This window comes from Narcine bancroftii, chromosome 12 (genome assembly GCF_036971445.1).
Source record: "Narcine bancroftii isolate sNarBan1 chromosome 12, sNarBan1.hap1, whole genome shotgun sequence".
In the NCBI taxonomy this organism is placed as follows: Eukaryota; Metazoa; Chordata; class Chondrichthyes; order Torpediniformes; family Narcinidae; genus Narcine; species Narcine bancroftii.
In genome coordinates, this window is record NC_091480.1 from 72,639,435 (window position 1) to 72,751,351 (window position 111,917).

The following is a 111,917-nucleotide window of genomic DNA, read 5'->3' on the forward strand; positions in this document are numbered from 1 at the left end:
TGGTCAGACTGTAGGAGCTTAACACCTCCATACCAGTCAGTGGTACAACCAGTCGGACTGTAGGAGCTTAGCACCACCATTCCAGACAGTGGTACAACTGGTCAGACTGTAGAAGCTTGGCACCTCCATACCAGAAAGTGGTACAACTGGTCAAACTGTAGAAGCTTGGCACCTCCATACCAGAAAGTGGTACAACCAGTCGGACTGTAGAAGCTTGGCACCTCCATACCAGACAGTGGTACAACCGGTCAGACTGTAGAAGCTTGGCACCTCCATACCAGACAGTGGTACAACCAGTCAAACTGTAGAAGCTTGCCATCTCCATACCAGACAGTGGCACAACTGGTCAGACTGTAGGAGTTTGACACCTCCATACCAGTCAGTGGTACAACCAGTCAGACTGTAGAAGCTGGGCACCTCCATACCAGTCAGTGGTACAACCAGTCGGACTGTAGGAGCTTAGCACCTCCATTCCAGACAGTGGTACAACTGGTCAGACTGTAGAAGCTTGGCACCTCCATACCAGAAAGTGGTACAACTGGTCAAACTGTAGAAGCTTGGCACCTCCATACCAGAAAGTGGTACAACCAGTCGGACTGTAGAAGCTTGGCACCTCCATACCAGACAGTGGTACAACCGGTCAGACTGTAGAAGCTTGGCACCTCCATACCAGACAGTGGTACAACCAGTCAGACTGTAGAAGCTTGGCACCTCCATACCAGAAAGTGGTACAACCTGTCAAACTGTAGAAGCTTGCCATCTCCATACCAGACAGTGGCACAACTGGTCAGACTGTAGGAGTTTGACACCTCCATACCAGTCAGTGGTACAACCAGTCAGACTGTAGAAGCTGGGCACCTCCATACCAGACAGTGGTACAACCAGTCAGTCTGTAGAAGCTTGGCACCTCCATACCAGAAAGTGGTACAACCAGTCAGACTGTAGAAGCTTGGCATCTCCATACCAGACAGTGGCACAACTGGTCAGACTGTAGGAGCATGACACCTCCATACCAGACAGTGGTACAACCAGTCGAACTGTAGGAGCTTAGCACCTCCATTCCAGACAGTGGTACAACCGGTCAGACTGTAGAAGCTTGGCACCTACACTCCAGACAGTGGTACAACCGGTCAGACTGTAGTAGCTTGGCACCTCCATACCAGACAGTGGTACAACCAGTCAGACTGTAGAAGCTTGGCACTTCCATACCTTAAAGTGGTACAACCGGTCAAACTGTAGAAGCTTGCCATCTCCATACCAGACAGTGGCGCAGCTGGTCAGACTGTAGGAGCTTGACACCTCCATACCAGACAGTGGTACAACCAGTCAGACTGTAGGAGCTTAGCAACTCCATTCCAGACGGTGGTACAACCGGTCAGACTGTAGAAGCTTGGCACCTCCATACCAGAAAGTGGTACAACCAGTCAAACTGTAGAAGCTTGCCATCTCCATACCAGACAGTGGCACAACTGGTCAGACTGTAGGAGCTTAACACCTCCATACCAGTCAGTGGTACAACCAGTCGGACTGTAGGAGCTTAGCACCTCCATTCCAGACAGTGGTACAACTGGTCAGACTGTAGAAGCTTGGCACCTCCATACCAGAAAGTGGTACAACCAGTCGGACTGTAGAAGCTTGGCACCTCCATACCAGACAGTGGTACAACCGGTCAGACTGTAGAAGCTTGGCACCTCCATACCAGACAGTGGTACAACCAGTCAAACTGTAGAAGCTTGCCATCTCCATACCAGACAGTGGCACAACTGGTCAGACTGTAGGAGTTTGACACCTCCATACCAGTCAGTGGTACAACCAGTCAGACTGTAGAAGCTGGGCACCTCCATACCAGACAGTGGTACAACCAGTCAGTCTGTAGAAGCTTGGCACCTCCATACCAGAAAGTGGTACAACCAGTCAGACTGTAGAAGCTTGGCATCTCCATACCAGACAGTGGCACAACTGGTCAGACTGTAGGAGCTTGACACCTCCATACCAGTCAGTGGTACAACCAGTCGGACTGTAGAAGCTTAGCACCTCCATACCAGACAGAGGTACAACCGGTCAGACTGTAGAAGCTTGGCATCTCCATACCAGACAGTGGCACAACCGGTCAGACTGTAGAAGCTTGGCACCTCCATACCAGACAGTGGTACAACCAGTCGGACTGTAGAAGCTTGGCACCTCCATACCAAACAGTGGTACAACCGGTCAGACTGTAGAAGCTTGGCACCTCCATACCAGACAGTGGTACAACTGGTCAGGCTGTAGAAGCTTGGCACCTCCATACCAGAAAGTGGTACAACCAGTCAGACTGTAGAAGCTTGGCATCTCCATACCAGACAGTGGCACAACTGGTCAGACTGTAGGAGCTTGACACCTCCATACCAGTCAGTGGTACAACCAGTCGGACTGTAGAAGCTTAGCACCTCCATACCAGACAGTGGTACAACCGGTCAGACTGTAGAAGCTTGGCATCTCCATACCAGACAGTGGCACAACCGGTCAGACTGTAGAAGCTTGGCACCTCCATACCAGACAGTGGTACAACTGGTCAGGCTGTTCTCTCAGGTAAACCTTTAGATGTTTGTCGTGTCTTCTCAAACGCCTCCTGAAATACAGTTGCTGGTGAGCTTTTATTCTTTCCCCTTATATTTGGCCTCCCACACATCCCAGAAAGACTTGGAGATCCCTTGAAATTGTGAACTTGCTGCCTGAGTGGCCCAATTACTGGTTGATCCCCAACCCTTCACCATCAACCTCCCACCGCGTGGAGGCGTCATGGGGCGCCGTCGTCACAACGGGGTGACGTCAGGGCCAGGGGCGGGCAGTCGGAAGGAGGACGGGGCTGGAGCGGCGAGTGGCCAGGCACGGAGAAGGCCGGGGCACTGCTTAGAGGGAGGGCTGCTGACACGTCCACGGTCGGCCTGTGGGCGCCCGCTCACAGCCCGTCGTCAGGTACGGGAGGCGCGGAGATAGCGCGGCGCTGTCGTGGACAGGAGAGGGAGGGGGACTGGTGGAGAGGGATGATTGACGTAGGGGTGATGATTGATGGTGGGGGGGGTGATGGAGGGGAGTGGAGATGATGAGTGGGGTAGGGAGGTGGTAGGAGAGGGAGGGGAGTGAGGAAGGGCAAGGCAATGAGGGAAGTGGAGGCAAGCTGACAGATGGAGGGAGGTGGACAGGCTGACAAAGGGAGAGAGGGATGGAAGGAAGGAGGTGGACAGGGAGCTAGGCAGAGGGAGAGATGCTGATAGGCGGACAGAGGCAGGCACACAAGCGAGTGGGTGGGGAGAGGCAGACGGGTGGTTATCCACGCACTTACATGCAGACTTAAATATACAGATGTGTACACAGACACAGATACACACAAGGCTCAAGCACACAAGATGCACAGGCACACAAGACATGTGCGCGCATACACAGACACACAAACACAGTGACAGACACACAAACACAGTGACAGACACACAAACACAGTGACAGACACACAAACACAGTGACAGACACACAAACACAGTGACAGACACACAAACACAGTGACAGACACACAAACACAGTGACAGACACACAAACACAGTGACAGACACACAAACACAGTGACAGACACACAAACACAGTGACAGACACACAAACACAGTGACAGACACACAAACACAGTGACAGACACGCAGACAGCTTGCATTGCAGAACTTTTCTGTCTCAGATGTTTGAAAGAGTTGAATAAAACAAACCTGTTTGAACAAAGTCTTAAGGGATTGGCATGTTGAATGGTTGAATTCTCCAGAGAACTGAACAATAGATCTGAGATTAAATACCTCTAGAGCAGCTTGGGTCTTTAAATTCCAGTAAATCTGGGTGGCACGGTTGGCGTAGCAGCGCAACAGCTTTGCAGCGCCAGCAATTGGGACCTGGGTTTGAATTCAATGCTGTTTGTCAGGAGTTTGGATGTTCTCCCTGTGTCTGTGTGGGTTTTCCCTGGGGTGGGGGGGGGGGGGGGGGTTGGTTTCCTCCCAACGTTCAAAATGTACTGGATGTGTACTGGGTGTAAATTTATGGGCCAAAGTGGTCTATTAGTGTGTTGTATGACTACATTTAATATTTTTTTTAAATTTAAAAAGTTGTTTTCAGTAAAGGTGAAAACCCAACTGGATTGTCATTACAAAAACAATCTGGTTCATAAATTTTCTTCAGGGAGCATGATCGAGCTGATACTGTATTTGATTCAAAATCCACTATAATGTGGTTGACTGAAAAGTATCCTATCAAATATCCCAGGGCTGATTTAGGCATGAAGAGTTGGGATTATTCATGGGTCACAATTGCTAAACTTTATTGGAATTGTTATTTCCATGTGAGCAAATGTTTTACAAGTCTTGAGTTACAATAGAAATGTAAATGGAAACAGCATTGCAGATAAATTGGGATTTTTGGTTCAATCCCAAAACAGATTGCATCTGCTATTGAGAATAAAAGCATTGCGTTCTCAACTGAGTGATCAAATATAAAATCACACAATTGCTTGCCGTGTTGTGGCTCGTCTTATTCCCTTGCTGTGGTATTGAGACCCATGTGAATCGAGGAAATGAGGAGGCCAGTGCTGCATAGCTAATGACCGGTTTTGAATTACAATGGACATGAAAAATAGTTAAACTGCTCAGGGTGCTGAACTTTGGGCATGTGAATGCCATGGAGAGAGATTTATTAAAGAACCTATTCATCCTTTTGTGTGTGTGCCAGTTATTTTTTTTATAAAGGCTTTTCTAATTAGTCTTGTTTTCTTTCTCCCCCCACTGTTGAGTATTTTTCCAGTTTTTTTTCACAACTATTACCAACCTGTCTTTACAGGCAGCGTATTCCATCTTATTGGAGTCTGTTGTAATTTTTTTTAACTTCATGTTTTTGAAGAGAGCATGTTTTTCAAGCAGGGGTGTGATGAACTTTGGGTGAACATGTAGCAACTTAGAAAATTCCATCTGCCATGCTCTTGAATTTCTACTATTTATAACTTGAACGTTGGTACTACGGTGAGTTTTAGTGAGTGAGAATTAGTGAATGTGGTTAGCAATTCAGTCATTACTGACCTATAGAATTATAGTGAATGGGGTTAGCAATTCAGTCATTATTGACCTATGCTTGAGGGTAAAAATAACTTTCTCGTTTGTATAAATCTCACCAGAAAGCTTGCAAATGCATGCTGTCTCTTGCCAGATCCTCTAGAATGGAATGTCTGAGAACTCTGGAGTTCTTTGACATTCCATTTGGCTGTTATTCTTAGTGTTGACAGGATATCGGGTTATGAAGTGTATTGCAACTAGACTTCATTTCTTTCACAATTTTTTTCAAGTTTAGTTATGAGACATGGAGTTTGCTGGTAAAGTAGTAATTAATGGCTAATTCAGATGCATCCTTGAGATGGTGGAGAGTTTCCTAGTTGAATTATTCTGAAGTACTCTCACATCTGGAGTAGTGGTAGAGGAGAGCTTTGTGGTCAAAGCATTTCCAGGTACTTGCTATCCTGGACATTCTGGGTGGTTGGGAGATGCTGTTGAAGAAGCCTTGAAAGATTGCAGGAACACACCTTGGAGGCAATTCATTTTGCAACAATGTCCTCTGAGGGCATGGGTATGATCTTCATGAATTGTGTCTTATGTGCACCTGAATGTCAAGTCAGCAGATCAATTACAAAGAAAGGCTCGTAGATGAATTGTCAGTTGTTTCTGCTTGTAGAAATTGATCTTTTATCTGTTGATATTTTTGTGTAATATTCTCTCTGAAGCTGAAAAACCACAGTTTTATCATTGCGAAAGATCCATCCAAGAGGCCATTTACCTCTTTCTCTGATTAATGACTAAATGTGCCCACTTTCAGAGAAATCTGTAAGTCTGGTCCAGACTTCTACCTTTGGATAGAAATGATTACAAAATAATTGCTGTGACAATGTCCAACTGCTATCTCCCCATTGTGTTGTTTTAGCCAAGTGGTTATTGCTGGAATCCTAAATTTTCTTCCTAAATACTGTGACCTTCATGCTTTTAAACCCCAGGCTTGCTTTGTCAATTATTAGCTGAAACTAAAAAATGCACATTGGAAGTGTGAAATATAAACTGAAAATACTGGGAATGCTTAGCAATCAGGCATCCTCTTTGGAAAGAGGAAAAGTTAGTATTTTGAGCCAAAATTTACCAGATCTTGGGAAGGAAGAGTGCAAATTAATTGAAGTTGCAGAAAGTTCAAATTTATTGTCAGAGTACATACATGACATCACATATAACTCTGAGATTCTTTTACCTGTGGGCGTGGCAGAATTTCTACTTATTGGTGGTGTAAACGGTACTCAAGAAAAAAGATACGCAATGTAAATAAAGAAATGTAAACAAACTGCAAATACAGACAAAAAATAAATATTCAGTGATAAATAAAGTAAGAGTCCTTAAATGAGTCCCTGATTGAGTTTGTTGTTGAGGAGTCTGATGGTGGAGGGGTAGCAGCTGTCCCTGAACCTGGTGGTGTGAGTCTTGTGACATCTATACCTCTTTCCTGATGGCAGCAGCGGGAACAGAGCGTGTGCTGGGTTGTGTGGATCCTTGATCATTTCTGCTGTTCTCCGATGGTTGTGTTCCGTATAGATTTTTTTTAATGGTGCCTGGTGGGAGAGTTTTGCCTGTGATGTCCATTTCCTTTTGCAGGCTTTATGTTCAGAGGTATTGGTGCCCTTATACCAGACCATGATGCAGCTGGCAAGCCCACTTTCCACTAAAACATTTGTAGAAGTTTGCCAAGGTTTCCAGTCATATCAAACCTCCACAAACTCCTGAGAAGTAGAAGCGCTGATGTGCTTTCTTCACAGTGATATTAATATGTTGGCTTCAGGAAATCTCTGAGATAGTGACTCCCAAGAACTTAAATTTGCTCACTCTCTTCACCTCTGATTCCCCCAGTGATCACCTCTGGTCCACAATCAGCTCCTTAGTTTTGGTGACATTGAGTGCAAGGTTGTTGTTGGAGCACCATTCAGCCAAGTTTTCAATCTCCCTCCTGTATGCTGACTCATCGCCCTTTTTTATACAGCCCACAACTGTGGTAGCATCAGCAAATTTGTAAATGGCATTGTCATCACACCGAGCCTGGTAGTTGTAAAGCGAGTAGGGGGCTAATTGCGCAGCCCCGTGTTGCTCCAGTGCTGATGGAGATTGTGGAGAAGATGTTCTTGCCAATCCTCACTGTTTGGGTCTGGAGGTGAGGACATCCAGGATCCAATTACACAGTGGGGTGTTGAGTCCCAGGTCTTGGAGTTTGCTGATCAGTTTTGAGGTGATGATGGTGTTAAATGCTGAACTGTAGTTGATAAAGAGCATCCTAATGAATGCATGTTTGCTGTCCAGGTGTTCCAGGGCTTTGTGTAGAGCCAGAGAGATGGCATCTGTCATAGACTTGTTGTTGGAGTAGGCAAATCGAATTGTTCCATGTCGCCACTCAAAACACCTCATCACTCTGGATGTGAGCACCACTGGTTGGTAGTCATTTAGGCAGGTTACCACTCTATTCTTGGGTACTTGTACAATTGAGGCCTGTTTGAAAGTGGTGGAAAATCTTGTGGAATGGTGGGAGATTAACAACATGAGTCTCAATGTGGACAAGACAAAGGAGATGATTGTGAACCTCAGGAGGACCAGGGATAACTACCTCAATTACACATTAATAGATCGGCACCAAGTTCCTCGATGTCGACTTAAGTTGTGACTTATTCTGGACACTTATCTCCTCTCTTGGCAGGAAGGTGCAACAGCGACTGCACTTCCTGAGAAGACTGAAGTGGGCAAGGCTACCGGCCACCATCATGTCAACCTTCCACAGGATTTCTCTCGAGAATGTCCTGGCCAGCTACATCACAGTGTGTAGAGCATTGGATCCGAAATCTATCACTGGACCGTAAGAGTGGCAGAGAGGATCAATGGGATCTCTCTCTCTCCCCTAACCCCCCCCATGACCATCAATGTGATCTACCAGGATCATAGATTGAAGAAGGATCGCAAAATTCGTTAAGGACCCCTACTACCAGGGTGTATGGCCTCTTCAGACAATGATCCCTGTTGATCACATGGGGGGAGGAGAGGTGGAAAGAGACACTAGTGATCTTCTCTGTCGCTCTTACAGTCCTGTGGATTGACCTCCGATCCATTTCTCTGCAGCGACCGTACCACATCAGCCGGTTGTACTGTCTTGATAGAGCTCCTGTAGTTCGCAATAGGTCACTAGTTAAATGGACTCCAAGGAAATTGGTGCTCTCCACTACAGAGTTGTTGATGTATAGCGGAGGATGGTCATTCCTGGTCCTCCTGAAGTCCATGATCATCTCCTTTGTCTTGTCCACATTGAGACTCTTGGACCATTTCACGCGATTTACTGTTTTCCATTGTGATGTTGGTTAGGTTTATACATAGTATAAAGGGGTATGCGGAAAAGGCAGGTCAGTGGCGGTGAGCCTATCATATTAGCCATGGCAGAACAGGCTTGGTGAGGCACATGGCCTGCTCCTAATTCTTATGTTCTAAACATTTAGGATTCTGTAGGTTGTTTCTCCATGCTGTGGAAGGGTAGAAACATTTATTTAGCAGAACATGCAATGTCCAGAGTGCTTTGAGGAAGAAGGTGGGCAGTGAACAAAAAGTAAAAGAATGATATGATCAAAGGGGGTAAGTGAACCTGCCATTTCCCTCTGGTGAATATGACTGTTGCAGGAGAACTATTTTAGCACCATAAAAGCTTTACCCCAGAAGAGCAAAGCAGGCAAATTAGTAGGAATGTAGGGTCCATCACACATTTTTCCCCAACATATTTTTCTATTCGTCTTCCATCCCAGCCTATCTGCAAAATAATTTATATTTCAATTGAAGAATGAAGTTCAAAATCCCTGGTCTTGCAGCATTCAGCTATGACATTCGAAAGCTACAATCAATAAAACCATTTTAGTATTATTTTAGCAAGGTTAACTGGTCACATGTAAAATATCCATTGCCTTCCCAAGATCGTGTTATATGGCGAGCTCTCCACTGGCCACCGAGACAGAGGTGCACCAAAGAAGAGGTACAAGGACTGCCTAAAGAAATCTCTTGGTGCCTGCCACATTGACCACCGCCAGTGGGCTGATATCGCCTCAAACCGTGCATCTTGACGCCTCACAATTCGGCGGGCAGCAACCTGCTTTGAAGAAGACCGCAGAGCCCACCTCACTGACAGAAGACAAAGGAGGAAAAACCCAACACCCAACCCCAACCCACCAATTTTCCCCTGCAACCGTGTCTGCCTGTCCTGCATCGGACTTGTCAGCCACAAACGAGCCTGCAGCTGACGTGGACATTACCCCTCCATAAATCTTCGTCCGCGAAGCCAAGCCAAAGAGTTGCTGTTAATGCTGAAATAGAACATTACAATGCAATATAGGCCTTTCAGCCCACAATGTTGTGCTGGCCTATGTATACCTTTTTTTAAAAAAAACCCTCCTGACTTCGTAACCCTCTTTTTTTCATACATGTCAAAGAGTTTCTTAAATGTCCCTACTGTTCCATCTCCACACTTGGTATGCATTCCAGGCATCCACAACTTTAATCTTTTCCCCTAAACCTTCCTCCCTTCACTTTGTACAGACATTCTCTGATGTTTGCTACTCCCAACCTGGGGAAAAGGTGCTGACTTGTCTACCTTATCTATACCTCTCAGAATCTCTATTAAGTCACCTTCCATCCTTTGCTCCAAAGAGAATAGCCCCAGCTCTGCTAAATTTGCCTCATAAAATATATTTTCCAATCCAGGCAACATTCCTGGTGAATCTCCTCCGCACCCTCTCTATAGCTTCCATGTCCTTCCTGTAATGAGGTGACGAGAACTGAACACAATATTCTGTGTGGTCTTACCAGAGATTTGTAAAGCTGAAACATGACCTCTCGACTCCTAAACTCAATCCCCTGACTAATGAAGCCCAGCATGCCATAGGCCTTTTTAACTATCCTATAAACCTGAGAGATCTATGGATTTGGACCCCAAGACCCCTCCGTTCTTCCACACTGTTAACTCTCCCAGTATTAACCATGTACTCTGCTTTCAAGTTCGACCTTCCAAAATGCATCACCTTACACTTATCTGGATTGAATTCCATCTACCACTTCTTCCCATCCTGTCTACGACAACCTTCAACACTATCTACAATTCCTCCAACCTTTGTATCATCCACAAATCCACTAACCTATCCCTCTACATCTTCATGCAGGTTATTTTTAAAAATCACAAAGAGCAGGGGTCCTGGAACAGATCCCTGTGGCACTCCACTACTCACTGAACTCCAGGCAGAATACTTCCTGTCCACTACTACTCCTGCTTTCTACAAGCAAGCCAATTCTGAATCCAAGTTTCCATGGATCCCATGCCTCATTACTTTCTTAATGAGGCACTCATGGGGGACCTTGTCAAATGTTTTACTAACATCCATATTCACCTCATCTATCACCCTACCTTCATCAATGTATTTTGTTACCTCCTTAAAAAAAACTCATTTAGGCTTGTACATTATTGTACAAAAAATGACTGTTGTGTCATTTTTAGCTCTACATTTCACCTGTACATGTTTCCCCCACAGCAAGACTGCACTATATAGTTCAAGGTCTTTATTTTATCAAGCAGTAAGCAAAATACAACAGCTGTACAGTACTGCAAAGTTGCTAAGTAGGAGAAACGATGCAGGTCACTTAGTTGATGTGAGCTGGGGATGTAAAACCCTCTGCACTTTCACGATGAAGGGCAGATTGAGAGAATTTTTATTACCACAGTAAAAACGAAAATCTGTAGACACCGTGGTTGAAGTAAAAACACAGAATGCTGGAGAAACTCAGCAGGTCGAACAGTGACCTCTATATAGCAAAAGTAAAAATACATAACCGACTTTGCGGGCTTGAGCCCCTCATCAAGATATGGAAAAATGTCGGCAGGCGTCCAATTAGTAAGAGATTACTTCAGGTGGTTAGTGAGTGGAAGGAAGGTTGAGAATCACTGCTCTAGACCCAATTGTTACTGAAATAAACTCAAATCATGATCCCACCTACCCTTAGTAACCTTTTACACACTAGCTCATTGAATGTATGTTTACCTACTCTGTCGTAAAACCAGTGCTCGGCCATATATTTATTGGACCTGGTGCAAAGGATGAATGACAAGAACTGTTAAGATTTAAATTAATTTTCCCTGGAATGCTTGCTGTATTGGACATGAATTTATAACGCATATTAATGTTCTCTCACTCTTCACGCTTATCACAATTTGGCTTGGCCATGAACTGTACTCCAGTAAGGAAAGAAGGAAAAAAATATTGGAGAAACCAGGCATAGAACAATTAAGCTTTGCATTGAATATTCTATGGGCAAGGAAACAAGAGACAGATGATATAGTATCTTTTTCTTCTTTGGCTTGGCTTCGCGGACGAAGATTTATGGAGGGGTATGTCCACGTCTGCTGCAGGCTCGTTGGTGACTGACACCTACAGGAATCACGGATGCTGGATGTGCGAATTTTCCAGTTGCCTGAGACACAATAATTTAATTCAAACCCTGGTTGATGGCACTGTAACAGCATTGTGCTAACCGTGCCGCTGTCATAATTAATCCCCCTCCCCAAAGTTTACAGATAAAGCCTTACTAATATACTTAATAATATACTAATAAAGATAAAGACTTTTATTAGGCAGGGTTAGGGAGACACTTTGGGAGAATCATCCCAGTGGTGAGCGGCATCAGCAGGCTCTTCATCCTGGACACCGCCATTTTATTGAAACACAACTTTGTTGAAACTGTGACAGATTATAGATATATTTTTGGGAGATAAATTAGGTTAGGTTTTTTAGTGTAGGTCACATACATACAAACACTTTAAAACAGATTTTATTTAAAATACTAGAGCTCTGCTCATGCTAGACTTGTCAGCTTCAGAGCCTTTGCAAAAGCTTTGGAGAGTGCCCAAGAGACTTCACTAATGGATTGTTGTTTACAAAAAGACAATAGATGAAAGAACTTGTCGGAGCCGCATTCTGTCTGGAGTGGAACTTGCTGTTCTAGGAGGATCATGTGGTTTTGCAAGCAGAGAGAGTAAAATAGGCTTTCTCTCTGTGTGTGAGAGAGAGAGACAGACAGAGATCAGTTCTTCAGTTTTATAGTCAGCAGCAGCAGCTGGGACTGGAACAGGGCAAACTGGAAAGCTTATGGAAAACCCCATTTGGAAGACGTGTTGTGAGTGCTTAGTTCAGTCTAGTCAAAGCCCTTGTGGTTCATGCAAGAGAGGACTGGCTGTCTCATGTTTCACTTGAAATAAGGGAAACATAAAGGAACTCTGTGGTGACCTGAAAGAAAGAGGTTATCATCTGGAGAACCCTGAGGGGGCAAGTTTCTTCGCCAAGTGGGTGATTAAAAAGGAATCGGTTGTGGGTGTCCAGCGTACAACAAACCTCTCTCTGAAAACCAACAAAAACCTTCCTGAGTGGTAACCATTTACCTTTCAAGCACCAAAACCTGGTGAACTTTATAAATGTTAAATTCTGTGCACATTATAAGAATTGCCTGCAACCAGGGAACTTTGAGGAATGAGAAGTGAGAATGGACTATGAATCAAAGAACTTTTCTGAACTTACACACACATTACATACACGTGCGCTTAGAATTAGAAGAGGAATGAAGATCTACCGGGAAGAGGGCGCACAAAATCAGTGAACCGGTGCGGACTCGAAAGGCCAACATGGCCTGTTTCTGCTCCGTAAATGGTTATATGGTTAAGTTAGGTTAGTTAAGTCAATAGTGATAAATTAAAGTGTGATTCTGTTTTCATGTCCAAAGATGATTAAAAGCAACGTTTGTTTAAGTAACCATTTGTCTTGGTGAATATCTATTGCTGCTGGGTTTATGGGTCCTCTGGGCTCATAACAAAACTTTATTCAACCAGCTTCTGCACGGGTGGGTCACAACTGGGGGTGTTCTGCTGGCAGAATGCTTACTCCCATCTTCACCAAGGGGTTGTGTGTTGCTTTGGAGAACATTTACAATTTTAAACTTGCATTTAAGTGTTTATTTAATCTTGTTTATTTTAATTTTCAAAAATTTATTTTCTTCGATTATTTTGCTGGTTGCTTGAATTCTGGATACTGGAGATTTTTTTTTACTGTAATTCACACCATCCAGCTATTGTAGTACCCAAAGAAAATATAACACAAAATTTCCCAGCACCCCTTACAGTCAGAGAAAGAGAAACAAAAGAGTCTCCTAGCATCACTGAGTGTCCATGGATTCACCTCCAGCTCCCACAGCCTCTGCAGCTGCACTGACTTTAGTCCAAACCATCAGCAGCCTGAGCACCAGATCCAAACCTCTAACGTGATCAGGAAGCCTTCAGCATCCGTACCCCTTCCAGTTTGAAAAATAGTTTATATAGGTTTTAATACTTTTAATGCAGGGGAAAATCTTATTTGAAATGTTATGGTTTAGGGTGTACTTTAAATGATTGAGTAAATTAATAAATATTAAATAATAAATATATTCAAAGGTAAAACTTTGTACAGTACTTAATCATTTTTCAGTTTTTTTTTTATTTCCAGTGTCGTGCTCTCCTTCAGTAGTGATCTGTCTCTGCAGATTGGTAGATAATTGTTGTGGATGGATTAGTTTTCTGGTCCCCTTTCGTGTTCGAAGTCAGACCTGCGTGCTGCGCCAGACTAGGAAGGAAAAGACTTCTCTATCCCAAGAAATAACCTGACGAGAAAATAGACGGCCTTAGTGAACTAATGGATGTGTCCTCTAAGGAAAAATTGTCAAGTTTTTACAGCTTAGAACACTTGTGCAAAAGCCTGTCAGTGAAAGAGAGAGAAAAAAACAAAATTATGCAGAAACGGTCTTAAAAGGGTAAAAATAGCTCTGTATTGTACATCCTTCACAACTCAAATTTATTTTTTATTGTATATCCTTTAAGACTCCTTTATTGTCATGTAATTGTACAGAATATATAATATGCAAAATTGCCTTCTGCCTGCCATAAGGAATATGACAAGTCACCATTAGTATAGCCTAATGCCTCTTACAGTAAGAAAGAAAAGCAAAAGAGAGTCCCTTCAGAGCCACTGAGTGTCCGTGGATTAATCTCCAGCTGAACAGACTCTTATTCAATCCTTTGGCAACCCGAGCCCAGATCCAAGCCAACAACGCGATCAGGAAGCCTTCAGTGCCCGATGCCCTTTGGGGAGCCCTTTTTGCCCTCAGCACGAATCCCAGCTCTGATACCTGATTTCCATGAGCCAGTCTCTTGCAGTCCATGAGGGACCCATAATTGCCCATAGCCTGTGCAGGTCTCTCAGCTGCTGAGCCCCTCGTTGGTTCCCTGCCATGGTTGCCGTCCTGTAGGGTTGTCTCCTCAGCTTCTCCTTCTCCTCAACCAGGAGTGTTATCCCAGTTTCTGGTGTCCTGCTGTGCTATACTTGTTTGAAAGGACAGTGGGTCCCTAAAATGGACACAGATGTTAATTTCTTTTGGATACAGACCCATATCTAAGATAAGTGAGCAAAGGAGGAATTCTTTGTATAAATGTTTGGAACAAAGGACCAACGAAACTGTTGAAAAGTCATTGACCTAAACTGTTATTTCTTGATTCTCTTTCCACTGATGCAGCCTGACCTGCTAAATATTTCATGTGGGCATGTACCAGATTCTGACTGTAGAACACAGTGTTATTAATTAATCCAGTTCTCAGTTTGAGACTGATCCAATTTGGAGTTGCAAAGCATGAAAACAAAATAAAGTTCCAAAGTTTAATCTTTTTTTGGTTGGAAGGGTGACTGATTCGCTACCAGCAAAATGTGAACTCAACAAAGGTTCATAACTAATCTGTTCATTTTTAGTTGAGACCATAAATTGGTATTATTGCAAATTCATAACATGTTAACTACACAATTTTAGGGTTACAAATTTCCAGAATTCAGAAAGGGTTATGCTCACTGAAAGCTTGGGAAGTATTGATTTGTCTCAATAAAGGCTTTATTCATGTATCATCTTTTGAAACTGAATATTTTGTCTTGAAGTATGAGAATAAAATCAATTTGCATCCTATAGGTCTTGCATCTGCTACTGTATTGAAAAAGATGAACTGAATCAAATGTAGAATGGCATTTTCAACCCCTTCCTGAGATGTCTGCTGCATCTTGTAAATTACATAATTAGATCAAGGCTGCATGAAGTAAATATACAAAAATATTTTGTAACCATTATTCTGATTATGAAAAGCATACATATTGGGTCACCAAGCGAGTCTGCTAACAATACCACTTGTTAAGGAGTGCCACAGTTGCTAAAATAATCATATACTCGGTGCATATGCTTGTATCTTAGCAAATACAGTACAACTCAGATTATCCGAAATCGGATTCTCCTAAATCCTCATTTATCCAAACATTATTTTGGAGCTGAACTGACATCACTGGTTGGGAAAAAAATTCCCCAACATGAAATTAGAATGACATTTGTCCTTGTTTCAGGTAACTCCCTCCCCTCTCTCTTTCCATTTCTTCTTTACCTTCCCCTATTGACTTTTCTGTCCAACTCTCCCTCTCAAACTGTGCGCCACCATCTCCCAGCTGCCAGTGGTCGGAAGAATACCTTGTCCCTACGTCATCAAGGAGAGCAGTCTCCTGAGCAGGACCTCGAGCTCAGTGGAGTTCCCTCCTTCCTCAGTACACCGGAGCTCCCGACACCAAACCCTCTCCTCGGCCTACTACTGCCATCGGACTCCCCGGTGTGCAATGATAGACCTAGGGGAGAATTCAGAGTCAGGGGCCTGCCGACTCGCCAGTGAGTGTTCCACCAGCCTGGGAAGCCTCCCCGGTGATCAACGGCAGCAGTGGGGATGTGTCGGGGATTGATGGCGGTGGTTGGGAGGTCTCAATGATCAGTGGCGACATTGTGGCCAGGATATTTTTGGTGAGAAACATTATTTTAATGCTTAAAAAGCCTTCTCTTGTTGTTTAAACATTGATACATTGGACTGTTTTCTTTTTAAAAATGACCAGTTATCCAAAAAAAACATCTATCCAACATAGGCCTGGTCCCGACCATTTTGGATCATCGGAGTGGTACTGTGTGTCAAATACGATGGGTACAAAGACTGTCTCTTCAGTCTTTTGAGAGGAAGAGTTTCAGCAAGTTTCTCTCCTATCCTTACACCGGCATGGTGATTGATATTTTAATAAAAATCTAGTATCTGCAATTTTTTATGCGGTGTTGAATTTGATTTAAACAATTGAACACTGGATGATGATTATTCTATATAAATCCACAATGCACTCAGCATTTCCCCAAGAGAACAAAGTCCAATCTGTACACTTTTAATTACTTTGTCATTGAACCATTCAAAATACGTATTGTGAAAACCCAAAGGAGCCATTGATAGCAATTAGATCCCTTGGTCTTTATGCAATGGTTCCTGTGGGGAGAAACTGCAGTCAGATCCGGAACTCTGTGGCTATGCCTATCAGCTGCCAAAAGTAAAACCGGTCTCAAATTTATTTTCTACAGCTCAAAAGATAATTTCCAAGCCTTAACAGTTGCTAGGATTAATTGCATGACCTTCTCCAATTAGTCACCTTTATCCCATCCTTATCTTTCACCTGTAGTAATATTTTAGTCTTGGAGAAATGCACAATTATGTAGTGGTTCACTGTATAAAGATGGGCATTTTGTATTAATTCAGAGGCTTCCTTGTTTGCTTCAATGTTTAGACATCTTGCTTTCTGGAATTGTCCAAAATAAATTTTCCTTTTCTCAGTTTTTTTAAAGTTATGGTTAATTGGCATTTCATTCACAGCTATCTCAAGATATTCAGTTATGAGAATTATAAATAATTACTAGAGCAAGTTAGCTGGCATCATATACTTATGAATAAAGGATTACAATTTTATAATAAAAAGCAATGATGGCAGGAACAAAAGACATTTCTGAATGCTGAAAAGCATGATATTCCCTCAGACCTTGAGGGAGACTAGTATAGAAATTGCAGGGGCCCTGGCAGAAATATTTAAAATGTCCTTAGCCATGGAGGAGGTGCCAGAGGATTGGTTGGCAGCTCATGTTGTTCATTGTTTAAAAAAGGGTCCAAAAGAAAACCAGGACATTACAGGCTGGTGAGCCTGATGTCAGTAGTAGGTAAATTATTGGAGGGTGTTCTGAGAGATCAGGTATACAAGTATTTGGACAGCCAAGGGCTGATTAAGGACAGTCAGCTTGGCTTTGTGTGTGGTAGTTCCTATTTAACAAATCTTGTACAGTTTTTGAGGAGGTTACCAAAAAAGTGGATTAAGGAAAGACTGGCTGTTGTCTACATAGACTGTAGGAAGGCCTTTGACAAGGTCCCACATTACTAGGATGTTGCCAGGTCTTCAGGCATTGAGTTATAGGGAAAGATTTAACAGGTTAGGATTTTATTCCTTGGCATGTAAAAGGATGAGGCGAGATTTGATAGTTTTACAAAATTATGAGAAGTATAGACAGGGTAAATATGAGTCGGCTCTTTCCATTTGGATTAGGAGAGATAAATACAGGAGGACATGGGTTAAGAGTGAAAGGGGAAAGGTTTGGGGGAAGTTCTTCACTCAAATATTGGTGGGAGTGTGGAAGGAGCTGCCATGGTAAATGCAGGCTCACTCTCAAGTTTTAAGAATAAATTGGATAGTTACATGGGTGGGAGAGGTCTAGAGGGTTATGGAATGGGAGCAGATCGGTGGGACTAGTGGAATGATGTTTTGGCACAGACTAGCAGGGCTGAATGGCCTGATTTTCTGTGCTGCAGTGATCGATTTTTATTACATATTACTTGGCATCGTAACCCTGGTGCATTGTGTTCTTTTTTATCTTATATTTTAAAAAATTGCTTGTCGTCTAGCATTTCTGTCCTTTGTATGATACCACCAACAGATAAAATCTTCCCTGAAACCCATTAAATATTAATATTTTCTCATCTATTCTGTAATGAGTATGTCGGGAAAGAATGCATGTTTTTCCTGTGTCCTATGTAATATCCCAGGACCCATTCCTAATCTGCAATTTCAGATGATTTGATCTCGACTGCTGGCTGCTATCATCTGTTAGCAAGGGAAAATGCAAACCAACCGTTTGTTCCTAAATACTACCCAATGTATCCCTTTCTCCACCAGAGGAGAATTTGGACAAAATGGACCAGTTATCATTCTTTGCCTTCTATCTTGATTAACAAAGAATCAGTGGGGTGTAGTGGCCTGCGCACAGAGACATGGACTGGGCCACAAAATGGCTGATGAACGTGGTGATTGCGCAGACCCTGGTTGGGGGGTGGGGGGGTGACACCAGTCATCATTCCAGGTGACCTCCACATGGCAGGAAGATGGGAAAATCTGGCGGAAACACTAGCCAATCCCAGGCCGGCACTCCGATGATGCAGGGCCCTGATGTCAGCGCCTGGGGCCCATATAACGCTCACGTAGCGTTCACGCTACATGGTGACCCCAACAGATGGGTCAAGTAGAGCCAGTGACCATCCACATGGTCTCACTCCCAACGTTTTGGGTGTGGCAGCCACACTTGTGTTTTGAGCAGGCTGAGACTAAGTTCCAGCTTCAACACATCACCGCTGACAACACCTGCTGCTTCTACGTCATGAGCGCCCTTGATCAGGACACAGCAGCAAGGGTCGTAGATTTCCTACAGCAAATATGTGACCCTCAAAGAGCTAATTAACCCGCATTTTCAGGCTCTCCCGGCATGAATGCACTGCCCGATTGTTGCATATGAATGGATTGGAGCGCAGGGCCTCATCTGCCCTAATGAGCAAAATGCTCACGTTGATCGAGGGCCACAAGCCTTGCCTGCTCTTTGAGCAGCTGCCCGAGGATATCCAACTCTTGCTCATAGAAAAGGACTTCAGCGGCCCTCGGAGGGTTGCAGCCTGGGCAAATATGCACTGGAGAGCGAAGTAGGATACCAGCGCTGTCATGGACTACATCAAGAAGCCCCACGAACTGCCACCTGCGAGACCAAGACCAGTGGAGAGGCGTTAATACCCCGGGACTATTCTGCTACTATCATCAGCAATGGGTTGTGGAGGCTCATCGATGCCGCTCACCCTGTGGGTTTCTGGGAAACACCTGACCAACCGTCATTTATGATGTTGGCGGTTGGCCCACGTGATAGCCTCTTCTACGTTTGGGACTCCTCGTCGGGCAGGCAATTCCTGGTCGACACTGACACCGAGATAAGCATCCTGCCCCCTGTAGGCCTTGACACCCACAGCGGCAAACGGCCCAGCACTGAGGGCAGCCAACAGCTCCTCCATTCGGACTTTTGGGTCCCACACCGTCCCCTTTTGCTTTGGCAACAGCCGGTTTACATGGACCTTCACCCTTGTGGCAGTGGCGCAACAGATCCTGGGGGCCGACTTTCTTTGTGTCCACTGCCTGCTTGTCGACCTTGAGGGATGGCGCTTGGTGCATATCAGAACTTTTCAGATTCTGCTTCTGGGGGAAGCCCAGCTACCTGCCACCCACATGGACTCCATAACACTCACAGAATATAAGTTCTCCCGCATCCTGACGGAGTTCCCCTCGATAGGGCACCACAGTTCTCCACGGCCGAGCCAAAGCACAGGGTAAGGCACCACATACTGACCGTGGGGTGGGGGGGGCGCCTGCTCCATGCCAGGGCGTGCCGACTCCCTCCCAAAAAGCTCAGCCTGGCGAAGGAGGAGTTTAAGAAAATGGAGGAGCTGGAGATTGTGCAGCGCTCCGACAGTCCCTGGGCCTCTCCTCTCCACGTGGTGCCCAAATCAGCAGGGGATTGGTAACTACTGCCGCCTCAACAAGGCTACCACACCCAACAGATATCCTGTGTCCAACATCCAAGACTTTGCTGCCAACCTGCAAGGTGGACCTCATCCAGTGGTACCACCAAATCCCAGTTCAGCCCCAGGACGTCTCTAAGATTGCAATCATAACCCCCTTTGGCTTATTCTAATTTCTCCACATGCCCTTTGGTCTAAAGAATGCGGCACAAACATTCCAGCGGCTGATGGACGCAGTGGGCTGGGACCTCGCATTTGTGTTCATCTACTTGGACGATATCCTCATCACCAGCTACAGCTGCAAAGACCACGCTGCCCACGTGAGACAACTGTGCACCCGGCTTTATGAGTTTGGGATGACGATCAACCCCACGGAGTGCCAGTTTGGCCTGGACACCATCGACTTCCTGGGGCACAGGATACACAGACATGAAAGGGCTGCAGGAATTTACCGGTATGATAAACTTTTACCACAGGTTCATACCAGCAGTGGCCCGTATCTTCGAGCTAATGGCAGGCAAATCGAAAGACATTACTTGGGACGAGGGTCCAGAATGCTATAGTCATGGTGGCCAACACCACCCTGCTGGTCCACTCCAGACCGGAGGGACCTACCACCATGATGGTTGATGCCTCCAGCACGGCGATAGGGAGGATGCTAGAACTACTCATTTAGGGCCAGTGGCCACCCTGGCCTTTTTCAGCAGGCATCTCCACCCCTCCCAGAGCTCAAATACGGTGCTTTTGAACGGGAGCTATTGGTGCTGTACCTGGCAGGAAGATATTTCCGTTACTTTTTGGAAGGCCGGCAATTCAAGGTCTTCACTGATCACAAGCTGCTGACCTTTACCTTCCATAAGGTATCAAACCCATGGTTGGCCTGACAACTGAGACACTTATCCTGCGTGTCCAAATTTACTATAGACATACAGCAAATTATGGGGAAAAACAACGTGGTACCCGACGCTCTGTCATGCCCTGTGATCAAGTCAGTCCATAAAGCGCAGTGGCAGGACCCTGAGATCCCCGCGTATAGGACACCCGTCTTTGGCCTCAGATGTCCCCGTCGGCCCAGGTAACCTGACACTGCTGTGCGGCGTCTCTATCAGAAGTACCCACCCCATCGTTCCAGCTGCATGGATGTGCCAGGTTTTCGACGCCATCCACAATCTGGCACATCCTGCAATCTGCACCACGGTTTGTCTGGCATGGCCTCCATAAACAGGACAGGCAGTGGGCCAAGACCTGCACAAAATGTCAGTCCTCCAACGTGCAGGTTCACATGAGAGCACCCACACAGACCTTTGAACCAGTGTGATGCAGGTTCAGCCATGTCCACCTTGACATAGTGGGGCCGTTACCAGTTTCCCGTGGGCCAATTAACCTCTTGACCATGGGGGACTGCTCCACAAGGTGGCTGGAGGTGGTCTTGCTGGCTGGAGGTGGTCTTGCTGGCTGGAGGTGGTCTTGCTGGCTGGAGGTGGTCTTGCTGGCTGGAGGTGGTCTTGCTGGCTGGAGGTGGTCTTGCTGGCTGGAGGTGGTCTTGCTGGCTGGAGGTGGTCTTGCTGGCTGGAGGTGGTCTTGCTGGCTGGAGGTGGTCTTGCTGGCTGGAGGTGGTCTTGCTGGCTGGAGGTGGTCTTGCTGGCTGGAGGTGGTCTTGCTGGCTGGAGGTGGTCTTGCTGGCTGGAGGTGGTCTTGCTGGCTGGAGGTGGTCTTGCTGGCTGGAGGTGGTCTTGCTGGCTGGAGGTGGTCTTGCTGGCTGGAGGTGGTCTTGCTGGCTGGAGGTGGTCTTGCTGGCTGGAGGTGGTCTTGCTGGCTGGAGGTGGTCTTGCTGGCTGGAGGTGGTCTTGCTGGCTGGAGGTGGTCTTGCTGGCTGGAGGTGGTCTTGCTGGCTGGAGGTGGTCTTGCTGGCTGGAGGTGGTCTTGCTGGCTGGAGGTGGTCTTGCTGGCTGGAGGTGGTCTTGCTGGCTGGAGGTGGTCTTGCTGGCTGGAGGTGGTCTTGCTGGCTGGAGGTGGTCTTGCTGGCTGGAGGTGGTCTTGCTGGCTGGAGGTGGTCTTGCTGGCTGGAGGTGGTCTTGCTGGCTGGAGGTGGTCTTGCTGGCTGATACAACCACAAAAACCTGCGCCAGGGCACTCATTGTCACAGATTTGGAGTCCCAGAGCACCTAACCTCAGACAGGGGGTGGGCACAATTCACCTCTGGGCAGCACTGGCTAACTTCCTAGGGACATGGTTCCACCACACCCTCAGGCGATTGGGTTGGTGGAGCAATTTTATAGCCACCTCAAAGCAGCCTTGATGGCCTGGCTCAAGGGTCTCAACTGGGTGGATGAAATTCCTTGGGTCCTGTTGGGGATTTGTACCGTGCCTGTTGTGTGGACATTCATTTGGGCTTCAGGAGGAAACAAGTCCAGACACAGGGAATGGATAACTAAAAGATTTATTAACACTGAAACAAACAGGCTGGCTACCCCAGCAACACAGTGGCAGATTAACAGCACAAGGTCATTAGCAATTTACAAGCAGTTGGAACCTAAACCCAGCAGCAGTATGCAATCAGAAGCAGTTCCAGGGAGGGGTGGGGGGGGTGGGGGGAGGTGAAACGGGAACACGCAATCAGCTTCTGACCCTGGAATATAGGGAAAGGGGATTCTGACTATGGAGGGACACCTACAGGGATATCCATGCTCCTGTACCCCTGATAATTGGGAGCACGACTACAATACCAGTGTCGGCTGTGTCTACAGCGATACCCTGATTAGCTTAAGGGGTGGCTAGTCCCTTACCTATTCACCAGGGACTGTGAGGTACAGGGCTGGCCAATGGGAGTGCGTGCTCTGGCTGGTGGGCTCACACCTCATTGGCAGGCTGGAGAGGCTGGGCGGTGCCTCGATGTTGATGGACAGCTAGAGGTGGCTTCAGACATAAATCGGGTATTAAATAAAATCACAAAAAGCAACATACCAAAAAAAATCCAGAGATCTTTCTTCTAAGTAATATAAGAAGTAAAGAATTGGGCCGCAAACTGGATGAAGCGCAAAAAAGATTTATTATGATAGCCTTAGCTGTAGCAAAAAAATGTATAATGTCAACTTGGAAATCAGAAGAGAGCCTGAGAGTACAGCAATGGTACAAGGAAATGAATAAATGTATTCCATTGGAAAAAAATAACATATAATTTAAAAAATAAAGTCGCATTATTTGAACAAATTTGGGAACCATACATGGAACATAACAGAGAGGGCTTGCCTCGGACCTCCACCCCCTAAAATGATAAGAAGACAAAATGACTTGACCCAGTGTGTAAAAGTAGATGACACATTTTTCTCGTTTATTTTCATTGTGTGATGACATTGTTTAATGGTTTTATCGTATTGTATATGTTGAATGTTTAATGGATTTGGAGGGGGGAGGGAAGGGGGGGGAAAAAAAAGGGGAGAAAATTCCACTGCGTATATTTAAGAGGGAAATGTTTGTATGTATTTTGATTGATAGGTTCACAGTGTGAAAAATTTAAAAAAAAATTAAAAAAAAAGGTGTAACAGGAGATGGTTACTATCCATGTAACATTGCACCACTTCAGTAGTCACATTAAACTGGACATGAAACATGGGGACAGGGGAACGATGTGCCACTCCGAGTGTTGGAGGAGGCATGCAGTGGTGGTCAATGGCCATGCTCCCAAGTCCCCCCTCGACCAAAAGCAGTTGCTGGGTCCAGATGGAGTGGGTGCTGTGGGAGCCACTCCCTGCTGGCAGAGGGGAAGTGGAAAGAAAGGAATTTGCCTGGTTGCTGACTCAGGTCCCTGGTTTTAGCTGCTTAGCTGGCAAATGTGAGAACCCTTACTTCTTGCGAGCAGACAGTGCCAGAGCATCCACTGGGCATCGAGCCCTTTTCTGACATAGTCTTGCCCTCGCAGCTGGGTGCCACCCACAGTAGAGCCCAGATGCACTTGCCACCCTATCTCATGGTAAGACAGGGCAAACTGGCAGGGTGTACCCGGTGCCCCTTCTCCTTCGGTTGTTGTTGGGCTCCCGCATGTCAGGCCTGCTTGGGTCTGCTGACATGGGCCACAAGTGCCTGTGTTGGATCCCTTGTGAGGATAGCCAGGATGAGTTGGGCTGACCATTTTCAAATTAATGTTTCAACAAAGGCTCCAGAAACCTCACCCATGAGAGGTTTTGGTAATGGGAGGAGGAGTTTGGGGTGGCGTTGTCATTGTATGGATGTTGCTGGGGGGTGGAGGGGGGGGAAGAGAGAAGGGATTAAAGGATATGGCTGCTGCTAGTCAAGAGGCCATTTCAGATGGCCCAAAAGCTGGAATGTAAAGGCAGAGAAATTCTGCCAAAATGCATAATGACCTACCTCTCTGAATGTGCGGTGGTGGTCTCCGAGCCGCATAATCCAACCCCACCCAAGGCTATGGACAATGGCCTGGTAGCCGTTCTGGGGTGGGGGCGTGGTCGCACACGGAGACATGGACTGGCCTGCAAAATTGCCAACGAAGGCGGCGACCATGCAGACCTGGGGGGTGACACCAACCATCGTCCAGGTGACCTCCGCATGGCGGGAAGATGGGGAACTCAGGCAGAAATGCCAGCCAATCCCAGACCGGTGCTCCAATGATGCGGGGCCCTGACGTCAGCGCCTGGGGCCCACATAAGCACGATGGCCAGAGCAATAAACCAGTCTCTTTTTCCAAGGCTTTGATGTGCATGTCGTTCTTCTCCACGCGTAGCATGAACTCGACGGCACATAATACTGGAGTGTACACTTCAATCATATTCCTACATAAAATCGGTACTTTCAGTCGGGAAGAAACAAAAGAGTTGTAAAAAAACTGAGAAATGGTGTGGAGATTAATACTTCTGATAATTTAAAGTGTGGTTGTTTCATCTGTGTGCACTGATGGCACGTGCTTTTCGTCAGCTATAAGAATTGCTCAGTGCCAAGATGTGATTATTCTCTGACTCGCAATCAAATATTTTGTGTGTTATTCTAGGACATTGTGTTCTTGCTAAAACAAAATTGTTTACTCTGGGTGCTCTCTTTGTTTCATGAGGCAAATTGTGTTAATTTGACTTCAATAGATCAATTTAAAAGCCAATCTCAGAGTACAACAATGTTTAACCTTTTTTCAAAGAAACATTTTTGGCATTGATCAACACTATTGTCTATTGTTAGAGGCTAATCTTAGTCCTGTAAGCATGAAGGTCTGCACCCAAGATGGAGTCGCCTTTGTTCGGCAGCTGACCGCGCGGGGTTGCAGACTCTGTGGGAGCAGCGGACCAGCGCAGGACACCAGAAATGGAGAGAACCCACCCCCTTGTTGGGATGAAGCCTGGCATACACCCCTGCAGGGAAGGTGACCACGGCAGCAGACCAGGAAGGGGCTCAGTGACTGAAGGACCAAAAAAGGCTGCAGGCTATTAGCGAGTTGAGGTCAAAGGACTCACCTGTCTGCAGGCTGGTGGAGACTGGCTCATGGGAATTAGGTATTGGAGCCAGGATTAGAGGGGGTGCTGAAGGCAAAGGGACAAGAAAGGCTCCCAAAGGGCTTTGGGCACTAAAGCCTCCTGATTGCAATGGAGGTGTGGATTTGGAGCTCTGATGGCAAACAAAAGTGAATTTCATGTATATTGCATTTTTGAATTATTACATGGAAATAAAAAAAGTTATCTAATCCTAAAAGACGTAAGGTGTTAAATGTGGATGCGCTAATATAAGGAGTGAGCGAATAAAGGTCAAAGACCTTACTTAAATCTCAGGCACCAATTGCCAATGCCCACAACTGTGGAAATTTGTGTAAGAAAGGTGCCCAACAGGATAATGGGACTAATTATTTTCCTCTGAGGAATAATAGTGGAGAAATTTTGAGAACTGAAGATATCTGGCGACGTTTGGACAATTTTTGAGGTGTTTAATGATGTGGAGAATTCTTGTATTTTGTTCCTATAATCTTGTCTGTTTAGTTTTTAGTTGTTTTAAGTTGGTGTTCAGCAAAGGGACCTCATTTATATTTGTTCCTAATGGAAATCCTGGTAAAACATCATGCATCCCTTCAAATCACTTGCATCATTATAGAAGGCAACCTATCCTTCTGGACAGCACGGTTGGCGTAGCGGTTAGTGCAATGTCTTTACAGCACCAGTGATTGGGACTGGCTATCTGTAATGAGTTTTTATGTTCTCCGTGTCTGTGTGGGTTTTCCTCCGGGGGCTCCAGTTTCCTCCCACCCTTCAAAAATGCACCGGGGGTTGTAGGTTAATTAGTGTAAATTGAGCAGCCGGGCTTGTGGGCCAAAATGGCCTGTTACCGTGCTGTATGTCTAAAAAAAATTAAATTTATCCACTCAATCTTACTTCCAAACTGATTCCCTGTAACCCTAAAAATGCTTTCCTTTTCTCCTCAGGTATTTACTGTTCACCCAATTCCCTTTTCCTGCTTCCCTTCTGGAAGTTGGATGCCTACTGTCTGACTAGAGAAGTTGCTGATCCTTGATTCTTTAATACACCTGCTCAGAGTCAATGCTGGGTAGCAGAATTACTTGCCAGCTATTGCTTTCACAAATTATGGATGTTCAGAAGATGCCCATATTGAGTCAAGTTTAATTTGTTATCTGATTGCACAAGTACAAGTCAACAAAATGGTGTTCTCTGGTCCTCGGTGCAAAACACGCAGACACACAACCAGACATAATGCACAGACAGTACATATATAGGACAAGTATTCACATATTCAATAAATATTGTTTCATGAAAATGAGAGTCTCAAATGGTTAGTGTGAGCAGCTCCTTTGGTCATTCAGTATTCTCACTGCCCGTGGGAAGAAGCTGTTCCTCAGCCTGGTGGTGCTGGCTCTGATGCTCCTATATCTCTTTCCCTACGGGAGCAGCTGGAAGATTCTCTGTGCAGGTGGAAGGGGAGCTCATTGATTTTACACGCCCTTTTTAGACAACAATCCCGGTAGATCATGTTGATGGGGGGAGGGAAACACCAATGATCCTCTCTTTCACTCTTATGGTCAAATGGATTGCCCTCTGATCTATTTCTCTGCAGCAACCATATCACACTGTGATGCAGCCAGCCAGCTAGGGCACTCTCGATAAAGCTACTGTAAAAGGTTGATGTGATGGTGGCCGTTATCCTTGCCCGCTTCACTTTTCTCAGGAAGTGTCGTCGCTATTGTGCCTTCCTGACAAGTGAGATGTTGTGTGTCCATGATAGGCCACGAGTTACGTGAACTCCAAGGAACTTGGTGCTCTCAACTACAGAGTTGTTGATGTGTAGTGGAGGGTGGTTGTTCCTGGTCCACGATCATCTCCTTTGCCTTGTCCACGTTGAAACTCGGGTTGTTCCTTTCACATCAAACCGTGAGATTTTCCACCTCTTCTCTGTAGTGCGACTCTTCATTGGTGCTGATGAGACCAACTACTGCTGTGTCATCTGCAAACCTGCTGACACTGTTGCAGCTGTATCTGATGATGCAGTCGTGGGCCAGTTGGGTGAACAGGAGTGAGCTGAGCACACTGCCCTGAGGTGCACCAGTGTGACGGTGCTCGGTGCTCTGCTACTGACTCAGACAGACTTTGATCTTTCTGTTTGGAAGTCCAGTAACAAAGAAGGGTGTTGAGTCCCAACAAGGACAGCTTCTCCACCAGCCTCTGGGGAATGACCATATTAAATGCCGAACTGAAGTCGATGAACAGCAGCCTGGCGTATGAGGTGTTGTTCTCCAGATGGGTCGGGATGGAATGAAGGGACAAGGCTATAGCATCGTCTGTGAAACTGTTTCTTCTATAGGCAAATTGAAATGGATGCAGCATCTCTTGGGGGGGGGGGGGGTGGAAGGGTGGGTCTGCTTTGATGCATTTTATCACCAGACACTCAAAGCATTTCATAATGGAGGTGGTCAGTGCCACAAGGCGGTAGTCATTTCCTCATGGGTACCGGGATGATGGCACTGTCTTGAACCCTGCGGGAATGATGGACTGCTGCAGTGATGTGTTGAAGATGTCCGTAAAGACCTCTGTCAATTGGTCTGCGCAGTCCTTCAGTACCCAACCTGGAATGTTGTCTGGTCCCGCTCCCTTGTGTGGGTTCACCTTGGATAGAGTTCTCCTCACATCAAACCATGCAAAGATGTTCAGTCTGTCCGGAATGGAAGCTTTGTTGTCCTTAACTCACAAGGTTGACGTGATCTGTCATAGACTTGATCCCTTGCCACATGCGCCTCGTGTCCCCATTGTCACACAGCTGACTGTGGATATTCTGTGCATACCCTCACTTTGCCTTCCAGATTGCATGAGAAAGTTCAGCCCTGGCTGATCTTAGTGCCATCCTATACCCTGTCCTGAAGGCAGCATCATGTGTTCCAAGAAATGCCTGGACCTCTGCATCCAACCATGGTTTTTGGTTAGCCCTGGTCTCAATGCCCTTGCTGATGTAGCCAGTCACTGAGCTCATGTACTCCTCTATGTTGACATGAATGTTATAGGTGGCCACCTCCCTGAAATAGCTCCAGTCCGTTCAGTTCAAATTATTGAAAGCCAGTTTTGTGCAATTGAACTTGCTAAGAATAAGATACAATAACAGTATAGTTAACATTTTGGTGAGAGACCTTGTGCTCACAGTTAAATTTAAAATACCTAGCTGAAAATTTCCCATGATCTATAAGTTGGAGGGTATGAGAAAATCTTGGTGACTTGACACTTGCCAATTCTTAGAGTGGTGTAGATACTGATTTTTAAAAGTGTGTTTTCCTTGGTTCAAGCTTTTTAAAAAAAAACAGTTTTGATGATTAACCTCAAGGGAAGAAGCCATGTAATTTGATAACCTGCTGTGAAATGTCCTGGGTATTTATATTTGGAAATGCCATTCATTAAGCTATGTATCTCATGGTATTTTTCAAGTTATCGTGGTATAGACTAGCATTTCCTACTGCAGTTTCTACACTTTTTTAAGGAGTAAAAGACCTCCACCAGCTTAATTTTCTTCCTTTAATCCCAGGCACCAATTGACAATGTCCACAACTGTGGAAATTTGTATAAGAAATTTGCCCAACATGATAATGGAACTAATTATTTTCCTCTGAGGAATAATAGTTGAGAAATTTTTAGAACTGAAGATAACTGGCGACGTTTGGACAATTTTTGAGGTGTTTAATGATGTGGGGAATTCTTGTATATTGTTCATATATTCTGTTTAGTTTTTTTAATTGTTTTAGTTTGATGTTCTGCAAATGGGCAAATTTATAAAATTCAAGAACTGAATGTACGTACATTTGCTTGCAAGAGTTTGCAGACCCTAACGTGTTTATTATACTAATATGGCTGAGATAGAGCAGAGTTTACACTGGATGGAGGGGAAATGGAGCATTCCTACGCATGGAATATTTGACATGGGTAAGAAAGAGGCCTGTAAGTAACTAGGCACTTTGTAGAGTATAATAGGAAATAATATAAATACTATCAAAGTGGCTTTGTAGTATGGTTCTTTATGTTTGCATTAAGTAAAAGTGGCTAATCTGTTGGAAATCATTCAGATACAGTGAATTATTACAATGACTTTAAATTGTTGATTCTGATGCTGTGCTGCTGCTTGCTACTGATAAACATAGCAAATTGGAATCTTATTTTTAAATTGTGACAGCACCAGGTATACTGCTTCATATCACTTTTTCCAAAGACATTTTAATTTGCTGTAGCAATTCATCGCTAATTTCAAGAATGTAATTCCTTTGAAATAAAAGTCTTAAGAGAAATATTCTTGCATCCTCTGCTTTTTGGGAACAATATTTTTGAGTAGACATTTTATGGCCTCATTCGTTATGTCCACTTTTATTCTGAATATAGTTTAGACTGAAATGTGTGGCCATTGAGCCCTTCTGCTTGCATTTAAATTGAATGGAGACTAGAACATAGAACACTGTAGCCCTTTGGCCCTTGATGTTGTGCCGACCTATATATTTCTACCAAAATTTTTAAAAATAACTGAACCCTTCCTACCTTTTAACCCTCGGTTTTCCTTTCATCCACGTGCCTGTCTCTTAAACATCCCTAATGTTTCAGCCTCTGCCACCACCCCTGGCAAGGTATTCGAGGCACCCACAACTCTCTGTAAGTAACAGAAAACATGTCTACTTGTGTGTACAGAATTAAATATAAACTACCAGTAATATGGTACTCCTTGTGACTTCAGAATTCCAACAGTATATTATAGATGATAATCTAATTATGAAGTGTCTGCATATACATGTAACATCTGTTCCTCTGTACCATTTTGCTAAAAATCACTGATTTTTATCCATACACTTTGTTTAAACTTGTGTGGTGAAAGCTGGAATGCGATGATTCATTAGAGGTAAACAGGTTAGGGCTTTTTGGGTCCCTCTTGCTGAAATGGCCTGTGTTGTTTCCTAGAATCTTGATTCATAGCATGAAATGTAGTGAATCGTCACACGTTTCTGTTTTGATGCCAGAGTGTTGAATGAATAAGGTGGAATGTGCAGTGATCATCTGACTTGGTTGTAGAATTTGTGGTACTGTACTCATACTGACCTTAACATTGGAATGAGTACTATCCAGATCTGAGCATCCTGAATGACTGTTGAATGTGGAAAGCATTTGGCATTCCTTGGCTGTGATGATCTTGATTACACAGTGTTTGCGTTCAGTCACTAAAGCAGGACGATTATTAAGCAGCATGTAAATCAGCCACTCTCCACGGAGGGCACCAGCACATTTAAGGGGGCCACGGACTGAAATCGTAGAATTTTTTTTATGTTCTTGATGTAGTCGGTAGGAGAGAAGCATGGAAGAAATCATCTTAACTCAACTGCTTCACAGGAAAGGGGTCCATAAACTTTGGGCAGAACCCGAAGGAGGCCATGGCTGGTGTAAATATTTTTGGAAAAAAAAAGGTTTTTTTTTGTACACTAGGAACAATTAAATTTAATAGGAGAAAGGCTTAATTGGCAACATAGTATCAGCCTTTAAAAAAATAACTTCAATCTATTTTCTTGCCAAAAAAACTTTGTTTCGTGGAGTAAGTGCAGGAAATTATTTTTTATTGAAAATGTTAAGGTAATTTGTTCCACTCAGAACTTTTGATGGGTTGGTAAAAGTGACTATTACCAGTTGCCCTGAATTGGCTATAAATGCAGCGTCACTTTTTCCAGTATGATGTTGGTGGATTGGCAGGGCAGGAGGGTATAGACAGTGACGATCGCTGTCCTTGTACATCAATTAGCACCTCCCCAATCATCCACAGCACACAATACGGCACAAATTAGACTCCATTTTCATTTGGGACAGTTTTGTTCTTCTGTGCAGAAATGCAAGCATAAAGTGTGATTCGTGAATATTTCATACTCTTGGTATTTCTCAAATGGCATTTTCAGAATTTATAAGGTCTTCTCCTTGGTAAGCTTTATACGTTCCTTCTCACCAATTATGGCCGTGTAGCAGGCTACGGCAAGCAGCCAGCGCGGCAGGGCACAGGGGCTTTCCCCCTACTGCGCAGGCTGCAGGAGCGCGTTGTCAGGGGAACGGCCAGGCCTCCCAGCAGCTTTATGACACCTCCCCTAAAAAGGAACACGCGTGGTTTGAATAAACGGCAGTTACTGGTTTTCTTGCTTTGTCCGGACAGCAGTTATTTCAGCAGGTCTGCCTTTAGCGGTGCTACAGTTGAGTAGATGTACTCAGTTTTAGAACTGATCTCCATTTTGCAGGAGAGTGTCCAGGAAATGAAAATAAGAGAATATGGGAGCTGGTGCTCTTTTTGTGCCTCTTTTAGCAGCCGGTTCACTGAAAAAGAGGCATACCTCATTCCTTGGTGGAGGTGCAGGATATGGTCCAGTTTAATTCAATGCACTGAAGTACAGTACCCACTTTGTATATAAGACAGCTATTTAAATGTCCTGAGTTGAAATGAGTGGAGACCATACTATAATGAATCCTAAGGTCACTGACATAGTTTGTACCAAGATCTGGAGGTGGAGGAGAGCAAACACCCTTTTTTGAAAAATAATATTGGTACTTAATTAGATCATGCACCATTCAATATAGGGAGGCCCCATTACCCTGCCATTTAGAACCTTGTTATCTTAACATATTGGCAAGCTGAGCCAAAGTTAAACATTATGCACAATCCAACTATTATTTGAAGTCTATTTTTGAACAGAAAAGCACCAAATTATTGCATAATTTTAACTGCAGAATGCAAATAAGTTAAAGATGCAATTTCATGTTTGTAAAATTGAATACATAATTCATTGGAAATAAGAGTTTGCATTAAAAGTAATTTGGATCCTTTCATTCCAGGCTAGACCAGTCAGTTTTGAAAGACTGCTCAACTGCCACAAAGCAGACTCCAAACCACCTGGGGTAGTTCTGCAGAAATATGCAAAGAAGTAGTGTGGAATTCCAAACATTTTCTCTTAAATTGGCTATAATTTATTTTTATTACCATTTTGTAATTGGAGGGCTTAGAATTTAGTGATCCTATAGAATATTCATCAGAGTTTTAGCAGGCCAAGAAAGTCATTGGTGATATTCCAGGCAGGATATAATTTGTGGCAGTGTTTGAACATTTCTCTCTGATGAAATAGTTGGATTCTAAATGCCAAAAAGGTCCGTACATTTTATCTTCTGTGATATGGATACTCTTATACATTTCTTCAGGTTCAATAGAACTTTTATGTTGAAGTTGAGGGCTTAAAAACTTTGAATATTTTAGTTTTGATCTTCCAAGACTCTCACAAATCTAAAACATCAATGCAATCTTTCTCAACAGTGATATATTACATCCAGAGTCCATTTTTCCCCCCCTGTCCACCCCTCACCCTTCCCTCTCATAGCCTAATACCACAAGGAAAAAATTATGTAAATTAAACAAAGAACTAAAAATCTATAGAGTCACCGACCCTTAAAGGAACTAAATATAAGCCCAAAATAACAAAGTAAAATGAAAAAGATACGAAATAAGAGCACGACGTCTGCGTCCCGACCCACTTCATTGATCTCGGTCGTTTCTCTGAAACTCGTACAGAGTTTTACCTTTCTTCTATAAGGGGTGTAACTATATCTGCGTACCTAGATGTTGCAGATAAGGCTGCCATACCCTAACGAAGGCTTAAAATCCTTTGCCATTTCATGAGAATTCTGAATGCAAAAATACCAGATAAATGAGAATTCACTATAGTCTGTATTTCAGAGCTAATCATAGTACTGAAAAATTCTAAGGTTAAAAAAAACCTTGACAAGTCTGAGCAAATTTTTTAAATCTAAAATAACTTCAAGTACACATTGCCAGCTAAAAATGTATTAAAAGGAATAAGTAGTAAACAAAAGAAGAGCCTTTAAACATAATAGTAGTTTGTTATGTAACATGAAAGTTAAATCTAATTTTTAAAAAGAAATCAGTTTGCAAGTGCAGCATTAATTGCCTATCCAGTTGACTTGAGAAGGTAGTGATGAGCTGCCTTGAATTTTTGCAGTGCTGCAGAGAGGGAGTTCCAAGGAGTAAGTCAAAGTGACAATTATTTAGATGTGGCAACAATGAAATAGCAGCGCTTTATTTCCGAGTTAAACTGATCAGTGATTTATAAGAGAATCTGCAGCTTCTCATTCTTGGAGGTAGAGGTACAGGATTAGAGAGGAGTTGTTGGAATAGCCTTGGCAAGTGTGTTTTGTAGCCACGTCACCCCTGATGGAAGGAGTGAATATTTTCAGTGCTGCTTTGATGCTAATCAAGTGGCTGCTGTCTCTGGATGGTGTCGCATTTCATTTGTTGTCAGAACTGTACTTATCCAGGCAAGTGAAAATATTCCTCTGCATTCCTGACTTGGGCCTTGTGAGTAGTTGAAAGTCTTTGAGGAGAGGGGACAGAATCCAGTCATTAAAAGACTCAGTATTTGCGAATTGATCCTGTTAAATTTATGATTAGTGTTCATCTCTCTCCTCAAGCATATTGGTGAGTAACTGTTAAATAGCAATGTTTTAGTCATGATTAGTTTAAAAATTGTTTTCATTAATAAAAATTGAATTTTCCTCTTTTTTTTGTTGGTGGGATTAAGTTATTTCTTTAACCACTGATGTTTGGCATGACTTTGCAGTGTCTTGAATAACAAGTTTCATTTCCAGAATTGCTAATTTTATATATTTTTTTCTATTTTTAGGTTGCAGAGAAACAAACCATGAATGTGGGTACTGCTCACAGTGAGGTGAATCCAAATACCCGGGTTATGAACAGCCGTGGGATTTGGCTGTCTTATATCCTGGGAATTGGATTGCTTCATATCATTCTTTTGAGCATCCCATTCTTCAGTGTGCCGGTGGTATGGACACTCACCAACATTATTCACAATATGGTAAGACCATCAAAAATGTAAAATGTGCTGTGTTTTTAAGCCAAATACTTCCCAAAATGTTTGGCCTTGAGGAAGTGTTTGCAATTTTACTTTCATTTTGATTGTGTTTTAATTACTTTTGTCATGCTTAATTCGAGGAGTTAAGGAGCTGAGTTACTTCCTGCAGGGTTCCAATCCTTTTACCTATTCCTGAGGTTACATTGTACTCCAGTTTAGTTTCTGGATATTGATAATGGGTTAATGGTACTGAATGACAGCTGCATTTTCTCCTGTTGGATATCATTATTCCCTAATACAGTAGAAGTCCAAAAATCCAGATGTCAGAAATCTGGACCACCTGAGAATCCAGACTTTTCGAAAATTCTCAAACTTTTAAAATTTAGTGGCTTTTGTGTGCGTGCTTAAGCGCCACAGATGCACAGCAGCAACAAGTGAATCTTATCACAAAGAAATTCATTTCTATACTGTATTTTGCTTTTACAGTGTTCATTTTTAAACATAATTTCAAGCATTACACACTTTTTTGTAGTGAAAAAAATTGTTTACATTTTTGTCAAGTGTTGACTTTTCTCTAAAACTGCTCGTTTTGATAAATGAAGCAGGTTGTATTTGCTAATGAATAAACTATCAAGATTTACCTGTTGATAATTCCTCCATAAATTTGAATTTTAAAAGTACTGTCCGCGAATCTGGAAAATCCAGACTGACCCTGAGCAGTCCAGATTTTAGGACTTTTACTGTACTAGGAATGTTACATGGCACCTATCAGCCCAAGCTAGACATTGTCCAGGTTTGGTTGCATTTTGGTTGTAGACTGCTTCATTATCTGATGAGTCGCAAATGGCCCCAAATGTTGCACATTCATCAGTAAACGTCCCTACTTCTGAACTCATGATTGAAGGAACGTTATGTGAAGCAGCTAAAGATGGTTAGGGCTCAGCTCTGAGAAAGTCTCCAGATACATTGTGTGGCTGACAAGAATGACCTCCAATCACCAAAAGTCTGCAGTCACCAAGGTTTGTGTTAGATTCAGTTTGCAGATTTATTGTCAGGGTACGTACATGACATCACATACAATCCTGAGTTTATTTTCCCGTGCGTGAGGCAGAATTACCACTTATAGTGCAAAAAGAAAAACTACACAATGTACACACGTAAACAAATAAAGTCATGTAAACAAATATGCAATGCAGAGAGAGAAAAAAATCAAAAGAGTGCACGAGTAAGAGTCCTTAAATGAGTCCCTGATTGAGTTTGTTGTTGGAGAGTCTAATGGTGGAGGGGTAGCGCTGTTCCTGAACCTGGTGATGCGTGTCTCTTTCCTGATGGTAGCAGTGAGAACGGAGCATGTGTTGGGGGGTGTGGATCCTTGATAATTGTTCCTGCTCTCTGTAGATGAACTCAATGGTGGAGAGGGTTTTGGCTATGATGTCCTGGGCTGTATCCACTACATTTTGGAGGGTTTTATGCTCAGGGGTATTGGTGTCCCCTTACCAGACCGTGATGCAGCCAGTCAGCACATTTTCCACCACACCTCTGTCAAAAATTTGCCAGGGTTTCTGGCGTCATACCAAACCTCTGCAAACTCCTGAGAAAGTAGAGGCACTGATGTGCTTTCTTCACGATGCCCCGTTGGTGTGTTGGGTCCAGGAAAGATCCTCCGAGATAGTGACTCCCGAGAACTTAAATTTCCACCTCTGATCCCCCAATGATCACTGGATTTTATACCTCTTAGGTGTGATTCCCAGCCATAGAAAATTTTCCCTCTGAAATAGTTCCCAGCAATAGTGATGTTTTAGAAAAATGAAAGGAAATTTTTAGTATTGTATGATTGCTGCAGTTTATATACAAGTTTACTAACCTGGTAACTTTGTATGCAACCTGTATGTACATTATTGTATTCTTAACGCAAGCACTTGACAATGCAAAACTATTTTCTCTCTTCCAAAAAGCTATATTTTTTTCTGGGAATGTCAATCTTCCGCTCTTGAAAGTGTTCAGTCACATAGTTTAAAAATAGGAAAACCAAACAATTATTTAATAATCAGACTCTTCCTATTTTTTGGTTGTTTTTGTCTGGTCACCTAACTGGGAACAGGCACTGAACTCTGCTTGGATGAAGGAACAGAATGTTCTACATTCAAGTCTGTTGGCGCTGTTATTTAGCACTATAATTAATAAAACTGGAGTATGGGGCATTGGTGCATTAATAGATGGAAAACAGCAGAGGAGCAAAGAGGCTTCAGAATCCATGAACAACAATTATAGAAACAATAAAAAGCTAATGGAATGCTATCTTTAACTTGAACAGACTAGAACATAATTTTTAGTTGCAGTTTTGAGTAGATCTCAGCTAAAACACTGCAACATTTCAGGAGGGATCTGGCCTTGGACAGGATTCAGTGCAGATTCACTCAAACAAAACTGGGATGAGTTTGATTCTGACAATTTTTTAAAATCTTAAACATGTTGATTAAGTGATATGAATTGATATATTTCAGGTGATTCAAGAACTTGATATGAAATGGTTTCTGTTTTTTCTCTAGATGGGAATTTAGAATAAGACCATATTAGCTTAGAATGAGGGAGAGCCATGTGTAATGATTTCAGGAAGCTGTCTTTGCAACCCAAAAGACCTAGTTCAATCTGAAATAGCTGAAATAATTGTGCATTTTGCCGCAAGGTGAACTGATCAACTTAGCACTGTTGCCTCTTATTGTCAGAGTCTGTAGATGACATCACATACAACCCCGGGAATCTTTTTCCTGTGGGTGAAGCAGAATTACTACTTACTGGTAGTGTAAAAAAAAAACTACACAATGTACACATGTAAACAAATAAAGATGTGAACAAATGTGCAATACAGGGAGAAAAAAATCAATAGGAGTCCTTAAATAGTCCCTGACTGAGTTTGTCGCTAAGGAGTCTGATGGTGGAGGGGGAGCAGCTGTTCCTGAACCTGGGGTTGCGAGTCTTGTGGCACCGAGACCTCTTTCCTGGTGGCAGCAGCAAGAACAGAGCGTGTGCTGGGTGGTGTTACGAGCCCAAAGGACCCCAAAAACCAGCAGCAATAGATATTCACCATGACAAATAGTTATTTAAACAAAAGTTATTTTTAATTAACTTTAAACATGAAAATAGAATCAAACTTTAACTTGTCTCTATTGACTTAACTAACCCAAATTAACCCCCTTCTAATTCTAAGCACACGTGTATGATGTGTGTGTAAATGTAAGAAAAGTTCTTTGGTTCACAGTTCAATCTCACCTCCTTCTTCCAAGTTCTCTGGTTGCAGGCAATTCTTATACTGTGCACAGAATATAATAAGTATAAAGTTCACCAGGCTTTGGTGCTCGAAAGGTAAACGTTTACTGCTCAGGAAGGTTCTTGTAGAGTTTGCAGAGAGAGATTTGTTGTTCCAGGATTTCCACAACTGAGGTACCACCATTAGACACCTCAATGTTTCACTGATGAAACTTGCCCCATCAGAGTTCTCCAGATGATAACCTCTTTCTTTCAGGCTATCACAGAGTTCCTTTCTGTTCCACTTATTCCAAGAGAAACATCAGACAGATAGCACTTCCAGCCATCTGCCACTCTGGAGCTTTCTGTTTCCAACCAGCTTCTCCTGGCTTGCATTATTCAGCTGCTTTCAGTGTTCCACACACACTGGTTGAGAGAGCTTGTTGAGCTTGTCTGTCTGTCTGTCTCTCTCTTTTCAACTCCCAACTGCTAGAAAGCCCATGTGACTCTCTCACTTGCAAAACCCCCCACCTTCTTCCTTCTAGAGGAATGCAGACAGTAGGTACATTTGAATCTTGGAATTTTTTTTATGGTTACAACTCTGTTCCCAGTGACTGAATGTATAACTTTAAACAGCAGCTGTGTTTAATTGTTGCAATTTATTCACAATCTTAGTAACAAGAATGGCTGGTGTCCAAAATAATGAGAACATATGTGATCGAGGATGGTTTTGAAAGTGGTGATCAAGACATTGAAGAGAATTTTTCTTTGCATGTTTCTGTTCTGGTGTTGGGTGTATTTTTTTCCTGAAATAAATAATCTAAACCATACCTCATGACTCGTTCAGTAGGTAATGTGATGATGCAGATCTGGTTTGTCAGGTAAAGATAACTCGGTTGATTCTCTCTTTGAAGAGAAGTGCATTCCAATTGTCTCCTTGTAAGTCACTGAGATAATCACATCTCTGAATATGCTGTCTCACGCCAGTGTCGTCACTTGCTCTTTGAGTTTTAATTTAAAAAATTTTAAAATAATTTTGTGGAATAATGTTTAATTAATTAATTTTCATTTTTTTCTCAAAGTGTTTTCTACATTCTAAGTCAGCTAAAGTTGTAAACAGAAAAATGAACTCGTATTTATAAAAGGTGCCAAGGCCCAACAAATTTTTGAATTGAAAACTGATACTGGTGTTCTGTCAATTTAGTTTTCCTACATTCCAGTATTTGCTGTAAATTAGATTCAGGGAATTAATAAGGTTAGAACATAATGTATGCCTACATAAATATTTTCCTTCTGCCTCTAGGGAATGTACATATTTCTGCACACTGTGAAGGGGACGCCATTTGAAACTCCAGACCAGGGAAAGGCACGGCTGCTGACGCACTGGGAGCAGATGGATTACGGAGTGCAGTTCACAGCCTCACGCAAATTCCTCACTATCACACCCATTATCTTGTGAGTTTAAGATGTAACCTTCGAAGATCCTGTCTGCTCATGGACTTATGGGCAGTCTGGAACTTGCAAGTTTGTCTTCCTCTTGCTGTAACTGCTGATGGATAATTTCTGGTGGTGGGGGGGGTGGGGTGGTGGGGGTGAACAAAGAGTTTCTCTACTTTCATGTTCACCCCAACCCTGTCCCAAAATACTTCAATGCAAGAAATACACCTTGTTATTTTTGGCTGTACACTTCAAGAATTTACCTAATGCAGCTCAGACAGATTAACATAGGTTGGCACGGTTTGTGTAGTGTCTATGGTTTCCTCCAGGTGTTCTGGTTTCCTCTCATGCTTCCAAGCGTTAGCGGGTTGGCATAGGCTCATAGGCCGAAAGGTATTTTCATGCTGCATGTCTACATTTAAAATTTTTTTTAATCTAATTTAAAATTTAAAAGTAAAACTCAATTCCATCCAATGGAATGTTACGTGTTAGAGGTTCTTACAGTCCCTTTCAAATGCACTTTTACCAGACACTTTGATGGGAGGATAAATAGGTTGTGCGATTGGATTATGGTGAGAAATTAGTCAGGGAGTTGAGTATGACTTGTAGACATGGTTATATTTGCAGCCACTTTTTAGATGTGATAGTGTCCAAACTCACTAAGCTGCTTCTCCCAGGACAGCAGTAGATGTGATGAGCTACAGGAAAAAACTATCACCCACCGCAACGTTACAATATACTTAGAAATGAGGGATGATAAAGGACAAGAAAAAAGTTGCATTATTTCCTGTCTTAATTAGTGTCAAGTTTAAATTTGTGTGTAATCCAAAAATATAAGCAAGGAACCTATCATAATTATAAACCATATGAGTATCAAAATTTGGTATCTTTCTACGTTAAAAGGCCTTCATCTAAAAACTCGTGAATCATATTATTGCCTGTGTACTGGAAAATGCTACTGTGTTTTTTTTCCAAACTCTGTAACTGAATACGCGTTATACACATCTGCACGCTATACAAGAATTTTTTTTACGACATGCACAATTTATGGCAGGCATGGGAGAGTAATAGCGGCAATAAAACAACGCGTACAATTTACAGCGGGCACGGGAAAGTAATAGTGGCAATAAAACCACGCGCACAATTTACAATGGGCGTGGGAAAATAATAGCGGCAATAAAACAACGCACACAATTTACAGCGGGCACGGAAAAGTAATAGCAGCAATAAAACAATGCGCACAATTTACAGCGGGCACGGGAAAGTAATAGCGGCAATAAAACCACGCGCACAATTTACAGCGGGCACGGGAAAGTAATAGCGGCAATAAAACCACGCGCACAATTTACAGCGGGCACGGGAAAGTAATAGCGGCAATAAAACCATGCGCACAATTTACAGCGGGCACGGGAAAGTAATAGCGGCAATAAAACCATGCGCAAAATTTACAGCGGGCGCGGGAAAGTAATAGCGGCAATAAAACAACGCGCACAATTTACAGCGGGCACGGGAAAGTAATAGCGGCAATAAAACCACGCGCACAATTTACAATGGGCACGGGAAAGTAATAGCGACAATAAAACCACGTGCACAATTTACAGCGGGCACGGGAACGTAATAGCAGCAATAAAACAACGCGCACAATTTTCAGTGGGCACGGGAAAGTAATAGCGGCAATAAAACAACGCGCACAATTTACAGCGGGCACGGGAAAGTAATAGCGGCAATAAAACCATGCGCACAATTTACAGCGGGCACGGGAAAGTAATAGCGGCAATAAAACCACGCGCACAATTTTCAGCGGGCACGGGAAAGTAATAGCGGCAATAAAACAACGCGCACAATTTACAGATGAACGTGGGAATTGGTTACATACAAAATGGAAAATTCAAAATTTTTGATCTTGGCAGTCTCGGGAATACCTCTTTGGCCTGAGTGCCATGGCATTCTGAGAAATAGAATATTCTGGCTAGGGCACTGCACTTTATCAATGTTAATTACCCAGGCCTGTCCCCTGAGGGAGGAGATTAACATATCAAGTGCCTCTGAGACAATAGTTTCAGACAGACCTCACAGGAGGATATCATCTATATGATGGGCGATTGACATCTCTGGGGGAAGTTTAATTGGTTGTAAATCGCCGGAGATTAATTGTGCCAGATAGTAGGACTATGGAGTGTGTATTGTCTTCTGTTACGGGTAAATGCAAATTGCTTGAGTTGAAATGTGAAATACTACACCCGTGTGGTATATGTGTGTGCGTGCTATACAAAAATATTTTTACATCATTTAAGATTTTCTACGTGTGTTGGTTATATGAGTGAAAATACAGTAATGAAAATGCTACAATTATTTGGGAACATTTTCATGCTTTTTATCTTTTTTTCCAAATCAGGTATTTTCTTACCAGTTTTTACACAAAATACGACAAGTTACATTTTGTAATAAATACGATTTCGCTGATGAGTGTCCTCATCCCAAAGCTCCCTCAACTTCATGGAGTCAGAATCTTTGGCATCAACAAGTACTAAAAGAAGCGAGGCGGCAAGTGAGATGGAAACAGCTATTGCGACAACCGACAGCAGGAAGGACACATCATGTTGCTCAGATGTTACTCCCTGCACCCTTCAACTCTTAGCATGCACGTTTTAGTATGATTGCTATTCTTGTGAGTGAAGCAGCTCATTTGGTTGCTGCGATACCACATTAAATATTTGCAGTGCTTACAAATAAAAAGCCTGCTTTTTCGTTTACTGCCTGTAGATCCCATTTTCTCAGACGATGCTTTTGGTTCTTTAGCTGGCATATTAAATTATGGAGATTTTGATATTGTGGACATTTTAGTTGATGCAGGATGTGAATTTTACAGTCCATTGATCAGTTATCAGAATATAACTTGTAAATATTGTAATGGAGGTGAACTTATGAAGGTACAGAGTGTGAACGATATTTGCAGAAGCTGTGTTTTCATTGTCACAATGGAAGCGATCGGTGAAAACTGCAGTATCAGAGCATTTAGTGATCAAGCACCAATAAGACAGGATTAGGGATCTTTTACATTGTTGAGGTACTTGGAAACATGGTCATATGGCATAGAAGCCCCTCAAGCTACAGTTTTGGTCTTACTGTGCATTTTAGTTGCTTTCTTTTGCAGATTTTTTTTGTTTTCACATGTTCAATATTGTACTTGGGTTTAAAAAAAATATTGGGGAGAATGTAAAACACTAGTAAGGGTGTGTTTAGAAGTACAGCTCATAAATATTTGATTTTAAAGTCAGCTTCTGGATACATTTTCCAAAATATATAAAGTGTTATGTAATACAAAGCCCTTGTGTTAAGAACAAGTGAGGTTGTATAGTTAAACCTATCGACCCAAGATGTAGGGAATCTCAGAATGATGTATTTTTTTTAAAACATACAGAAACTAATTAGGCTGTTAATTGTTGGAATACTGAAAAATGTTAGTAATCATGCAATTTTCCTTCAAATTTACCCTTTTTTGTGAAAAATTTTCTTGACCGTACCGTTTCTTTCATTCCATCAGAGTAGATTGTAATTTGACTGATTGGGGAAGAAATGCGGTACAATTCTCAACTTTTATTAAATTATTACTAAATGGTAGTGATGGAGCTAACTTTTTTATTCTTGCGATATACCTGCTGCAAATTTGAAGTACAGGCTAGTACATAGAGTTCGTTCTCCTTGCGGTCTGTTTTAACTACAACAAACAACACTGTGAATCATGATTTTAAGCAATAATGTATGGTTAAAATGCCATTGCAGGGGATCAAAGATAAGCATGGACAGTGAAACCTTGCATGGTAAAGTATATAGATTGCTGAACTTTTGTGTTTAGTAATGGTCATCAAAACCAGCCTTTGCTAAAGAGCCATCTTTCTCTTGATTGTAAAAAAAAAACCCACCTGAGCAAAATTCCTATTTTCTTAAATTGTAGAATTGTTTAATTTGGTGCAATTTGATAAAATCTATATGAGCTATTAAGTTAGCTGATTGGAGAAATTGTATTGCAATTGAATATAGCTATATGGTGATCCAGAGCATGCTAGTCAAAAGGTTTGAACATTTTGCTTTAGAAAATGTTAAATGTTTTCCATATTGGTGTCAAAGATTTATTTTTGTTAACCACTCAAACCATTTGTTCCATGAATTTGCATAGGGTTCTGCTTATCAGGAAGGTGATAGAAGTTGGAAATGAGATTTAATGAGATCCTTCGGAAGATGGTATAGAACTCAGATTTGTTATTATCATCTAGATCTGGAAGGAAAAGTCAATCTGTTGCTATCCTCAATGGAGCCACCCTTCTGAAGATGTGTTTGTATGGAAGCGAGGCAGGAGGGGATGAACACATAATTTACCCTCAAGGAAGTTACTGGATGGAAGTTTCTGCCTGGAACAGTAAACCCATTAGAAGTTTGTGCATTTTCATTCGTCCATACCAGAGAACATTGGTTTACAAAGGGAAATAGAGAACCAATTCACTTTCCCATCCTTATATTTCTTTTAAGGCATGCTTGTGAGTTTGTTACTACTTTTCAGACACATCTTCAAAATCTTTGGTTGAAACCTGCCATCGCTTTGATTCTTAAAATTATGTTTAATTAAGAAGAGTATCCTGAATTGTTTTTAATCAGGAGCCAACATGCAATTGATTGTCTCCCAGTGAAATCAAATGCTCTAATATTGGTAATAATTGACAGTTTACAATTTTATAAAATTTTGGAATTTAATTCTTCTTGAACGAGTACTTAATTGTCGAAGCAACTTCAAACTCGCACTTTCAAAATACAAACAAGTTGACTCCAGTTTGTTACAGTCAAAAGGAAAGCAAAGGGAAAACCTTTGAACCACAGGCTTTCATTGAAAATAAGATGTAAAACTGGACAACTTTCCTTTTAAAGCAAAAGATGCATTTTACTTAAAACTGAATTAAAACACTAATAAAATGTTTACTTTGTAACAGTCAACATTGCTTAGTTTCTGCAGAAGTGAGAATTATGTACACAATCAGCTGCTTTCTGACTATCAATTAGTGAAGTCTGTTATTGAATTGCATTCAGAAGCTACCTGGAAATTATTGGAATATTCAGCTTTGTATCAAGTGATTTAGGTGTTAAAGGGGTGGCAGTGAAAAGGTTAAATTGCTATAATCTGGATTTGTTAAGCATTTTAAAATATTGGTTTACTATACCACTCTAATGCCTCCTAAGATGGTTAAGAATTCATAGATATTGAATGTTGGCAAATGTCATGGAAGTTTTTTTTTATATAGTATTTGGATGGGTTCTGGATTGTCAAAAAAATAACAAAACTGATAAAGTACAGTATTTTTTGTTTAACTTTGGAACATTCTTCTACTTCCAATATGTATCATATCAAATGGTATTAAGTGATTGGTTGGTGCTGTTGCAGAAACAGTGTCGGTCCAATAATAGCAAACGTGAACAAGTTCAGAAATACCCAGGTTCAAACTACTGCACTATTTTTATAGTGGCTCTTAGAGGTACGAATTCCAAATGTATTTTGGTAAAATCTGAATAAAATATGTGCCAGAGAGGATGTTTTGAATTTTATACCTGTCTATCAGTTGTGATATGAAATATTGAAGAATTATTTGCATTGGGGACTAGTATTTGTCTGTTTGAACATAATCATGTACTGTAAATAAGAGTTAATTTAGCATCTGATGGCAAAAAGGTCTAGTAAGCCAACTGCCCTTCTCTGTAGATGTTTTTCATCTTGATCTTTATAAGAAAGTGTGAATAATATTTTTATTACTTTGTACAGTATTCTGATATTTAATAAAGGTCAGTATTCATGTAATATTGCTGTCTTCTGCTTTGTTCATATGCTATTGAGATATTCACTGGATGTTTCAGCATTAAAAGGTATAAACAATATTGGATCTACCGACACAATCATGTTTCATTTGTTGTTTTGCATTCAAATTCTAACTGAAACCTGATTTGGATATATTTGTTATTGTCTCATGCACTGAGGCACAGTGAGAAACTTTCTTTGGCGTGTCATTCAAAGGCAAATAAACATTACCATGTTCTAGCACCATCTTGCAAGAAAAAGAGCCACTCAGAGAGCCGCTCTACCTTTCTATTTCCAACTACCATCCAGTACATTCAGGTTGCAAGTTCAAGTTTATTGTCATGTACCAAGTGGCAATGAGAATGTTGGAGAAAAGTTTCAAATATCCATGATGTTAATGGCATTGGTTAGCGTAGGGTGCCACAGTTTGGCGCAGCAGTTAGCACAATGCTGTAACAGGGACTTGCATTCGAATCTGGTAGTGTCTGTAAGGATTTTGTACATTTTTCCTGTGTCTGCATGGGATTCGTCCCATCCTTCAAAACATTGTAGGGTAATTGGGCGGCATGGGCCAGAAGGGCCTGTTACCATGCTCTATGTCTAAATTTTAAATTTAATTTAATTACCACTTTAATCATCTCCATTTGCACATTTTTTCTGTCATTTTATTACTGAATTATTAATAAATGTTAGTCTTCTGTTAAATAACGCTCTTGAAAAAGTACAAAATATGATTATAAACCTGTTAAGTGTAGAAGTCTCAAAGTATAACCACTTTAGACTTGGAACAGTAGTATGCACTCAAATGTTGCTTCTTATGTGGGCCAGCCAGCCATTTTCACCAAAGCCAATTGTTTATGGCTTTTCAAGGTTGAAATGATTTAGTCACTAAAAATAAGCCCCCTGAGGTCCAATAATCCAACTGAATAGCATCTTGGGGGATTTCTCAAAATCACTCAAAGTAAACCTTGCATTGAAGCTGACAGGCAATTTTTAAATTTGATCTTAAATCCAAGACTAGAACTAGTACAGATATGGCTGATGTTACCACATCTGACTTTGGATTTGATGACTATTCAGTAGTTTTGTGGTTTCCATTATTAACAAGGTGAACACTGCCATGGTGCATTCATTTTCTAGCCCTGGATCATTAGGCTTCTACTTTGAACAGTAACAACCAAACTCTCACCGCTCTCTTGTCTGATTATCAGTACAAATCGGTGAACTTTGCTTGCTCTTTATCTCACTGGAACTGCTATAATGCAATAATGCATTTTTGTCTGTAAGTCATGACTCTGAGAAATGTCTCTGCTGTTTGGATTCTAAATGGAATGAAGTTGGGCAGGTCCAACCCAATTCTGACTGGGCAGCTCTGAAATGGCCTTAGCAGATTCACTTGAGACTGCAAGACCTTTGTTGGTAAATCATTTGCACTGAGATTAAGGTGCGTTGGGACATGGTGGATCTTTGCCTACAGCCTGGTGTCATATTTGCAAAAAGTGACAAAGTAATACCCTCAAATAACATGAGCCTCTCTGACAAGCACAGAATTCATGATCTCGCTCCCAAAACCAATTTAAACATAACAGAAAAGCAGGTGATTAATCAAAGATGCATTACATAAATTATAAGAGACTGACAATGCTGTGAAAGATAGCTGACACATAATATAATTTGGTGTGTAGAATTTAGATATATACATCTGCAGGCTTTACAGTATAAAGTGATTTTGACAGCTGCATATTAGCTATCTACTTGATGAGCGTAATGGTTAGCACTGCACCATTACAGCATCAGGGACTTGAGTTCAAATCCAGCAATCTCTCAGGAATTTGTACCTCTCCCTGTGACTTGTGTGGATTTCTCCATTTTCACCAATGCCAATTGTTTTTGGCCATTTGGGGTTGAAATTATTTAATCACTAGAAATGAGGCCTAATGATCCAACTGAATAAGAGTCTTGAGGAGTTTCTCATAATCACTCAAACCTTGCATTGAGGCTAACAGACCCTAGTTTCCTCCCACTCTCCAAAATGTGCAAGGTTGGCGAGGTTAATTGGGTGTAATTGCCAAAACTCTCTGTTTATGCAGCTCAGCTGATGGTATTTGGGTTTCGGAGTGAGCAGGTGATTGGTTCAAGTCCTGTTCCAGAGCATTGGATCAAAGTGAGCTCTATGTTTCAAGACTGAAGGATTATTGTCCTATAAGAGGTGCCCTTACATTGAGCCCATGGCAGTGAATGTCAACAATTACTGGTTTAAATATGATTTGAAGTATAAGGTAAACCATGAGCTCTAAATGTATCACAATTTTTATCAATTGAAATAAACTAGAATGAATTTTTAAAATTGGAAAATAGTTATCACTAGCAACTCTTCCTAATTTTCTTACTCATTTCAGATTTGACATGACATCACATACAACCCTGAAATTCCCTTTTCCTGCGGGCGACGCAAAATTAGCTCTTATTTATAGTGAGGAGAAATGGCAGCTGTTCCCATTAGTAGATGGTTCAAGCACAAGGCAGCACCCAGCTTAAAGATACATCATGTATGCACTCTGACAGTAAATCTGATCTGAATCTGTATTCTCCCTCCATCTGCTAATAATTACCCTTGTCAGATTCTCCCACTCACACCAGGGGCAATTGGTGGGAGGAAACAGGAACACCTATAGGAAGCCCACCTGATTCTGGGAGAATGTGCAAACTCCACACAACATTGGGGGTCAGGGTCGGATACAGCTCACTGTGTCACTCTGTAACCAAAATTCATCGTGTCTTCAAACTATCATGCTTTCAGCCACGGCATTTCAACGTGCATGCCCAATTCGATGATGTGCAATAGAATAATCAATAATGGTCATGCTCAGCAGGTCAGGTGGAGGGAGAGACAGGTAATGTTTCAGATTGATGACCTTTCATTAGAATAGGTTCGAATCTGGGGAGATTTTAACTCTTTGGACTCCAGCCATTTTTAATATTTCATAATATATGCTCTAGACTGATTCCATGGGTAAACTTACAGTACCAACCAGCTGGTGGTTAGCACAACGCCCTTAAAGTACCAGTGCACAAGACTGGACCTGGGTTGGAACCCGGTAAGGAGTTTGTACGTTCTCCCCGTATCTGCATGGGTTTTCTCTGAGGTCTCCAGTTTCCTCCCAGCCTTCAAAAATGTACCGGGGGTGTAGGTTAATTTGGTGTATATCGGGGGTAAATTGGGCAGCATGGACTCATGGACCGAAATGACCTGTTACCATGCTGTAAGTTGAAATAAAAACAGTCCAGTTAAACACGGACATGAAGTATATACACGTTAGTACTCCCTGAAAACTGGGACATGGAGTCCAAAGGGTTAAGATGCAGACAAGAGGGGGGAACAGAATGGCTGCAGTGCTGTGGAGTACAAGAGAGGAGAGGGAGAGTGAATAATGCAAATTAAATGGTGGCTGGTTTGGGAGGTTGGTGAAGGTATGCTCATTTTAGCTGGTGTCTGGAGGAGGTGTAAATAAAGGAAGATGAATATGCGTAGAGGAGAAATGGGTAAAACAATGTTGAATCTGTAAGAGAGGCAACACTACTGGGAATCCATTAAAAGGGAAATACTCAAGCTGGTCAAAATGTGTGGAGAGAGTAAAAGAGTTAGTGTGATAATACATAACTTTATATTGAAACTGACCAGCTCTGATACTGAAAAGCAAGTTATCTAAAATTGTCCAGTGCAAGTCCTGAAGAAATGTACAAGCAAGCCAGATCACTGATAAACAACCTGTGAAAGATGAGTTTGCCATAGGACCATACCAGTTAGAGATTTAAGTTACTGTAGGGGCTCACCACTAGGCAGGCGAACTGGCCCTGCTTGTAAGCCACGCGGCGGGGCTGCCGGCCAAAATGGTACTATCAGGGGTGTTCCCTTCCTCCCAGCACGGGGCTCAGAAGCCCACGCTGGGAGACCACATGATGCCCAGGTGACATCAGCACCCTCCAGCGTGGTTCTCAGCCAGGTGCAGGCTGGGAGTAGAAGTACATCCCAGCAGCCTGCAATAAACTAGTCTGCTCACTGAGCTCAACCCGTCTGGTTGTGTGTGTTCTTTCAGTAGCAGTGTAGCTGCCGCTACAATTGGTGACCCCGACTGATTCAAACGTCTTTGAACCCATCACGAGCGATCCTGGGATCTGCGCAATAGCCATGAAACTGCCTGAATTCTGGGTTCAGGAGCCGGAGACCTGGTTCGGCCACGCGGAGGCTCAGTTTCACCACTGCCAGATTTCGTCCGACACAACCAAATTCTACCAAATTCAGCATCCACCTGCCGAGGACAAATACGAGACCATCAAGCAAGGGCTTACTGGATCCCTCGGACTATCCAGACACCAGCGTGCCGCTCGGATGCTGCAACTCGACGCCCTGGGGGACAGGTCCCCAATGGAGGTGATGGATGAGATGCTCGTGCTCATGGGTGAGCACACCAACTGCCTACTCTTCGAGCGCATTTTCCTCGACCATGTGCCCAGGCACATCTGGCCGCTGCTGGTCCAGGAGAGCTTCACCGACCTGAAGAAGGTCACCCAGAAGGCCCAAGAGCTATGGCTCACACAATTCCCGGAGGGCTCAGCGGTCCAGCAGGTCACGAGACAAGGCATGACCATGCCAAGCCCGCCCCTACTGCTGCGGTAGAGCATCCGGCCCCTGCAGGGGCCCATAAGAGCATAACCAAGGCCACAGCATCCACTCCAGGCCTCTGCTTCTACCACCTGTGCTGGGAGCCAAGGCTCGGAAGAGTCGTCAGCCCTGCGCATTTCAGGGAAACGACCAGGCCGGCCGCTGTTAATGGCTGCGGCAGCTGGCCAAGGACACAGCCTCCTCTACCTGCGGGACTCAGTCAGCAGCCGGCGGTTCCTCGTTGACACTGGAGCCCAGATCAGTGTCATCCTGGCCACGGCCGTCGAGTCCAGGAACTGACCTCGTGGACCTCCCCTCCATGAGGGCAATGCAACAGAAATTCGGACGTATGGAGACAAGACAGTCCACTTCCAGATCGGCCAACGAAATTTCGCGTGGATGTTCACCGTCTCCTTCCTCCCGACTGCCATCCTGGGTGGGTGCAGACTTCCTCCTCACACACGGGCTTCTGGTGAACATTCGAGGTAGGTGCCTGGTGGACGCCCGTACCTTCCAGGCCATTCGCCTCGACGCCTCCTGCTCAGAGCAACCGCAGATGGCCGTGATCAGCACGCCCAGAGACGAGTTCCGGCGAATCCTGGACGAGTTCCCGACACTCCTCAAGCCACAGTTCTCCGCTTTCTCACCGCGCAATGGGGTGTTCCACCACATCCCCACCCTGGGCCCACCGGTTCACACCAAGGCACGCCAGCTCCCGCCTGACAAGCTCCAGGTGGCGAAGGAGGAGTTTTCGCACCTGTTGGAACTGGGGATCATTCGGCGGTCCAACAGCCCATGGGCCTCACTGCTCCACCTGGTCCCGAAAGCCTCCGGCGGCTGGCGTCCCTGAGGAGACTATTGACGGCTCAACAAGGCAACAGTTCCTGACCGTTACCCCATCCCTCACATCTAAGACTTACGGCCAACCTGCACAGTGCGAGGGTTTTCTCCAAGGTTGGCCTGGTGCGCGGATATCACCAGATCCTGGTCCACCCTGAGGACATACCCAAGACGGCCATTATCACCCCCTTTGGCTTGTTCGAATTCCTGCGCATGCCGTTCGGGCTCAAGAATGCCGCTCAGACCTTCCAGCACCTCATGGACTCTGTGGGCAAGGACTTGGATTTTGTTTTAATTTATTTGGATGACATCCTCATCGCCAGCAAGGACCAGGCGCAACACAAGACCCACCTATGCACCTTTTTCTACTGGCTGGCCGATTTTGGCCTTACCATCAACCTGGCCATGCCAGTTCGGGAAAGAGTCCATGCAGTTCCTGGGCCATACCATCATGGCTGAAGGAGCCACACCCTCATGGCTGAAGGAGCCACACCCACCGCCGCAAAGCTCGTCGCTATTAAGGAGTTCCCATGCCCGGACAGCCTCAAGGGGCTGCAGGAGATCGCGGATATAGTCAACTTTTACAACTACTTCATCCCGGGAGCTGCACGCATCATGCAGCTGCTATTAGCCCTCATCTCAGCCAAGTGCAAAACGCTCGCTTGGAACCCAGAAGCCTGGGTCACCTCACCAGCGATCAGGGCGCCCAGTTCACATCTGCGCTCTGGGCACAGCTCACCAACAGGTTGGGAATCCAGCTACACCGCACCACGGCCTACCACCCGCAGGCCAATGGACTGGTCGAACGTCTGCACCGCCACCTCAAGTCAGCACTCATGGCCTGCCTCACTGGTCCCGACTGGGCAGACAAACTGCCTTGGGTGCTCCTGGGCATCCGCTCCACTCCCAAGGAAGATCTGCAGGCATCATCTGCTGAGCTGGTCTATGGTGCGCCGCTGGCACTACCTGGTGAATTCGTCAACGCACCTCACAATCCCCAGCGGTCGCTGCACGAACTACTTTCTTACCTAAGGGCATGCTTGGACTCGTTCAAACCCCCACCGCCGCCCAGGCATGGCACCCACCCGTCTCACATTCCCGGGTAACTGCTTTCTGCGGAGTACGTTTTCGTTCGGCGGGGCCCAACTGCGGCACCTCTACAGCAATTGTATGAGGGGCTGTACAGGGTTGTGCAGCGTTCCAGCTCCATGTTCACTCTGGACATTGGCGGTAGGCGGGAGCTGTTTACCGTGGACAGGCTGAAGCCAGCACACCTCGATCCCACTAAGCCTGTGGTCGTAGCCCAGCCCAAGAAGCAAGGCCGCCTGGCGAAAAAGGACATTGGCGTCGGTTCTGGGGGAGGGGTGTGTGGCCGCTCACCACTAGGCAGGCAAACCAGCCCCACTTGTAAGCCACACGGCGGGGCAGCCGGCCAAAATGGCGCTGTCAGGGGGTGTTCCCTTCCTCCCAGCACGGGGCTCAGAAGCCCATGCTGGGGGACCACGTGATGCACCCAGCAGCCTGCAATAAACTAGTCTGCTCACTGAGCTCAACCCATCTGGTTGTGTATGTGTTCTTTCAGGCGCAGTGTAGCTGCTGCTACATTACTTTCATTTCTGATCTTGAAGGATTTAATGTGCTAATTCAAAAGATGGAATCTTTGAGCTTAAATTGGACTTCATTTCTTAAGGGTTTTCATCAGAGAGGTGGGAGTGGGTTGGAGCATCAGACATTCTTACCGAATAAATTGAGACATTTTGCATAGCAGTCTTTGGTCATATTGTGAATAGTACATTAAAATAGAGGAACTGTATCATTGTTTCACTTGGAAGGGTTCCTGGATATTGTCAGCTGATTGTACAAGTACGACCCGATGAAACAGCGTTCCCCGATCCTCGGTGCAAAATATGCAGACACACAACCAGACATAACACACACACAGACAGACAATACATATGTAGGACAGGTATTTCGTCTATACTAATAAATAAATATTGTTTTGTACAAATGAGAGACAAGTCATTATAGCATCTCCCATGATTGCATGGGAAGGAGCCATGAGATGGGTTGTGAATATTGTCGGAAATAGGAAAATGAACAGGCAGATGTTGAGGTTGAGCGAATGGCCTCTCTGGAAAGAAAAAAGGAATGGAGAGGCTGGTGTGCCTGGTGATAATATATCATTGGAGTTGATGCCTTAAATAGATTTCATTTTGAGCTTCATGTGAAGAGTTTAACAGGCAGAGAGAGGAGGAAAAAAATTCAAGGGTGTGCTCAAAGTCAGCACGAAGAAATGTAACCTCTCCTGACACCAGGGCATTCTGCATCGTGACTGCTCAATGTGGAGGAAGGAGCTGTTGGAACCAGGAGCACACACACATATCATTTGTAAGAGGCAGGAAGAGCGCACCCCTCACAAACTAACCACCTGTGGGAATAATCCACACTTCTCGTGTTGGTCTTATCAGCTAACACAGAAGGCACAAAACCAGAGTGGAAGTAAGTGGACTTTGATCTCGAGGGACTGGCTGGGGCAGGGATGTTGACCTGAGCCATTAATTCTTGTTTCTCTTCCCACAGATACACCTGACCTGCTTTTCTTGCCTACTTTAATAGAGAGCCAATACGGTGTGTCTAAAGCAATGCAAGGACCCATTAGAGCAGGGGTGTCAAACTCAAATTCACAGAGGGCCAAAATTAAAAACTTGGACTAAGTCGTGGGCCAAACTAAATATTTATTGAAAATTTTCAACAACATCTGCATGTTTTCTCTTTTTTCAACATATGTAATGTTAAACTTTTTCTTATTAAAATAAATGTTTAATAATAGTTTTGGTTAAACTCTTTCCAGAAGAAGCATTAACAAATGAGAAATAAAATATTCAATAAATAATATTTCTCTATAGCCTTTAAGCTCCTTTTAAATGTATTTTCTTTCCACAAGCCAACAAGTCAAAAAAATAACAACTTGCTTCAATGAAAATCCAATCTTTCAACTATGAACAGTCCAAAGTGAACCAAAGAAAATATTAATCCAAGCTTAGCTTGCTACACTGTGATTTACTCTGATGCACCTGGGTCTAAACCAGATACTTGGCATCTCTTCTTAGATGCAAGTTCATCAAACTCTGGGGTCAGAGTCTGCCTCCCACCTGTCTTGAAAGGTCCTGTTTTCTGTCTTTCGTTTGGCCATTTTCCGTAAGGGGTTTATTACGTGTGAGTTGGGCGACAGGTCGCAGATGCTAATGAAAGTAAAGAGAGGAGGTGGGGGCGATTAGCGGGCTGACGTCAACGCATTTGCAAAGCATTCTGGGATTTGTAGTATTAGCTGTGCATGCGCTATACTGGCACGGCGGCCAGCGGGCCAGCTCTAATACATATTTGATATGATCTTGCGGGCCAAATATAATTATATCACGGGCCAAATGTGGCCCGCGGGCCTGAGTTTGACATGTGTGCATTAGAGGAAGAACATCAACAGTAGTGCTGAATGACCAAAGGAATTGCTCAAACTAACCATCCAAGACTTTTATTTATACAAAACAATATGTATTTATTTGTATAGATGAAATCCTTGTCCTGCATGTGTATTGTTTGTCTGTATGTGTGTTATGTCTGGGTGTGTGTCTACGTGTTTTGCACAGAGGACCGGAAAACACGGTTTTGTCGGGTTGTACTGGTACAATTGGATGCCAATAAACTTGACTTGATGCGCATTCGTTAGGAATGTTACAAATAACACTCAGTGACTCTGAAGGGATTCTCTTTGGTACTGTAAGGGGCGCTGGTCAATACTAATGTGACAACATGAAAGAAGGCAGAGAGTTAAAATCTATCTGTTACATTTCTCCTCTTCTTTGGCTTGGCTTCGCGGACGAAGATTTATGGAGGGGGTAAAAAGTCCACGTCAGCTGCAGGCTCGTTTGTGGCTGACAAGTCCGATGCGGGACAGGCAGACACGGTTGCAGCGGTTGCAGGGGAAAATTGGTTGGTTGGGGTTGGGTGTTGGGTTTTTCCTCCTTTGCCTTTTGTCAGTGAGGTGGGCTCTGCGGTCTTCTTCAAAGGAGGTTGCTGCCCGCCAAACTGTGAGGCGCCAAGATGCACGGTTTGAGGCGTTATCAGCCCACTGGCGGTGGTCAATGTGGCAGGCACCAAGAGATTTCTTTAGGCAGTCCTTGTACCTTTTCTTTGGTGCACCTCTGTCACGGTGGCCAGTGGAGAGCTCGCCATATAACACGATCTTGGGAAGGCGATGGTCCTCCATTCTGGAGACGTGACCCATCCAGCGCAGCTGGATCTTCAGCAGCGTGGACTCGATGCTGTCGACCTCTGCCATCTCGAGTACTTCGACGTTAGGGATGAAAGCGCTCCAATGGATGTTGAGGATGGAGCGGAGACAACGCTGGTGGAAGCGTTCTAGGAGCCGTAGGTGGTGCCGGTAGAGGACCCATGATTCGGAGCCGAACAGGAGTGTGGGTATGACAACGGCTCTGTCTACGCTTATCTTTGTGAGGTTTTTCAGTTGGTTGTTTTTCCAGACTCTTTTGTGTAGTCTTCCAAAGGCGCTATTTGCCTTGGCGAGTCTGTTGTCTATCTCATTGTCGATCCTTGCATCTGATGAAATGGTGCAGCCGAGATAGGTAAACTGGTTGACCGTTTTGAGTTTTGTGTGCCCGATGGAGATGTGGGGGGGCTGGTAGTCATGGTGGGGAGCTGGCTGATGGAGGACCTCAGTTTTCTTCAGGCTGACTTCCAGGCCAAACATTTTGGCAGTTTCCGCAAAGCAGGACGTCAAGCGCTGAAGAGCTGTCTCTGAATGGGCAACTAAAGCGGCATCGTCTGCAAAGAGTAGTTCACGGACAAGTTTCTCTTGTGTCTTGGTGTGAGCTTGCAGGCGCTGGTCAATGCTAATGTGACAACATGAAAGAAGGCAGAGAGTTAAAATCTATCTGTTACATTTCTAATGTGACAATAAAGAGGAAAAAATCAATTGCAGATTATAAAAACTGTAAGTTGGTGCCTTTACTTTGAATACATTTTAGATGTGAATTCTGGACTTTGTAATAAGGAAGAAGTGACAAGGAGGAGTTTGGCCGCAGTTCCAGGCATCGTGACGTCGGCGCTCCCTGACGAGGCTGTAGCGACTGGAGGCGCCGCTCGATTGGCAGCGCCTGGCGACTTCCCGGCGGGCAGTGCGTGGCGCGGCCTTATTGTGCTCAGTCATCGTGGCCGCGGTGAGCAGGGTGGGTTTAAGGCAGGTCATTGCGGCAGCGCGCAGCACCCTCCCGGCGCCATGAAGGACACGGCGGGGAAACACAAGGCCAAGGAGGCGGCCGCGGAGAAGGCGGCGGGCCCCGACGTGGAGATGCGGGACGTGTCGGCCGAGGCCGGCGGCGAGCAGGGCGAGGGCGGCGACAGGAGCCAGAAGGAGCTGGACCTGCTCACCCTGGAGGGTAACGGTTGGGGTGGGAGTGTGGAGGAGGGGAGGGAGGGGGAGTGTGGAGGAGGGAGGGGGAGTGTGGAGGAGGGAGGGGGAGTGTGGAGGAGGGAGGGGGAGTGTCGGGGAGGGAGGGGGAGTGTGAGGGAGGGGGAGTGTGGGGGAGGGGATGGAGGGAGGGGGAGTGTGGGGGAGGGGATGGAGGGAGGGGGAGTGTGGGGGAGGGGATGGAGGGAGGGGGAGTGTGGGGGAGGGAGGGGGAGGTTGAGGAGGGGGGAGAGGGGGAGGGGATGGGCTGGTGGAGGGTGAAGTGGCTGGGTGAAGTGGCTGGTGGAAGTGGGGGTGTTGAGGCTCCATGGGGCAGAGCCCACACGATGCAGAGAACATTGTACAAAATGAAGGCAATGTCGAGCCTGACTCCAGTGCCTTGACCCTGATGAAATATTCTTGCTTTTCATAGTAGTTTCAATGGAAGAAATAACTTCATTTGATGCACTGACTAAAATGTGTATATTATATTCGTGAGACTGGTTTGTAGTGAGGAGTAAAACACAAAAGTCTGCAGACACGATTGAAGTAAAAATGCAATGCTAGAGAAACTCAGCTAGTCAAACAGTGTCGTTTATGTAGCAGAGATACATGTACAGCGTTTTGGGCTTGAGAGACCCATTGAAAGTGTCTTTGTATAGACCTATTTCTTTATTGAATGTTGATTATAAAATTATAGCAAAAGTGTTAGTTAAGTATTTTCCCAAATTGATACATGTTGATTAAACAGGTTTTATTAAAAATAGAAATACTTCAGATAATATTCTTTGATTGGTCAAAGCATATCAACAGCAGCCCAACCATTCAATGGTGGAGGTGGTGCTTGATGCGGAAAAAGCCTTTGATAGGGTCGAATGGGATTTTTTATTTAAAGTATTGGAGGAGTTTAAATTTGGCCCTTTTTTTATTGGTTGGGTTAAAGCTTGAAATACGAACCCGACGGCTAGGGTGGTCACAAATGGTCAAGTTTCATCATTGTTTAAATTGTCGCATTCAACTCGACAAGGTTGTCCATTGTCACCAGCTCTGTTTACATTGGCTATTGAACAATAAGAGGGATGAGAGTTATGGATGAAGAGTATAAGATTAATTTATTTGCAGATGATGTTTTGATATATTTAACAAACCCAGAACAATCACTGCCACGTTTGCGGGAATGTTTATTACAATATGGAACATTATCTGGATATAAAGTTAACTGGGACGACTATTCAGAGTATAAAATATTATAAAACTGAAGTGGTCTGATAAAATTAAATATTTAGGAATAATTGTAAATACTGAGTATCAATCTTTATACAAGTTAAATTGTGTACCATTATTAAAAAAGATTAATGCAGATTTAATTAAGTGGAAAGATCTTCCGTTAACTTTAATTGGTCGAGTTAACTGTATTAAGATGAATATTTTTCCTCGTTTTCAATATTTATTTCAATCAATACCATGTTCTCTTTCAAAGAGTTTCTTTCAGGATTTAAATAAAGTTATGAGAGAATTTTTATTGAAAGGTAAACTACCATGGGTAGCATTATATAAACTTGCTTGGAAGTATGCTTCAATTACCTCATTTTCAAAATTATTATGAAACCGCCCAGATGAAATTTAATAGTAGACTGATGTATTTGGACCAGCCCCCGAGTTGGGCTAAAGTTGAGATGGCTTGTATTTCTGAAGTCGAGGTGTATCAATTTGTATTTCGATGGAATGTAAATTTGTTGAGTGAACATAATATGCCGATATTAAAACATCTATTAAAACTGGATTAAAAAAAATAAGATTTTATGATCAAAAGGTAAATTGTCAATTTTAACTCCATTATATAATAATCAGCTTATTTCTTTGAAGGAGTGTTTTGATATTGCTGAAAATTCTTTTTGTTTATTATCAACTTCGAGCTTTGGTGAAAAATATGTATGGTAGAGAGATGATTCTACCTGTATTGACGGAAATTGATGAATGGTTAATTATAACTTTTTACATCATTTGTATTTAACACCAGAGAAATTGAAAAAATATGGTTTTAGTAATTCAGGTTCTTGTTTTAGATGTGTATGTACCGGAACTTCTTTTTACATGCTGTTTGGTCTTGTGTGCATGTACAACCATTCTGGGATGAAATTAAGTTAATTTTGGAAAATTTATATAATTTTAAGTTACCATTAGATCCATCTATTTTTTTAATGGGTTATATGATTCCTTTAAAGGGATTAGGGTTGGAAAATTTTCAAATTCCATTTATATATTTAGCATTGTCTGTAGCTCAAAAATGTGTAGAAAGTACATGGAAAGATAATATAGTGGTTAATATAATGCGATGACAAAATGAATTGAAAGCTTGTATTGTTATGGAAAAAATTACATATAATCTGCATGACAATTATTTTTTTATTAATAAGTGGTTATTATATTTGGAATATATGCATTTAGATATATTTTGATTTATTATAAACTTTTAATTTTATATTAGCTCTCCTTAAAAGAGCTGGCTGAGGGGGTGGGGATTTGATTTTTTTTTCTTGTTATTTTATTTTTTAAAAATATATATTCATATAAAATTCTTTATGGAATATATTCTGTATTACTATTAATGATTCTTCAAATAAATAAAGTTCAATAAAATAAATTTAGATATACAGAAAGGTGACAGACCATTTTGGCCCACAAGTCCATGCTGCCCAATCAACCTTCACGTCCAGTATGTTTCGAACGGTGGGTGGAAACTGGAGCCCCCAGGGAAAATCCACACAGACACGCGGACAAAGTCCAAACGCCTTACAGAACGGGATTCAATCCCCCATCCTATTGCTGGCACTGAAAAGGCATTACGTTAACTGCTACACCAACCATGCTGCCTACCTACCTGTGAGACCACTTTCAGGGAATTGTGTATCTGTTATTCCAAGACGGCACTCCTCAGTGTCCTGCCATTTACCGTGTATGTCACACCATGGTTTGTCCTTCAAAAATGCATCCTTATCTTTGCTATACAAAGTACACTGTTTGACCTGCTGAGTTTCTCCGGCATTGCATTTTTACTTTATTCATGGTGTCTGCCACTTTTGTGTTTTTACCTCAACATGATGCAGCCCCATTCCCTCTTCTATTTCATCATCGAACCTACCTAATCCTGACCTATTGAAGTCATAAAACTGTCCGGTAGTTGGGGTTGGAGGTGACGAGTCGAGTATAATTGTCATATTACAACTGGGAGTAAAACATGAAAGACTGTGGACACCGTGATTGAAATTAAAAATAGTTCTGCAGAAACTCAGCAGGTCAAACAACATACTTTGCATCGCAAAGATAAAGATACATTATGAACGTTTTGGGCTTGAGCTGTTCATCGGGTTATGAGCAGAATGTACGCAGATGCTGGACTGTAGTGCCTTAACCCTGATGAAATATCCGTGTTTTTCATAATAGATTCAATAGAAGAAATAACTGTTCATTTGATGCACTGACTAAAAGATGTATATTCCATTCACATGCATAACACTGTTTTGTGGTGAGGAATAAAACACAAAGGTCAGTAGACACCGTGATTGAAGTAAAAATGCAATGTTGGAGAAACTCAGCAGGTCAAACAATGTCCTTTGTACAGCAAAAATAAAGATGCATTTTGGAAGGACAAATCAAGGACAGACACACGGTAAATGTTAGGATTCTGAGTGTGGTAGAACAGATGGATCTGGGAATACAGATACATGATTCCCTGAAAGTGGTTTCACAGGTGGATAGGGTTGTAAAGAGAGCTTTTGGCATATAGGGATCGTAAATCAAAGTATTGAGTACATAATTTGGGGTGTCATTAGCCCCTTTTCCACTGGCATCTCAGTTAATTGGCTGTGCATTGTCCTGGGATAGGAAGCCATTTGTGCTGTTTCCACTGGGCCACCCTTAACTGGGACACTAATTGCTTTTCCACTGAACACAACTCATCCCTGGGGATCGGAGTGTTCTACCTTCAACTGGAAACAGGTGACTTTCTGCTGTCCCTTTTCCACTGGGGATATGAGTAGGGGTGGAGGTGGTTCAATCCCCAGTGTGAAATGGTATAATTTGACACTGTTACAAGTCCAGGGGACCCCAAAACCCAGCAGCAATCAAAATTCACCAAGACAAATGGTTACTAAAACAAAAGTTGCTTTTAATTTTCTTTAAACTTAAAAACAAGATCAAACTTTAACACTGCTATTAGCTTAACCCCCTTCTAATTCTAAGCGCACGTGTATGTAATATGTATATGCTCAGGAAAGTTCTTTGATTCACAGTCCAATCTCACTTCTCACTCTTCCAAGTTCACTGGTATCGGGCAATTCTTGTACTGTGCACAGAATTTAACATTTATGAATGCTTAAAGTTAAATGGTTACTGCTCAGGAAAGTTCTTTTTGGTTTCAGAGAGATTTATTGCTTCTTGGGGACACACACAAACTGATTCCCTCTTCAGTGTCTTGCCGAAGAAACTTGCCCGATCATGGGTTTTCCAAATGATAATCTCTTCTTCCAGGTCACCACAGAGTTCTCTTGTTTCCCTTATTTCAGGAGAAACACTCCAGCCAGCCATTTCTTGTAAGGACCACAAGGATTTACCACAGGCAGAACTCAACCCATCTTCAAAATGGGGTCTTCCACAGGCTGCCAGCTTACCATGTTGCAGCTTCCAAAAGCCACTGCAGAATAGTCTTCTCCCTCTCTTTGAGAAATCCTGTTTGTTCTTTCCTCTCTCTCTCTCTGCTTGTAAAAACCAGAACTTCTTGCAGGGCTAACCCAATCCTTGAAAGATCTTTATCAGCCCTTGAGCTGGAGCTGGGACTCTTCCATTTGTACCTGCTTTTTGAAATTCCTTCTGAAACAATTTCATTGTCTTGCAAAGGCACAGGTACCTTAATGTCTCACTTTCAGCAAAGCTCTTGTATTTTAAATGAGATTTTTTTTGTGAAGTGACCTACACACTAAAACCCCACAATTTCTCTTTTAAAGACATTAATATATAATATAAAATATATAACCCATAATAGTGCTGACATTTGGACAGTGTTCCATTTCCAGTGACCCTGACCCAGTAAATTCCCATTTAATTCCTGGGACAGGTTGCTAGTAGAAAAGGGGCTATTGCAGTGTACTATAAGATATTGGAGAGGCCAAATTTGGAGTATTGTGTGCAGTTTTGGTCACCTAACTACAGGAAAGGCATCCTGTGCAGAGAAGATTTACTAGGATGTTGGAACCATAAAATGCACAGAAAACGGGCCCTTCTAGTCTGCTGACCATCATTCCACGAGTCCCATTGACCTCCTTCCAATCCATAACCCTCCAGACCTCTCCCATCCATGTATTTATCCAATTTATTCTTAAAACTTGAGAGTGAGCCCGCAGTTACCACATCAGATGGCAACTCTCTCCACGCTCCCACCACTAATGTTCCCCCTAAATCTTCCCCTTTCAGCTTAAAACTATGACCCCTCGTATTTATCTCCTCCAATCTAAGTGGAAAAAGCCAACTCGCATCCACTCTTTCTATATCTCTTTTTCTTTCTTCTTCTTTGGCTTGGCTTCGCGGACGAAGATTTATGGAGGGGGTAAATGTCCACGTCAGCTGCAGGCTCGTTTGTGGCTGACAAGTCTGATGCGGAACAGGCAGACACGGTTGCAGCGGTTGCAGGGGAAAATTGGTTGGTTGGGGTTGGGTGTTGGGTTTTTCCTCCTTTGCCTTTTGTCAGTGAGGTGGGCTCTGCGGTCTTCTTCAAAGGAGGTTGCTGCCCGCCGAACTGTGAGGCGCCAAGATGCACGGTTTGAGGCGATATCAGCCCACTGGCGGTGGTCAATGTGGCAGGCACCAAGAGATTTCTTTAGGCAGTCCTTGTACCTTTTCTTTTTCTCTTTTATCTCTTGTAAATCTCCTTGTTCTAAGGAATAAAGTCCTAATCTGTTTAATCTTTCCCTGTAACTCAACTCCTGAAGAACCAGCAACATCCTAGTAAATCTTCTCTGCACTCTTTCAATCTTATTGATATCCTTCCTGTACCAGAACTCCACACAATATTCCAAATTTGGCCTCACCAATGTCTTAAACAAATTCAACATAACATAAATTTTTATTGCAGTTGAATACTTTATCAAGCTTCTACAAGTCACTGTGGGAAATATACTGACTGGTTGCATCGTAGCCTGGCTTAAGAATTTGAATGTCTGGGAATGCAGAAGGCTGCAGAAAGAAGCAACCACAGCCAGGCCCATTACAGGCTCTGCCCTCCCATCCATTGTTGCCACTGTGGATCTTCAGTGAATTCTTTGTTTGTGTACTATCAAATTAGAGCATTAGTGAAAGATAATTTTGAAAGAGAAATGAAAATTCCTAAGTTAATGAAATTTGAGTTTATGATTTCTCATTTTTCAAATAAGGGTTTTATTTCTGAGATTTATGCATTGTTACAAGACACTATGGATAAAATAATTTTAGATAAATGTAGGATTAAATGGGAAAATGATTTAATTTGTGATATTAATCAGGCTGATTGGGAGATTGTGTTTTGATGGTGTGACTAAATTGCTTAATGTAAGATATAGTATGATTAATTATAATTTTTTGCATCAGTTATATCTAACCCCCTGAGAAATTGAAAAAATATGGATTTAGTAATTCAGAGTTGTTTTAGATGTGGATTATGTGTGGGAACATTTTTACATTCAGTTTGGCTTTGTGATAAGGTTCAATCATTTTGGCATAAAATTAGGGAATTTCTTCAAAATTTGTTTAAAATCCAATTTTTGTTAGATACAAAAAAATTTTTGTTGGGTTATATTGCTCCATTTATGGATTTGGGGTTAGATAAGTTTCAGCCAGCATTTTTTTGTTTAGCATTGGCTGTAACACGTAAATGTGTTGCGATTTCTTGGAAAGACGAAGTTGAGATAAATGTCAATCGTTGGCATAATGAGTTGAGGTCCTGTATTTATATGGAGAAAATAACATACAACTTGCATGATAATTATGACTTTTTTGTTAAGATATGGTCGCCTTATTTGAAATGTATGAATTTAGCAATATCTTAAACTGCTGTATGTGTTTCTTTTATTTTCTTAATGCTTCCCTTGTGGAGTTTGCTGAGGGTGGAAGGGGGTGGGATAGTTGTAGTTTTTATTTTTATATCACGGACTTTGTCAAAGTTTTTGTTTTGAAAATATTAAATAAAGTTTTTTTTAAAAAAGTAGAACATCCTATTAATGACAAAGGTAAATCCTTCCATTTAATCAAATCTGCTTTAATCTTTCTCATTAATAGTACATAATTTAAATTATACAATGATTGAATATGTACATCAATCTTTACACTTAAATACTTGATTTTATCAGTCCAAAATATTCAAAGTGCTTCATTGACAAGATATCCAATATGCTGCAAAAGATCAATTTCTTCCATCTCCACTCTTTCAGTCATCGGTTTTATCCTGGAGTACATTTCTAGAAATACTGGCTCATGGAGGAATGGATCAATATTTATCGTATTTTCTTGTGTAATCGTCACTATTATGTAATAGTCAACAACCCCCCTTTATTTGACCCAAAATTTGTGTTTTGCAATGACCGTGTAAAAGTTAACCCCCCTCCCTCCTTTTTTGGCCCCAACTACTCGCCCATCTGTGCTCCCAAAGCTCCGACTGCAGACTCACCACCCAGTCCCAGCCATCCAAGCTACCATATGAGCACACAAGCAGTCCTAACCGTGGTCAAAAGTAGTATATATATGTAAAAGTCGACTCCCCTAAATTTGACCCAAAAAATCCAAATAATTCAATGATTACACAAGTTGATATGGTATATTTGTCTCATCTCCAAAGGTCATTCTTCTCTGGAATTCTTCATACCCACCTTCAAAATAATAATGAGTTTATTCCCACGTATATTGTATAAAGTATATACGTACTGAAAACCTTCCTTGCTGGAACCAAAAAAGTACTTTATTTATTTATATATATATATATATATATATATATATATACACTTTTACTGTATTCTAAAGTTCAAAAATCCAGATTGCAGAAATCCAGACCACCTGAGAATACGAATTCACAAATATTTTTAATTTAGTGGGCTAAATTTGCATTAGCACTGCAGATCCACAGCGGCAACAATGGATGGGAGGGCAGAGCCTGTAATGGGCCTGGCTGTGGTTGCTTCTTTCTGCAGCCTTCTGCATTCCCAGACATTGGCCAATATGAAGCTACATTCAAAGGTTCTCTTTTTTTATTTTTGGTATAATCATTATTATTGCACTTAAACACGAGTCTAGTAAAGCTTGTTCTTGCGTTACCTGATGAAGAACATCCATGAATAAAGAGGACAGATCATCATAAAAAAAACATAATCTCCTGGAGACCCCGTTAGACATTTGTTGAATAACATCCTTTATTTCTAAATCTGTAAAAGGAGAGTCCAGTTTCCTCAGATCCTCTTCCCCTAATATTGGCACATTTATTTCTGACAAAAAAAGAACTCCCTCAGAAGCATATAATTTCTGGTAAAATGATTAAAAATTGGTCATTGATTTCCTGAGGTTTAAAAGTAACTGAGTTATCTTTCCTCACAGCATTAATAGTTCTCGATGCTTGTTCTGTTTTCAATTGCCATGCTAAAACTTTATGGGCTCTGTCCCCTAACTCATAATAACATTGCTTAAATCTTTGAATCAAACATTCAAATTGATATGTTTGTAGTGTATTATAGTGTAACTTCAATTTAGTCAAAACTGCCTTATTATCCTCTGTACAATTCCTCTGAGATTCTTTTTCCAAATCAGCTATCTGTTTTTCCAATGACCGAGTCTCTGCCAAAAATTTATTTTCCTTTGATGCATAGCTAATAATTTGATCATGTAAAAACTCCTTCAAAGCATCCCATAAAGTAAAATTACTCTGAACTGTATTCCTATTCAAGTCCAGAAAAGAAGCAATTTGATCCTTAATGAATTTTACAAATTTTGGTTTTTTTTCCAATAACATTGCATTAAACTTCCACCGAAAAGTTGATTGAATAACTTCTGGCCCAACACAAGAAATAACAATGAATGGTCAGAAATTATTCTACTCTAATATTCAGCTTGAATAAAACGAGATTGCAAATGTGCTGATGCCAAAAAGAAATCAATCCTTGAAAATGAATCATGATGCAAAGAATAAAATGAAAAATCTTTCTCCAAACCGCTATCAAATTTAAGTTTTTCATCAAGGAAGCCAATTGGACTGCTGCTTTTGATTTTTTTCAAGATTTTTGGAGATTTATCCAATAATGGATCTAATACACAATTGAAATCTCCCCCAATCAAAATATTTTCTTTAGCTTGACTCAGAGTTAAAAAAAACTTCAGACACAAATTGTTTGTCATCAACATTAGGTGCATACACATTTGACAAAGACCATGACTCAGCAAACAATTTACAATTAATCATTAAAATTCAACCAGCTGTTTCCACCAAAGATTCAAGTTCAAATGCTATTTTCTTGTGAATCAAAACCGCCACTCCTCATGCTTTTAAATTGAAAGAAGATGAAATTACATGACGAACAGTCTCTCTTCAATTTCAAATGTTCTTTTTCAGTTAAATGAGTTTCCTGCAAAAAATCAATATTGACTTTCATCTTTTTTATACAGGCTAAAACACGTTTACGCTTAATCGGGTTGTTTAAGCCCTGCACATTAAATGTTGCAAAATTCAAACTAGACATTGTTATCAGAATAAAATAAACCCCCCCTTCTAGTCTTTCAATCCACAAAAAAACCAGCTCCTTAATTTAAAAAAAACTTTAAAGCACCCCTTGCTAAATAAAACAACCACTAAACCCTCCCCCCCCCAAACAAAATAAAGCTTACACAATAAAAGGTAGAAACTACAAAAGTAGTAACTCTCCACTAAACTGGGTGTGGAAAGAAATAAAATCCCCCCCACAGGTGGTGGATGACTACCAAAAGCTTCAGCGACATCCATTTCCACCCTCCAACCGGACTTACAAAATTATAAGTCTAAGGCAGCTCACAACCCCAATGTATTCAATCCCAAGGCTTGTTCCGGATCATCAATATCAATTAAACTCTGACATATTTGCCTTCCCGTTCCCATTTCCCTTCTTCTTATCAGGTGTCTTCCTCTTAGGAGGAATAGTACCTTTCAGTAGCCGTGTCTGGCAAAGAACTGGCGAAAAATTAAAGCATCGTGATCACTCTCAAAAACTGTGATTGGAAATCACCCTAAAAGATCTTCAAAACTGCAGGGTATCTAAAAGAAAATTTATAACCCTTCCTCCAAAGCACCTCTTTAGCAGAATTGAATTCTTTATGCCTTTTAATAACTTCTTGACTTAAATCTGTGTAAAAGAAAACCTTATTTCCCTGTACCATCAACGGACACGGATATCTACATGCATTTTGAACTGGAACTCGCAAAATAGTTTCCCTGTCTTGATACCACAACGACGATTCAAAACAACTCATGGAGGTTGACCCGGATGGTCTACTTCTTAAGGCTCTGTGTGCCCTATCTAATTCCAAACCTGGAAAAAATTCCAATCCCAATACTTCTGGAATCCTTTTTTTTTAATTATTGGTTCCGAACCCTCAATTTCTTCCGGAATTCCCACTATTTTGACACATTAATCAGGCAGCTTTGTTTTTCCAAAGGGTCTATCTTCAATGTCCTTCTGAATTTCCCATCCAACAAAGGAATCTTCCATTTTTTCTATATTACATTCTACTTGTTCTCTACAGACTTGAAAGGCGCCTGTCATTTTCTTAAAATTATCTTGAAATGTATCCACCATGTTCAAGCATCTATTAACATCAGCTTTAACAACAGAGATATCTTTCTTAACAGAAGAGACTTCACAAATATTATTCATTTTCTCAGTCATGTTCATAAATCCATGATCAACCTGAGTGGACATTTGTGTTGACATATTACCCATTTGATGAGCTATAGATTACAAAATTGTAAAAACAGCATCAAAAGTAGTGTCACTAGTCTCTCCTTGAGGCCTACCTTCTCTCATTTCAGTATCAGTCAATGATTCTTCTTCCATAGCTTCAGTTTGCAAAGTTTTCCCTTGTTCTTTTAATTCCACCAGCAGTTTTGTCACTTTGCCTCTGGTCTGCATACCTACAGACCCAGTCCCAACATAATCAGCCCGTTGCTGACCAACTTCTCTGACAGCCCAAACCCTATCAGGAAGATCACGGACCCGGGACGCACCGCGCATGCCCGGCAGAGCTGGGGCCCGTGCACGCGCGTCTTCCGACGGGCTGCCTCGGGCCTCTGTGCCGCCAGGACCCACACCGGTGTCGCTCACCAGGCCCAATGCTGCAGACTCCGCCAACTCTACAGTGCGCCCGACATCGCGAGCTCGCTGATCAAGATAGGAGGAAAAAATTGGAAGCCCAGCGCCATCTTGCGAGGGTGCCAGGGTAATAGTTAAGCGAGCTAGAGTGCGTTGCTGCTTAGGTCGCTGTCCAATCAATTCCGTGGATTCCACTTGGCTTCATTTCTTCTGTACTCATAAAGGGAGTTTATTCTGAATCTCTGCTTTCGATTTCTTTGTATTAGGAGCCATTGTAGTCTTCAACATTCAGACAACTTCAGAACAAACTTTCAAGACTTTTGAAAATACTTTAATTTGGGTATTTATCAGTCCAACTGGGGAAAGATGGAATTACATTTCTTCTTCCTTTGCCATCAGGCCACGTTTCTTCCCCCCCCCCCCCCACCCCTGTGATGTTGTACTTGATATTTCAGAAAGTTCTTTGAAACAATAGAGCTAGAGGGATGTGGGTTTAACTTTTTGTAGGGTTCTATCTTGAAATGTACACAGCAAGTGGGACCATTCTCAAAGGTGTTACAGGTACACAGAATTGCATGATAGGATTTGTCAGAAAACAGGTGCAATTCCATGCAGTTTAAAACAGATCATCTTAAAATATTCCTTTTTTTTAGATATCAGAGAACATGTCAAGCAGATTGAGAAAGCTGTGTCGAGTAAAGAGCCACGGTTTGTGCTACGGGCTTTGCGGGCACTTCCTTCAACCTGCCGCAGATTGAACCCTACCGTCCTTTACAAGGCCATCACTGGCTTCTTTGTGTCCAACACTGCAACGCGTGATCTCCTGCTCGCTTTTCTCGAGGAGGTTAGTATCAATCAATAAATGTTATATGATTTGAATCAGGCAGGTATTTAGTTGATTATGAAACTCATCCAGGGATTCAGAGGAATGTGTGACAGGTTCGAGAATTGGGCCCTTTGAGCTCAATTTCATGCCTGATCTCTACTTCTCTATCTCTTTATGTTCCATCCTCAGTATGATTCCTAAGAGAATCCTAACTTACTTATCTCATTAAATAATTATTTAACATTTGTCATCTCGTCTGTTGTTAGGAGTTAGTATTGGTTAAATGTGTCTTTTATCCAATTTGGATAAAACTTGAAGCTGCATCACCAACTTCCTGATGCAATCCAAACTAATTACTGAATGACTGAATTTAACCTTTATTGATAGTGATAAAATACACACATTAACATTTAGTTATGCACTTCAGTCAAATAAAAATTGAAGATAATGAAATGGCTATAGGCAGATACACTAATTTAGTATTAGCTAAAAATTAGAATTTAGAACTGAGTTCCATATGAATGAAAGAATGAGATGACTTTAGTATGAAACTTCTTAAATAAGTGATGTGTTAACATGCATTAATTAATCAGTGTACAACGACCATGGGTTTTTCTCTGGTATAAGGCCTCCTCATGTGATAGAGTGATAACTAATATGTTCACCTACATCCCTTTTGGTGCAGAGGACAATGAAGCAGTCTTGCATAATCCAGGAGAGATTTTGGAAAGTTAATTAATCCATGTGATATAACTAGTCAGAGGAAAATAGCTGTGCTGAATACATTGAAATATTGTTCTCTTTTTAGCCAATGGATACAGAGGGAGATGTGCAGTTTCGACCTCGGACGGGAAAGGCAGCCTCAGTGCCTCTTCTGCCTGAGGCAGAGGCTTATCTGCAACTTCTACTGGTCATTTACTTGACAAACAATAAAAGATATACCGAGGTGAGTGGATTTCAATTAAAAGGAGATGTAGCAGAATTTTTCAAGCTGTAAGCCTTTACAAAAGTAGTTTAAGTCCTATCTACATTTAAAAATATATAATTTAATTTGATTTAGCCATACAGTACAATAACAGGCCTTTCTGCCCCATGAGCCTGAGCTGCCCAAATACCCTAATTTTTAAAAAATATTTTTCATTTTTTATAAATCATCATAAAATCTTCAAATTCACAATTATTAACCAAATACCCTAATTAACCTACAACCCCTATACATTTTTTTAAATGTGGGAGGGAACTGGAGCACCCAGAGGAAGGCCATGTAGACACAGGGAGAACATGCAGACTTCTGACAGGCAGGGCGGGATTCGAACCTGGCTCGTTGGCACTGTAACAGCGTCATGCACTAACTCTGCTGCCCAAAATATTGCCTTACAAAATGCTTATATTTGGTTTAATGTTTTTCTATTTTTAAACAAAAACTTTGCATTTTTCAAATCCTCCACGTGTGCCAAATGGCATCGTATCAATTGCACTTGAAAGGCAGCCATTGTTTTATAAGGAAATGTGAGAGGACAGCAATGTAATGAATGACTGGGCATTGCATTTTATCAGCAATGATTGAGGGACACGTCCTGAGCAGACCACTGCCTCATGGTCTACCAAGCAACAAAGAAGCATTCTGGACAGCAGGAATCAAAGAACTGGACTCCATGCCCTGATTTAAGAGGACAAAGTGAGAACATCTTGTGATATCAGAACAATGTTAGTGTTGTTAAAATATTCCAGAACTCTTGGCGGGAGGGTAATCTGACCAAATTTACATTGAGCCATGTAAAAAAACTACTATTCAGGTGACGAAAAGCTTGGTTAGAGCTCGTTTCCAAACAGATGTTTGGAGACAGGCAGTGGAGATTTGCGAGGAGCAATTCCAGAGCTCGGGGCCCCAGAAGACACAGCAACCAATGGCAGAGTGCTGAAAATTAGGGATGCACAAAAGAGCAGAAACTGGAGCAAGGATCCCTGGTCAGTTTCAGATGGGGAAAAAACGTCTTGTTTGAAGATTCTCGTGACAGATTATTCCCCCTCACATTAGTGATCTTGGAAGACTCAGTGAGAATGGAAGTTGGCATTTAAAAACAATATAAAATCCAGTTCTCATTTTCTTCCAATGCAGGCACAGAAATCCACTGATGATCTCATGCAAAAGATCGCTGCTCAGAATCGCCGGGCTCTAGACTTGGTCGCAGCTAAATGTTATTATTACCATGCTCGTGTCTATGAATTTCTAAACAAACTTGATGCAGTTAGAAGGTGAGGGAGTGTTTTTTTTTAAATTTTGGACTTTTAAGCAGAAGTTTAGATTTGTTGAAATTACAGTTCAGAATACAAGGGTTATGTTTTGTAGATTGATGCATTTAGATATCTGAATATGTTTTCAGTGCACTGCACTGTTTTCTGCAACTGAGCTCAAGTCGCTAAAGAAATACAAATTAGATGAAGTCGTACTCTAAATCATCCATTCTCAATGGGGGCCACAATACATTTAAGGGGGACCACAGGCTGGAATCAAATATTTTCCATCTTTTTATATAGTCAGTAAGAGAAAAATATGGAAGAAACCAACTAAACTTGACTGCTTCATAGGGAAGTGGGCCCATAAACTTTGAGCAGAGCCCTAAAGGGGCCATAGCCAAAGAAAGGTTGAGAATAGCTGTTCTAAATAGCTGTCTGACGTATGGATGTGAAAGGCCATTTGGGCTAGGCTGTTGAACAGCTTTTAATCCGAGCCATTGAAGGTCAATGATTTTGAATTGTGACAAGCTTTCTGAATAGTATCGCCCAGTGTAAATGTATTGGCAAGGGTGGACTGGTCTAGAGTTGGATAATTTGTGGAGTTTAAAATTAAGATGTGAATCAAACTGAATACCTGTGAACATGAGACTGCCTTTCTGCCAATAATAAAGGCTGGGTACATAGGAGTAGGATGTTTATTGGGGCTGAATATGCAAGCAATTACAAAAATATTTATTGATTGAAATGTTACCAAATTCTGTTGGAATAATTCAGTGGGATGACATCAAAATTGACCTCTGTGCCACTGAATTCTAGGAGTCCCTTCAATAATTCCCTCTTGCATGTTAGAATTGAGTTTTGCAGTCCTTGGACAATATCCGTTTCAATATCCAATACCCGAAGAGAAATAGCTTCTAATATTCTACTTCCAATTGTGACAGATTCACTGATCAGTGGAAATCTTTTATATTTCACTCTCAAACTCTTCCATTAATTTTTACACATTTTGTGTCTCTCATCCTCTCCTCCAAGGTGATGACAGCCAAGACTTGCAATAATTATATTTTGTCAGAGGTTTGAATCTTTCCCAAAAATGACAGAAGCCTGTAGCCCATAACATCTCCATGGATATGAAATACTCGCATATTCCAGCCACTGGTGTTTGGAAGTCTTCTGCTGACAGTAGATGCTAGTCCTAATATAACTTACCAAATTATACTCGGACTAGCATCTTCTGTGGAAGGTTTTTTTAAAAATAAAGTACAAAATGCTAAAAGTGCTGATGTAGACCAGGGAGGTAAACTTTTCCAAACTGATTAACTTGCTTGTTTTTCAGCTTCCTGCATGCCCGTTTGAGGACGGCCACCCTGCGCCACGATCATGATGGACAGGCCACTTTGCTGAACCTGTTACTGAGGAACTACCTACTGTATAACCTTTATGATCAGGCTGAGAAGCTTGTCTCTAAATCCATTTTCCCAGAACAAGCTAACAACAATGAGTGGGCGAGATATCTCTATTACACTGGTGAGACTCTGTCCAGATGTGCATTATCAAATAAAAGCTATGACTAGTTAAAATGAAAACTGTAACGACTTGTGAGAGAACAAGTGTTCTGAAATATTCCCAATCATGACACAGCACATTAGCCCTTTCCTTTTTTGTGTGTGACTCAGCCTCGTTGCAGTGTTACCAACAATAACTAGTCAATTTGACAGGATTTCAGTAACCAGGTTGTTGGTGAATAAACCTGCAGTGTTTTTGTGCGTTTGAGGTGATAGAATTTGACAGATCCTGCAAAATAAAATTAGCAAGTTACTCATTGCTTTGTATTGCTGAAGATGCAGTTTATGTGTTGAATATTGATATATCCAAGGGATGTTTTGTGGCAATTTTTTAAAGCATCATGTTTGTTACTTTTAGGTCGTATTAAAGCAATTCAATTGGAATATTCAGAGGCTCGGAGAACCTTGACCAATGCCCTACGAAAGGCGCCTCAGCACACTGCTGTTGGCTTCAAACAAACAGTGAGTTTATAACAGTCTTCTGTAACTTTGATTTTCTATTTTTTAATAGATGTACTTTTTCCTTAAAAAAAATTATTACGGTAATCTTAACTAATGAAATAACTCCATAAATGTCATAACAGAAATAATTTTGTGAGGAATGTGCTTTTCATTACCAGGTTCATAAGTTGCTGATTGTTGTGGAGTTACTATTGGGTGAGATTCCGGACAGGCTACAGTTCCGACAGCCATCGCTTAAGAGGTCCCTGATGCCATACTTCCTGCTCACTCAGGGTCAGTACGAGGCAGCCAGACACAAATAATTTAGATTTAAAACAGATTTCAGAGTTAATTTTCCCTTGGAATACTACCCTGAAACATTTTCATGAGCTTCAGGCAGGTGAAGCATGTCTTTTGTTCATTACGTGTCACCAGTGCACTTGTCTGCAATGCAAGTTATTTCGCTGGAATAAAGTGTTTAACCTCATTACACAGCCATAACCCCATCTCAAACCAATCCTCACAACAGTGCATTATGAAAGAGTAATGTTCCAGATAATAGTGGTTTATTCACAAAACAATAATACAGAATTAAGTTTTAAATTAGATCTCATTGGCATCTTTGTTTGAATGTTTTGTCTTTACAAATGGTTGCTGTGTCATTGAAATAGTTACAGTTTATGTTAAAATTGAGCTTGTTTAATTTATAAGATTATATTGATCTGGTTTCATTAACTTCTGAGGTTTGCTTTCACTTCTGTGCATGACCAGCGACAGAAAATTTAGCTCCTCTTAGCCCATAGAAACAACAACTTTTGCCCTTAAACAATAAATTTGAGAAAAGGATGCTCAAATACTGGTTCGTCACTCTTGCAGCAGCTCTCAGCTTGATACAAGGATTACCCCAGGGTGGCAATGCTTAGATAATGTTGCTAATTTAGGACTGTTCTTTATGATCTCATGCTATTTCACAGAGAGGAAGAAATGAGTTGTGGGTGGGATTGTACATGAGGAATACTTTTTAAAATTTAATTTGTAGATTTAAAGCCACAAAAAATTCACGTATTTTACAATATTGCAAATCCATTTAAAATACGTGTATATAAGAAAAAAAATAGAAAGACCCACCCTACCCCATACAAAACAAAAAAGTATAGGACGAGATCTTCAACAGGGGCATTCCTTACTATAAGGCTTCTTCTGATTATACAGAGACCTTTAGGAGAAAGAGAATGTCTGAGTTTCATTTAAATATTTATACCCACACTTTGTAAATATGGGCAAAATATTTTCCAAAATATATGGTAGTTATCTCTTAAATTATAAGTAATTTTCTCAAGTGGTATGCAACTCTGAACTTCCACATTCCATCTCTCCATTCCCAAATCTGTATCAGATTTCTAAGTAATGGTGATACATTTTACAGCTAAAGCAATTTGAACAAACTTCACTTGATATATATTTAATTTAGGTTAGACAACAGACTCGCCAAGGCAAATAGCGCCTTTGGAAGACTACACAAAAGAGTCTGGAAAAACAACCAACTGAAAAACCTCACAAAAATTAGCGTATACAGAGCCGTTGTCATACCCACACTCCTGTTCGGCTCCGAATCATGGGTCCTCTACCGGCATCACCTACGGCTCCTAGAACACTTCCACCAGCGTTGTCTCCGCTCCATCCTCAACATTCATTGGAGCGCTTTCATCCCTAACGTCGAAGTACTCGAGATGGCAGAGGTCGACAGCATCGAGTCCACGCTGCTGAAGATCCAGCTGCGCTGGATGGGTCACGTCTCCAGAATGGAGGACCATCGCTTTCCCAAGATCGTGTTCTATGGCGAGCTCTCCACTGGCCACTGTGACAGAGGTGCACCAAAGAAGAGGTACAAGGACTGCCTAAAGAAATCTCTTGGTGCCTGCCACATTGACCACTGCCAGTGGGCTGATCTCGCCTCAAACCGTGCATCTTGGCGCCTCACAGTTCGGCGGGCAGCAACCTCCTTTGAAGAAGACCGCAGAGCCCACCTCACTGACAAAAGACAAAGGAGGAAAAACCCAACACCTAACCCCAACCAACCAATTTTCCCCTGCAACCGCTGCAACAGTGTCTGCCTGTCCCGCATCGGACTTGTCAGCCACCAACGAGCCTGCAGCTGACGTGGACATTTACCCCCTCCATAAATCTTCGTCCGCGAAGCCAAGCCAAAGAAGAAGAACCCCTCTAATATCACCCAATAAAAATTTCATTGGACCCTGTGGGAATTTAACCCATGCTATTCGTTCTGATAAATTACCTATTTCCAACCAAAAGGGTTTAATCTTGGTCACTGCCAAATAGAATGCAGAATTGCACCAACTTTCTGTCCAGATATAAAGCATAAATCCAAAAAGGTCTTTTATTTATTTTAGTGGTGTCAAATATAACTGATTAATACATTTATATTGTACCAACCTATACCTCACATTTATTGTACTTTTCATATTTTCTCCACAAACTCAATCCAATTGCGCTCATCTATTTGCTTATTTAAATTTACTTCCCATCTTTGTCTTGATTTATTTTCCGAGCTTTCTTTTGTAACAGCCTAAACATTACTGAGAAAAATTTATTTGTGTCTCCATTGCACAACAATGGCTCCATCTTTGTATCTGCCGGCAGTAGCGGATCTTGACCAAAATTTTCACGTAAAAATTTTGTAACCTGATAATAACAAAGTCTGGTGTTCTCAGATACCTTGAACTTCTTTATTCAACTGAAAATAATAAATTTCCCCACTTCAAAACAATCCTCAATCTTCTTAATACCTTGACATTGCCAAATATTTAAAAAATTGATTTCCCATAGAAAATGGAATAAATCTACTTTGAAATAAGTGTGTTCTTCTTGACATTAAACCTCCTCCAATCTCTTTATCAATCTTATTCCAAATCTCAATTAAATGTTTCAATATAGGAATTTCTCTATTCACTGTTAACAATCTTGAATTCCACTTATAAATAAAGTTTTGTGTGTTTGCTTCCTCTATTTTTCTGAGTTCTATATTCACCCAAGCTGGAATCTTGTCTAAGTCATATATTACATTAATAAATCACAACTGGGTTGCTTTAAAATAGTTCATAAAATTGGGGAACTGCAAACCTAAATCATACTATAATTACCCTGATATCAAAAAGAAATCTATTCTCAAGTAAGAATAGTGTCTATGAATTTAAAAAAATCTCTCTTTAGGATTCAGCCTACGTCACATATCTATTAAATTTAATTCCTTTATCAAACTTAATGTAATCTTTGCTGCTTGAACTCTCACTACTGATTTTATTGACTTATCCAATGTTGGATCAAGATGACAAATCAAATTGCCCTTTATTAATACCTTTTCATGTGATGCTGCCAAATGTAAAAATGTATCCCATATAAAATCTTCATCTACATTTTGTGCATAAATACTCGTAAGTATCCACATTTCAGAGTAAATTTGACAATGAATCAGGATGCATCTCCCCACGGGATCCATTATAACATCTTGGATTTTTTCCGGAAACATTTCTTAAATTAATATTTCTACTCCTCTTTAGAATTAAAAGATGAAGTTGCCACTTGACCTACCTTTTTAATTTTAAATGATTTTTCTCTGTCAAATTACTCTCGTAAAATTGCAATATCTACTTTAATCTTTTTTATATGAGCTAGTATTTTTTCCTTTTAATTTTACTCTTCATCCCATTAACATTAAAACTAAGAAAATTTAGTGTATTATTTCCATCTATTATCTTAAATCCAAATCTCTTTCAGTCACATTCTCCCAGGCCTCCTCCATTGAACCCAACCAACTCCTGTGAACGTCTCTGTCCCAAGGAAAAAAATACAGAAAAAAAAGTTCACAATACATGAATTACTAATACATTAATCAAAAATTTAATATGAACCTCCAAAAAAATGTTAAATAAAGGACAAACGGCACTATTCCCCTCCACCATACAGGTTGGGGGCTCGTGCCACAATATGGCTCATAATGGATAAGCCAAGAAAGGAAAAATGCTGCCCCTCCCCACCCCCAGGGGAAAAATAAATGACAATATTCATGAAAACAGTCTCTCACCCGCTGCTTCAAGGTCAGCATTTACTTGATCTTCAATTATAACTGTTTCACTCTGGACCTCTTTGTAACTCCTGTTGACAGCTTAAAACTTGCATCTGTGTGGCTCTTTGGTGCAAGCTGTATCTGCACCACCTCCCTTTGTAGTTCTCGTTAAGGACTTGAACTTTCCACTCTCACTTGATGATCTTCCTTAACTGAACTCAAAGACCCTTGCTTCTCCTACTTCCACAATAAACCTAGGTCAGTTATTGTCCAGAAGCACCTTTAATGTAGCTGGATGTCTGAAAGTAAACTTGTAGCTTTTCTTTCAAAGGATTGCCTTCACTGGATTGAATTATTTTCTTCTGTTCATCACTGCCTTACTCAAATCCACATAACAGAACATTTTATTCCCATCAATGATCTGAGGTTCCGTATTTTGTCTTGCATTTTGGACTGCTAATCTTAATTTTTTTTCTTTATCTTGATAGCATAGACATTTAACCAGTATAGCCCTGGGTGGTTGATTTGGCAGTGGCTTCCTCCTTAAGGCTCTATGAGCTCTCTCTAACTCAATTCCATTTGGAAAATTTTCTTCTCCCAGAACTCTAGGAATCCATTTTTGAAAAAATTACACAGGATTTTCACTTCCTTCAGAATCTTCCGGGGGTGATGTCCGGGCGCCCGGGGGTGAGGTCGGGGCGCCCGGGGGTGAGGTCGGGGCGGCCGGGGGGGCGAGGTCGGGGCGGCCGGGGGGGCGAGGTCGGGGCGGCCGGGGGGGCGAGGTCGGGGCGGCCGGGGGGGCGAGGTCGGGGCGGCCGGGGGGGCGAGGTCGGGGCGGCCGGGGGGGCGAGGTCGGGGCGGCCGGGGGGGCGAGGTCGGGGCGGCCGGGGGGGCGAGGTCGGGGCGGCCGGGGGGGCGAGGTCGGGGCGGCCGGGGGGGCGAGGTCGGGGCGGCCGGGGGGGCGAGGTCGGGGCGGCCGGGGGGGCGAGGTCGGGGCGGCCGGGGGGGCGAGGTCGGGGCGGCCGGGGGGGCGAGGTCGGGGCGGCCGGGGGGGCGAGGTCGGGGCGGCCGGGGGGGCGAGGTCGGGGCGGCCGGGGGGGCGAGGTCGGGGCGGCCGGGGGGGCGAGGTCGGGGCGGCCGGGGGGGCGAGGTCGGGGCGGCCGGGGGGGCGAGGTCGGGGCGGCCGGGGGGGCGAGGTCGGGGCGGCCGGGGGGGCGAGGTCGGGGCGGCCGGGGGGGCGAGGTCGGGGCGGCCGGGGGGGCGAGGTCGGGGCGGCCGGGGGGGCGAGGTCGGGGCGGCCGGGGGGGCGAGGTCGGGGCGGCCGGGGGGGCGAGGTCGGGGCGGCCGGGGGGGCGAGGTCGGGGCGGCCGGGGGGGCGAGGTCGGGGCGGCCGGGGGGGCGAGGTCGGGGCGGCCGGGGGGGCGAGGTCGGGGCGGCCGGGGGGGCGAGGTCGGGGCGGCCGGGGGGGCGAGGTCGGGGCGGCCGGGGGGGCGAGGTCGGGGCGGCCGGGGGGGCGAGGTCGGGGCGGCCGGGGGGGCGAGGTCGGGGCGGCCGGGGGGGCGAGGTCGGGGCGGCCGGGGGGGCGAGGTCGGGGCGGCCGGGGGGGCGAGGTCGGGGCGGCCGGGGGGGCGAGGTCGGGGCGGCCGGGGGGGCGAGGTCGGGGCGGCCGGGGGGGCGAGGTCGGGGCGGCCGGGGGGGCGAGGTCGGGGCGGCCGGGGGGGCGAGGTCGGGGCGGCCGGGGGGGCGAGGTCGGGGCGGCCGGGGGGGCGAGGTCGGGGCGGCCGGGGGGGCGAGGTCGGGGCGGCCGGGGGGGCGAGGTCGGGGCGGCCGGGGGGGCGAGGTCGGGGCGGCCGGGGGGGCGAGGTCGGGGCGGCCGGGGGGGCGAGGTCGGGGCGGCCGGGGGGGCGAGGTCGGGGCGGCCGGGGGGGCGAGGTCGGGGCGGCCGGGGGGGCGAGGTCGGGGCGGCCGGGGGGGCGAGGTCGGGGCGGCCGGGGGGGCGAGGTCGGGGCGGCCGGGGGGGCGAGGTCGGGGCGGCCGGGGGGGCGAGGTCGGGGCGGCCGGGGGGGCGAGGTCGGGGCGGCCGGGGGGGCGAGGTCGGGGCGGCCGGGGGGGCGAGGTCGGGGCGGCCGGGGGGGCGAGGTCGGGGCGGCCGGGGGGGCGAGGTCGGGGCGGCCGGGGGGGCGAGGTCGGGGCGGCCGGGGGGGCGAGGTCGGGGCGGCCGGGGGGGCGAGGTCGGGGCGGCCGGGGGGGCGAGGTCGGGGCGGCCGGGGGGGCGAGGTCGGGGCGGCCGGGGGGGCGAGGTCGGGGCGGCCGGGGGGGCGAGGTCGGGGCGGCCGGGGGGGCGAGGTCGGGGCGGCCGGGGGGGCGAGGTCGGGGCGGCCGGGGGGGCGAGGTCGGGGCGGCCGGGGGGGCGAGGTCGGGGCGGCCGGGGGGGCGAGGTCGGGGCGGCCGGGGGGGCGAGGTCGGGGCGGCCGGGGGGGCGAGGTCGGGGCGGCCGGGGGGGCGAGGTCGGGGCGGCCGGGGGGGCGAGGTCGGGGCGGCCGGGGGGGCGAGGTCGGGGCGGCCGGGGGGGCGAGGGTCTTTCTGAAATCCGGAAAATTCTGAAATTCTTAAACACTGTCCCCCAAGGGTTCCGTATAAAGAATAGTGTACCTGTATATCTATGTTTTCCATAGTTTCATTTCTCTGCTTTTCCCAGGCAGATTCTGAACTTTCAACCTTCTCACTTCTATCCATACAAAAATCCACATTATTTTTAACTCTGCACATTCAATTTGACTCTCTGAACTTTTTCTTTAAGTTTATTAACTTTCGCAACATATTTCATCATGTCACTTCTGAAGTTCTGTATATTTTCTCTTAAAATATGGAATTAACCCATCATTAATGAGGAAAGATCCTGTATAGTTGAGCCTTGACCATTGATCTCCAAAGAACCCCATTACAGCCTCCGCTTCATCTGTTTCTTCTTGGTCTCCTTTTTCCTCTTGATTGCTACCGGTCAAAAAAAAAAACAGGTGTTTCTGACAGCATTTCTGTCCCAAGTTGCAGTTCCTTTGTTCTGACAGCACTACTAGTAGTGACACTGTTGAGTCTCCATTCAGGAGCATATTCTTCCATTTCGCACATGCACACTACAGTCTGGTACTCTTTGGAGAGATCTGCACAGCTCCAGCGCCATCTTCTCCAGTCCCCCAGAGGGATGGCGCTGTTGCCGGCTTCAAGTAAACTGTCATCACTCAAGTCGTTTATGGAGGCAACGGAGCCTGAGGCCCAGGCTCCAATGTTAAGGTAGGCCGCACCTTCTCCATTTTGTGTCTTACAGTTTTCTTGTTTCTTGCTGTCTTCTTTCATCTACCAGCCGTGCCCATGCAGGTAGGTTCTGGAGGTCTTTGGTAGGCTTTGATTTATAAAAAAAAAAAAGTTTTTATATTCGAGTTTTAACTTTATTCCCCCAAGAGAGTCTTAGGTCAACCTCCTTCCCTCACGCCATTACTCTCCACTCCCCCGTACATGAGGAATACTTGGACAGATGATTGGCAGAGGACAGGGATAATAGTTAGGCAGTAGGGTGCGCTAGAATATTGTGCATAAGGGTCTGAATGAATGAATTAACCAAAGAGGATAATTAACAACGTTAAATAGTTGGAGAAAGCGATTTCCTGAAATCATTGGTTCTTGTAGCAGTGATCCAAGTATTTATTGCTCAAGTAGCTCTGAGTAATCAAGCTTTCAAACCAGTTTTGGTATTCTTGTGATTCTCATGAGCGTAGTAGAATCTTGTGCAAATGATGTCACGGAAACACTACTCCATTTGGCATTGTAACTCATGCTGAGGGGTTTCCAGGTACAAGCCCATTACTGGCAGAGAAATACTAGTAGTACTTTCAATCTGTTGTCTTGAGATCCAATGTGAAAATGGACTTTCAAGCCCAAAAGCTTGAAAATCATTGGATTAGAGACTTTCCTTTGTATTATTTTTTAACTGGCTGATTGACATAAAGAGCACCTTGCATTTTTGGCCAGGATATCATAAAGATGTCTTGCAGATACTGAGAAAGATCGGGAGTTCTTTTTGATGTGTTGGGAAGGGTCTTTTAGTCAGTGGTGGATTAACCATTAGGTTGAGTAGGCTAAGGCATTGGAGCCCTGAAGGTAAGGGGGCTCGTCAAACAACAATAGAAATAAGAGTTACAAAAATAGAAATGTAACTTTAATGATGCCAGAGGGAACTAAGGCACAATATTAAAAGTATTTTAAAATTGCAACAACTTGTAGCTTTCAACACTCCTGTCAATTGGCTGTCACCTATTGATACATACCTATGCAAATAACAGCAAAGGCTAATATCCATGAAAGCATAAGCATTTTTAAAAATTGAATGGGTTGTGTACTCGATGTTGATTCCATCATTTGTTGGCCTAGAACCAGTCAGGATTTCATTGTGGGATATTTTTAATTGCCCATTGACAGCTCAATGATATTTTTCTGGCATATGATTGGTATATCATGGAGTGACTGAGCTTTCACATCAAAAACTTGGCAAAGTTGTCCATGCCAGAATTTGCCTGCCGTCTATCTGTAACTACGTACCCAATTGTTGTTATAGTGTTAATTCCAACAACTGTAGCATAACGCAAGTAAGTATAAATAACCCCTACACTTCAGGAAATTTTATTTTCTATTCATATACAGTTACACGGGGATGGGACATGAGAGTACTAGAAAACTAATGTTAATAACATTATTTGATTTTTTTTTCCTTCATGTATTGCGTTTCTTTGAAATAAGATAAAATCCACTCTTAATACACAGGCCAAGTACTTGAACATGTCCCAGCTCCTCTCTGCGCAAGCAAACGAAAGCACCATGTGAATGTATTCTCTGAAACAGGCAGATTATCGATGTAGTGTTTGTTTCCTGTCGGCCTCCTCAGAAATTAAGGGCAATGTGTTACAGGCTGGAAAACAAAGCAATCTGACAGTCACAAAGTAACCACTGATCGAATTCAGCGTCGACCCAAAAAAAAATCAGAATTGGTAATATTCATACAAATTAGCGTGGACTTTAGTGAAGTCTATATCCAATAGACTTTCAATAAAACATGTAATTTTTATCTGATTATTTGCACTTTTTAATTTTGAAGTTCATAAGTGGAGAGTGCCAATTTTTTTGCTAGATACCTTTCATACTTGTGAACATTTAATCTAACCATAGGAGATGACCTCCATGGAGATGTCCATTTATTGTGGTGAAATAAAAACACCTATTCAAGTTGTAATTGTTGTTGAAAAAACCATTTCCTGTCGTTATATGAAGGTAGTAACGCTGAGCTGCATTATCAGATTGAACAGAGGCCGCACGTTATATGAAGCCAAACTAAATGTCTCTATTCCAATGAGTGTGTGAACAGAAGAACCTGTGTTTTTGATCAGATGTGACTTGTCAACGTGGTGTCGCTGTTTACGAGCACGATCAGTTGCTTTGTGACCCTGTGGTACAGGTTATAATACTGTATTGTGTAAATACAAAGTTTTTAAAAAAAAAAACAATGTCGCAAAGCAAACACATGACGTTTTCTGAATTTTAATCTGGTATTGCAAAATGCTTTGTGGTTGAATAATGATGAAGTAATTTGAACTTCAAACATTATTTGCATTAATGGAGATATTACATTTGAGACAGGAAGCAAAAACGGTAAAATGTGTAGTTGCTTCATTGACACTAGTGCTACAGGTGGGGGGGGGGGAAACAAAACTCCTTTGGGGGGGGCATGGCCCATGAATACCCCCACCCCCATGAATACCCCCACCCCCAATGACACTGACCCTGGGGGTGCCTTACTAAAGCTCAGCCTAAGAGCTCCAGTGGCGCAATCGGTTAGTGCGCGGTACTTATACTAAAGCTCAGCCTAGGCCCTGGGTGATAGTTAATCCACCATTGCTTTTAGTGTTGTAACTTAATGGGTGATCAATTTTCCATCGTAACAAACAGATTTTCTTCAGTGACTTGAAATGTAAGCAGACTGATAACACTGATTTTAAAAACTTGCCTTTGTGATCTCTGAAGCTCAATGGCACCCAACAGTGTGAGTTGTGCTAAAATTAATGTTTCAAAGTTTTGATTTTGAAAACTCAAATATCTGAACTATGCACTTGCAATGACTGCCAATAATTTTGGGTCTTCATTGCTTTTCGTTTTGCATTTGTGAAAATAGGTTGATGTTCTTCGCACTACATTTGCTGTGGTTCAACCAGACATATTCCTTAATGTGGATATTTGTCAATTAAACAAAAAGCTGTGGTTAATTCCTTTATCAATTGTCTTTGATAAGCTGCACTCACATTGTTCTTAATAATGAGTGTTTCACAACTCTCTTTTCCCTCCCTCCCTCAGCTGTTCGCACTGGGAACTTGGCAAAGTTTAACCAGGTTTTAGAGCAGTTTGGAGAGAAGTTTCAGACTGACGGCACATACACACTGATCATCCGCCTCCGACACAATGTCATCAAGACTGGTTGGTATCCTTGATTAAATTGTGCCTGTTGCCTCTTGATGATCAATTTACTTAAAACCAAAAAGTCTAAGAGCTGCCAGCCATGAGCAACTAAATTATATTTTCCTCAAATTTGATCAATTTGTCGTGGGATCATTTTTTTTGTCACTTGAACTACTGGGAATCAAGGCTGGTCATGTGTAATTCCTCAGGTAAAGTTGTGCTGAGGTTTAAAAGACAGTCCATGCTGATTTTGTCCAAAGCTGGACATGAGAAGCTTTTGTTGATTCCTATTTGCCCTGAGAAGGGAAAGGGGGAAATTAGCCAGTGCTTTTCTAATTCTGTCTGTCTGTATATAGTAGCTATAATCCTGGAGAATTCATGTGTGACTATAGTCCTACGTAATATCCTAGTCATAAAAATCCTGATTCTAGTCCCCACGAGCCCAGAGACAGTTACCCTAAGTTGGCATCATGTCAGCAATAGCAAGTGTGAAGGTGATACTTACTTCAGTAAGAGCACAAAGGAAGGCATTCATTATTTTAAAGTGACCCAGTGGAAAATAACACTCTTCTTTGCATTACTATGAGTACGGTATTTATTGTTATATACACAAGTACATTGTAGATATTCTGCAGCCACACAGTAATAATGAATTCGCAAGTCTATGGTTTTCTTTCTCATCCCATCACATCAAATGAGTGCCTGTCTTTGCTTTTCTGTCCTTTGAATTTAATTTGCCATTTGACTTCTATTTGCTGCATGTAGTGATGGGTAGCAGCAGATGTGGAGAGAAAATCGATATTCTGTTTTTGCCGCCGTCACAGTGACTTGTGGGACAATTGTCCTGTTTGTAGAAATTTTAATTTTGGTGTGTGCTAGATATCTTTTCACTTTATGTGTGATACAATGATAGAATCACATTCCCAAGTAACTAAAGAAGGATATGATACAGCATGGTTGACGTGGTGGTTAGCACAACGCCGTTACAGCGCCAGTGTCGGACTGGGGTTCGAATCCCATGCTGTCTGTAAGGAGTTTGTACGTTCTCCCTGTGTCTGTGTGGGTTTTCCCCAGGGGTCCGGTTGTACTAGGGGTTATAGATTGAGTGTAATTGGGCGGCACAGGCTTGTGGCCAAAATGGCCTGTTAACCATGCTGTATGTCTAAATTGAAATTTAAATAAATATGCTTCAGAAATATCCAAATAGAGAGAGAGAGAGAGAGAGAGCAGGAGTGGACGATGAGTTGGAGAAGAAAAAGCAAATTAAAACTTGAGAGAGGAAAACTGCAGGTTGGGAGAGCAAGAGGCCAGCACAAGCAGGGATGCAGGAAACTTGGTACAGAACATGCATTCATCAAACTAACTTGCAGGACTTTCTGTTACAATAATTTATATACAAGCCTGATTCCTTCTGTTTAATGCTGTTTCTTGAAATTTCTCTTGGGGTTGGGGGGTGGGGGGGAGCCATAAAATGTTTTACTCTTGCTGATAGATCAATGTAATTGAAGCCATTTTTAAAACCTATTTTTCTTCCTACAGGTGTAAGGATGATTAGTTTATCTTACTCCCGCATCTCTCTCTCTGACATAGCACAGAAGCTTCAGTTGGACAGTCCTGAGGATGCAGAGTTTATAGTTGCCAAGGTAATTTAAACAGGAGAGAAGAAATAAAAGTAAGAAAGCAATTCTCGGGAGTCTGCTGTGCATCAGTACATTCTTGCTTGGAATGAGATCTTAAGAAAGATACTGGCACTAATGTAACTATTCCAACATGAAGTGCCCTTTTCAGAAGTACAGGAGATCAAATGAGCAAAACCATTTTAACAATCCTTGTTGTTCTTTTTGACCAGGCTATTCGTGATGGAGTAATTGAGGCCAGTATTAACCATGAGAGAGGATACGTACAATCTAAAGAAACCATTGATATTTATGGCACAAGGGAACCTCAGCTGGCCTTTCACCAGAGAATATCCTTCTGTCTGGATATCCACAACATGTCTGTCAAAGTATGACGGAAATTTCAACTCTTATTTTTCAATGGTTCTATTGAATTGAACATTTAAGATGAGGGGAGCTCTCCTGGTTAAATAGGATTGATATGTAAATTAGTCTTTAGAACTTGTCAGTTTTTCTTTCAACTCATTCATGTACTGTTTGGGACTATGATTTTGTGCATTCCTTCAGCTGTAGTTATTTTATGCCTTTATTTCTATGCACATTTGAGTGCATTATGGAAAAGCTTGCAAGTATGCAGTTTATAGATTTGGCTGTTATTGAGGCAGTAGCATTTTCCGATAGAGGGCAGCAGATCTGAGTGGAGGCCAACGTCTGATGCTTTTATTTTGGTTATGGAGATCCTTGGATGTTTCTCAAGGCACCCCCATTGCATCAGAATTAAGAATTATTATTTTGAGCATCTATTATTTTCAACGTTTCAAACTCTCAACTTTGATTTACAGGCAATGCGATTTCCACCCAAGTCGTACAACAAAGACCTGGAATCAGCAGAGGTGAGTTTCCATTGAAGAAATGGAAGTACATAAATGAAGTGTTTTCTGTAATCATCTGCTTAACAGGTTGTGGTCTGGGTATAGTTAGATTGTTGAAATCAATTTTACAGTAATATGCATGGCTAAAGATGCAAATGAGACTAATGGTGAAGTTACACATGGTAAGAGTGTTTTCACTACTGAGAAATAAGGACAATTACATGAATTTAACAGGACTAAAGTGTGCGAAAACTGTTTGCTGTGATTTAGCTGAGTTTAAGAAGATGTGAAGATTGAGATTAAGAAAAGTTCGTTCTACTCGCATGGAATTCAAAAATAGATGTCAGAGTTGAACAGCATGGAAACTGGCCCTTTGGCCCAACTTGTCCATGCTGATCAAGTTAGCTCCATTGGCTTGCATTTGGCCCACATCTCTCCAAGCTCTTCTTTGAGGCAGCACAGTTAGCGCAAGGCTATAACGCCAGCGACCAGGGTTCGAATCCATTGCTGTCTGTAAGGAGTTTGTACGTTCTTCCTGTCTCTGTGTGAGTTTCCTCCGGGTGCTCCAGTTTCCTCCCACCCTTCAAAAAGGTACAGGGTTAGAGGTTGATTGGGGGTATTTGACGGCACAAGCTCGTGGGCCAGAACAGCCTGTTACTGTACTGTATGTCTAAAATAAAATCTAAATGTATCCATGTACCTGTCTAAAGGTCTTTTGAAGTTCCAATCGTCCCAGTTTTTTCTGTGTGAAGGTGTCCTTCCTTCAGGTCTCTTTTAAATCTTTCTCACCTTAAATCTTTGCCCTCTTGTTTTAGATTCCCCTATTCTGGGGAAAAAGGCTATGCCATTTACCTTATTTGTGCTCCTTGTGATATTTTAAATCTCTGTAAGAGGACCCCCCACCCCCCTCACCTTGGCCTCTTCTACTCCATGGAGAAAAGTCACAACCAATTCAGCCTCTCATTATAATATTCTTACGAATCTTTACTGCAGCCTTTCCATCTTAATAAGATCCTTCCCATAGCTTCCCACAGCTGACTGGCCAAAACAGAGCACAAAACTCCGTATCATCATTATCTTGTGCAGTTGTAACATGACATCCCTGCTCCTGTACTCAGCCCCCTGACCAATAAATTCAAATGCTGCCTTCATCATCCTGATTACCTGCGCCTCCATTTTCATGGAACTACATACCTGTACCCCAAATCATCTTTGTTCTACACTCTTGACGGTTCTACCAATCACTGTGTACATCCTGCCCTGGTTTAACCAACCCAAAGTCCACTGCTTGCACTTGTCCTAAGTTAAATTCTATCTGCCCTTCCTTGGCACACTTTCTTAGTTCATCTGGATCCAATTGTAATCTTAAATATCCTTCTTCACAGTCCATAATGCCACCAATTTTTACCACAGACTTGGTGGAAGGTGGTGCAATTTTAGTTGCGTGTCAAATGAAATAATGCAAATGAATAATTAGATTTTTAAAAAAATATTCAAGATTCCTTTATTGTCGTGTGATAGTACAGAACGTAATATTGCATGAAATTGCTCTCCCTGTTTCTGGTGCCCTGTGTCGGTCTGCTGCTCCTTGGAGTCTGCAACCACTCATGCCTGTTGCTAAACACCAGTGCCGCTATCTTAGGCGCAGACCCTGCAGTTGCAGGATTTTGGTTTAAAAACAGTGTTGGCTCCTCTAACAGGCTGTTTAACCTGCCAGTATCAGGAGCGTGCGTTTGAACCCTTCTGAGCAGAGCCATGTCTTCTCTCTCCCAGGTCCACACCAGTGGCAGCGCTGCCATCACAGCAGCTCCAGTCATTTCAGCTTCAAATTTAATAATAAATACTTAAATAGAAAACTTCAGCATGGTTTTAACCATAGAAGTTCTGACAAAAGTGCAAAGTGACATATTTGCATTAAATGTAAATCACAAAATTCTGCAGATGCTGTGGTTGAAGTAAAAAGCAAAATGCTGGAGAAAGCAAAGGCAGTCACATAATTGATGTTTCAGACTTGAGTCTGGACAAAGGAGAGAGGAGGGATGGGTGGGTGGAAGAACTAAAAAGACAGGAAAGGGGGGAGGGGGAAGAAAAGGCGAGCAGGTTTAGTGGAAAGCAGTAATGTTTATGCCATCTGTCTGGAGGGTGCCCATCAGAAGGTGTAGTTCCTCCAATTTGCGGGTAGTCAAGGTGGGATAGTACATAAGGCCGTGGACGGATGTGAGCACGGGAGTGTGACTCGGAATTGAGGTGGTTGGCCACTGGGAGGTCGCTGTGGTTGCGAACGGAGAGGAGGTGCTGAGTGAAGCGATCTCCCAGTCTGCAACTGGTCTCCCCGATGTAGAAAATGCCACAAAGGGAGCACCGGATGCAGCAAATAAGTCCTCTGGATGTACGTGAAGTGTTGATTCACATGGAAGCCCTGTTTGGGACCCCGGAATGTGGTGAGGGAGGAGGTGTGGGCGCAAGTGTTGCATCTCCTGCGGGCACAGAGGAAGGTGCCTGGGGTGCGATGGGTGGGAGGGATGAGTGCACAAGGGAGTCACAGAGAGAGCAGTCCCTGCGGAAGGCCGAGCGGGGAGGAGAAGGAAAAAATGTAATGGTGGTGGGATCCTTTAGTAAGCGTCGGAAATTCCAATGGATGCAGAGGCTGGTGGGGTGGTAGGTGAGGATGAGGGCGATTCTATGTTGCATCTGGGAGGAGAGAGGGCCAGGGCAGATGAGTTAGAAATGGAGGAGATGTAGATGAGGGATGAGTTGATAGTGATGGAGGGGGAGCCACATTTGTAGAAGAAGGCAGACATTTTGGGTTTTTACTTATTTGCATCAAATGGTCTTGGGTTTAACCCAAGAGCTCAAAACTTGTACAGAAGTTGACAGCTGAAGAAGCGCTGCTTGTTATAGGTGCTGTCTTTTAGCTGAGGTGTTGAGCCCATATCACTTTTCTGATTCTGGCAGCCAGGGTGAAGTTTAATGATCCCGTGATGTGGTTGGTTTCCCTTCTTCTGGCCAGCATTCCACCCTTGTTCAATTTTACCAAAATGAAGAGCAGATGGATTGATTCAAAACTCTTTGCTATTATTGGAACCTTTCTGCACATGAACTCGATGCAAACAATTCCTATGTTGTGACCTTTTTCTTGGGGGCTATGGCCCTTTTAGGACTCTGCTCAGTTTATGGCCCCCTCTTTCTTGTGAAGCAGTCAACTTTAGTTGGTTACTTCCTGTACTTCTATCAACTACATAAAAAACATTTTGATTTCAGTCTGTGGCAACCCCCTATATGTACTGTGTCCCCAGGATGTCAGGGTGGGGAGGTATGGCCCCTGTTGAGCGTGACTGCTTTTGAGTTAATTAGTTGTGTAGGACATGCAGTATTGAACTAAAAGACTATTAAATCAAGCCCTTTGAAATATATTAACACATAAACCTTTAACCATCTCTTCTTATAGGAGCGGCGAGAGCGGGAACAGCAAGATCTGGAATTTGCAAAGGAAATGGCAGAGGATGATGATGACGGATTCCCATGATATCATCTGGGATGTTAATTCTGAGGCATTTGAAACACTGTAACTATAGGCAGTAAAGATAAATAATACCAGAATCGTGCTATTAAAGTCTGTTAGAGACCCTTTAATAGGTCCAGTCTGTCCGCATGTATGAGAATGTTATACTCTGTCCAAGTTCAACCTGCCTTTATTTCTCTTAATTTGCAGTGGTTTTCCTAAGATTAGCTACATTTGTCTCTTTATACCTTGTAAACAATGACTTATGATAAATATATGGTCATTAAAACTAATAACACAATCCTGTGGGTTTATTTAAACTGTGTGTAAGATGCAGTAGGTCCCAGTTGTTCTCAATGGACAATCAAATCTAAGGACAGGACTGATGATCCAGCTGTGTTCAAATCCCACCACTGAAATTAGGTTAATTAAATAAACCTGGAATTAATAAATGAGGATTAGTAATTAACCATGAAATGGTCCAATTTGTTATTTAAAATCCCATCTGATTCATCAATGCCTTTTAAGGGAAGAAATTTAACAACCTTGGCTATTCTAAACTATGCAAATCCAGGCTCTTGACAAAGTGGTTGACTTGTAACTGTCCTTGGAATGAGATGATCAAGCATATCAGTTTACTTCAGGTTAGTGATAAATGTTAGTTTTGAAAACCGCATCTATTTTTTAAATGAGTAAACACATTTTAGTCTGTTGTACATTTACTTTCTGGCCAGTAAAGAAAAAAAATTCTATTCCTCCAGTGACGAAAAGTATTTGAAATTACTGCAGTCAACACTACAGACAACTTTAGTGTTAAACTGGAAAATCTGCCGACACTGTACAGCCTCTCCCTGACTTAGGACCTATGTGACTTATGACCATTCGTACATACGACCAAAACAAAAACATATGCACGTGACAGTCTTTCAGTTGCCATTCTGTAAGCACTGTATGCTCGCCAAAGAAGATGGTGAGCAAGAGAAAAACCTATCCCATCAATAAGGAATGCCTCGATGAAGGGATTTTGGATGATAATTTATTCTACCGCAATGTTTTTAAGAATGGTGAAAGTGGGTGCTGGAGCTCGTGGTGGGGAACGCCACATGCTCCCTCTGATAGAGGTCCAGACACCAGATTTGCAAACTGTTGCTCTCTTGGCCGCCCGGCATTGTCATTGTACATGTCAGGTGGTGGGAGAAGCGACTCCTCGCTGACCAGGCGCAGACAGACCTTGCCAAACTTCACCACACTCCTTGATGGCAAACATCATCTGTCTGGTCAAAATTTCACCGCACACATTTTGATGTGTGTTTATAGATGCTGGAATTGTATCACGATATGCAATGTGCCTGTTCTGATGCAGGTAGCCTGATTTGTCACGGATACAGATGGAAGAGAAGCAAGTGATATGAAGCTCTTGGATTAATTAAAGTGGGGCTCTCTCCAAGACAGATGTGAAGCACAATCCCTGACCTGTTTCGCAAAATGCTGAACTGCCAGCTTGATATAGACAACCAATTCTACACCGAAGCCAAGCCTGCTAGGAGCAGACAAGGGCACGCAACCCAATTTGTAGTGCCGTCTTCCAAGACAGATGTGTACAACAATTCATTGCCCCGTATAATTAAAGCATGGAATAATCTTCATCCTACCATCCTCACACAGCCAGACCCAATTGCATTTATGACAGCTCTTCTTCAACAACTTCCACCTCCAGTTTAAATTCCATATGAAATATATTGGAGGACCGAAAAGTAAAGTAATAAAAGACAGTGCAAGGGCGTTATCTTTTGCTGATGTGAGATTCATTCAAGAGTCTGATAATAGCAGGGTGTCACAGTTGGTGTAGCGGTTAACGCAACACTGTTACAGTACCAGGGATCGAACGGGGTTCGAATCCCGCACTGTTTGTAAGGAGTTTGCATGTTGTCTGTGTGGGTTTTCCCCGGGGGCTCTGGTTTCCTCCCACCGTTTGAAACATTCAGGGGATGTAGCTTAATGGGGTGTAAATTGGGCACAAGATGTATAAAGATAGATCAGAGAGGGACTGCTGTCACAGGTTTAAATTGAGTGCGTACAATGTAAACAATGACATATACATACTTCAGACTTGCGTCCATTTCGAGATGCGACTGGTCAGAACATGATCATAAGTCGGGCTACCTGTAGTGCAGTGATTCTCAACTTTCCCATCCACATCCCACCTTAAACAATCCCTTACTAATCACAGAGCACCGATGGCATAGGGATTACTTAAAGTGGGATGTGAGTGGGGAAAAAAAGGTTGCGAACCACTGATAAAGAGAAAAGTAAAGTAATAAAAGACAGTGCAAGGGTGTTATCTTTTGCTGATGTGAGATTCATTCAAGAGTCTGATAATAGCAGGGTGTCACAGTTGGTGTAGCGGTTAACGCAACACTGTTACAGTACCAGGGATCGTCTCAGTTGGTGTAGCGGTTAACACAACACTGTTACAGTACCAGGGATCGAACGGGGTTCGAATCCCGCACTGTTTGTAAGGAGTTTGCATGTTGTCTGCGTGGGTTTTCCCCAGGAGCTCTGGTTTCCTCCCACCGTTTGAAACATTCAGGGGATGTAGCTTAATGGGGTGTAAATTGGGCAGCACAGATTCATGGGCTGAAATGGTCTGTTACTGTGCTACATGTCTAAAATTAAATTAAAAACTGTCCTTGAATGTGACTTGCGTTCTCAAGCACATGTATCTAATGCCTGACAGAAGGAGGGAGAAGGGAGCACGACCAGATGGGATGAGCCCTTCAATATTTTAGCAGGTCTGATGAGAGAGTGAAAGGTATAGACAGAGTTGATGGAGGGGAAGTTGGTTTTTGAGATGGCCTGAGCTAAGTTTACCACTCTGTGCAGTTTCTTAGACTTGAGTTCTGTACCAAACCATGAGACATTTGGACAGGATGATGCACCTGTAAAAGTTGTACAAATGAACTGAAATTCTTCTTGCTGCAGCTACAGGGGTATGTAAAATATACTAAACAAACAATGAGTATAAATTAAATTACCACACTAGATTTAAAAAAATAAAAGGATAGATAAACATTTGCCGTCTGTCAATACAAAACAATTGTTACAATAGTGCAAATCGCTGGATGGTCTTCCTGAGGCAGCTGACGGACTCCATCTGTTCCGTTGGGTAGAGTAAGACTCCTGGAAGCGATGGCCAACTGGCTGAGTTGTATGTGGCTCTGGGACTGGATGGGCCTGGGCCTGCTGGAATTATACAACACAATGTTCCTGGTAGGAAGCATGTCAGACTCCATGAGGAAGGGCATCATCGCCCTCATTACAGAAAAAAGGGGGTGAAGGAGGGTATCAGGAATTGGAGACTCGTATGGTTAAATGTTGACTACTACATCCTGTACAAGGCCATCACCAATCAAATAAAATCTGCCATGGGGCATGTCATCCACCAAGACCAAACCTACATAGCCTCCTGTTACTCAAAGATACCTTTGCCCATGTGCAGGACAGAGGTGGACACCAGCCTGGTCGGCTTAGACCAGAAGGCCTTTGATTGCATATAGTACACATACACAATGGGTGTGCTCTCCAAAATGGGCTTTGGGGAGGGAATCTGGAGTTGGATTTAACTGCTTTTCACAGGCATCTATAGTGAAGTGCAAATCAATGGGTGGGAAACCGCTTCCCCATCAAGTCTGGAGTCAGGCAAAGATGCACATATCTCCAGTCTTGTTTGTGTGCTACACAGCCCTTTGCTGAATCCATCAGGAAGGGCAACTGCATAAGAGGAGGGATGTTGCCAGGCAGGGGAGGCACTCAGGTGCTTCCCTGTACATGGTGATGGCAACCTCTTCTGACTCCCAATTGGCCCGCAGGTTGATCAATTTGTGGCCAATTTGAGTCAATATTGAGCGTCGGTAAACTTGAGAAGAGTACGGTAATGCTCTTTGTGGTCTGACTGGTCCACATCCCATTCACAGTCAGATCTGACTACCTGTAGTTGTTAGGTTTCTGGCTTGGAGGGGCTGAGGCGTGTGACAAGGATTGGACAGAGTGGATCGCAAAGGTCCACCAGAAATTGGGCCTGTGGGTGTGGCGCTCTCAATAATGGGGAAGAACCTGGTCATCAGGTGCGAGGTGCTCTCAGTACTACTGTACGTGGCGCAGGTGTGGCCCATTCCTCGCACCTGCACCTCCACCATGGTGATTACCAGCTGTTTTCCAGTTCCAAGATGGAAAGAGTCCAAAGGGTTTCCACGTACAAGTTGCCAGACATTGGGGGAAAGGTGTACCCAACGTGATCATCCTGATGATTGCCTTAGTGTGTGGCTGCATCAGGATGTGTGTGAAAGCAATGTATGAGGGCACCAAATGCAGCTACACACTAAGGTTCTACTTGTCTCGGGCGACATGAAGGATAGGCTGGCCCCCTTGCAATGCAATGTCCCAGTCAGCTGAACTTTGGCACACCACCTATCCTTCATGGAAATGTAGTTCCAGGCAAACACCTTTGACCACAAGGCCATCAGGCAGTGGTCAGAATGGAACATCCTGCAGACACTAAGAAATGAGGACTCGATGGGCCTGGTGGGGTGGTTCCCTGAGCAGACTGTTCAGGTAATACAGTGGAATATCTCATCGCCAGAACTCACAAACAAGCACCAGGATTTGGCCTGGCTGGCGGTGGGAGTAGCCCTCCCAGTGAGAGCCGCCTTGTACAACTGGAACATCACCCTCCACGCACGACCCTGAGATAACTGTGGTGGAGTGGAGACTGTCATCCACCTCTTTGCTGGATGCAGATTTGCTAAAAGTGTGTGAAGAAGGATGCTTGTCACAGTTCATCCCCAGCGGCAGTGTGACAGAGGACATTCTGATTACAGGCTACTCCCAGGAACGCACATAGGGTCAGACATCCAGAACTGCTGGAAGATCATCAACTCAGTGAAAACACACTCTGGTCTGCCCGAAACCTGATCTTTCAGCACATGGAGATGTTGGTGCAGGAATGCTGCTTACTGGTACATTCCAGGCTGCAGGGGTATGTGTTGAGGGATAGACAGGCTTCGAGCAGCCAACAGAAGGGCTCTGTGAAGAAGGACCACAGTCTAGAGTCCCACCATTAGTGAGAACTGGGGCTGAGACTGAGGGGATGTCTTTCAACCAACAGAAGGGAGCATAACGATAAGGTTCCACAGTGGTGATAATGGGGTAAATAGAAATGAATAACAATGCACAGTGATGGGAATGTAGGATATGAAACTAAGGGTGGGAACAGACTCTGAACGGTTTTCTTTTTGACATACAGCGCGGTAACAGGCCATTTCGGCCCACAGGTCCGTGCCACCCAACTTGCACCCCATTAACCTACACCCCTGGTACGTTTCGAATGGTGGGAGGAAACCAGAACCCCTGGAGGAAACCCACACCGACACGGGGAGAACATACAAACTCCTTACACTCAGTGAGGGATTCAAATCCCAGTCCCAATCACTGGTGCTGCAAAGCCGTTGTGCTAACTGCTAGGCCAACCGAACCTCCCCGCATAAATAATTTGTTGTGAATAAAGTCTATTTTTGTTGTTTTTTTTTAAATTCTACCACCCGTTATTCTAGGTAAAGATGGTGTGATACAAAAGGATGATTATGAGGCTGTGAATATGTCTCAAATTAAACCAAGATGTAAATTTTGAAGCAAAATATACGCCTTGCTGGAATTCCATAGTGCATCTTGGCCTGTGGAACTCCAGCAGAGATTTAGCTGACAAACTCCAGCAGAGGTCACTAGACACTGCAGTGAAATGGCTTCAGGATCAGAGAGAGGAAATGGCAGCTGTTCCCATTAGCAGATGGTTCAAGCCCAAGGGGACACCAGTCCTAAAGTGATGTCCAAAAGGGACATAGAACACAAGATAAAGTGTTTTCCTGGAACACATGGAACAGACTAGGGAAGATGAGGGAATTAGGATCCTGTTTCAGGGGCTGGGGTTAGGCAGAGAAAACAATGCAATAACGGTTGCTTAAAAAAAAACTATATTCATTTTTAGGATCTAGCCAGCATTGGTAGCCATCATTAAAAGCCAGCATTTATTGCCCATCCCATAATTGTCCTTGGGAGATGTTGGTGATTCGCCTTCTGCAGTGTCCTTATCATCTGTTCTTCCCATGCAGGGAATTCCAGGATTTAGCCCCAGTCCGGATAATGTGCAGCATGGAGGGGATGCTGCAGGCGGCGAGGGTGCCCTCATCCACCTTTGGAAGGAAACATAAATGTAAATATTTCACATTTATAGAACGCAACACATATGAAATGCAGTCCCAGCAACATCAATTCATTAATCACCAGATCATCTATTTTAGGAAATAGTGAAGATTACATTTTGATTCTTTGCTGCCACGTCACTATTTTTTTGTGTGGAAGGTGGAATCATTTACATACATTGAGAGAGTAGAAACCACCATCTCCTACGCAGAAGTAGGAAGAACACTGGAGTGGAATTTGAACCCACAACTTTCTGACTCATGGGCAAGTGGGGCTTTCCCAAGTCAAAGCAGAGGCACTGCAATCTAAATTAAAAGAAAGGAAGATAACGCTGCAATAATCAATTACATGGTGGTACATGCACACCTCTTACTCCAGCCATCGTTCTTGTACAAGAGCCATGAGAAACATGGACTCTTGGTTCTCTACATCGGAGAGACTGGTCGCAGATTGGGAGATCGCTTCGCTCAGCACCTCTACTCCGTCTGCCTCAACAGTGACCAACCACGTCAATTCTGAGCCACACTCCATGGCCTTGTGTACTATCCCACCCTGACCACCCATAGATTGGAAGGACAACATCTTATTTTCTGTCTGGGCACTCTCTAGCCAAACAGCATTAACATTGACTTCTTGGCTTTCTGCTGTGGTGCTACCACTTATATGGGCTGGCCTGGCCCCCTGAACCTGTGACTCCTCCCTCCCAGATATCCCCATAAAGGCTGTTACGCCCAAACCCCTCCCTCAGTACCTGCCTTGGAACCGGGCCGGCAACACGAAAGCTGTGCTGACACTAAAGTGATTAAAGCCTGTTGATAACGATTCTCTGTCCGATTGTGGTTGATTGGAAGTACATCTGCTAAACGTTCTCACCTTTTCTTTCCCCTCCCACTTTTCAGTTTTTCCAGTTCTCTCCTCCCTTCCCCCTCCACCTATCCAGTCATCCCCCCTCCCCCAATCGTTGCTTCCCCCCCCTCCCTTCTCCATCTATCATCTCCTGCCTTTGCCACCCCTCCATCACCTTTTTGTTCAGACGCCTGCCGACATTTTCTCTTAGCTTAATGAAGGGCTCAAGCCCGAAACGTCGGTTATGTATTTTCACCTTAGCTAGATAAAGGTCACTGTTTGACCTGCTAAGTTTCTCCAGCATTTTGTGTTTTTACTTCAACCACGGGGTCTGCAGATTTTTGTGATTTACTAATGATCTCTTGAGCTTACTCCAGTGTTGAATAAAGTCACAAAGGATTCCACATCTCAGCTGCAACTTTCTGTACCATCACATATCACCTAGCCAGGGGTGCAGTGCTAATTTTTTAGGTGCTGGAGCTCACCAAAAACAGTGACAAGGGGGTGCCGGAGCTGCCCCCTGAGGTGCCTGAGCGACATTCCTGTGAACTCCAGCAGCACTGCACCTCTGTCAAGCACTGATCGAACACCCTCTTGAGAAGCTTTGGTCATCTGCTAATGACCATGATACCACGGCACTGTTTGGGACAAAAGAGCTGAGAACATAGGGAAATGATCCCCTGTGTTGTCAGCAATATTTATCCTTCACTCAATATCTCAAAAGAGGTAATTTAGTGACACAAATGACTGCAGATGCCGCAATCTAGAGCAAAAACATCTTAATCCCCCGAAGGAACTCAACAGGTCAAGCAGCATCTGCGGAGGTGGAGAGAGGGTTGATGTTTCGGGTTCTGACTGAGTGGAAAGGGAAGGTAGTCAGTGAATGGGATTGGCAAGACAAGGGCTGGTAGACAATAAGTCTTCTGGGTGGCAGATGAGCGGGAGACATTTCCACCTGTCATACCCCTGATTCCATTGATTCTACCTATCGCTTATCAGCCCGTCTATCTTCTCCCTCTCATTTCCGTTGACTGGCTACCTTCCCTGTACATGCTCAGTCGTGATGCAGAGAAAATCTGGTCCTTGTTACTTTGCTGTTTGTGGGAGCCTATGTTGCCACAGGTTGCTGTGTTTGTTATTGTCTGTAAAGTTCATGGGATGGTGTGAAGTGACTGCCACATTCCGGACTCCAGGATTACCTGTGCAGGGATGCACTGAAGCTTGGTGCAGCCAATGCAAGGTCCATGTGAAAAGATCTAATGTAAAACACGAAAGTCGGCAGACACCGTGATTGTAGTAAAAACAATGCTGGACAAAACTCAGCAGGTCAAACGGTGTGCTTTATGTAGCAAAGATAAAGATACATAACTGACATTTTGGGCTTGAGCCCTTCATCAAGGTGTGGACGAATGTCGGCAGACATTTGAACAAAAAGGTAAAAGGGAGGCATGGAGGGAGGATCACGGTCCCAAAGGCAGGAGGTAATAGGTGGATAAGGGAGGGGGGCACAGCAGCAGGCAGGGAGAGGAGGGAATGGAAAGGGAAGGGGGGTGGAGAGCTGGAGTAAAGAAGACAAGGGGGGAAGAGAAGGGATGGAGAATGCGGAGAAGGTCAGCAGAAACTGGAGAAGTCGATGTTAACGCCATCCAGTTGGAGAGTGCCCAGGCAGAAAATCGTGTTGTTTCTCCAATTTAAAAGTAGTCTTCGAGGCCATGGAGAGGTAGCAGTTAGTGATGCCTGCTCTGAAGATCCACAATCTAGGCTCCTTCCACTACTGGACATTGAGGGGCTAGGTCCAGTGGGGAGTCCCTGCAAACAGCAGAAGGGTGTAATACTGTCCTTGCCACTTTCTCTGTTACTTGGACTTACTTTCCCTCTTCCTTCGTTTTGATGAGTAGCCTTTGATCTGAAATGTAACCTGCTTCTATTTTCCACAGATGGTATCCGATGCTGAATTTTTTCAGCATTTTCTGTCTTTATTTTCAAATTGTGAGGAATGGAGGGTTGCTGTTATCTCTATTGCCTGTAGTTCCAAAATTTAAATGTAGACATATAGTGCATTAACAGGCCATTTCGGCCCACGAGTCCACACTGCCCAATTACACCCCGTTAACCTACAGCCCCCGGTACATTTTGAAGGGTGGGAGGAAACTGGAGTCTCTGGAAGAAAACCCACACAGACCTGGCACTGTAACAGTGTTCCAGTAACAGCTACGTTAACCGTGCCGCCCTGACTTTATTAACTGATCCTGACTCTTGAGACCTGAGAGACTGCAAGTGCCAATTTGGAGGACAGGGACATGGGTGGATGGGCTATGGAGGGCAGGAACATGGGTGGGCGGGCTATGGAGGGCAGGGACATGGGTGGATGGGCTATGGAGGGCAGGAACATGGGTGGGCGGGCTATGGAGGGCAGGGACATGGGTGGATGGGCTATGGAGGGCAGGAACATGGGTGGGCGGGCTATGGAGGGCAGGGACATGGGTGGATGGGCTATGGAGGGCAGGAACATGGGTGGGCGGGCTATGGAGGGCAGGGACATGGGTGGATGGGCTATGGAGGGCAGGAACATGGGTGGGCGGGCTATGGAGGGCAGGGACATGGGTGGATGGGCTATGGAGGGCAGGAACATGGGTGGGCGGGCTATGGAGGGCAGGGACATGGGTGGGCAAGCTATGGAGGGCAGGGACATGGGTGGACGTGCTATGGAGGGCAGGGACATGGGTGAATGGGCTATGGAGGGCAGGGACATGGGTGGGCGGGCTATGGAGGGCAGGGACATGGGTGGGCGGCCTATGGAGAACAGGGACATGGGTGGGCGGGCTATGGTCTGGGTGAAGGTCAATGGTTGAGATGGGTGAAGGGCCTGTTTTTCTGATGTAGCATTTCATGGTTTTACGCTGGGAATATGGAGCAAAACTAACCAATGAGAGGAAGGTTGCTAGATGGTTTAGACCTGAATGATCAACAATTCCCTATCTGTCTTCAGCTGCTGCTCCCACCAGCCCCACCCCCATTCCTCCAGCAGTTGGGTGCCAGACACCCAATTACCCTGAGCCTCTGTGTCCCTTTCAATAAGCGAAACACTGATGAGGAAAATGATACATTTCTCATTGCCGTTGTTCCTGGGATTCTCCTTCCACCCGTGCCCCTGACTTCCTGTGTGGTTCTGTGGGGGAAGCAGGCAGGGCTTGCACTACCTGCACTCAGGGCTGTGCCCAGGATGCTATGATGGGCGGGGATTGTTGATGCTGCTTATCTCTTTCTAAGATTTGCCACTGGTTCCAAATAGCTTTCAGCAAAGAGTGAAACACCTCTCCAAACGTTCACATGCTCTGCATAAAAAGGTATCTCCCACAACGAACTGGCACCGATCCAATCATTGCCCCAGCCTGTGTCTCGCACTCCTGTGTCCCAACAAGGGTCAAATCACTAATTTCCTCACTTTCCTAAATCCAGGGGACTACAAGCCTGCAAACTTCATATTAATGCTTCAAATCTAAGCAATGTTTGTTGCTGAAGACACATTTGACATCCCTACTGGTCAATCACCTAATGTTACCAACCTAACTGGCATGTTGCTCGAGGTGTCTTCCATCCCTTCCTCCTGCCTGCTGAGCTACTCACCTAAATGACCTCCTCCATGCTACTCACAGCCCCTCCCCTCATCTTTCCTCACTTCTGAACAGACCCTCTTGTGCCTGTCATAACATCACACAGGGACCACTCCCTGACCTTCTATCCAGCTAACCCAACCATGCAGCTTCCCTTCACTGATACTAATCTCAGCCTCTGTGCATCCCCCCCTTCATTAACCCTTCTAATTTGCTAATACCCTCTGTGCACCTCCCCTTCATTAACCCTTCTAATTTGCAAATACCTGCCCTGACCCCACCAACCCTGACCTTCTCTAATCCATGCCCATCTTTTCCAAAGAGCCTCCTGTGTTGAGTGACTCAGTGGTTGAATGTGTTGACAGTGGAAATGGACATAAGAAATTGAAGCATCAACCAAACACCTATTGTGTCAAGGCCGTAGAACATTACAGCTCAGTACAGACCCTTTGGCCCACAATGTTGTGCCAACCTATATATTCTTACCAAAAATATACTGAACTCTTCCTACCTGTCTAAAAGTCTCTTAAATGTCCCTAATGTTTCAGCCTCCACCACCATCCCTGGCAAAGGATTCCAGGCACCCACTACTCTGTGTGAAAAAACGTACCCCTGATGTCTTCCCTAAACTTCCCTCTCTTCACTTTGTACAGATGAAGCACATTGACGGCCCAATCCCAATGGAAATCCATGTATCTATCCAGAGTTTCTGCATGAGCTAGAGTTTTGTGAACCCGAACTTGCAGCCTTTCCATCTGACCAATGATGCCCTTGTAAATTAAATGCTCCCATTGCCAAAGCAACCACCAGGAAGATATGCCAGTGAGTGCTTGTGATTCCAGGTATCAACATGGCTTAGAGTCAAAGAGAACATTTTAAAATACCAACTCCATTTACAGTGGGTGAACGCTTCAACTGTTCTATGTTATCAGTAGGCTTTTAACCTCTAACAAAGTTCAACTATGAGTGCACAACTTGTATTCAGAAGGGATGAGGTGCTCAGAGCAAATTGTGCAGTAGTTTGTTCATGGGGATCTTCCAAAACTGTCCAGTTCCATGAACATTGATTCTACCCAGATCCTGTGCTGGCACCCCTCCCATTGCTTCTGCCTTTGGTCTGCAGGCCACCATTATATGAACAACCTGTACCAGTTGAAATTCCATTGCACTCATCCGTGGATATATCTGCCTTGCATGACCATTCGCTTATTAAGCCAAGAGCCTTTGAGTAACTGGAACTGAATGTTCTTATCCATTTGTCCACACGAAGCTCTCTCAGTGCACAATGCAGAGATACATTGAGGTTACATCTGTACGGTCACGAGTTATTTTTCATAATATCATATCGAGCTGTCCAAGGGTTGAAATAATTGTGTATAGAACCATAGAACCAGTGAACATTACACCACAGATCAGGCCCTTTCAGCCCTTCTAGTCTGTGTCGAAGCATCATTCCACTAGTCCCACTGACCTGCAAGCGTCACCCTCCAGACCACTCCCATCCATGTACCTATCCAAATTGTTCTTAAATTATAAAATTGAGCCCGTTTTCCCCACTTCAGGTGGCAGCTCATTCCACACCCACTACTCTCTGTGTGAAGAAGTTCCCCTTAAACATTTCCCCTTTCACTCTTAAACCATTCTCTGATTTGTATCTCATCTGCCCTCAGTGGAAATGCCTATTTACATTTACCCTGTCTCTCCCCCTTACTATTTTAAATACCTCTATTAAATCTCCCCTCATTCTTCTATGCCCAGGGAATAAAGTCCTAACTTGTTTAACCTTTCCCTGTAACTCAGTTCCTGAAGTCCAGGCAACATCCCAGTAAATCTTCTCTGCACCCTTAAAATCTTAGTTAGGTGATCAAAACTGCACTCAATACTCTGTTTTGCCTCACCAAAGTCTTATACAATTTCACCATAACATCTCAGCTCCTATACTCAGTACTTTGATTTATGAAGGCCAAGATGCCAAAAGCTCTCTTTACAACCCTATCCACCCGTGATGCCACTTTCAGGGAATTATGTATCTGTATTCCCAGATCTCTCTGCTCCTCTGCACTCTTCAGTGCCCGACCATTTACTGTGTATGTCCTACCTTGGTTTGTCCTTCCAAAATGCAACACCTCACATTTGTCTGCATAGTCCACTGTGTCCCCCTCTAACACGCTAATGCTTCCCTCTAACATTCGTTCTAGTACTGCCCCTGATTTTTCTTCCATCCATGGGCCTGTCTAAAAGTCCCTTAAATGCCCCCAATGTTTCATCCTTCACCACAACCCCTGGCAAGGCATTCCAGACACCCACAACTCTCTGCGTAAAAAAATAAACTTACCCCTAATGTCTCCCCTGAACTTCCCTCCCTTCACTTTGTAGATATGTCCTCTGGTTTTGCTTGGGAAACACCCAGGTTGTCCACCCTATCTATGCCTCTCATAATCTTGTAGACCTCTATTAAGTCTCCTCTCATCCTTCTATGCTTCAAAAGAAAAGTCCCAGCTCTCCTAACCTTGCCCCATAAGGCTTATTTTCCAATCCAGGCCACATCCTGGTAAATCTCCTCTACACCCTCTCCATAACTTCCACATCCTTCCTATAATGAGGTGACCAGAACTGAACACAATATTCTAAGTGTGGTCTTACTAAAGATTTGTAGAGTTGCAACATGACCTCTCTCTACTCCTGAATTCATTCCCCCATTATTAAATCCATTATTAACTCTCTATCAACCTGTGTGGTGACCTTGAGGGATGCATGGATTTTGACCCCCAAGGTCCCTCTGTTCATCCACACACTTAAGTAACCAACCATTAACCCTGTACTCAGCCTTCTGGTTTGTCCTTCCAAAATGCATCACCTCACACTTATCCGGATTGAACTCCATCTGCCACTTTTCCACCCACTCTGCATCCCTGTCTATATCCTTTTGTAACCTTCAACAATCTTCAGCTCCATCCACAACTCCTCCAACTTTCGTATCATCCACAAACTTACTGATCCACCCTTCCGCCTCTTCATCCAGGTCATTTATAAAAATCACAAAGAGCAGGGGTCCCAGAACAGATCCCTGTGGTACTCCACTAGTCACCGACCTCCTGGAAGAATACAGCACCTAATAGCCTGAACATACCTGAGATTGTCTGATCTCAGATGCTAAGCAGGTCCAGGACTGGTCAGTACTTGGAGGAGAAACCTTCTAGGAACACCAGGGGCTGTAGGTTTTCGTGACGGGCACTGGACAAAGTGATGACTCTTTGCCTTATGATGGACAAAAGTTAAAGAATTTCATGTACTTTACATTCTAAATATAATATTATGTGACAATAATGGAACCTTTACCTTTCCTTCCACTACTACTCTCTGCTTTCTACCTGCAAGCCAGTTTTTTATCCACATAGCCAACGATCCATGAATCTCACGTCTCAAGACCTTCTGAACAAGTCTCTCAAGGGGGACCTTGTCAAATGCCTTACTAAAGTCCATGTAGACTGCATCTACCACCCTACCTTCATCAGTTTCCTTTATTACCTTCTCAAAAAACTCAAACTTGTGAGGCACGGCCTTCCCTTCACAAAGCCATGCCAACTATCCTTGAATAGACTGTACATCTCCAAATGCTCACAGATCCTATCCATAAGAATCCTCTCCAATAGTTTGCACACCACTGTCGTAAGAGACTCGCCAGCCTATAATTTCCAGGATTTTCCCCATTACAATTTTTTAAAACAAGGGAACTACATTTGCCATTCTCCAATCCTCCAGCACCTCCCCTGCGGCCAAAGAAGATTCAAAGATCATAGCTGCTGCTCCAGCTATCTCTTCTCTCACTTCCCATTGCAGCCTGGGGTCTATCGCATCCGGCGCGGGGACTTATCAATCTTGATGTTTTTAAGAAGATCCAACGCTTCTGCTTCCTTAATCTCCACATTGTCCAGCTTGTAGGCCTGTTCAACTTCGGCCTCACTGTGATCAAGGTCCTTTTATTTGGTGAATACTAAGGCAAAGTATTCATTTTGGACGTCCACAGCCTCCTCCACTCCCAAGCACATGTTGCCTCCTTTATCCTTTAGCAGCCCCACCTCCATTCTTGTCATCCTTCTGTTTTTACATACGCTTTAATTCTACATGCCAAGGCCTTCTCATGCCCTCTTTGAGCTCTCTTAAGTCCTTTTTTAAAGCTCCTTCCTGGCTACCATATACTTCTCATGAGCCCTTCCTGTTTCCAGCTTCCTATAATCTAATGTTTGCTTCCTTTTTTCTTTTGACGTGTTGCCTGACCTGTTTTGTCAGCCATGGTTCCCTTTTCCTACCATCTTTTCCTTGTCCCAGTGGGACAAACCTATCTTTAACCCTGCACAAGTTGTCCTTAAACTTCCTCCACATTACTTCTGTGCTTTCACCCTTAGACATGTTTCCAATTTATTCTCGCTAGTTCCTGTCTCATCCCTTCATAATTAGCCCTTCCCCAGTTAAGCACTTTCCCAGTCCTTTTCCATGGCTATGTTAAAGCTCAGGGGGTTGTGGTCACTCTCACCAAAATGCTCCCCCACCTAGAGGTCCGCCTCCTGACCAGGTACATTCCCCAGAACCAGTATGACCTCTTCTCTCGTCGGCCAGTCCACATTTTGTGTCAGGAATCCTTCTTGAACGCACCTGACAAATTCAGCCCTGTTTATCCCTTTTGCAGTCAGTAGGTGCTGGTCAATATTAGGGAAGTTGAAATCACCCATAACTACGACCCTGTATTTCCTGCACCATTCCAAAATCTGCCTGCTTATCTGCTCCGGTGTCCCAAGGGCTATTTGGGGGCCTATAGATAACTCCCAGCACAGTGATACCTCCCTTCCTATTTATGACTTCCACCCACACCATCTTCCTCCCTTTCTATAGTCGTGATTCTATCCCTGACCAGTAATACTACTCCCCCACCCCCACCCCACCCCTTTTCTACCTCCCATCCTATTCCTTATAAAACACCAAAACCCAATATCTGCATCATCCAATCTTGTCCTTCCTCCAATCAAGTCTCTGTAACAGCCACAACATCATAGTTCCATGAACTGATCCATGCTCTAAGTTCATCCCCTTTAATCCCCAATACTCCAAGCATTGAAATAGACTCATTTCAACCCCTCTAACTGGATAATTTATGCCTGTCCTTCCTCACAGACTCAGAACACATAGCATCATGCTTTTGACCTTCTGTTCTGTTCTCTGCACTCATATTCTGGTACCCACACCCCTGCCAAACTAGTTTAAACCCTCCCCAACAGCTCTAGCAAACCTGCCCACCAGGATATTGGCCCCTTTCAAGTTCAGGTTCAGTCTGTCCTTTTTTGTATAGGTCAAATCTTCCCTAGAAGAGATCCCAATGATCCACAAACCTCAACCCCTGTCCCAACTTTTCTGTCACAACTTCCTGTTCCTACCCTTTCTGGCAATCCTGAGATTACCAACCTTGAGATCCCGCTTTTTAACTTCTTACCTAACTCCCTATATTTCCTCTTCAGGACCTCATCCCTACTCCTAACTATGTCATTGGTCCCCACATGGAGCACGACATCCGGCTGCTCATCCTCCCCCTCCAGGATGCTATGAACTCGATCAGAGACATCCCTGACCCTGGTACTTGGGACACAACATACCATCCGCGAACCTCGATCTTGTTCACCAAGCCTCCTATCTGCTCTCCTAACCAGTGAATCCCCAATGACCATTGCTCTCCTCTTTTTTTCTGAGCTGAGGGGTCAGTCTTGTCCTTGGTGGATCATCCCCCACAACAGCTTCCAAAATGGGACACTTATTATTGAGGGGAATGGCAACAGGGGTGCTCTGCACTGTCTGCTTATTCCCTTTCCCTCTCCTAACTGTCACCCAACTACCTGTCTCCTACTTTTGGGGGTGACTGTCTCCTTGAAGCTCCTATCTATCACTATCTCTGCCTCCTGAATGATCTGGAGTTCATCCAGCTCCAGTTCCCTAACTTGGTCTCCCAGGAGCTGCAGCTGGATGCACCTCTTGCAAGTGTAGTCATCAGGGACCATTGTGCTGTCCCAGATTTCACTCTTGGTGCATTCCACTGCTCGAGCTGCTGTCTCCATTAACTCTTCCTAATTTAAATACAAATATCTTATCTAAGCTTACCTCGCTGGAATCAAGCTCGTCCTCAGCCTCTGCTCGCCGAAGCCTCGTGAGCCAAAGTCTTGAAGTCCCACTCCTACTCTGGACCATGCTGGCTGCTCAGCTTGAGCTACTCCTCTTTTTATTTGTCACTGCCCCTCCCACCAATCAGCGTTCTGTTTAACTTGCCCTCTGCTCCCTTTTAAACTGCACTCACCTCCAGCTGGTTCCCGACACTCACGGTTCTCCCGAGTCCCTCGCTCCTCCTCTTTCAGCGACGGTCCTGAAATTACAATGCCAAGTTCCCCAATTTAGAATCTCAACCCAAGGCCCAAACAAACCTTTCTCCATAATTAACTTGAAACTAATGGCATTATGATCACTGGACCCAAAATGTTCTCCTACACATACTTCTGTCACCTGTCCTGTCTCGTTCCCTATAGGAGATCCAGTATTGCATTATCTCTAGTTGGCTCCTCTACATATTGATTTAGAAAACTTTCCTGAACACAATATCTTCACTATTACTTTGTTAAATGGGCCATCAGTTCCCCCCAAAGGATACAATTAAGTGCCAACAGCACTTCAGTATCTGGCCCTGTTTCTAATAACAAGGTCAGTTTCTTGTGCTTGTGTTGGCCTCATTCTGAGCATCTCTCCCCCTTTTTCAATCATGCAATTTGGTTTCTGATATAATCAGTCTGCGTAGCTCTCAACAAATTCATCTGCTTTGGGAGTTTATTGTCATATACATAACTACTATGTACAGATGCACTGACATTCCTACTTGCAGATATATTAGATACACAACAACAGTAGAGATTAAATTGCCACAACATTCCAGGGGACAGAGAAAGAGTTAAGAAGCATATAAGGATAGATAGATAAATAAATATTCATGTTTGCAGTTAGTGCCTATACAAAAAGTAGTGTTTTAACAGAGCAGACAGATCTTTGGGTGGTCTCAGAGTAGTTTAACGTTAGGGTTAGGGTAGTGCAGAGAGGTTCAAGAGCCTGATAGTTGTTGGAAAAAAATGTTCTTGAACCTAGAGGTGCTGGATTTCAGGATTCTGTCACAGCTATAAATCTTCATAATTCTCATCACTTGTGTTATGCGTACTCAGTGAGCTCTGAAACCACCAGTGAAGTACATTGGTGAACATAGCAGACGGTTTGAGCAGACTGAATGTTCCACCAAGGTAACCACGTGGGCCTCACTGTGAAAGATCCAGGAAACGACACTATGTCTCCTTAAAGCAGCAGTAAGGTACGTCTATCTTACCAATGTCTAGATTTAATGCACCTCTATAACTGTTATCTCATAATCACTTTTCAAAGCTTTCCTGGTTTTCCTACAGGTTTGGGGGGGGGGGGGGGGGGGGGAAATATTTTTAACTTGTTCAATTTTTGAATTTGAACTCAGAGAAAGTTTGCTTCCTTTCTGGGGCTTGTTTCACTTCCAGTAGTCTTCATTGGATCCAGCTCAGACACAACTTCATCAGCAAGTGGTTTCACCACCCAGACCACAAACATTTTTGCTGGTACGTCTTGTGACCGTAGCACTGCCTCAGTGCCGTGCCTTAACCCGTCTAGTTCAGGACCAAGCATGTCTTGTGACCATAGCACTGGGTCAGTGCCGTGCCTTAACCCATCTAGTTCAGGACCAAGAACACCTTGTGACCGTAGCACTGGCTCAGTGCTGTGCCTTAACCCGTCTAGTTCAGGACCAAGAACACCTTGTGACCGTAGCACTGCCTCAGTGCCGTGCCTTAACCCGTCTAGTTCAGGACCAAGCATGTCTTGTGACCATAGCACTGGGTCAGTGCCGTGCCTTAACCCGTCTAGTTCAGGACCAAGAACACCTTGTGACCGTAGCACTGGCTCAGTGCTGTGCCTTAACCCGTCTAGTTCAGGACCAAGCATGTCTTGTGACCATAGCACTGGGTCAGTGCCGTGCCTTAACCCATCTAGTTCAGGACCAAGAACACCTTGTGACCGTAGCACTGGCTCAGTGCTGTGCCTTAACCCATCTAGTTCAGGACCAAGAACACCTTGTGACCGTAGCACTGGCTCAGTGCTGTGCCTTAACCCGTCTAGTTCAGGACCAAGAACACCTTGTGACCGTAGCACTGGCTCAGTGCTGTGCCTTAACCCGTCTAGTTCAGGACCAAGAACACCTTGTGACCGTAGCACTGGCTCAGTGCTGTGCCTTAACCCGTCTAGTTCAGGACCAAGAACACCTTGTGACCGTAGCACTGCCTCAGTGCCGTGCCTTAACCCGTCTAGTTCAGGACCAAGCATGTCTTGTGACCATAGCACTGGGTCAGTGCCGTGCCTTAACCCGTCTAATTCAGGACCAAGAACACCTTGTGACCGTAGCACTGGCTCAGTGCTGTGCCTTAACCCGTCTAGTTCAGGACCAAGCATGTCTTGTGACCATAGCACTGGGTCAGTGCCGTGCCTTAACCCATCTAGTTCAGGACCAAGAACACCTTGTGACCGTAGCACTGGCTCAGTGCTGTGCCTTAACCCATCTAGTTCAGGACCAAGAACACCTTGTGACCGTAGCACTGGCTCAGTGCTGTGCCTTAACCCGTCTAGTTCAGGACCAAGAACACCTTGTGACCGTAGCACTGGCTCAGTGCTGTGCCTTAACCCGTCTAGTTCAGGACCAAGAACACCTTGTGACCGTAGCACTGGCTCAGTGCTGTGCCTTAACCCGTCAAGTTCAGGACAAAGAACACCTTGTGACCGTAGTACTGGCTCAGTGCTGTGCCTTAACCCGTCTAGTTCAGGACCAAGCATGTCTTGTGACCATAGCACTGGGTCAGTGCCGTGCCTTAACCCATCTAGTTCAGGACCAAGAACACCTTGTGACCGTAGCACTGGCTCAGTGCTGTGCCTTAACCCGTCTAGTTCAGGACCAAGAACACCTTGTGACCGTAGCACTGGCTCAGTGCTGTGCCTTAACCCGTCTAGTTCAGGACAAAGAACACCTTGTGACCGTAGCACTGGCTCAGTGCTGTGCCTTAACCCGTCTAGTTCAGGACCAAGCATGTCTTGTGACCATAGCACTGGGTCAGTGCCGTGCCTTAACCCATCTAGTTCAGGACCAAGAACACCTTGTGACCGTAGCACTGGCTCAGTGCTGTGCCTTAACCCGTCTAGTTCAGGACCAAGCATGTCTTGTGACCATAGCACTGGGTCAGTGCCGTGCCTTAACCCATCTAGTTCAGGACCAAGAACACCTTGTGACCGTAGCACTGGCTCAGTGCTGTGCCTTAACCCGTCTAGTTCAGGACCAAGAACACCTTGTGACCGTAGCACTGGCTCAGTGCTGTGCCTTAACCCGTCTAGTTCAGGACCAAGAACACCTTGTGACCGTAGCACTGGCTCAGTGCTGTGCCTTAACCCGTCTAGTTCAGGACCAAGAACACCTCGTGACCGTAGCACTGGCTCAGTGCTGTGCCTTAACCCGTCTAGTTCAGGACCAAGAACACCTTGTGACCGTAGCACTGGCTCAGTGCTGTGCCTTAACCCGTCTAGTTCAGGACCAAGAACACCTTGTGACCGTAGCACTGGCTCAGTGCTGTGCCTTAACCCGTCTAGTTCAGGACCAAGAACACCTTGTGACCGTAGCAATGGCTCAGTGCTGTGCCTTAACCCGTCTAGATCAGGACCAAGAACACCTTGTGACCGTAGCACTGGCTCAGTGCTGTGCCTTAACCCGTCTAATTCAGGACCAAGCATGTCTTGTGACCATAGCACTGGGTCAGTGCCGTGCCTTAACCCATCTAGTTCAGGACCAAGAACACCTTGTGACCGTAGCACTGGCTCAGTGCTGTGCCTTAACCCGTCTAGTTCAGGACCAAGAACACCTTGTGACCGTAGCACTGGCTCAGTGCTGTGCCTTAACCCGTCTAGTTCAGGACCAAGAACACCTTGTGACCGTAGCACTGGCTCAGTGCTGTGCCTTAACCCGTCTAGTTCAGGACCAAGAACACCTTGTGACCGTAGCACTGGCTCAGTGCTGTGCCTTAACCCGTCTAGTTCAGGACCAAGAACACCTTGTGACCGTAGCACTGGCTCAGTGCTGTGCCTTAACCCGTCTAGTTCAGGACCAAGAACACCTTGTGACCGTAGCACTAGCTCAGTGCTGTGCCTTAACCCGTCTAGTTCAGGACCAAGAACACCTTGTGACCGTAGCTCTGGCTCAGTGCTGTGCCTTAACCCGTCTAGTTCAGGACCAAGAACACCTTGTGACCGTAGCACTGGCTCAGTGCTGTGCCTTAACCCGTCTAGTTCAGGACCAAGAACACCTTGTGACCGTAGCACTGGCTCAGTGGTGTGCCTTAACCCGTCTAGTTCAGGACCAAGAACACCTTGTGACCGTACCACATGGCTCAGTGCTGTGCCTTAACCCGTCTAGTTCAGGACCAAGAACACCTTGTGACCGTAGCACTGGCTCAGTGCTGTGCCTTAACCCGTCTAGTTCAGGACCAAGCATGTCTTGTGACCATAGCACTGGGTCAGTGCCGTGCCTTAACCCGTCTAGTTCAGGACCAAGCATGTCTTGTGACCATAGCACTGGGTCAGTGCCGTGCCTTAACCCATCTAGTTCAGGACCAAGAATACCTTGTGACCGTAGCACTGGCTCAGTGCTGTGCCTTAACCCGTCTAGTTCAGGACCAAGAATACCTTGTGACTGTAGCACTGGCTCAGAGTCATGCCTTAACCCGTCTAGTTCAGGACCAAGAACACTTTGTGACCGTAGCACTGGCTCAGCCTTGGTGTTCAATATTTTCTTTTTCTGTTGTCCTTCCTTCCACAAAGCGAGGTGCTTTAGATCATTTATTTTGAGCACCAGATACCTTTGAGCCTCCTAGTGCAGTGGTTCGCAACCTTTTTCTTTCCACTCACATCCCACTTTAAGTAATCCCTATGCCATCGGTGCTCTGTGATTAGTAAGCTGGGATGTGAGTGGGAAGAGAAGGTTGAGAATCACTGCTCTACACCCAATTGTTACGGAAATATTTTGCTTGAGAAAAATGGTCATTGGCCTATTTCCTTTGGAGTTCTGAAACTGTGCACATAATGAGTCAATGAGGGACAATTAAAACAATGGTTTTCAAACCTTTTCTTTCCACCCACATCCCACCTTAAGCAACCCCTTACTAATCACAGAGCACCGATGGCATAAGAATTATTTAAAGTGGTATGTATGGGAGGAAAAAGGTTGAGAACCATTGTCCTAGTGCTTTTGACCTGACCTGATTAACAGCAATTTCTTGGGTCAGATCTCGCAGCTCCTGTTGCCTGTTTAACTAACTGTTCCTCATTTTGCCTCTTTAGCTGGTCTCTTCACCTGCTCCTGTTGCCTCTTTAACTACTTTAGCTGCTCTTCTAAGACAAATTTATTTAGAAGGAATTATTTTTTTGCTTCAAGAGCTGCCATATCAGCTTGAATCTTTGCACGTTTAGATGCAGTACCTGAAATGCTGGAGCTTGTTCAAGAACTCCTTTTGCTTCTGGCATTAGTGACACACTATCCTTAGGTCCTATTAGATCCTGTATGTCAGATGTTGCCTTACTCTCTGACTCTGTCTCCATCCTCCTCACCATCATCTTGTGTCTCAGCTTCAGCCATTTCTTTGTGACTGATCTTAGTTTCTATTAATATTTTTTTGCAGTAATTTTGTGGGATCAGTATCCCCAGCAGCTGTAATGTTCTGCTTTTCTATTTCCTAATTTAGTCTTGCTTGAAGAGTCGTTTTGTTTCCACTTGTGTATCTAATTGTTCCCGTTGCTATTCTTCTATAAGTTCCATTTTCACTAGATTATAAGAAAAAGGAACAGAAGTCGGCCATTCAGCCCATCAAGTCTGCTCTGCAAATCCACCCTGAGCTAAACTGTTCTTACATCTAGTTCTGGGCTTTTCCCCATAATCCCTTGATACCTTGACTAATTAGATATCTATCAAGTTTTCAACATCTCCACACCTAGCTCCACAGGTGCAGCAGCTTCAGCGGTGGCTGCCATCTTATCCATCCAGTCGATCGTTGCACTCAGACATCAAACATGCATAACAGTAACTTCAAAACCAAAACATTCCTCAAAGGACAAGTGGCGGTTTCTCCAAATGTAATAAACACACAGAAGGAATCCTTTAATAAGGTTTACCGCTTCTTCAATGACCTTGGTGCTGTTGATGTTTGTGCCTCTTGCTTCAAAATACTTTAAACAGAGTCCAATCGATCCAGTTTGAATTCCAAATCCAATTTCCAACTTTCTATTGTCTTAAATTCCATCTTTTATTGACTAACAAGTCAATAGTTCCACTTTTATTGACTAAATGTT

At 43.8% G+C, this 111,917-nt stretch overlaps 2 protein-coding genes across 4 annotated transcripts; both read left to right on the forward strand.

Moving 5' to 3' along the window:
• Positions 1 to 2,810: 2,810 nt before the first annotated feature.
• LOC138747532 (ORM1-like protein 3) lies at positions 2,811 to 44,771 on the forward strand. Of its 3 annotated transcripts, none has more exons than XM_069906829.1 (4): positions 2,811 to 2,955; positions 34,058 to 34,249; positions 38,796 to 38,947; positions 41,325 to 44,771. In XM_069906829.1, exons 2-4 carry the CDS (start codon positions 34,076 to 34,078, stop codon positions 41,458 to 41,460), a joined length of 462 nt encoding a protein of 153 aa, XP_069762930.1. In that variant the 5' UTR covers positions 2,811 to 2,955; positions 34,058 to 34,075; the 3' UTR covers positions 41,461 to 44,771. The 3 variants fall into 3 exon arrangements, with proteins under 3 accessions (XP_069762930.1, XP_069762929.1, XP_069762928.1); XM_069906828.1 differs by lacking the exon at positions 2,811 to 2,955 and adding an exon at positions 33,599 to 33,692; XM_069906827.1 differs by lacking the exon at positions 2,811 to 2,955 and adding an exon at positions 33,713 to 33,852.
• A 10,671-nt stretch (positions 44,772 to 55,442) lies between these two features.
• On the forward strand, positions 55,443 to 89,026 carry psmd3 (proteasome 26S subunit, non-ATPase 3). Its single transcript, XM_069906830.1, has 12 exons — positions 55,443 to 55,724; positions 67,737 to 67,927; positions 68,718 to 68,855; positions 70,029 to 70,165; positions 71,484 to 71,674; positions 72,071 to 72,174; positions 72,333 to 72,447; positions 82,634 to 82,753; positions 84,275 to 84,378; positions 84,585 to 84,740; positions 85,194 to 85,244; positions 88,672 to 89,026. Exons 1-12 carry the CDS (start codon positions 55,565 to 55,567, stop codon positions 88,747 to 88,749), a joined length of 1,545 nt encoding a protein of 514 aa, XP_069762931.1. The 5' UTR covers positions 55,443 to 55,564; the 3' UTR covers positions 88,750 to 89,026.
• The last annotated feature ends 22,891 nt before the right edge of the window (positions 89,027 to 111,917 follow it).

What these genes read in the sequence shown, in the direction of transcription:
- LOC138747532 (XM_069906829.1), top strand. Translation starts at nt 34,076, where the DNA reads ATGAATGTGGGTACTGCTCACAGTGAGGTGAATCCAAATACCCGGGTT. An exon ending in CCAACATTATTCACAATATG is followed by an intron (nt 34,250 to 38,795) that starts GTAAGACCATCA and finishes TTCTGCCTCTAG; the next exon opens with GGAATGTACATATTTCTGCA. An exon ending in ACTATCACACCCATTATCTT is followed by an intron (nt 38,948 to 41,324) that starts GTGAGTTTAAGA and finishes TTTCCAAATCAG; the next exon opens with GTATTTTCTTACCAGTTTTT.
- psmd3 (XM_069906830.1), top strand. Translation starts at nt 55,565, where the DNA reads ATGAAGGACACGGCGGGGAAACACAAGGCCAAGGAGGCGGCCGCGGAG. An exon ending in ACAATAAAAGATATACCGAG is followed by an intron (nt 68,856 to 70,028) that starts GTGAGTGGATTT and finishes CTTCCAATGCAG; the next exon opens with GCACAGAAATCCACTGATGA. An exon ending in CTGTTGGCTTCAAACAAACA is followed by an intron (nt 72,175 to 72,332) that starts GTGAGTTTATAA and finishes TTTCATTACCAG; the next exon opens with GTTCATAAGTTGCTGATTGT.